Consider the following 118,882-nt stretch of genomic DNA (forward strand, 5'->3'; position numbering starts at 1 on the left):
AATTTTCTATCAAACATTATTTAGATTGTTCTTTAGACTTTGTAATTTATCTACTTCACTGCGAGTGTGGGCTACAATATGTAGGCAGAACAATGCAGCCCCTCCACAAAAGACTAAATAACCATCGCTGTAATGTAAAAAAAGGGATTTATTAAACATAGTGTGTCTAGACACCTGCTGATAGAACGCGCAAAATTTTTTAATAAGATCCGAGTATACCCGATTGAACAGATTCCAGAGATCTCTATCGTTCTGGATCGATAAATTGCAGACACTTATACCGGAAGGTTTGAATGAGATGATGGAGCACGTATTAAAAAAAACGTTCATTTACCACTTTATTTCTAATCAGCCAATCACATGGCGGCAACTCAGTGCATTTAGGCATGTAGACATGGTCAAGACAATCTCCTGCAGTTCAAACCGAGCATCAGTATGGGGAAGAAAGGTGATTTGAGTGCCTTTGAACGTGACATGGTTGTTGGTGCCAGAAGGGCTGGTCTGAGTATTTCAGAAACTGCTTATCTACTGGGATTTTCACGCACAACCATCTCTAGGGTTTACAGAGAATGGTCCGAAAAAGAAAAAACATCCAGTGAGCGGCAGTTCTGTGGGCGGAAATGCCTTGTTGATGCCAGAGGTCAGAGGAGAATGGGCAGACTGGTTCGAGCTGATAGAAAGGCAACAGTGACTCAAATAGCCAACCGTTACAACCAAGGTAGGCAGAAGAGCATCTCTGAACGCACAGTACGTTCAACTTTGAGGCAGATGGGCTACAGCAGCAAAAGACCACACCGGGTGCCACTCCTTTCAGCTAAGAACAGGAACCTGAGGCTACAATTTGCACAAGCTCATCGAAATTGGACAGTAGAAGATTGGAAAAACGTTGCCTGGTCTGATGAGTCTCGATTTCTGCTGTGACCTTCGGATGGTTGGGTCAGAATTTGGCGTCAACAACATGAAAGCATGGATCCATCCTGCCTTGTATCAACAGTTCAGGCTGGTGGTGGTGGTGTCATGGTGTGGGGAATATTTTCTTGGCACTCTTTGGGCCCCTTGGTACCAATTGAGCATCGTTGCAACGCCACAGCCTACCCGAGTATTGTTGCTGACCATATCCATCCCTTTATGACCACAATGTACCCAACATCTGATGGCTACTTTCAGCAGGATAATGCGCCATGTCATAAAGCTAGAATCATCTCAGACTGGTTTCTTGAACATGACAATGAGTTCACTGTACTCAAATGGCCTCCACAGTCACCAGATCTCAATCCAATAGAGCATCTTTGGGATGTGGTGGAACGGAAGATTCGCATCATGGATGTGCAGCCGACAAATCTGCGGCAACTGTGTGATGCCATCATGTCAATATGGACCAAAATCTCTGAGGAATGCTTCCAGCACCTTGTTGTATCTATGCCACGAAGAATTGAGGCAGTTCTGAAGGCAAAAGGGTGTCCAACCCGTTACTAGCATGGTGTACCTAATAAAGTGGCCGGTGAGTGTATGTATATATATATATATATATATATATATATATATATATATATTTCTACACATATATATATATATATATATATATATATATATATATACACTTTTTTTAAAAAAAATTTACTTTTTTTAATTATTATTTTTTATTTTTTTTAATTTTTATTTTTTTCTTGTACATGTACCCCTATCTGATAGATAAGAGTAATAGCTGTATGCTCATATTCCCAAATGTAATATTTTGGTCATATACCTTGTGACAATGTGATGTGATCATGTGACTAGCACTGGAGGACAGATGGTGCAACACACAAGGATATAGACTCCAAACAAAGACCTATGGTTTCTATGAACATCTTTTGTAAGGTACTGTTGCAGTTCTATTCTATGCTATCAGTTGCTAACCCTTTTTTTTTTTTGGGACATTTGACCTCATCCACCCGGAAGTGGCTGAGATCTATTAGAGTTACTATCTGTATATAAGAGTGTTTACTGTGTATATCTACATGCCTGAGGAAGGCTCTGCCTTATTATAGAGCCGAAACGCGTTGCTTGTAAATCTTCACTGTAATATACCGCCTATGGTTATATACTAAGCGGCATTTGCTACCACTGTGCATGTCACCTGCGCCGGACTCATCCAAGGTCTTCCTGTCCCAGATGGCTACTGCTGGGAAACCTCTAAATTGTCCTCTTAGGTTGATACAAGTCCCAGCCTTGGCTACATTGGTAAAGCTAAGTTCCTGGGGATGTCTCAGTTGCCTGCACTGCGAGATAGGATATGTAGACCTTCTGGTAGCTTTGTCCTATCCAGGCTAGTTCCTCTTGTGTATCAAGATACTGCCCTACACCTTTTAGAATGGTTCACGGCGTGGGCTAGATTGGTCCACGACTCTTCTCCCTCTTGTAGTGTTTAGCACTGCACAGTAGATATAGGATAAGCACTAAAAGAACTAAGGGGGAGATTTATCAAATATGGTGTAAAGTGAAACTGGCTCAGTTGCCCTTGTAGCGCTAGTTAACCCCCCAGTGGTGCTCTGGCAGCTCTAGTTATGACCTTGGTAGCTGTAGTTCCCCCCCCCCCCCCCCCCCCCCCCCCCGATGCTTCTGGTAGCTGGTAGTTAACCCCCCCCCCCCCCCCGCCCAGTGCTCAGTGATGCCCCTGGCAGCTGTAGTAGCTGTAGTTACCCCCCTCCCCTGTGGTGCCCTGCTAGCTGTAACTAACCCCTCCAGTGCTGTCCTGGTAGCTGTAGTTAAGACCCCCCTTTCCCTCAGTGGTGCCCTGGTAGTCAGTACCAAATAAAACCAATAAATATGCCACTCAGCTTTTCTCCGCTCCAGTGCTGCCCGGTCCTCTACCTTCTCCTGCAGTCTATGCCTTAGCAGCGCACATCTCCTCCTGCAGACAGTGCGCAATGAAATTACGTCATCTTGCACGGCCCGCAGGAGAAAAAAGACGTGCCCTGCTCTGGCTTATAGGAGCTGGAGCAACACACCCTTCTGTATCTGGCAGGCACTGCACTAATTTATATTGTGCACAGTGCAGTCGAACACAGGGGAGCGCTGTGCGCCCAGCACAAGTCTGCAAGCCGCATCAGATTTCTAGGGCCAGATGCAGCCAATGAGCATAAGGTTCCCCATCCCTGTTGTAAGCAAATAAATACAACTTACTGTAAGACGATGCCAAAGCCAGGAATGGATTGGAGAAGATAAATCTCAGTCTTTCCTGTTCTCTATTTATAGTCTATTCCTGGCTTTGGCTTAAAAAATCTGTCAGCTAAATCTCTCTGTCTAAACACACCATAAGCCAGCTGATTACATAAAGACCATTCAGTCATTGTGGTTTTATGTAATCATTCTTTAGCAAAAACTTGCTGCATAATAATAACTACAACTTACAGCATGACACAGTGCTTTAGTTTCAATTGTTGATTTTAACAAGAACAAGGCAGCTGAAGCTTGTCATATATACCACCCCACTACATGGAGGCAGAGACAAATTCTCCATTAAAATCAAATGAATGGTAAAACAAACTGCAATAGAATAAACTAAACATACAAAAACATTACAAACAGGGCAGATTCTAGTTTTTCTGTCTCCTCAGATTAATTCCTGACTTTAACTTAAAAAATCTGTCAGATAAATCTCTCTATCAAAGTATTGGAAACTTGTCACATATAAATGCAGTTGACAACATGAGGCTCTACTGCAGCATTCAACTCCAGTCCTCAAGTACCCCCAACAGGTTATGCTTTGAAGATATCCCATAGGAAAAACACCTTTGGTGACACCTGATGCACCTACTTTAATTATATCACATGTGACATACTAAGAAAATCCTCAAACCATGACACGTTCTTGAGGACTGGAGTTGAGACACTGCTCTGTTGTACCTCAGGGTTGATTAGTAGTGTCATATTTAGCCTCTAGATGTCACTAGAGTGCTACAGTCAGCGCACACTGGCTGCTTTGGGGCTAGCTGTATCCAATATATCCAATATAAGGATCAGGGGCGGATTTACTTTACCATGGGCCCCGGGCTGTTCACCAAGCTTGGGCCCCCCAACCCACTGTAACTATGGTGGCACTAGCTTTAGTCTTTTTCCTCCATAATGCAGCCTGTAAAGGACCTGTGGTGACATCATTGCCACATGATAAGGTCGTTCACTATGTTCTCTAATGTTACTGCATTGTCTGCAAAACTGTAGCCTGGAGATAATACACCACTGAAAGTATGCCTGTTTGGGGGGCCATGAGCCCCCAGGAGCTCAGGGCCCCGGGCTACCGCCCAAATAGACCTATTATAATCCGCTACTGCACAGGATAGGCAGAAAATGTGATTTTAATTGCAACTCAGGGTTAAGTTCTTTAACTCTTTCACTGTCAGGAGTTAATAGACAGCTTTCTCACTTCTGACATGTACAAATTAAACACCCAACAAGTCACTGTACCTGACAATAGTACCCCATACCCAGCAGTGGATCATAATAGGGGCGTTCCGGGCGGCAGCCCGAGGCCCTGAGCTCCTGGGGGGCCCATGACCACCCAAAAAGACTTATACTTTGTGTGGTGTACTGTCTCCTGGCTACACTTCCGCCATGATTTCATCAGGACATATAGGACCCCTGCCATAAGGGGTGATTTGCATAAAGCCTAAGGGGCAAAAAAGTGAGCACCTCTTCACCTTCCCCTTTATTTCTTCTCCCAGTGGTGATACATGAGGCACTTTTTTTCACAGTTTACTCTGCAGGTTTTACATACATGTGGCGCTCAAGGTTTGCAAACATCTGTGGAGGAAATCTAAAACTGTAGCAGACCTCCTACACATAAGTTTGTGCTACTTCACCACTCTTATCTCTTTTCTATCCCATAACCAAAAAAGCCACTTTGATACCCTCAATTCTCTCCTTAAATCCAAAGTTCAGACACCCATCACTAACCTCTGCGCTGAAGACCTAGCCTCCTACTTCAAGGACAAAATAGATACCATCTGTCAGATCATCTCCCAGTCCCCAGGAAGTGTTGATCCTATTCCCTCTCACATTTCCTCCTACTCTGTCTCATCCTTTGAACCAGTGACAGAGGAAGATGTCTTCAGACTCCTGCTCTGGCCCCACCACCTGCCCTAGTGATCCTATTCCCTCACACCTTGTCCAGTCTCTCTCTGTCATGCTCTCACTACTTACCTAACTAAAATCTTTTACCTTTCCCTTTCCTCTGGCATCTTTCCCTCGACTTCCAAACACTCCGTCCTCACTCCATTACTGAAAACCCTCTCTAGACCCCTCCTGTACAGCCGAGTATATAGACGTCTCTAATCTCCCTTTTATCTCTAAACTCTTGGAAGGCGTGGTCTATTCCCGCCTAACCCACTATCGCTCTGAAAACTCTCTTCTTGACCCCTTCAGTTGGTTTTCTGTCCTTCGGGTGCCTTCACACACAACGTATCCACAGTGGATTTCTCGCTGCGAATTCGCAGCGAAATCCGATGCGGATACTTGCCCATGCATTTCAATGGGCTGACATTGTCACCTCACTGCGAGTATGTTAACCCCCGCGGCCCCGGAGCATACATTACCTGCTCCACGCTCCTGCTTGCTTCTAGGCCCCTGGCGTCTGCTAATGGTCAGCCTATCAGTGCGCTGCCCTGCATAAGTTTGTTTTTTGGTACCATCTCTATGTTGATGATACCCAGCTCTATATCTCCTCCAGTGATATCACCCCCACACCCCACAGACAGAACACCACTAACTGTCTGCCTGTTGTCTCTAACATTATGTCCTCGCTATTCCTAAACCTCAATTTTGCTAAAACTTGTAAAAGCCTGTACTTATTGTGAGTCAGTGGTGATGTAGTAGTGATAAAGTTTCGCCACTAGATGTCGCTATTGTAGGTATATGCACTTAGTTGTTGCACGGCTGAAGTATGGAAATGGTTATTGTTTATTTATGTGTCACGTGGATCTGTGAACCTAAGGGAGTATGTTCTTCTTATGTCCTATCATCTCTTACTTTACTTCTTCTTATGCACTCTTCACCCACTCACAGCACATTTTAGATCTGCTGGAGAAAGGAAGTCACATGGGTAGAGGAAATGTAGAGGTCTTTTGTCACTAGATTCTGCCAGGTCCCCCAGCCTTAAGTAGCAGTCTTAGTCAGGTTCCTGTATGGTGAGGAAGCAAGACTCTATGCAACACTATGCAGTGTTAAACCCCTCACAGGAGAGGACACGCCAGAGATCATCTCAACCCACGCCGTGGACTAGGAGAGTCACAGTGCAGGACAGTATCCACAGATAGCAAACAAGCTAGGAACTGATCCGGATAGAGCAAAGTTGCTAAGGCCTATGAACTCTATCTCGCAGCGCGGTTGTCAGGAGGGAAACCTCAGCATTCCGCTCATCCCAGGTAACAGGGTCTGGGGCTTGTGTCACCCACTAGGATGGGTCCCCTGACACTGGTAGGGCATAAGGTGATGCAAAGACTCAAAGGTCAAAACACGGGCACAAGTATTCTCTCTTTCTTCTTCAGTATTCTTCTACCTCATCCTCCAACATCCCAGCAGAGCACAGTACTACTTGGGCTGGGACTCTCACAATATCCTCCTCTCTGCTCCTCTGATTCATCTACGTCTCCCTCAACACGCAACTAAGTCAGCACGACTGTACTCTTCACTAAACTCCTATCACAGATCTAGGTCCTGTATTGGTGTCGGGGTGCCTTCCCAAAGAAGGCCTACTGTTGTTGGCTGTTTCCTAATTGAGTTGGAGAATGGGTCCGGATCGCCTCTCCCACACCATGAACTTAGAATGAGGACACAGACTATGTATCTTGCAAACAAGTCTGGTGTGTTCTGCTATCTCTGAGAACTCACCTTTATTTATACAGGAAAAAACCAATGGATATGAATGTAAAATGCAAAGTCATACACTATGCAAGTCATCAACTTCAAAAGAACGAATAACTACGGATATGTCTTGACAGATATGGATATACAATAAGATTAAATGTTCAATTAAAATTGTTTACATAAGGATGTTGATACATAAACATTTGTTATCTGCTTACATAAATGTGAATTCTAAAATAACATTTATTATCTGCTGGAAACAGATGGTGGACCAGCTGTCTGTCCTTGAACAGGATTCAGTCATGTAGGAAAGTTCATTAGAAAAGAATTTATTTTTCTTCTTATTTCATACTGTTATATCTTCCTTCACACTTTGGATGGATTAACTCATTCCTCTCAGTCCCCCCTTTTTGGCGATGATGAAGAAATCTGGGTCCTGAATAGGATTAAATCCCAGTATGTACCCTAAACACTCTCTGACCGCGGGTTGTCAGGGTGCGGATGCTTCTGGGTCCAACACCATCATCTAGAGCCACATGGGCATATCCTCCTCCAAGAGATTTCCTCATCATAACGCCAATCTAGAAGGAAAAGAAACAAACATCATTACTTATAGAGTATAAGATTTAGTCTTTGTAACTTGTTGACAACAACAGCATAATCCTTTGATTACACAGTAGACTAATAAAAGAAACAACATGATCTGAAAAACTGTTTGTAGTATTCCCATGAACCATCCTCCCATACCATTGAACCAATTTGCAGGATTTAAGCTAGCTAATGCCCCTGACCACCATTTATCCTGGTCTGCCAAAATCATCTCATCATGTTTTTTCCTTAGTTGTGCAATTTTATCCAGTCCAGCTGAGATTTGCACCAAACATTGATCATCTATGTAATGGCAACACGTAGGACCAACTATCTGACACATTCCCCCTTGAGCAGCAGTAAGATAATCTAAAACTATAGTATGTTGATTTGTAACCACCATGAGCTGTTTTTGTACTGCTACTGAGGTATTGAGGATATCTAATATGGCAAAAATTTGATCATCCAGGTAGTCAGTAGCCTCCACTACTTTATCCCATATTTGCATCATCATCGGGAAGATAGTCAGAATACTAAAAAAAATTATTAACCTTAGACATTTGTACCAAGTGTGGCCTACCATTTGGCCGATCTTTGTTATCAGCAGCCCTTTTTGTTAGTGAATGTCTAGGAATCTTACCTACCGGAAGGTCATTAGTCTGAATCACAAATGTAGCCGGTGTGAGTCGTACTATGGTGCACGTACCATTCACTCCTACTGGGAGCCATTTGTAAGCATTTTTTCCACACACCCAATACACTCCCCTTGGCAGGTCCCACAATTGTGAATGCTGTAGAACCAGATGATGGGCAAGATCAATCAATTTGCTTACACTCTTTATTACACACCACTCAGGATCTTGTCCCAAAGGGCTACAATATCCAGCATCTGGGTTTCCACATGTAGGTTCGTTTGGACTGTATGCCGATGAATCATCACACCACAAATTATGTTGTTCATTCTGACAGGTTGTCTCATTACCACCTTTGAATAAATATGACCATTCCCATTTGGAATCTATGATCTTTCTTTCTAATAGGGATGGTTTCCACACATCTGATGTCCCTTTACTAGCATCTGTCCTATTGAATATTATTTTTACATTCTCTAAGGGCACATCTCCCATGTGTATTATTTGAGTAGAATTTCTCCTCACCCAACTACCCCCTTTGAATGCTAGATATTGGTAACCTTGGGTTGGAGACCTCACTTCACCCACCCACCATGGAAGAGACATCCACCCTACTATTGGAATTGTGACACTGACATTCCACTGACTACTGTACTGTGTATCATTATTAGCTAATTGGTCACAGCAGGAATCGGAGAAGGATCTGGGTGTACTTGTAGATAATAGACTACAGAACAGTACACAATGTCAGTCAGCTGCTTCTAAGGCCAGTAGGATATTGTCATGCATTAAAACAGGCATGGACTCTCGGGACAGGGATATAATATTACCGCTTTATAAAGCTTTGGTGCGGCCCCATCTGGAGTATGCCGTCCAGTTTTGGAACCCGATTCATAAAAAGGATGTTCTAGAGCTGGAGAGGGTACAAAGACGGGCAACTAAACTAATAAGGGGAATGGAGCATCTTAGTTATGAGGAGAGATTAAAAGAATTACATTTGTTTAGTCTGGAGAAGAGACGTTTAAGGGGAGATATGATTAACTTATTTAAATATATAAATGGCCCCTACAAGAGATATGGGGAAAAGATGTTCCAGGTAAAACCCCCTCAAAGGACAAGAGGGCACTGCCTCCGCCTGGAGACAAGCCTTCTTTACCATGAGAACTGTGAATCTGTGGAACAGTCTACCACAGGATCTGGTCACAGCAAAAACAGTAGAGGGCTTCAAAACAGGGCTAGACAAGTTCTTAGACCAAAATAATATAGATGCATATGTATAGAACATATCACCCCTCCCCCTTCCCTGTATCCATCCCCTCCTTGGTTGAACTTGATGGACATGTGTCTTTTTTCAACCGTATTAACTATGTAACTATGTAACTATGTAACTATGAATCAGCATCAAAAAATTCTTCAAATGGGACAGGAATAGCTAGATAAGCAAGAGAAGATGCAGTTACTGGGGAGTGGGTACATATCCAACAGTCAGATACATTTAGTTCCATGTTAAGTAATTTGTGATGTGTTAGTAACATGTTTTCTCAAGACTCAGAGTTTTTTAACAAGGATACACTTGACCCAGTCAGGATCAAAATCATGATGCAAGTTTGCAATGGCTGGCATGGATCCATGTCTCCTTTCCTTCCAACTTGACAGATGTAGGCGTTGTCAGAAGCACTTGGAATGGACCATCAAATCTGGGCTCAAGACTTTTTCGAGTATGCTTCTTTACATAGACAAAATCACCAGGTTGTAATTTATGGGCTCCAGCATCAACCTCAGGGTCTGGAAGGGAAGAGAAAACTCGAGAATGGTTATTATTTAGTTGCTTTTGCAAACTGACAACATACGCAGATAGGTTATCGCAATTCATTTCCAACTGCTGTGGTAGATAACACCCCAACTGCGGTGCCCGTCCGAACAATATTTCGTATGTAGAGAGTTTAGTCTTGCCCTGAGGGGCTGTTCTCACTGAATACAAAGCAATTGGTAAGCACTGTGGCCATGGTTTATGTGTCTCTTGCATTGTTTTTTGTATTTTCAGCTTAAGGGTACCATTCAGCCTTTCCACCTTTCCCGAGGCCTGTGGCCTGTAGGGGGTGTGTAGTGCTGAGTCTATACCCAAAGCTTGACACACATTTTGGAACACTTGACCAGTAAAGTGCGTTCCTCGATCCGATTCAATGACTTCTGGTAGGCCAAATCTTGGAACCAGTTCCATAGCAATCTTAGCTGCTGTATTTCTGGCATTGGCTGACTTTACCGGATATGCCTCCGGCCATCCAGAAAAGAGATCCACACAGACAAGTACATACTCATGTGGACCAGACTTTGGCATCTGGATGTAGTCAATTTGAAGTCTCTGAAAGGGATAATAAGCCCTTGGTAAGTGTTTTTGTGGGACTTTTACTGTCTGTCCAGGGTTATTGGCCTGGCAAATGTGACATACCCTTAGGCGTTCATTCACATAATGCCTGAATCCTGGTACATACCAGAATTTTCTGCTTTGTTGCAACATCACATTTGCACTGACATGGCTAGGTAGATGTAAGGCTGAGTAAAGGGTTGGAAACCAGGCTTTTGGCAAAACTGGTAACCCTTCAATATGCCATATTCCATCCACCAACACCCCTTTTCTTGTGCATTCGTCAAGCTCTTCCTCCGTCATGGACTGAATGACTTTTTGTAATTCTGTTTGATCACTCACAGTATCCACTTCTTCATCAGGTTCTAGTGGAAGAAGAGCTGCTTTCTTTGCAGTTTTGTCGGCCAAATCATTCCCTCTGGCCTCCTTGGTATCTGCTCGTGTGTGAGCAGCCACTTTTATCACTGCAAGATCTCTGGTTTTTGCAGCTGTCTCTATGAGTTCTTTGATCAGAGTCCCATGTTTAATAGGGTTTCCTGCTGCAGTCAGAAACCCTCTCACTGCCCAAATGTGGCCTGAGTCATGGATTACGCCATGTGCGTATGCTGAATCAGTGTAGATATTGGTGGCATCATCTCCTGCTTGTTCTATGGCCTTTTTCAGTGCTGTTAATTCTACGACCTGGGCAGAACAGCCTGACGGCAAAGGGCCACATATCACTGTCTCATGCAGGGTTACCACAGCATATCCAGTATGGAATTTGCCATGCTCATCAGCAAACTTGCTGCCATCAATGAAAAATTCATGCACAGGATTTGGCAATGGGATTCTTGAAATATTGTGAATAGGTTGTGACTCTGCTTCTATTAGTTCAGCACAGTCGTGTTCCATGATTTCAAGTGTTTCTTCACCATTGTCACTGTCCTTTTCCCCCCTGTCCAAATCTGTGAATATGAGAAGTTCAGCCAGATTTAGACTTGTGAGTTTTTGAAAGATGAAATTAGGAGGAAGGAGAAGTGCATATTGCATACGGACTTGTCTAGCCATTGACAGATGCTTAGTTTGGACCTGTGTTAGTATGGCATAGACGTCATGAGTAGTTAGAATGGTTGTAGGATAATCTAGAGATACATCTGATGCTTTATCCACAATGACTTGTACTGATATAACAGTCCTTAGGCAAGTGGGAGCTGCTTTGACCACTGAGTCCAATTTGACTGAATAGTACCCCAGAGGTCTATGTTTGCCATCATGTTTCTGAGTAAGGACTCCCAAAGCGTACCCATCTATTTCTCTGATAAAGAGAAAGAAAGGATACTCGTAATTTGGCAAACTCAAGGCAGGGGCTCTCAACAATTCTTGCTTGAGAGTTTGAAATGCAGCTGCCGCTTCTGCTGGAAATTTGAAAGGAATTTCTTTTGTGCAGTCATACAATGGTTGCATTAGTTTTGCAGCATTTGGTATCCACTGCCTACAGTAAGATACGAGTCCTAGAAAAGCACGAAGCTTCTTCACATTGGTTGGAGGTTTGGCTTGCTGTATAGTTTGTATGCGACTTGGACTCAGATGTTTCTGGCCAGCTGATAGACAATGTCCTAGAAAAATGACCTTCTCTTGGACAAATTGTAATTTGTCTCTGGACACCTTGCAGTGTATTGTAACAAGGAAATTCAGTAATTCCATGCTTGTTTTTTCACAAACTTCTTTTGTTGGACAGCAAAGAAGTAAGTCATCAACATACTGTAAGAGCACACTCTGGTGGCAACTGAAAGGCTTCTAGGACAGATGCCATTGCTGCAGAGTACAAAGTTGGCGAATGAACCATTCCCTGTGGCAATCTTGTCCATGTATATTGGACACCCTTGTGTGTGAATGCGAACAGGTGGTAGCAATCAGGGTGCAATGGCACTGACCAGTAGGCATTGACCAAGTAAATGACAGTATAGTACTGTGTTCCAGATGGTATTTGATTGAGCAGCGTATGGGGATTTGGGACTACTGGAGTGAGGGGTTCCAATATTGCATTTATGGCTCTGAGGTCATGAACCATTCGGTAAACAGTTGGTTGTCCCTTGATAGTCTTCTTTTTAACAGGGAATAATGGAGTATTGGCTGCAGATTTTAATCTAATCAGTACCCCCCTTTGAAACAATGGTTCTATTTGCTCAGATAATGACTTTTCTTGAGCAGAGTTAAGAGGGTACTGTTGAAGTTGAGGCAGTGTGATATTTTCTTTTCATTTTACTTTCACTGGTGCTACTGGCATGTCTCCTACATCAATTTTATCCTTAGCCCATAAAATGGGAGGTAAGGAATCAAGGAGTGTAGACTAAAAAGTAGCAGAAATGCTATCATTCTGCTCTTCAAGGCTGAGTATTTGACACAGTGCCTCAGGTTGTAGGTCTGAGGGAATTTTCAACATAACATTCCCATCTTCCATATATTGTATGTTCCCCTGCAGGCGGGACAAAAGATCAGCACCCAAAAGTGCCATTGTCCCAGATCCACCCACAAGAAATCTGGATACCAATATATGTGGACCTATTTTTGTTTTTAGTGGGTGGGTAAGAGAAATTTGTTGTAGTTGACCACCAAAGCCAGATACACTTACTGCATCATTTGATATATCATTGGGAGACAACTTGTCAGAGGGTATCATTGATCTTGAGGCTCCTGAATCTACTAGAGCTTGGGTTCGAACTCCAGAGACTTGTATGGGTATTTTGACAAATGGTCCTCTAGTGTCTTTATCCTCTGCTGCATATAGTCATTCTTGTCTCTTTGGCTCTGACTTCTCCTTTTCTCCTTCTTTATTGTCCCGTTTTCTTTTCCTGCATTCCTTGATCACATGTCCTATCTTACCACAATAGTAGCAAGTGGGACCTCTCCGTGGTTTCTGGCCAGGTTGCTGTTCATTGGCCACAGCTACCACGACTCTTTTTTGTTTTCCTTCTTGCAAATCCAATTGGATTCCACATGCTTTTGTAACCATATCATCCACATTATCTGCCTGTCTCCACTCTGGGCAACATAATTTCAGTTTATCTGCAATTGGGTGTCTTAAACCATCTATGAAAGCTCTTGCTAGCAATCTTCTGACTGCTGCATCTTGTATATCCAGTCCCTCATCTTGATATGACTGGTTTAGTCTGAAAGAATAATCAGTCACTGATTCCTGAGGACCTTGTATTACTGGTCCTGCGGATCCCTTTTGTCTCTGTTGCATTTGGCAAAAAACATTTAAATGTGCCATAAACTGTTGTCCTGATGCCATTGACCTTATGTCATGAGGTACACGATTGCCAATATGTGCCTGGAGTTGGGAAAATTGAACTGGGCTCATTTTCATTCTACAGAGATCCATCATGTCTATCCAAGCGGTTCTATATGTACCTTGAATTTGATTTAGATATCTCCAAAAACTAACAGGAGCTATTCCAGGATTTGGTGCATTCTGTAACAGGGACATTTGATCCCCAGGTTGCCAGGGTTTATATTCATCAAATGTCCTTAGTTGGTAATCTCGTGGAGCATCAGGATTGTCAGGATCTACTGGTTCCTTAATAAATGCCCTTCTCTCAATCACAGGGTGCAAAGAATCAGGATGAGGCTTGTGTGCCCCACATGCCAGGCAAGTGTCCTCCCAGTCTGGGTTTTGTTGACCACAGTTGAAACATACCCATCCCGGGGGTCCGTTTACTGTTTTTGTGTAAGAAGGGGGGGAATTTGGAGCTGAAGTAAGGCTTGGTCCCTTTTTGTTATCTCCCCTATGGGTTATATCCCAGGTCCCCTCTGTCCAGTCATACATCCATTGTTGGTCTTTTGCCTGTTGAGATAGATCTTTCATATGGGTAACTGTGATGTCCCATCCGTTATCAATTATTAATCCTCCCCTTGTTTCTTGGACTTTAGTCCAAGTATTGGGGTTAAAAACAGCATCGTGTTGGATGTTAAAATATTTCAACATTGCTTTTGCCCTTTTTGCTTGTTCTTTGCCATATCGGCAGGTCACTATGTGGGTTGCAGAAACCCCTTTTGATTCTGTTTGTCCCATTTTATATTACTTCGTGATCGTATAACAGGAGGCACCCAGAATAATCAACTGACTATTTTCTTTCTTGTGTCCTGTACACTTATGACCACGGATCACTACCAAAAGCCGGGACTTAGAATATTCCACGGTTCAGGGCTTTCTTCTCTTATGTTGAAATACACTCTTGTTGCTATGTAGATTGCAAAACAAATTACCCCAAGTATACAGAGGACAGTAGTTAGCATATTACAGATCTTTCCCTTGGAAACAACCAGACCACTGTCCAGTGTCCTTGTATAGTTAGGCTACTAGGCTCATTCCAAAGTGGTTTTAGCACTGGCACTGTTCCCACCGCACAACGCTCCGTGTCTATGAGGACCTGTGACAACCACGGCCGGGCTCTGGGTAACAGTTTTAGCCTGAATGAGCAATTCTTCGCCTACTATATACTATCCCTCACAGGTTAGGACAAACAAACATAGAACAGCCAACAAGAGGAGAACAAAGTTCAAATTGACACGCCTATTGTGAGTTCACTTTGATAACCCACTCTGCATAGGTAGGTAAGAAAGATGTGAAGGAGGAGAGCACAGAAAAGAGCAAACAAATTTTACTCTTACCTGGCCAGGTTTTGTGGTCTCCCTGTTCACCCCTCTCTCTCCCGGTACAGCAGTGTAGGTCATCCGATCTCCCGATGTAATGGGCGTGTCCCTGTTCGGGCGCCAATAATGTCGGGGTGCCTTCCCAAAGAAGGCCTACTGTTGTTGGCTGTTTCCTAATTGAGTTGAAGAATGGGTCCGGATCCCCTCTCCCACACCATGAACTTAGAATGAGGACACAGACTATGTATCTTGAAAACAAGTCTGGTGTGTTCTGCTATCTCTGAGAACTCACCTTTATTTATACAGGAAAAAACCAATGGATATGAATGTAAAATGCAAAGTCATACACTATGCAAGTCATCAACTTCAAAAGAACGAATAACTACGGATATGTCTTGACAGATATGGATATACAATAAGATTAAATGTTCAATTAAAATTGTTTACATAAGGATGTTGATACATAAACATTTGTTATCTGCTTACATAAATGTGAATTCTAAAATAACATTTATTATCTGCTGGAAACAGATGGTGGACCAGCTGTCTGTCCTTGAACAGGATTCAGTCATGTAGGAAAGTTCATTAGAAAAGAATTTATTTTTCTTCTTATTTCATCCTGTTATATCTTCCTTCACACTTTGGATGGATTAACTCATTCCTCTCAATTGGCAAGTGTAATTTCAAGGGTTCTATCAAGTGTAACTTATCCTGTCAATGAACAGCTGTATGTTCTGCTGTACCCTAAGAACTTTCAGAGTAAACAAGAGATCATTTATGGTAAAGAGATTCTGTGATTTTTAGCCCCAGACCAGCACAGTATACATACACTCCTTGGGACATTTTCCCTTTCTGTGGGTGGCTGTACTGATAGTCCAGGAGGGTCACTACGCCACTCCGGCACACAGTGATAACATCCCAAGGGACCCCTCAGCAGCCCGGCAGGTTACTGACCACAGGGGAACAAGGTACAACCAGCCCTCTAAACTGAAAGCAGGTGTGCCATCACACCTGTTTGCCCAACCCGCACTGGCATCACGACATAACATCACTGGGCCCGGCTGTATCTCGGCCAACCACCACCGGAGTGGTGTCACACTCTACCATCTAGCAAGTGACCGGCTGTACCTCCACCATAGCACCACAGGGGCTCACCAAATTTGTATTTCCTCCCTCTGCTAACCACCCTCCACCTGACATTTCCATATATGTCTGTGGTGCAACTATAGCCTCAAGACAACAAGCCCGCTGCCTTGGGGTTATGTTTGACTCTGATCTGTCCTTCCCATATTCAATCCCTTTCACGCTCTTGTCACCTGCATCTAAAAAACATCTCTAAAATCCGTCCCTTCCTTACTGTCGAATCTGCTAAAACTTTCATTGTCGCTCTGATTCATTCCAATCTAGACTACTGCAATTCCTTACTAATCGGCCTTCTTTCCTCTAAACTCTCCCTTGTCCAGTCTATTCTTCATGCAGCAGCCAGGCTTATCTCCATGTCCAGCCGCTACACCGATGCCTCCCCCCTGTGCTAGTCGCTACACTGGCTCCCTATTAAACACAGGATACAATACAAACTCCTCCTGCTCACCCACAAAGCTCTTCACAATGCTGCACCTCCCTACTTCTCCTTCCTCATCTCTGTCTACCGTCCTAGCCATGCTGTACGCTCTGCTAATGACCTACGCCTAACATCCTCCTTAATCAGCACCTCCCACTCCCATATTCAGAACTTTACCCGAGCTGCACCAGTTCTGTCTAATGCATTACATTACCCAAGACTGTCAGACTCACCTCTAATACCTAAAGCTATAAACTTGCCCTCAACAACCCCCCCCCCCCCTCACACACACACACACGTGCGAGGAATTTAAGCGCTTAGACTTGTAGCATCCAGTCATTGGTTGGTGACTGGCTCACCCACCCTTACCTGCACTGCCGAATTTATAAAGATGCCCGCACCATTGTAACAATGAAGCACTTTGTCCCTCTTCCTTTTTTGTCTCAAACTACCTCCTAATAGTATGTAAGCTCTTGTAAGCAGGGCCCTCACTCCCCACGTATCAATAATTATATGTAAATCTCTGTAATGTCTCATTTTTGTCTGTTTGTACCCCCAGAATTGTAAAGTACTGCAGAATCTGTTGGCACAATATAAATATAAAAATATTATTATTTCATGCAATTTTGTTTCATTTATGGGTGGGTTCACACTGAGAAATTCTCAAAGAATTGAAGTAGAAAGTTCAAGCAGAATTACAAGCAGAATTAGAGCCCCATTAACTTCTATAGGATTCCTCTAGCGGAATCCGCCCAAAGAATTGACATGTCAATCAGGCGGAAAGCAGATCCGGAGGGGAATTTTCAACGCGGAAATTCCGCTCTGTGAACAAATAAGTGGAAAGCCCATTAAAGCCAATGTACATTCACAATGTTCATTCTTTACGGGCGGAATTCCGTGCGGATTCCGCGCACATTTTGCAGCAGAATCTGCCTGAAAATCTGCGAGAATTCCTCAGTGTGAACCCACTTTGTCATGAAAAAGTGTATAAAAATAATAATGTTGCTGAAAGTGTGACCAAAACAGAAAGTTCAACATACATCCTACTTTTACCCATGTATACATGTACTTATCTTCATAAAACCACTAAAACTATACATACTAAACATTTATATTTAAGCTGGCAATATTTGAAAAGTAACAACCTATAAAAGACAAATAAAACAGAGTTAGGCTAAGTTCACACAACGTCCAAAAAAGGAAAAATGCGTCTGCTTTTTGTGTTTAGAAAGATGTCCGTTATTGCACCATTTTAAGTGACTTAAAATGCATTGAAGTCTATGAAATAACGGACTTTTTTTCACACATTGTATTGAATGCGTCCACCTTAAAAGACGTCCATCATTCAATACAATATGTTAAAAAGACGTCGGTTATTCCATAGACTTTGATGCATTTTATTTAAGAAAATTAAAATGGTGCAATAACAGACGTCTTTTTAAACACAAAAAGCGGACGCCTTTTTTCTTTTTTGGATGTTGTGTGAACATAGCCATAAAAAGTATGTGAAATTCCTGAGCGCTGTTAAACTAAAGATTGTGGTTATCTTGAAGGGCTACAACCAGCCATGTACACCTTCACATAGCTTTGTGGCATACTGGAAATATTTTTAGAAAAAAAACTCACATCCAATCAGAAGTTATCACACAAAGATAATAAGTCTGTAAACTTCTGATTTGCCACAACCATTACCACAACCATAAAGTTCTGATTTACCACAAGAAATTCCAAGCATATCAAACTTGGGATTATATATTTGTAAATTAATCTTCAACTCTATACCTATGCGACTTGTAACAATAATCTTAAAATGTTAAAGGGGTATTCCACTCTAACATAACTTTACATATGTTGCTGCCCATGGTGAGGCTAACAATTCATTCCATACTTGTAATTATCTATTCAGTCTTCTTCTCCCAGATCCCAGCTGCTTATTTATGCTGAAGACACAAAAAACTGTTTGAGCTTTTCTCTCCGTCTCCACTTCGTCACCCTCCCTTCCAAGATTGCTAATGTAAACTAGTCCTTATCTGCAAATTTGTGACTACTTTGTGATGCCAGAGGATTAATTACAGTGAACTCATCAGAAACCTGATCTTAATTTAACCCGCCCAGCATTACAAAGAAGCTACAAAGTTGCAGGTAAAGCCAGCCAGGGACTAGTTTACATCAGCCATTCCAATAGATTACAAAATTTGACTCATAAGTCAACCCTGTATTAATGGAAGATGTCTCTCTTCTGTTAAATGGCTGTTAGGAATCAGGGACAGGATGACACAAGGACAGGTGAGCCCTGAAGCTGGCACCCGGCGCTGTTGTCCCTGCCTACTTGCCTCAGAAGCCCTAAACGGCAACGGACAACTGGTCAGCAAACCCTGTTCTCAACTAGGTACAACATAGGACAAAACAAGACAAACGCAACACAATAGCAGTGAAGTCAGAAGTCCAAATCATTAACAGCCGAGCGGTGCAGTACAAAACGTGTCCAAGGGGGTAGTCAAAAGTCAGAAGTCAGATGCCCAGAATACAATGCAAGATAAATGCTAGGTCAAGTAACACTAGTCAAACTATGCACTATCGCAGACAAGGAATATGAGACAAGTGAGGATACTTATGGAGCCTGGACTCCCAGCCCCAGGTGTGATTGGGGCTGAGGCTCCAGGTCCTGCCCAGATACCGACAGCTAACTGGTGAGTCAGCTGTCAGTCAACAGTGAACGCACCACACCTAAGCCAATCAGCCAGAGAGTGAAACACAAAATAAAGAATAGCAGAGCAAAACAAGAGAAGTCTGGCTGTTATGGACGCAGAACCCTAACAATGGCTCTCCTGTAAAAACTAGATATGTTATGGTCAATATTAGAACAACACAGAAATCCTTTAATCTTACATTCCACAGATTAGCCTCGCATTGTCCCATTTTTTGGTTTGCTCTTATTCACTTCGGTTAGGTAACGTGAAGTCAAAATGTTTTTCAAGATCCTGGCTCACCTGAAGGTAATCTGGGTTTTTCTGGAGGGATTATCAGATTTTAAATCTGGTTCTAATTGTAAAATCTTCCAATTCTTTTCAAGGCAGGCCCGAATTTTTTAACTCTTACATTAAAAGTAGTTGAGAATTTTGATTTAAAATCCTCCCTTTTATTCTACCCACTGACTTTTCTTTTTTCTTTATGTATTTCCGTTGGGGATAAAATATCTTGTTGAGGTTTAAAAGCATGTTTCAGAATATTCCTGGGGTAGCCCTTCGGACTAAATCTCTCATCTAACACTTTAGACAGTTTTTTTTTTAAAATCAGATGTTAATGGAATGTTCTTAACTCATTTTCTATAATGTGCCCTTTGATCATTTAAAAAAACTATGGGGGGGGGGGGGATTTATGAAGACCAGCGTACAAGTACGCCAGTCTTATATTAGACCCCGCTCCCTTTTCCCCTGCAGGATTCTCTAAGAGGAACATGCCTCATAGGGAAGCTGGCTGGGCACCCAAACCTGCGCCCGGCGTACTAAATCTACACCTACACAGGTGTAGATTTGGATCATGATTTACGCCTTCGCCACGCCTCCTACCCACCTTGTCACACCCCCCAAAGCTCCCCCAGCCTGCCCATAGGGTGAGCGGGGCATACGGCAGGCGTACACCAGGGAGAAGGGGCAAATCTGCACCTTCTCCCTGGCTACACCTCAGGCGGACCCTTCATAAATGTCCCCCCATGTGTGTAAAACTAAGTTTGTGTAATAATACTTTCTCCACTGCTCTCAACTTCCACGTCCAAGAACACCATTCTTTCCTAATCTATATGAGGGGTGAATTCTATCCCCCACAAGTTGGAATTCAGATGTTCGAAAAATAATTCCACTAAGGCCACATCCCCTTTCCAAACAAAGAAGATGTCATCTATGTACCTCTTGTAGTACCTAATATAAGGAGGAGTATAGGGGGAATCCGCAATGTAGCGGGACTCGAAGCCACTCATAAATAAATTTGTGTGACTAGGTCTAAAATGAGTCCCAGTTTTAGTCCCCCCCCTACATGAGTGGCGGGATACTTGTTTCATTGGTCTACTGTTCCCTGGGCACCTCGGCCTACTGGTGTGCCGATCGTTGGTGTATATTGTATATGATGGTAAATGTTGTCTGCAAAGGTAAATACATTATGAGTGAGAATGTACTTAAAAAAGATGATGCATTCTCTATGCGGTTCCCGGGGATTCAGCTGCAGCCTCTTTGTAGGGGGCTCTGTTTTTTATAATACCTGGATTACTGGGAGCCTCTAGCTGTGACAGTGATGCCTGTGCTGTATAGAATTTAGAGAACTCTCTGCTGCAGAACACTAAAAAATCCTATACTAAACGAACACCAGTATTGCCCTATAAATTGACTATGTACTGATAGATACAAGCTCTACGCAGGCTGTGTAGACCATACAAATAATTGTCAGTGACTTATATCCAGTACTCACAAGTGTATCTTCTTCTGATCAAAGTCACTTACTTTTTCTTTTTCATCCGGTCCAAGCCTTGACTCTTCTCTACAGAATCTGCCAAAAAAACACAATAGTTTTCTTGGTCCAGCGAATATAGCATTAGGCCTCCTCTGTGCCCCATTTAGTAATCTGGTATCCCCCTCCTTCACATAGCAATTAAGCCCATCTATAAAATTATTTAGTAGTCAGGAAACCTCTAGCGTCTGTATAAAAATTAGGGCCCCTGTTCCCCCATTTAGAAGTTAGGTCACCTCTGTGCACCAATAAAGCAGTAAGGCCCCCAGGTACTAAATACTAAACCCCCAGGTTAGGGCAGCTTTGACAAGGGTTCACCTTGAGACAAACCAACTAACTGGCTGGCAATGGTGACTGACTGGTTGGCAGGCCCTTTGCAACAATATGGGCATGTCATAATAAGGCTCTTTTTAGCCATCAAGCAGGCTGACAAATTCTGGACTTGCTGTCTGTAAATCTATGGAAGAGTACCAGCTCCCGAAAAACATCAAAGACAAAAAGTTTAATATTAATAATAAAATGTATTTTATTAATTATTTATTATTAAATTATTTAATCAATTGTCATTACAATTTACAAAATTCAAACAGATAAAACCATCCTTGTACTCCATCATCCATCTTTGCCATAGCAACCTCCCTCAGCCATTAGGATGACACTTATCTTTCCCAACCTTTCCATACAAATAAATATTCTGCACGGCCAAATGTTCATGTTTCCTCTATAGGGAGGGGTAGCTTACCTACCCTTGGTGGTAGCTTATCTCTTTCAGAACAATAGGCTTAGGTGCCTGACACTTCTCTCCAATAACATTACCAACATACACCCTAAGGTAGCCATACAACTTCAATAAAGGCCGACAGTTTTTGCATCTGTTCTCCCCATACACATGAATGTTCAGCACGGTTGAGCCTTCCAGTGTTCTCTATGGGAAGGGGAGGGATAAGCTTCAAAGAGCAGAACAGAGGGGACGGGCAGTGATTTTCCATCACACCTGACACCTATCTCCACTAACATCATCTGTTAGAGCCTTGGGAGAGCCCCATACACTGCATACTGACTGCTGACATGCCGTGAGTATAAAGTATAAAGTATATGGGGTCTTTAAGGCAGTCAGATGAACCCACCAACTTTAGCCTAAGGTGTATGGGTGCCTTAACCAATTTTACTTGCTGAATCTAGTGGGATGTAAACCCTGGCAGAAGACTGCTAAATCCCCTGGGGCCAGAGTACTTCTTTTCCTGGGACTACTAGCTAGAAGTTCCTCTTGGCGTTGTTTAAGATTTTGGTGGCTATCATATATTGGCTGTTAAAAGCTAAAGCCACAGAGTATGTGCAGTGCACAACTGAATTGGCTCCATCATAAGAGACAGGGTGATCTGGCATCCCTACTTTAATATAGCAGTAATCCCACTGAGGTCTGTAGTTGGATGTCATCGCGTATGTTGCCCATGTTAGATGTGCCTTATTGAATATGCACCATTTTTTTTCATAGTTTTTATACTGTTATTCAACAGAGACAAGGATTTTATGCACCATGCAAGGCTAAGTGCTATGTAAGGGTAAACCTATACATACACTCACGCAGCTAAGAACCTTCTAGAAGTGGAGGAGGAACTAGTAATTCAGCTAATTCAGCTAAATAAATGATCACAAATGACAACCAATCACAGTTCCTCTTTACTTTCGCCAGAGCTGAAAGCTGAGCTGTGATTGCTTGTTGCTGGTAGTTTGCACCAGTCTAAATTTTTCACCCTTTGATAAATCTCCCCCCATGTGTAACGAAATCAAATTATTTCAATTTATATTTTAAAAAATGAAGGAGATCTTCCATTGCATCGGACAGGGTGTACTTCGAATTGTTGAATATGATGCAGGTCTGTTGAAGAAAAAAAACAAAACATTTAGAAGATGAAGGATTGATCATATAAACAGACTTCATGGACCATATTAGTATTGGTATATGTGCCGTGGCCCGGGGCACTGCTTGCAGGTGTTATGTGCAGCTGGTGGGCTCTGGTGTTTTGAGGCAACTTTGTCACAGTTGCCAGGAGTGGTAATACCCCCCACCGGACCTTGGTAGAACTGGTGTGAGATGCAGGTGCAAAGTGCGACGCAGGTGATGAGTCCCAACTTAAACAATGGATTAACTTTACTGGAAAGCTTCGGTGCAATGCAAGGTATAGACAATACTGCTCACAGGGGCTTAGTGCTGAAAAATCAATAACACAGTAGAAACTTCAGGTAGACTTGAGATAGGAAGAAAAGAAGCTTGTGTGCAAGGGTAGTATAGAGGCCAGATAGGAGCCCTTGTCTAGTACTAACAGTACTCTTCGGGGAAGTGTGCTGAAAAGGATACTCATACTCAGGTTTAGATATGACTGTAGATATCTGACCGCTTTCTGCCTACACTAGTTCGGAGACCGACAAGCGAGGTAGTATGAGCCCCAGGCCTCTGTCTCTGGGTTGAGCTAACCAGTGAAGATTTCCCCAACTAGTCGAGCGTAGTGTCAGTAAAGTACTTAATGCATCAGCACTGCATACTGGCTGTCTTAGACTCCACACTGAACTGGATCAGAACTGAACTGCACTCCACTAGGTCAGAGCTTAGACTACCAGGCTCTGACAGGAAACCCCTATTCTGTATAGGGTGGTGTGACAGGAAGTAAGGGTGAGAGAATGCAGGAGAATGTACAGTGGACTCTCCGTCATTCTCTATGAGCGTTGCACTCATCTCTCAGCGCGCGCGCCGGGCTGCAGCGGCTGATATCTCCGTGACCCGACCGGATCCAGAAGCTGGACCCGGCGGGATAAGGTGAGTATAGGGGGCTGTAGCGGGGGGTCGGGAGCCTGTCACCCCGGCACGGGGGGTGACAAGTTCCCTTTAACACATACTGCAGCTGTGCACTGGGGAGAGTGAGACACCTAGTGGCTGAAGTGAAAATCACAGCTGACAGCACTTGCTCTAACACCTGTGAGAGTGCTAGAGGCAATTATGACTTACATTGTCGGAATTGCTTCTATCTCCTGATCACAACGGGTCTCAGCATGTCAAAACGTTTTGACATACCTGATGACATACTAGGCAATGTGGGGGGTCCAGCAGCACCAATAGATTAGTAGGTTTCCAGATAGATCAAAAGAATGCACGGCAGGGGTTCACTATGCCATAACATCAAGAAAGTCCAGAGTCCAACAGCATCCAGGATGAAAGAAATCCAATTTTATTCAGCCATTTGCCATAAAATGTTTCAAAATGGTCTTTTTTTATGATTGACGCAGTATAAACTGTGCTACCTAATGTATTCTGACGTCACTGTTGGTTTACTTGTGATTGGTGGATTGCTTTTTTTGCTCACATTTATACTGCCTCACACTGTATACACATAGTTAAAAAAGACCATTGTTGGTCGAAACGTTGTATGGCACTTGGCTGAATAAAAATTGCATTTCTTTCATCTTGGATGTGTTAGATCTTCAGCCTAAAAAAGAACAACCATTAGTTGGTCTAAGGGTTTATTCACACATACCATGAAACATGGACAGCATGGACGTGGAAGTCCTGCAGTGGATTCTTTCCCCACCTGGCATGAAGTATCAATATCATGCCAGGCAGGGAAAGAAACCACTGCAGGACTTTAACATCCATGCTCTCTGTGTTTCACAGAACGTGTGAATAAGCCCTATGATGTTTCTAGAAGAGAGCAGCCAAATTTTTTTAAACATGATCATCCCCTTTATGTCTAATTTTTTTTTTCCAGGTTGGAACTTACCCGGCTTGACATGGAATACAGGGCACGGTTCAGCCTAAGAAAATGGTCTTTTAAAATGTCATCAAGATTTTTAAATGCAGCTGTGGAAAAGAAGATTGAAAGGGTTTCGGCTGCTCTGCATGACATTTCTTCAACCGATATATCCCATTCCTATAAACAGAATATTTATGTAAATGAGTAAACTAGACAGAAAATATATGGAAGCTTGAAAAGAATGCTAGCACTCTCTCTGCCAAATTTTTTTAAGGCTGCTATCACTCACGGCAGTTTTTTTTTTAAATTGGCACTGCCGTTCTGGAGCCAAAGCTAAGAGTGGATTCAAAAGGAATGAGAAATATAAAGGAAGGACTTGTACTTCTAAATTGTGCTGGATCCACTTCCGTTTTAGTTTAGAACTGATCCGATCCGAACCCAAACAATCGGTATTTGGTTGGCGGGGGCTGCTGAACTTGGATAAAGCTCTAAGGTTGTCTGGAAAACATGGATACAGCCAATGACTATATCCATGATTTCCACATAGCCTTAGGGCTTTATCCAACTTCAGCAGCCACCGCTAATCAAATGCCAAAAGTTCGGTTTGGATCGTCTCGAGCTTGCTCATCTCTAATAAATAACTGCTCTTTTAGGCCATGTTCACATGGCATAAGAGACCGGCCGTTCCCTGACCCGGCCAGGTCACGGAACGGCCGGTGCCAGAAAAGATCATCCTGCTGAATTCGGATGCGGGCGCGCACGGATTCTCCGCTGCTCACAATAGAGCATGCGACCGGAGACGCACGCTTCATTATGTGAACTGACAGGGTTTTCTGCGGTTGTTATTCATAATATACACTAGTATACACTCCAGCCGGGATTCTATGCTTTCACATACAACGTGTGTGCTGTATAAATCACTGCCGTTGTTGTAACGGCCGTGATTTCTACAACACATACGTTGTGTGAACATAGCCTAAGGCTGTATAAACATCGTCCATTCTGAATATACGGCCGTTGTTTAACGCTATCTACGATTGGATATAATGATCATGTCCATTAATTCTGGCTATAGGTACCATTATACCGTTCACGTGGAACGCTTGTTTATACAACGTGGGAATTTAGTCTGAGGCTATGTTCCCACAAAGTATTATTGCTCAGTATTTTGGTCAGTATTTTGCAACCAAAACCAGGAGTGGATTGAAAACACAGAAAGACTACGTTCATACACTGTTAAAAATTGAGTGGATGGCCGTAATTTATTTGCAAATAATGGCTGTTATTCCAAACAGTAATTATTTGCCATTAAATGGCGTCCATCCACTCAATTTTATAAGTGTGTGAACATAGCTTTTTTGTGTTTTTTATCCACTCCTGGTTTTGGTTGCAAAATACTGACCAAACTTACTGTGTGGGAACATAGCCTTAAAGTGAATGTACCATCAGGCCTGGGCTGAAGCACTGGAGGTGGGCTGCCCCACCCCCAGTGGGCAGAAACCCATTGATTCCATTAGAATCAATGGAGCAGTGTCATACAGGGGCGGGGGTTTCCTCCCACTGGGGGTGGGTCAGCCCGCCTCCAGTGCTTCAGCCCAGGCCTGATGGTACATTCACTTTAAACTATTAACAATTGTATTGTAGATCAGAATGTGATTTCAATATTTAGGCTGTGTATTTTCAATGTAATATGTGCTCTATTGAAGTCTATGCGGAATTGACCATCAGTGCAAACACAATTAGAGAAAAAACAGCAATAATTGAGAAGGGGCGTAAAAATAACGAAAATGCTTATTATTTACAACTTGTGGCTGTTTTTTTTAACCTGTTGAAATGGTTTTATTTTTCCTCAAAATTACGGCCGTGTTTTAGTATTATTTTACTCAAATCTCAAGATTATATTGTAAATATAGACTTTTTCATTTCAAATTTTTTTAAAACCATAAATGTGCAGAGGATGATATTAGATAGATAGATAGACAGGCACCTCATGTCTACTTTTTTTTAACACTTACCTTTTCGCTGGAATACCAATACAATTTTGGTACAAGAATTTCTACGTGTTCTATCTAAAAAGTTTAAAAAAAAAAAAGGTAAAGCATATTTCACTTTCTTATTAAGTCAAAAGAAATGGTAGCAAATGGTAAATATCTACTAAGTGCTTGTATTTAGCTGTATTATGTGAACCTATGTAAATGTAAGTAGGACAGATAACACAATTGGTTTTATTTTTTTGCAATTCCTGCTAAATGCAATCTATACACCATTAATTTCAATGGAAAAGTTGTTTTGTCATTCTGGACAAAAAAAAAAAAAGATAAAAAAACAAAAAAAAAAAAAAAAAAAAAAAAGTACCATCCTTTGCTATTCTGTCTGACCTTCAATAGGGTCAATAGATCAGAAACAGAGCTGTAGTACAGTCTGTTCTACACATAAGGATAAACATGCTGATTCATTTAAAACATTGCCTGCAAGAATGACATTTACTCATTGACTGAATTCTAAGAATCTATTTTTTATGTGCATTTTTTACTTCTTTTTTTTGTTACTTATTGCATCTTTGTAATAAATGCAATATATATTTCATGTATTAATATTTAGATAGAATTATTTTCTTATACATTCTATTTAGAAAGGTAAAACATATGGCTGGCTGAAATCTTACCTCCTCCTTGGTGTAGCTTAGCTCATCAATGGCTTGTTTCAGAGAAATGTCACTGTCTCTTTTTAACAAAGGGTTTGCTACAATCAGATACAATAGACTGAGTAAGGTGCAGGAGACTATGAATGTATTGTTCATGGTTCAACCAGTAAAGCTATTTGCTTTGAAATGTAAACATGAATGAAAAGTCCTGATCATAGATTAATCCTGGTCAGTTTTATACCAGAGTTACAAGCCTCAACAGGAAGCCAATTTTACACAAGAATTTGACTTTTCTAAGTATTCAGTGAAAAATATCTGATAAAAAAAAAGTATCTGATTGAAACACAATGTGTAAACGAAGAGAAAATGAAGGTCTTTGTGTTCAGAGGAAGTCCCATAAATCATTGTCAATATAAGTCATTCACTACACTTCCGAAATAGAGAGATACATTTCTATAGATGACTGAGATAAAGGTGACTGTACAAGGTGTACTGTATGGCGGCTGCTCTGGTAACTAGCACAGTGGCAGTCATTTATGAATCTTAGGCCTCATTTCCATTATGTTTTCAGGTTATGCCACTAGTAGTTACCTGATGGTATTGACTTTGATCGACCTAACAGTCTACTAATGAATATGTTTGGTCAGTCCTTCTGTTTGTAAACCTCACCCCTAAAATTTAACTTATATTAATACTATTAAAAGTACAGTAAAGAAAAATCCTTGTATGCCAATTATTTTGTCAGAGCAATGGTATAATGCTGGCGATGTCTGCAGAACAAGGCTGTAAGCAGAGGCACACTACTGCTATATAAAATAGAGGTAATGCAACTGCCACATGTTTCATTGCTGGACACAGCAGCCTCAGGAAGAGACGGCTATCAACCCTGTGACAGCAATAGCTTGTCTTATATAGGAAATGCTTGTAACTCCTCCCCAACCAAACTCCCAACATTACCCAACAGCCTTGCTGCAAACTGACACCAATAGGGTAGTAAGGAACTGGTCATCATCCCACACATGTCTACTGGAGGTGCAATAGTAAACCCACATTGAAATCATAGCCTTGCAATGGTTAACTCCATCTTTACCAATAGTTAACCCTATCATTACCAATATCCCTGGCATCCCAGTGATGCCGTACATGGCACCGGATTTTGATGCCTCTAGCCCATCCATGTAGCTTGTGTGCATGACACAGGACTTATGCGTGACTTCTAGATACCATATATAGCTATTGTGCATTTCAGAAAACATAAAACGGTAAAAAAATAAATAAACATATTGCAGAAGAATATAGCATTGCTTACCTGTCTGCCTCAGTTCTGAACCAGATTTAAATCCATTTGTTTTGGGGGTCTTAGTTCTGTATTTCATGGTTGAATTTCTTGGTTGAACAGTTGTTCACTACTACAAGTTTTTCATCACAGTCTCCCCACTCTAAGGCTGGGTTCAGTATTGTGGTCCGCATATTGCAACCAAAACCAGGAGTGGATTAAAAACACAGAAAGGATCTGTTCACACAATGGTGGCATTGAGTGGATGGCCTCCATATAACAGTAAATAACTGCCATTATTTCAATATAACAGCCGTTGTTTTAATATAACAGCAAATGTTTGCCATTAAATGGCGCCCATCCACTCAATTTCAACATTGTGTGAACAGAGCCTTTCTGTGTTTTCAATCCACACCTGGTTTTGGTTGCAATATGAGGACCACAATACTGACTGAAATATACGTAGTGTGAACCCAGCCTTAGGGTACAAACACACACACCAGATACGCAGCAGATCTGCAGCAGATTTGATGCTGTGTTCAGTTATTAAGATCTAATCTGCTGCGTATTTGCTGCGTATACGGTGTGTGTGTTTATATACCCTAAAAAACATTTCATTTCACTGCACACCATTCCATCAGTGAGGTAGCAGCACCTGCTCAGTATTAGGCTGGGTTCGCAAATGTGGGAATTTCTTTGCAGTACTATCCCAGTGATGCAGCATTTTCCCAGAAATAATGCAGTACCTCAGCTGAGGCAGTAATGCAATTTGGGTGAACACAGCTATGCTTCACACGTACCGACTCGCAGCATGGGGTAATTACTCCTCACTCTTCCTAAAGGTGTGTTTACACAGAGAGATTTATCTGACAGATTTTTAAAGCCAAAGCCTGAAATGGATTTAAAAGGAGGATAGATCCCTCTTTCTTTAAATTATGACCTGTTCTCTGTTTATAGTCTGTCCCTGGCTTTGGCTTTGGCTTTAAAGATCTGTCAGATAAATCTCTCTGTGTAAATGCACCATAAGGCTGGTTTTATACTATGCAGTTTTTGGAAAACTTCTAATCCAGTTTTTGTCCAAAAGCCAGATGTGGATTAAAATGGAATGGCAATTATAAAGGGAGGACTTCTACTTCCTACTGGATCCATTCTGGCTCAAAAACTGCATTAGCCTTAGGCCAGTTTCACACATACATTAACACATCTTAGCAGATTTTACGCTGTGATACTGTTTCTTGTCATTTTCTATGGCTATACATACTTAGCCTTGGTTCACACACAGTATATTTCAGTCAGTATTTGGTCAGTATTTTGCAACCTGAACCAGGAGTGGATTGAAAATACAGAAAGGCTTTGTTCACACAATGTTGAAATTGAGTGGATGGCCGCCATATAATGGTAAATAACTGCCAGCATTTCAATACAACAGCTGTTGTTTTAAAATTACAGCAAATTTGCCATTAAGGGTGCGTTCACATGTACAGGATCCGCAGCAGATCTGGAGCAGATCCGAAGCAGATTTGATGTTGCACATTTGATGCTGTGTTTAGTTATTTAGATGAAATTTGCTGCGGATCTGCAGCAGAAAATCCGCTGCGGATCCGGTACGTGTGAACGTACCCTAAATGACGGCCATCCACTCAATTTCAACATTGTGTGAACATAGACTTTCTGTGTTTCCAATCCACTCCTGGTTTTGGTTGCAATATGAGGACCACAATACTGACTGAAAAATACTGTGTGTGAACCTAGCCTTAGGCAAATCATTTTGCAACCAAAACCAGAAAGTGGATTGAAAACACAGAAAGGCTATGTTCCCACAATGTTTAAATTTAGTGGCATATGGGGGGCGTGGCTAACCGCCAAGCAGAGCAGACGTGCTGCATGTGAGCTCCAGCTAACAACCGGCCTGCCGCCTTTATCCTGCCGATATATGCTACCAAACCTGCCTGCTCCTGAATGCCAAGGGGTCGTTCCGGCACCAAAATGAACCGCACACCACAAAACACCGCTGCAGATAAGCTCAAAGATTTTGCCCGGCCGTCTAACCTGCTAAAATCATTGCCCTGGACAAGGCGGCTGCCTGGGCCCAAAGAGCTGACGACTTGGAAAATAGACTCAGGCGTAACAACCTAAGAATCCTGGGCCTCCCTGAGCGGGCTGAGGGGAAGAACCCCTGCGCCTTTGCTGAACATTGGCTGAAAGATATATTACCTGATGCGCACTTCTCACTGGTTTTTGCGGTGGAGAGAGCACTGCCACCTGGGACCCCACCAAGGCCGTTTTTAGTGTGCCCGCTCAGCAGCCGTGACAGGGATGCGGCACTGTCCGTATTCCTGGACTTCTCGGCAGCCCTTCAGAAAACAAGGGCCTCCTTCACGGCTGTGAGGGCTAAGCTACGAGAAAGACACATTATCTACTCCATGCCCTTCCCGGCCCGCCTCCGGGTCATCTATGATGAAAGGGCCTTGTTCTTCAACTCACTGGCTGAAGCCGACGAGTGGCTGCAATCGCTAGGACACAGGCGCCCCTCGCCTCCGTCTCCACGTTAGTGACTCCATTGGACTCATGAACCACCAGGCTGATGGTCCCTAACAGCCATGTACGAACACTCCCCTCAGCCAAAATATTGAGACCAAACTCTCCCGCCCATTGAGTTTCTTAATTTCTTACCGATTTGCGGCGGCGACACGCCATGGGGTGAGTTACCTGCCACGGCTGAGCCCATTACCCGAGGATATAACCACTGCTAATTCCGCGCCTTGGGACTTAGGTCTCCATATCGTTATGATCCCTTTAATGTTCTGTTAAGTGCTAGTTTTATACACTTTGTGTAGTCTGGCCACTGATGAGTGGCAAACTCATGTATTATCACTAGTAGCATCTACTCTCTATATAGGTAACCCCGATTGCTTTATGATAACACTGAGTCTGAGTGTCTGGAATTCTGATTCTCAGACTTTCCCCTGTATAAGAAGCCATGAATTTCATACTTGTTTCTTTGTTCATTTGTACTTTGTGTGTTGTTCGTGTGTGTTGTTGGGTTCATAGTTGTACGTTAGAGTTGTCATAGTTGTAGTTGTAGAGTGAACATTATGCCTATAAGACTAATGTCCTTTAATGTGAGGGGTTTAGGTACCCCGAGAAAGAAAGCAATGGTGTTTGAGCATGTCAGGAGGCACAGTCCATAAATACTGTGCCTTCAGGAGACACATATGACCCCGGAGTCGTTACGATATCTAGCTAAACTATGGGTACAGTGGTCCCTGCATGCCACTCACTCCATGGGGTCCAGAGGTGTGCCCCTGCTAGTCCATAGAACCCTCTGTTGGGAGCCGGGCGACACGTATATAGACCCGGAGGGGAGAGACGTTTTTGTACAGGGGAAAATTGCCCAAGTACCAGTGGTCCTCCTGGGAATTTATCTACCACCACCGGCCCCTGTCTTTATCCTGCATGAGGCAATTAAGTTTGCATCTACCTACCCATCTCATGGGAGATTATAACTTATTACATGATCAAGTATTAGACAGATTCCAAATGGCTCTAGGCCCAGAGGCCACCACCGGGCTCTCACCACTGGCGCGCCTCATGTTGGAGGTGGGTTGGTAAGACCTTTGGCGGGTTGCCCATCCCGGGGTGAGGGAGTTCACATGTCACATACTGGGTAGAAATAGTCTCTCCCGCATGGATTATGTATCTGGCAACCCCTGAGCACGATCAGTCATGACGAATATATACCATGTCCTACGAGCAGTGTCTGATCACTCAGCTCTGGTGGCTGACTTTGACCTTACCCCCCCCTACCAAACCCTTCGAGACCTAGGAAGATCCATCCGTTCTGGTTATCTCTATTTGGGGAATAGGATAGAATCCCCGACCAATTATCTGTATTCCTGCAGGCTAACCAGCCAGATGGTAATCACCTGATTTATTGGGAAGCCCTAAAAGCTTACCTGAGGGGTTGCGTACAATCTTTAATCTCCTTTTATAAGAGGGAAGCGACCAGGGTTGAGGATGAATCGGCTGCCCTGTGTGCTAGGTTAGAGTCGGAGTTCATTGCCCAACCCTCAGAGTATAACAGAGCGAGGTGGCTGCAGGCTGGTAGATCTTATATGATGTTACATAAAAAAAGCGAAACGTTAAGTATTCTTTACTAACCAGCGATATTTTGAAAAGAGCAATCAATCTAGCAGCCTCCTTGCCTACCTAATACACCAAAACACTGCCTCTCCAACTGTAATCCAACAAGTAATGAGGACATCCTACACTCACCGGCCACTTTATTAGGTACACCTGTCCAACTGCACGTTACCACTTAATTTCGAATCAGCCAATCACATGGCGGCAACATGCATTTAGGCATGTAGACATGGTCAAGACAATCTCCTGCAGTTCAAACCGAGCATCAGTATGGGGAAGAAAGGTGATTTGAGTGCCTTTGAACGTGGCATAGTTGTTGGTGCCAGAAGGGCTGGTCTGAGTATTTCAGAAACTGCTGATCTACTGGGATTTTCACACACAACCATCTCTAGGGTTTACAGAAAATGGTCCGAAAAAGAAAAATCATCCAGTGAGCGGCAGTTCTGTGGGCGGAAATGCCTTGTTGATGCCAGAGGTCAGAGGAGAATGGGCAGACTGGTTCGAGCTGATAGAAAGGCAACAGTGACTCAAATAGCCAACCGTTACAACCAAGGTAGACAGAAGAGCATCTCTGAACGCACAGTACGTCCAACTTTGAGGCAGATGGGCTACAGCAGCAGAAGACCACACCGGGTGCCACTCCTTTCAGCTAAGAACAGGAACCTGAGGCTACAATTTGCACAAGCTCATCGAAATTGGACAGTAGAAGATTGGAAAAACGTTGCCTGGTCTGATGAGTCTCGATTTCTGCTGCGACATTCGGATGGTAGGGTCAGAATTTGGCGTCAACAACATGAAAGCATGGATCCATCCTGCCTTGTATCAACGGTTCAGGCTGGTGGTGGTGGTGTCATGGTGTGGGGAATATTTTCTTTGCACTCTTTGGGCCCTTTGGTACCAATTGAGCATCGTTGCAACGCCACAGCCTACCTGAGTATTGTTGCTGACCATGTCCATCCCTTTATGACCACAATGTACCCAACATCTGATGGCTACTTTCAGCAGGATAATGCGCCATGTCATAAAGCTAGAATCATCTCAGACTGGTTTCTTGAACATGACAATGAGTTCACTGTACTCAAATGGCCTCCACAGTCACCAGATCTCAATCCAAAAGAGCATCTTTGGGATGTGGTGGAACGGGAGATTCGCATCATGGATGTGCAGCCGACAAATCTGCGGCAACTGTGTGATGCCATTGTGTCAATATGGACCAAAATCTCTGAGGAATGCTTCCAGCACCTTGTTGTATCTATGCCACGAAGAATTGAGGCAGTTCTGAAGGCAAAAGGGGGTCCAACCCGTTACTAGCATGGTGTACCTAATAAAGTGGCCGGTGAGTGTAGATGTTTTCGTCCACTTCTATAGGGACCTATACAGCACCAGGCTGACTCGCTCTTCGGCAGAGATATCCCACTATCTATCACAAATTACCCTCCGGGCCGGATGGCTTCCCCATTGAATTGTACTCCGAAAATATCAAGATATTCTCCTTCCCCACCTGCTGGCAGTTCTTAATGCCTGACTCAAATGTAGCATTTGAGTCAGGCAGGCTACCAGAGTAATTTTATGATGCCAACATAATACTTTTACTAAAGCCAGATAAGGACCCTGAGAAGTCTTTGTCGGTTGCCATTCAGATGATTGATGCATATGGAATGAACTCAGGCCTTATTATCAATTGGGGAAAATCCTAGCTACAATTTCTTAGTTCTTCTAGGAATCACAGTGTGGGGGCAGTGATGGAAGGTTTGATCATAATGGGCCATTTCAAATACCTAGGCATTATGATTGCGAAGTCGGCTGCACAAGTCTTAGCATCGAATGTCCAACCGTTGCTGGGACACTTCCGAGAGAAATTTAGAATATGGGCCTCTCTGCCATTATCGGTGGCAGGCCGAATCAATTTAATAAAGATGGTGGTGTTACCAAAATGCCTATATACCTTGCAACATATATTCGTACCCATCCCACAATCCTTCTTCCGTGATTTGGATTCCACTATGATTCCTTTCATCTGGCGTTCATCACTGTCAAAACTCCAGTTTGCCAAACTACAATGCCCAAAAGACAATGCGGGAATGGCTCTCCCTAATATTTACTTTTACTATCTAGCGGGGCCACTAAAATACCTAAACCCTTGGCTGCAAGCCGACCTAGATCACTCTCCAGATCAACACCTAATAGACTTCATGGCCCCGGTTTCATTGTGGTCCTATATGGAATCACCTATATGCCCTTGGGTACAGTCTCTACCAGCCCATAGGGTAGGCCGCAAGGTGTAGGCGGCGGTAAGAAATACATTGCAGTTCCAAAGTACCCCCCTGGAGGCACCATTATGGAATAACCACTCCTTCCCTCATCTGCTATCCCTCCCTGAACAGGATTACTGGATACAATCAGGGGTTCTGTATGTTTATGATATGTATGTGGATCACACCTTACGCACCTTTGACTCTCTCAGAGATACTCTAGGTATCCCACGCACCTCCTTCTACAGGTACCTCCAATTACGACACGCCTTGAATGCAAAGTTCCCATCCCCTTCTACATCGCTGTCTTCACATCCCTTAATAGGTGTAATAAGATCACAAGGTCCAGGTGGCCTTGTTTCTACTCTCTACTCCCATCTGATTGCTGCGGTGGTGGCGTCCAGCCCTTTACCAGCCTTAGATAAATGGAAATCCACTCTTCCTGGCCTTGATGATAAGGAATGCGAGGCCCTTTTAGAGTCCCAAACATATGTGTCCCCAGCAGCCAACAATAAGCTCATTCAAATATATTATATTCACCAGGCGTATTTAACGCCTCATTGCTTACACCGCAAAAGATAGGAACCCTATGGATCTTGCAATGTGGCGACAGTTTTTGTGGATTTTTGCTAGAAAGATATTTTCTATTGCGCTAAAGTGGTAATAGTTAAAAAAAACCTACACAAATTTGGTATCGCCGCAACCGCAGTGACCCAGAGAATACATGTATTATGTTATTAGTGACCGCCGATACAGATTTTTACAGCAGTCACTAATGGGCTCCATTCCGGTGCCATCAGCTCTTTATGACGATGGCACAGAATAAGTGCGGGCCCGCAGCCCCCTCCTCAGTCCCAACCGGTCCCCACATTGGCGATCGCCGTTATTAACAGTATAACGTTGGCCGCCGGAAAAGAACGCTGCATGCTTTCATCTCCTCTCACCGTGAATCCACAGTGAGAGGAGATGAATACATGTGTCCCCCCAACCCCGATTTAACCCTAGTGTTCACAGTGATTGATTCCTAACAAAAGAACATGGGGCAATGATTGTGGACTACCAAATGTGGTCCTGGTACAAGTGATCAGCTGTATATACTATATACCACTGATCACTTGTTCCAAATGCTGCCGCCACTTTTTATCCCCTCTCGCCATAAATCATTGGTGATGGGATAACAAGCCAAGTGCCCCGGATTACCTGTAACTACCCCACATTACCTGTAACCACCCTGGATTACCTGTAACCACCCCGCATTACCTGTAACCACCCTACATTACCTGTAACAAACTCGAATTACCTGTAACCAACCCGCATTACCTGTAACCACCCCAGATTATTCATACCCACTCCAGTTTACCTGTAATCGCTCAGGTTACCCGTAACCACCCCAGATTGCTACAGACTGCTCGTAATTCTTTGAGTGGTGCACTTGGGGCGAGTTATGGGGGGTTTCACTCTGCTGACACTACAGGGGCACTGCAAACGCACCAGGCACCAGAAAACTTCTACAACTTTCAAACTAAACAAAAATATTATTGAAAAAATTCTACTTTTTCATTTTTACTGTCTAATTTTAAATACTTTCCTCTAGTACCTGTGGGGTCAAAATGCTCACCGCAGCCCAAGATAAATTCTTTGAGGGGTTTGCTTTCCAAAATGGGGTGACTTTTGGGAGGGGGGTTTTACTCTGCTGGCACTACAGGGGTACTGCAAATGCACCTGGCGCCTGATAACTTCGACAGCAAAATCTGCACTGAAAATGCTAATTGGTGCTCCTTCCCTTCTGAGTCCTGCTGTGTGCCCATACACTGGTTTATGCCCACAAATGGAGTATCGTTGTACTCAGGAGAAACTGCGTTACAGATTTTGGGGTGCCTTTTCTCTCCTGCTCCTTGTGAAACTGAAAAATTTCAAACTAAACAAAAATATTATTGAAAAAATTCTACTTTTTCATTTTTACTGTCTAATTTTTAATACTTTCCTCTAGTACCTGTGGGGTCAAAATGCTCACCGCACCGCAAGATAAATTCTTTGAGGGGTTTACTTTCCAAAATGGGGTGACTTTTGGGAGGGGGGGTTTCACTCTGCTGGCACTAGAGGGGTACTGCAAACGCACCTGGCCCCTGATAACTTATACAGCAAAATCTGCACTGAAAATGCTAATTGATGCTCCTTCCTTTCTGAGCCCGGCTGTGTGCCCATACAGTGGTTTAAGCCCACATATGGGGTACCTTTCTACTCAGGAGAACCTGCGTTACAAAATTTGGGGTGCTTTTTCTCTTCTGTTGCTTGTGAAAATTAGAAACTTTAATCTAAAGGAATATATTATTTGAAAATTTTTATTTTCCATTTTTTATGGCCTAATGGTGAATACTTTCCTCAAGTACCTGTAGGGTCAAAATGCTCATTATTACCCTAGATTAATTCTGTAGGGTGTTTAGTTTCCAAAATGGGGTCACTTATGGGGGTTTCAAGTACACAAGCCTCCTAAACCCACTTAAAAAAACAACTGGTCTCTAAAAAAATCAGTTTTGGAAATTTCAAGAAATTTGATAATTTGCTGATACATTTCTAAGCCCCGTAACACCCTAAATAAGTAAAATATGTTTACGAAATGAAGCCAGAATAAAGAGGACATATTGGTAATGTGACCTAGCAACTAATTTATGTGATACGACTTTCTTTTTTTTTTAAGCAGAAAATTTCAAAGTTCGTAAAGTGCAAATTTTTCATAATATTTTGATGTTTTTCACAAAAAACACACAAGATAGTGACTAAATCTTGCCACTAACACAAAGAACCACATGTTACGAAAAAAACTATCTCAGAATTGCTAGCATACGTTAAAGCATCACCGAGGTATAAGCGCATAAAGTGAGACAGGTCACTTTTTGAAAAATGAGCCTGGTCATTAAGGCCCAAATAGGCTTGGTCCGTAAGGGGTTATTGCCCCTATAAAGATATATCTGTGTATATGACAGGGGGATGGTGGGACCGGTAAGTGGTGGTAACATCTTAAATCCAGCCACGACTCCTGTGACAGCAGAGGATGATATGTTGTCTGCGAGGAGAGGGAGGAGTCAGGGAGCTGTAGACAATGATCAGTTTGTTGTCCTCGTATTTTTTATTTTCTGTCAGGGGTGAAGCATGCGAAAGCACACTGAAGCCAGAATCCTGGGGTTATTGTTTTATTTAAACACTAATTTATTATACTGAATATCCCCTTTAAACGATTGTACAAAAGTTATATCAAATCAAAATATACTCTCTCTACCGCTTCGGGCCGCATAGTGCTATATTATCTGCACTTACCGCGTCCGGAAGTCTTGTACTCCATAGGAAAATGCTTTCATCACATCTAACTGGTTACGATTATCTTGGGGTCGGGATATGCCCAGTGTGATGTCTGCTTGGTTGGCCTGGTCTTAGTGCCAGGGCGAGTAAGAGGCTAGGGGGCTGTCTTTTCCCCGCCCCACTTCTCGTGTCATTTGAAACTTGGAAACTGAGCAGATACAAAAACGGGGGCCATCAGTATCTACTCAGCTACCAAGACTCACAAGGCAAGGGAAGTGGGGCAGGAAAAATGTGGTCTCCTAGCCTCTTATATGGTCAATGCTAAGACCAGGCCCACCAAGCAGACGTCACACTGGGTACGTTAGTGCTATATTACAGACAAACATCACTCTACAAACATCTATATAACAGACAAACACCCCTCTACAAAGTAAAGATGCAACACAATTATCTACAATAACACAAGGATCTACAATAACACATGGCAGGAGACTCAATGGTGATTTCTTCTATGATCAGAGTCATTCTCTTTTTTTCTTCTCCTAATTTCAGCTAATTTCAGCAGACATTCCATCCTCTATAGCAGGGTTCCCCAACTGGCAGAACGGACCCCGGCTGCAGCTCAGTATACCTGTATACTGGGCCGCACCACTTCCTGCACAGTAACTATGAGCGCTCGTAACGAGCGCTCACTGTTACCTTGCAGGAGCACTGACAGAGAGAGGGCCATCGGCTCTCTCCCTGTCAGTTACTCTTGTGGCCGCAGAAGTCACAAGAGGCTGCTCTCTGCTTCTGGTTTCTGCGCTCGAGTGACGTCACTCGAGCGCCAACACCAGGACAAGGGGAGAGCGGCCTTTTGTGACTGCTGCAGTGCGGCCACAAGAGGGAAGAGAAGAGGAAACGCCGGACCCAGGTGAGTATAAGTGTTAGTTTTATTTGTTATATGCTGTATGGGAGGGGGAGAGCACACAGGGGGGGCTATATGGGAGGGGGAGAGTGCACAGGGGGCTATATGGGAGGAAGAGCGCACACAGGGGGACTATATGGGAGGGGGAGAATGCACAGGGGGGCTATATGGGAGGGGGAGAGCGCACAGGAGGGCTCTATATGGGAGGGGGAGAGCGCACAGGGGGGCTATATACTACAGGGGAGAGTGCACAGGGGGTCCGCCCGAGGAATAAATGGGTTCATTCTGCCTGAATCTGGAATCTGCCTGACTATAGAATGGAGTCTATGGCACAGGTGGAGAGTGAAGCTGGAGCGCGCAGGGACGAGCGGCAGAATCCGCTGTGTGTTTTCCTCAGTGTGTACATACCCTAAGTGAGGCTAGTTTTACAATGTTAAAGGATAAGGGTTGTAAGTCCCTGTCTGACCAGGGGTCTGATGACCAGAAGGCACACACACTATGTCTGTGAGGCCCTGGAGTTTCATTAGATGACCTAATAGTGTGATCCTTCTCCTCAGCTGCTCTGTACATAGGCTTTTCCCCTGCGCAGCAGACTAGCTGTACTACACAGCTGTGACTGTAGCAGGCTGTGAAGTACAAGAAGCCCACTGAGCAAGGAAAGAGCCAGGATAGCAGCTTACAGAGGGAATGGCCCATCTGGCACTTGACAGAAATTCCAGATGTCCAGAGGGACATTCAAGGCAACATGGCATGTCTCCATAGCCATGCCCAAAGTATGTAAGGCCCACATAGCCATACCCCATAGGGCATCCCCATAGCCATGCTCAAAAACTTCTCCCTCTGCTGTTCACAAAATCGAAAACCAACAATATCAGTCTATAAGAAACAAATATTATCACCACACCTTCACCTCATAGTGAACAAATAAACCAAGATGAATAATACCAGTGTATAAAAAAAACACATATCACCACACACCGTTATCACTACCATTACCACCACACAGTGACTAACACCATCATACCATTACTAAATTAAATCCTCTTTACAAAGACCAGTATTCCCCATACATTGACCCATATAAAGGTACACAGGCTCTGCATATCATATAAGTGATTACAGTACAGTTACATCCAGTGACACACAGAGGTATCTTCTCTGATCAGAGCCGCTCACCTTTCCTTTATTCTCTATGTGCCGGGGTGTCAAGACTTCTCCTGGTCACAACTCATCTCTGCAGAATCTGCGAGGCAAACATTTTAGGCTCTTTGCTCCAGCAACATCCTCACCTCTATGCAACCACTGTAAGAGTGCCCAGTTTGTACCCCCATGTAGTAGTCAGGCCCAATTTGAATCCTCTAACAGTACTTAGGCCTACTCTATGCCGTCACATAGCAGAAAGATCGACCCATCTGTGTCTTCATATAATAAATAAGCCCCCTATGTGCCTCCTTATAGAACATAGCCCCCCCCCCCTTTGCCCTCATACAGTTGACTGGCCCCTTTGTGCCTCCATGTGGTAATTAGGCTTTCTGTGTACCCCCTTATAGTAATTAGGACCCTCTGGCCCCTGTATAGTAGTTAGGACCCTCTGTCTTTACATGGTAGTTAGACTTCTCTGTATCCATGATATAGTAGCTTAACCTATCTGTGCTCCAATATGGTATTTAGGCCTTTCTGTGCCTCCATATATTACAGTGCTCTCTGTGTCCCCCAGTTTAGGTACCCTCTATAAAAGCATAGCAACATAGAAGATTGTTGGCAGAAAAAGACCACTTGGTCCATCTAGGCTGCCCTTTTAGTATTTCCTTTCTTATTATTTTAGGATATATATATGTTTATCCCAGGCATGTTTACATTTTGTTATTGTAGATTTACCAATCACATCTGCTGGAAATTTGTTTCAAGCATCTACTACTCTTTCAGTAAAGTAATACTTCTGATCTGATCTTTCCCCAAACTAACCTCTGATCTTTCCCCTCAACTAACATATCTCACTATAGGTAATCCCTCTGTAAGTTAGCCCCCCACAGCAGATAGCATCTCCATGTCAGGTATCTCCACTAGTAGTTAGTCCCCTTCATGTAGGCATCCCCTATGGTAGTTAGCCCCTCCTCCCTGTGTGGGCATTTCCCCTGGTAGTTACCCTCCCCATGTAGGCATGCGCCTACTACTTAGCCCCTCTCCCCACTACTATATGTTGTCATCTCCCCTAATTTATTGATGACAGACAATGAATGCATGGCCTCTAGCTCAGTAGCTCAGTTAATGTAGCTGATAACCCTGTTGGGCTAGTGATGTTAAGTGTGCTTGATATAAGCAAAAAAAAAACCTGAAAAATGGACTGCGTCTTTAAGATTCACAATTGCTCATGCAGCCAGATAGTAAAATCCCAACAACTTGGGAACAGAGGGATGTACAATCTAAATGTCCCAGGGGGAGATGGGTCCAATGGCTTTTCTCAGTTGGCTGTACTCACGCCTTTCACGACAGTACGGCACACAAGGGCTGTCCCAAAAGAGGAGGGCAGCACATCTAGGAAGAAGCGATGCCTACTGAAAGCTGATGTCACAGCACAAAATGGCAGCACTGGTACGCAGCCGGACAATGATGCAAGTATTTTGAAAAACCACTACACTTCCGCTGCTCAGAGTGGTACAGAAAGTGAAATAACAAGCCTTAGAATGTAATTTATTGTTATTACAATGTTCTATATGTTTGGGTTCTGGGTAAAATAGTGTTTGGCCCAAGTACCCCTTTAATGACCTCTCCTCTATTTATAATATGTTTTTGGTTTTGGCATCAATAAATGCAATAAAAAACCTGACTGTGAACACACCCTTAGAATGGGGATTTAATATGGGAGGGCTTTCGTGTCTCCGCTCCCCACTTAAAGAATTGACATGTCAATTCATTGAGCGGAGAGGCGCGGAGAACAGAGGCATGCGAGCCCTCCTATTCAAAGATATAGCAGGAGGAATTCAAGTTGGGCGCCAAATCGATAGTGTGAATGAGTCCTAAGAGCAGCCATAAAATCTGTAGCACTACAAAAAAAACATTGCATCATAGCCCTGGCCTTACACTTCATTCCCCCTTTGAATAAATTATTTTGTCCAACTGTTCTACACATCCTCTTATTTTTGTAAAGCCTTTTAGTTCCATTACCTGTGCAGCAAATTATCAACAATGCAATAACATATTTCCTCCCTGGAGCGCATTTACTGTACTCATCATGTCTCTTTAACAACAGATCGTTTCTTCACGGCAGCATTCTCCTTTGTGTCTTTACAAATGCTGCCGAAAGGCCCGTTCACACTGAGCAAAAATGGTGGAATTTCAAGACCGCACCGCTTGAAATTCCGCCTCTCCCATTGTTTCAATAGAATTTCTCATGTGCTTCTGCTTTCTGCCCAAAGAATTGGCGGAGGCGTCACTTTTGCTCAGTGTTAACGAACCCTTACTTTCTACTCAGACATAAAAACTGAAAATAAAATAATTTTGTTGTTTTATCTGTTTGCCAGTTACATCACTGGCAGAACAGGAAACACATAAAGAAATTAGAGATACAAATATCATACATTGCTCTGCCCATGTTCACGGCATCACATAATATATGACAATCACAGCAGCGCACATATCCATTGACATGGTATACAGCATAAGGCTGGGTTCACACTATGTATATTTGAGGCTGTATTTGGTCCTCATGTCAGGTTCTCATAGCAACCAAAACAAGGAGTGGATTATACTGAAATATACTGACTGAAATATACGTAGTGTGAACGCAGCCTAAGGCTGGGTTCACACTACGTATATTTCAGTCAGTATTGTGGTCCTCATATAGCAACCAAAACCAGTAGTGGATTAAAAACACAGAAAGGATCTGTTCACACAATGTTGAAATTGAGTGGATGGCCGCCATTTAATGGCAAATATTTGCTGTTATTTTAAAACAACGGCTGTTGTATTGAAATAATGGCAGTTATTTACTGTTATATGGTGTCCATCCAATTTCAACATTGTGTGAACAGATCCTTTCTGTGTTTTTAATCCACTCCTGGTTTTGGTTGCAATATGAGGACCACAATACTGACTGAAATATACGTAGTGTAAACCCAGCCTGTCTGTCCAAACATTTCTATTTTATCCCGTTGTCATATCGTCCAAATTCCCTATTTCAATTACTCCATTAAACATTTATACATCATAAGGCTATGTTCACACACACAGTATTTGTGCTCAGTATTTTTCAACCAAAACTGGGAGTGGATTGAAAACACAGAAAGGCTATTTTCATACAAAGGGCTGGCCTTAGGGGAGATGACGCCCTGTGCGGAATCTGCTTTTTGTGCCCCCACCGGAACACATCGTTATCAGAGTCATTGATCCACACACAGTATAATGCCCTGAAAGTGCCCTCACACAGTATCAAGAGCCCCAAAACATACATAGTTATCATATAACATTACCACCATACAGTAATTACATATCGCCTCCAAACTGCTCCTAACAAAACAGAAAGATATTACCAATGATACCACTATATAATATCTAAATAATGCCGCCACACCATGCCCACTATCACTACCACTACAGACTATAACAAAGTGCAGTTACATTCAGTGACTCACAGGGAGCATCTTCTCCAAACAGAATCTCACACTATTCCTTTTTCTCTCTATCAAGCCCGGACCATGAATCCTTTCTCCAGAATCTGCTAGAGAAAAATTTTAGGGCTCCTTGGTCAAGCACATGTAGTAGTTGGGTCCCCTGTGCCCCAATAAAAAAAATTAGACCCCTGTTTGCTCCCATATAGTTTTAAGGTCCCCTGTGACCCAATATAACTGTTAGGTATGCAATGTGCTCCAAGATATTAAAGGCACCTATATAATATAGGTCCCTATATAATATAGTAAATTTCAGTAGCTTGTAAAGGCGTTTCTATATAAACCCTTTCTGATTCCACTACCTGGCGTTGTAATAATTCTGTTGTTTCCTGTGTCCTGGATTTATGCAGACTAATTTTCTTTATATATTGTCCCCATACAAACACTTTCATAAATTTCCAAACCCAACAAAAAGCAGTAGATCCCACATTATTACTGAAAACTCCTTAATGGCCATATCAATCATGGTGTCTGTTTCTACTAACTGCAACCATAAAGGGTATAAGCTCCATGGTAGTGCACAGATACCCTCTCTACACCCCAGGGATAGACTGACCAATAAAGGGGAGTGATCTGATATACTACGGGGAAGATACTTTATTTTACGCACATATGAAACAAGGCGTGGGAACCTATGGCCATATCTATCCTCAACAGGGACAGGTGAGAACCCAAGTAACAGGAATATTGTATCGAAACTAGATGTTGAATTTTCCACAAATAGCAAAGCCCAGACTCTCTAAGTTGTCTGTTCAACTATTGATATGGGGTAGCAACACATTATTATAATCACCATAATATAATTATAATTAAGACTAGAACTGTTGGAACTGTTGCCAAAAAAAAATACTTTTTTCAGGACATCTCCTGAGTTAGGTGGGGGAATATAGACCGCTACCAAAATTATTTGGACATAGAATATAGAGTAGAACAGACACACAAATCTGCCCTCCGAGTCCACCTGAGACCTAAAACATTGGTAAGGCATTGATCTTTGTTCAAGGACACTTACAGTACTCCCCTTGCCTGTGCAGAATATGTAGAATGGTGAGACTGTTGAGTAGTGTCTTTTGTCATATATGTCTCAGATAGGCAGACTATGGAGGGCTGGAATTATTGTACATAGGAAAACAAAGTTTATAATTTTTTAGCATCCCCAGCCCTTCTAATATTCCATGTCAAGACATTACATTCTATAGCTTTAGCCCCTATGGTGCATGGAAGTAATGGACATCCTACCATGTAAACTCACACAGAAATCCTGCAACAGAAAGAGAAAAATATTTTGTGGTATCACATATGAATAAGAAAAAAAGAAAACATATAATAAAACCACAACAACATTGTCTCATAGATAGGGACTTGGGGTCAACCGAAACCTTTTGACCCTGATCAACATACTATCGGAGTATCGCAAAAGTAATTTAGCATGTCCTGCATTTTCTGTACCACATAGGATCACAGTGTGCCCGTGAATCAGTATTCATACCATAATCAGGTTAGGCACAAAACATATTAACCATCACTTAAGCGGAACTAAATAGCAATGTAAGGATACAAAGGCACTACGGTGTGGAAAACTGAAGGCTTCAGTCCCACAATGTGACCATTATTGCCAATCAACTGATCTATGCAACTGTTTTGCTCATTGGTATGCAAAATGCAGCTTTCGGATCCTTATAGAATTGCGTAGTGTCCAGTGCAGATACTCTTAGCTTTGCCAGGTAAATGGTGGAATAGGGCACGTTTAAGATATGAAACCTCCTCCGGATATCCACAAATTGCGCCCTCCTCTTTTGCACCTCCACTAAAAAATCAGGGTAGGTCGAGATGCATGCGCCATCGATGGTCAAATCTGTGCTGTCACGTGCCATGTGTAGAGTATCGTCCCGACCGCTGAGATGTAGGACTCGCAATAGTATAGGCCTTGGTGCCGCCCCCGGTGTTGGAGCCCGAAAGGGTACTCTATGTACCCACACTATAGCAAATAAATGGGAAAGTTTATCAGCACCAAACTTTTCCCTTCTGACTTTTGCGGCATTCCCAGCAAATGCAAGTTATTAAGGCGCATTCTATTTTCTAAATCAACAACTTTATCGATCAGTGCAGCTAATGTATATTATGCACCATTCTCTTCTCGTGTCAAAGGTGGTAGCCTATCCTTAACTTCACTGACTCTGTTCTCCACTGCACTGATTCTGTCATTCAACTTTCTGAGGTCATGTCGTATTGTATTGTATTGTACTAATGTCCTCCTTCACACTTCCAATATGTACATCTAATAAAGCACTGCTTTTTGTAAGGGCAGAATATACATCTTTCAGTGTAAGGTTAGTGTAAGTGGCAGGGATCGCCTCCTTCTGGATGCTCTGCTCTGTCCCAGACTGTGAGGGGTTAATGCAAGCTGCCTCCACAGCACTTATGGCCACCCGGCACCCAGTCCTCATCTGGTGTCTGTGTGCTGCTCCTTTCCTTTAAGCCAACGTAGCTCTCCCCCTTAATAGTGCCCTTGGCTGCCTAGTTTCTGGTAGTCCTGGCAAACCTTTGCAGTCTACCCACTGTATCTCCTTGCTTTCCTGTGCCATCTTTTTCGTTTTCTTTTGCCCGCGGACCATTTTACACACAGCGGTCACATCAGTTGACTCCAGGGGGACAAGTGCAGGGGTTGGAGGGTCACAAGCTGCTGTTGCCGGTCCCAGGAAGGATTTACCAGATTCTTGTGCAGGAGCTCAGCCACGTGCTTCCTCCTACAAAAAAGGCGGACAAGCCACGTCCTGAAACTCATTAAATTCACCCAATTCATTTGTTAGCTTATATGTAAATATAAACATATTAGATACAAAAATTTATGGCCAAGTACTCACAGGACTGCTGCATTGCTTTAATCTTTTAAAGGAGTTCTCCGAAGAGTAACAGGCTTTTTTTCAGTACATTGCATTTATAATGTTATATTACTTCGTAATATAACTTCATTAAAATAAATGTATATTTTTTTATACATGACTTTTCATTGAGTAGCAGCAATAAGGAGTGACATGGGGGCCCTTCTGCTGCCACCAATGTTCGTGACACAGCACTATTGATACTCAGCAGCCCCCCCCCCAGCCCCCGTGTACTGTATATACTTTTCAATACATCGGGGGGAGCTTCTAAGGCTGTGAACAGTCCAGGCAAAACGCATACAGTCTTATGTCTAGTTACGCATCTGTGGGGTGGAGCACGACATACAGAATTCTTTCTGCTATCCTTTAGATCCCTGAGTGACGCATGCCCATCCTCACTTTTGTCTAGAGTCTTTCCTTAAGGTCATGTTGCTGATTTATGCTGTTGCTTCTCTGGTGCAAAGGTAATAAAAAAATGCTTTGATCATATAATACAGAATTCTGAAAAGGAAAAGAATTTTTTAATGAAGCATTGAGCTTTTTCTTAATTGTAAGTTACTCAATTAATTCTGATGAGAGAAAAGATAAATGGAAAAGTCATTCATAGGAAGCATGACTAATGTACAATATATTGCTGAAATGAGATGTTAGCTACACGACTTGACAGTTATCAGAGAGGTAGATTATTTGCTGACTTTTACAAAAGGGAAGCAGCCTGAAACATACCAAGGCCTGACAGAAAACATGCACGCAATGTCTGAAATGTGCAGATTAAGATAATCTTAAAATCAAAGATTCTGTATGATATACCACTTTTCATCATAAACGGGTTGTCCATGAAAAAGTTTATCACTTTAGGAAAATATTTCCTTTTATGTTTTCCTGTCTTGCTGCATCACAATTTAGAATAAATATAGGTTTGAAAGTGAATGTAGCATCAGGTACATCGCTTTAGTTTTTTTACCTGAATGGATCGGCGCCAGTGGCACAGTCCTTTTTTTGAACAGCTAGCCGGTTCCCAAGCACCGGCCTGGCATGAAGCACTAGGGGCGGGCCTACGGGCCCCCAGAGTGACAAAACCCCCTCCGGTGCTCAGGAATAGATTGACCCTGTGCGTGGAAAACAGACAATGGTTCAAAGGAAGAACCGCGCCACCGACCTCCCCACGCCTGCACCGATTCATTCAGGTAAAAAAAAAACAAAGTGATGTACCTAATGGTACATTCGCTTTAAAGAGGTTGTCCAACATTTTTTTTCTTATTGAAAAAGGGAATAATTTGTAATCTGCCCCTTTCCCTTAGGGCCCTATTCCACCGGACGATTATCGCTCAGATTATCGTTAAATCGTTCGAATCTAAACGATAATCGTTCGGTTGAAATGCAGTTAACGATTAACAACCGAACGAGAAATCATTGATCGCTTTATAAGACCTGGACCTATTTTTATTGTTGCTCGTTCACAAATCGTTCGCATTGAATAAGACATCGTTCGGTCGTTCACAATAGATACGAACGCAATAGCGAATAAATAGCGAAGAAAAAACGATCGCAATTACGATCATAAGTAACGATTATCGTTCCATGGAAATGAGTGAACATTTTCAGGTCTTTCGCAATAGCGGTCGTTTGAGAACGTTAATCGTTAACGATTATGCAAACGATAATCGTCCGGTGGAATAGGGCCCTTATGGTACTTTTGCACGATCGCACGATTAACGATTTTGAATGAACAATGTTTTTTTTATAACGATCAGCGTTTAGACGGAACGATACATCGTACGGAAAATTCGCTATGTGATTGTTTTGCGATCGTTTAAGCCTATCTCACACATAGGTGAAATCGTTGAAAGACTGTTTACACTGAATGATCTGCGAATTTTTTGCGAACGATCAACGATGATTTGAGAACATGTTGAAAGAGCAAAATGAACGATTTATCGCTCGTCGTTTGATCGTTCGCTGTGTTTATACACGTACGATTATCGTTCGAATTCGATCGTTATCGTGCAAATTCGAACGATAAATCGTTCCGTGTAAAAGGACCATTAGTTGTTTCCTCTAACCTTTTTTTCACCCGTGTCCTGGCATCCTCCTCTTTTACTGCTTTTTGGATTTGTGTATGTTTACATAAAGAACTTCCAGGTCACAGGGGTCAGCAGTGACATCACAGCTCTGCAAGCCTATAGCTCCACCCCCTCCTCTCTGAATCTCCACCCACCCTACCTATAGGCAGGAAATGTCTGTACATGATAGGAGTTGTAGTCCTGGATTACATATACACTACAGAAGCCATCCTACAGGTGGGCGGGGTCTCAATGAGGCAGGATTCTGTTACCTCAGCAAGAAACGGATATAATGGTGACTGCCATGAGGTGAAGTCTCCTCTCTCCTCTCCATATTACACACAGCAGCAGCAGCACTGCCCTAACACTGTACATCCTTACACTACAATAGTAACAATATAGGGGGAGATGTATCACAAACCTGTGCAGAGGAGCTGGGGAGCAGTTACCCATAGCGACCAATCAGATTATTATTTTTTTATTTTAAAAAGACCTCTGAAAATGAAACCTAGAATCTAACTGGTTGCTTTTAGCAACTGTTTCCCTGTTTCTCTGCACAAGTTTTGATAAATCACCCCCCCCCCCCCATAGTTCCTTTATTTATATAGCTCCAACCTATTCTGTAGAGCTGTATCGAGATTATAGTCACTCATCTTGGTTCCTGTCCCCAGTGAAGCTCACAATATTTTGGAGAGTGTGATAAAATGCCTGCAAGCATTGGGGGACATACATGTAGCTGTTATCCCAGGACCCCAACACTACAAAGCAACATGGCTATCAGCCCCTGGTTTCCTCCATGTTATGCTACAATTACTTGTGCAGTTACTACTGGGCTCAGATGTTAGATGTTAGGGGTGTGGCTAAAGAAATGTGGAGGCATAACCACGCCCACCTGATGACTCACTGTTTCCTTACTGGCAGGAACAGGAAACAAAAAGGGAACAGGACATCACAGGAAGTAAAGAAAACAAAGGCAGGCTGGTCGTGTGACTAAGCCTGAGAACACAATAAGCACTATAAATAAAATATAGAAGTGTATGTAGAATATACACCACCCACAGAGGTCAGTGCAATGCTAGTTTATTGAAAAATCCCAGACAACCCCTTTAAGTTAGATTTTATGTAACGGCATAAAAAATATCCAAATTGTTACAGTCAGACTCATAAGCAAACACATGTTTAATGTTATAGCCTTTTTTATGGTTGTTTATTTACCTGCTTAAAGGGCTCTGGGCCCCATAGCAAGCTTTTGATTGGGTCTCTCTTACCCCTTTGGAACATAGATAAGACAATTTTTTTAAGCATGATAACACTCTATACTTATATACAACAGTGATACAGCGACAAATTAACACACGTTATATCCAGTGACTCAAAAATGTCTTCTTTGAGTGAATCACAGGGGACTTTTTCACTGATCTGAGACCCTCACTTTACCTTTTCTGTTCTATCCGGCCTGCGCCATCATGAGGACTTCTTCAAGTCAAGACTCGTCCCCATTGAATCTGCTAAACTTTTTTGGCTCCTACCTCATATACCATTGTTATCCTCTACATGTGTATTGCCCCCTCTGTACCCTTATATAGTAGTTAGACCCTACTGTGTTCCCATATAGTAGCTAGGCTCATCTGTGCCCTCATATAGTAGTTAAAGCGAATATGTATCCAAACTCCACCTCTATACATGCAGTCTTCTCTTTCTACTCTTCATAGTCTATTCTCCCTGCTCTGCAAGCACTGATGAGGAAGAGAACGGCCACTTGTGGCTGGCGGCAGAAGTGGGGTTGACAGGGCAGGAAGCCAATGGTCATCACAGCACTGCAGTGCCTGCAGTTAAAGGGCCATTTGCATGATTGCTCAGATTGGACACCGGGTGCTACTAGTGATGACGACTCAGGTAGCCTGGTCCATAATAGGACCAGCCAACAGGCCTACTGATGCACTGGGCCCTGTAGCAGCTGCTACCGTGGTAGTTATGCCTCTGGGTCTGAGAATTAACAGGTTTGAGACTTCTACTGTAATGATACCATAGCGCACAGGGCACTGAGCAAGAAGGTAGCTTTCTGACCTTGATCCTCAGTGCCATTTGCAGGAAAATCTTGACTCCATTCCATATGCAAATTAGGTTGTTTGGTGCACTGGGGGGGAAGGACTATCTATCTCAGTGAACTGATTTGCTACTCCTGAAGAATATTTATCCATTTCTCTACAGTGATGATACGAATGATATACGGGCATCAAAAAAACATGATTGAACTGTAACACAGTCCCAGGCCATGTTTACACAGTTTTTAGGTTGCTATTTCCAGCTAGGGCTTTTTTTCTTGCTACTGGTGCTGCCCTAGGCACTGGAAAACCGACTATTGGCAAATACGGCCTGGTGTATAAAATGTAGTTAAAATGTCACATTATAATACATGATATATCATAAAAGTAGACTAAAAAAATTGCGGAATTGCTGTTTGTTTTCTAAATACACCATATGGTGTCATTAAAGGCGACCTCCAGGCAAAATCTATTTTGTAATATGTTACTACATAAGAATGTACACTAATTATGGGAAATGCACATATAGTGCTATTTCCCTTAATTTAAAAGATCAGGCAGGCTTCTGTTTCTCTAAAAAAAAACATGACGTCACGACCTCGGTGTATGTACCTGAAGTGTCCAGCAGGGGTTGCTGTATATGTAGGTATAGAATTAGAAGTCTATGTAGAAAGTATATGTAGTGGATTCATCCCCCCTGCTCTGTGCCTGTGTAGCTCCCTCCCTTCCTCCCTGTGCTGACTGGTAACCGTGTGATCTCCCTCCCTGTGCTGCCTGGTGTTGTGCGATCTCCCTCTCTCGCTGTGCTGCCCAGTGCCATGCAATCTCCCTTCCTGTGCCGTGCTATCTCCCCGCCTCCCTCCCTGTTCTGCCCAGTGTCATGCAATCTCCCTTCTTCCCTCTCACCCCGTGCCCTGTAGGGTGGTGAGCGCTTCTTACCTGCCACTCACCACGCTGCACGGAATCGGGCAGCACAGGGCAGGAGGGTGGGAAATCGCACGGCCACCGGGCAGCACAGAGAGGTACATACACCCGGGTCATGGGAATTGAAGCCTGTCTGATATTCTAAATTGAGGTAAATAGCACTATATGTTAATTTCTTATAATTAGTGTATATTAGGAATTTGTCAAACTTTGCTTATGTAATAACAAATTGAAAAATAGATTTTGCCCTGAGGTCTCCTTTACAAATACTTGTCGTACAAAAACAATCACTCATACGGCTATATTGAAGGAAAAATGTTTGAAGTCATGGCTTTTAGAGGGCAGGGATGGGAAAAAATTTTGCCATCCAAAAGGCAAAAACAAATGGCAGAATCCAGCTAAAGATTGGTAATTTTAGAGCCAAATTCATCAAAGCATACACCCTCAAGAAACTTTTTACCATATACCATGATACATTTTCAAATGCTGTCTAAATGTTTCATATTGTCTTAATGTTTCAGGTTCTGAAAAACTAAAAAAAATTGTGGTTTACAAAATAAGGTCACTTGGGGGTTCCCCCATTCCAGCAAAATATGCTCTAAAAAAGCTGTGTGCCAAAATAATTTTGGGGTGCATTAAGCACTTCATTCCTTGTAAAATGTAAATATTATTAGGAAAAATGTTTAGTTTGCGGCCTAGTGCCATAAACTTTGCTCAAATGTCAGTGGAGTCTAAAGGCTCACTACACACCTAATTACACAGTTATTACCACATAAACTAAGACAGGTCAGTTTTGAAAAATGTGCTTAGCCCTTTAAGACTGGTTTCACACTGGCTAAATTTAAAAAAACAAAAAAAACATGGCCAAATGTTCCATTGACTTCCATTGCTGTGTTAGTGGAATTTTATAAAAAGCCATTCTTACTTGGCATTTTTTTGTATTTTTGTCTCCTCTCTGAAGTTTTTTTTTTTTTTGGCTTTCTAGCAGTTTTTACAAAATGCAATATAGTGAGGGCGTTTTTGTCTGCAAACTGCTTTACTTCTCTCCCATAGAGTTCAATGGTATTTCTTCTGTTCGTCTCAAAAACACCAATGCTTATGTATATAGCGTTTTCTCATGGCCTTTATTTATTTTGCCCAGAAAAACTATGGTATGCTATGTGATTCCTGAGGAAAAGGAAGTTCAGCCATCTTGCTGCTCTCAAGATATATATGAGTGAAAACTCCTGGAAGCACACAAAAATGTCCTGTGTTCTCCTGCAGCATCTTTAGGTCCGTACAGCAAACTATCCGGCTTCCAAAATGGACTTGTCTCGTCAGTATCAATTCGCTCCTCCAATTACTGGCCGCACTGCTGTGCCGTCTCAGAGAGTGATTGACTGAGCAGGCTGTCACTGCTGAGCGCTCATCACTGCAAAGCTCTGGATGAATTTTCATCAGTAGGGGCGGGTAAGTGTACAGATCAGTGCACCAGCAGCTGTAGTACGGCCCCAATGTACCAAAGTGCCTAATTAACAAGATGCTGAGAATGAAAGTTAGAAATTTTACTATTATTCTCAGCATCCTGTGCGCTATAGGAACATAAAGTCTTTTAACCTGCTGTTAGTTTCCATTTAATGGACCAGACACTGAGGTAAATGTCACTTTGGTCCGAGACAAAACGGGCCAGTGCAGCAGCAAATTGAGGTATTGAACCCCTCTTTCCTCTATAGGCATATAAAGGCCCATAGAAAACCTCTCCTGCTCTGGACAGTTACTGACATGAACAGAGGTGGCAGCAGAGAGCACTGTGTCAGACTGAAAAGAAAGCACCATTTCCTGCAGTACATACAGCAGCTGATAAGTTTGGAAAGATTTGAGATTTTTTTTAAATAGAAGTAAATTAAAAATCTGTATAACTTTCTGAAACCAGTTGATTTGAATGAAAACGTTTTTTCGCTGAATAACCCCTTTAAAGTGAATGTACCATCAGGCCCGAGCTGAAGCACTGGAGGCAGGCCGACCCACCCTCAGTGGCAGGAAAAACCCGCCCTTCTATGATGCGGCTTCATTGATTCTAATGGAGCCGCATCATAGAAGGTCGGGGGGTTCCTCCCACTGGGGGAGGGTTGCCCTGCCTCCAGTGCTTCAGGCCTGATGGTACATTCACTTTAAGATGGAGGAGCATGTAACTGTGCCCCACCCCCTGTGTCCTCTATAGCATATTCAGGCTCATTGGAGGCCTCTTTGCTTAGCAGCCATATTATGAACAGAATCACTATTCAGTATATAGACCAGGAGAGCACGGCCTGGAGGACAGGTAAGTGATATCAGTGATGCAAGGTACACACGAGGCTGCTGTCAGCAAGTGCACTTACTGTACACTTTTACTATAAAGTGATTAACCCCTTTAGTAGCAGGGGATTTGCCAAAGATATGTTGCGGTATACGAATAACTAACCTACACCCCTAAGTATACATTGAATGAAATGTGAGCCCAGCCTTGGGGCCTTGTAGCATGGAGTGATTACCATCTGAACAGGCCTATATATATATATATATATATATATATATACTAAAATATAAAATATTCCTTGCTGGTCAGCTGCACATCTTCCCATGTAATAGGTAATGTCCTGGCTGACAAATGATGGCAGCACATGATCCGCCAATCCCTGCTACGTGAATATGGAACTTCTATTGTGAGCCCCATAGGAGACAGTGCTGAGGAGGACTCTAGTGTAAGGGATAGTTATGGTGCACTAGAGGTCTCTTGTAAGGTCATGTTTGCTGAACTCTTATTACACGAGTGAGTTGACTGAAGCAGGCTGTGGAGCAGTCACCTATTTCCCCTATAGATGAGGAATCGCACCTCAGGGCATCCGTGTACACAGGGATCAGTGGGGGCTGAGGCCTGCGGGTGTGAGGAGCGGCAGCGGCCGCTAGGTGGCGGCACACAGGACGCTCTAGGCCACAGCACTGCAGTCGCTTCATGATTATTCATGGCTGCTGACTGAACTAGAGACGATGCATTGAATCAAATGCTCAACCCCACAGGACGGACGACACTTCTGTCTCCATAGTGTTGTATCTCGTGCTGTGGTGTCAGTAATGTCTCCCTGCCAGGCTGTGTCTGTATCCAGGCACACGGACATAGCTGGCTAGGTGTCCACTTCCCCTCCTTGAGGACAGGCCGCGCCCGGGCCGCCATGTTGATATTGTCTGCCTCTTGCACTGCTGGGAGTGAGGGGGCACAAGTGTATTGTGTGGTGGAGGGCGAACGGCCTTATTATCAGTCAGGGTGAGGGAGGAGGCGGTGTCATGGCGCTGAGGCCGCTCTGTAGGAGCAGTACACAGCTTGGCTGCCATGTTCACTCCACTGCCTCAGTGCCGCCGGGGTGTCCTGTGCCCAGCAGGGGGCGTACACAATGCCTCTATATCATATGACAGGGAAGTGCGTCGTGCGATTGTGTAGAGCGCCCCCTTCAGCTGCCGTCCGGCACACAATGGCTTCCCTGTGTCCTCCCAGCAGAGCGATCCCATCAGCCATCGTGTCCCCCATTATAATGTATGAGGCCCATGCTGCTCTGCAGTGATAAGTGCCCCGGCATTGTGCAGTGCCCCCAGTGCCCGGCCCGCAGTACTGCCCCTCCCCCACCCTGCAACAGCAGGAGGCGGCTAGCCTCCCGAGCAGCCAGCTAGCCCAGCGCCGACTGCAGCAGCAGCAGCCTCTCCTCCCCTCCCCCACGCAGGCTCCGCACGCTTCCCGTCCTCAGCCAGGAGAGCAGCAGCGGCCGCAGCGTGCGGCGGGGGGAGGAGGCCAGCACACCGGGCCTAGCGCCGTGTGATGAGGGGCAGGCGCACGGTAAGGCCGGCGGCACACACGGCTGCCTTGTGAGCGCGTTATTTCGTGCATGTTGTTTGTGTGTTTGGCGGTCGCACGTTACCGCATGCGTTGTTGTGCACGTAACCTGCGGCGCCTGTTTATATAATAAGGGGGGACACAAAGCCGGTTATACGGGATTACCGGTGAGAGCGCCGGGCTGTGAGCAGTGTGTGCATCACATGGTGGGGGAGGGCAGGCCGAGGTCCCCGGCACACCGAGCTGTAGCGGCCGCCTCCTCCTGCTCCCGGGCAGACCGTGTAGGCCGCTGCCCGCCGCCTCTCCTGGTGCTGGAGGTGGTGGCTGCCATCTTGGCCGGAGGACGTGCTTGCACTGGGTAGGTATGAGAGGAGGTGGCAGCAGCCATTGGCCATCTCGGTGCATCTTACCTGCTGCCATTGTTCCCTGGTGCTGATCTCTGTGTCTTTTTGTCTAGGTGAGTGCCTGCACAGGATGGATGAAGCCTGTGATCTAGGCAGCAGGCTGAGCGGTGCCCCCGGCTACTACCCCTCCATAGAGCCCGATGCCCCCTATAAGCCCAGCCGCTGCAACGCCCCATTGACTCCCGCGCTGCAGAATACTCCGGGATATGGGCAGGATTCCTCTTCCCATTACATTCCTCTCCGAAGGCTCCAAGACATCGCATCCATGATGGATATAGACGACCTGAACGGATCGCACGAGATTGAAAGAACAGAGGCCAATTCTCAGTCTTACTTCTATAATCATGGTGATCCGGCCATTCAGCCCGCCAGACCGGATCCCAACCACGGCTATGCAGACGCTCCATTAAAGTATAGTAAGACTGTAAAAAATGGAATGCACCCCCTTGGATCTTACCATCACATGGACCCCGACTATGGCATGGGGCATCTAAATTATAACCTAGACGCATCCGGATTTGGCATGGAATTGCCAGTGTATGGACAGCAGCCGTCAGTGGTGGAAAGTATCGTGGAAACCGGCAATAAAATCAGCACCCCTCCAGGCTTTGATACGGAATTGGAGGATTTGGTGCCCTTAGATTGGGAAGATGATGGTGAAAATTCAGTGCAGAGCAAGGATGTGGAGAGGAAAACCTCTTTTCTAGCAATGATTCAAGATTCAGAAATTCCCAATGGGGCCCATGTCAGTACAATATCGGACAATCTTTTAGCTCCCACGCAATTGGATGGTAAGCTTGGTGGCCGAGACCCACTTTCTTTGATGCATGAAGGGGATGATTCAATGTCTCTAGAGGAAGACCTAGAAGATTCTGAAGGAAACCATGAACTTTCTCCTGGGACCTTGGATTTACTAGATGTAAGCAAAGTCTGGTGTTTTGGGAGGTTTAGCAATTGATTGATTGGTGTGTGCTAACAAGCTTCAGCAAAAATAGCATACTTAAAGTGTAACTGTCATTTCAGGGCCATTTTTTTGAGAACATTAAATATCAACAGCTCAAGCGATTTTAAGAAACTTTGTAATAGGTTTTATAAACCAAGAGAGTTTCCTTCTGGACTGAAAAAGCAATCTCCCAGCCTCCCCACTCACTTCAGAAGAAGCAGGATTTCTGTGTCCATTATGTGGCTATGGAGAGGGGAGGGGCTGTTAGGAGTGAGTGAGCACGGAGCAGTCTTGCAAAGCACAACACCCTGCAATCTTCTCTCAGTAAGTTCATAGATAAGCACTGACCTTTCTGACTCCGAATCTAGCGTTTTAGGTGCCCAGAGAGTCTACAAACAGCTGACCTTCATGTCACCTCTTCCTGCTCCCTCATCTCCCTCGGCCCCTCCCCCCTCCATAAGGATAGAATGGAGAGAGCAGAACCCTTCTTCACTGGCTTCTCTGTAATGAAGACGTGTTTGCCCGATAATGCACAGATAAGAAGTCGGGGGGGGGGGGGGAGACTGGGAGATTGCTTCTTGAGTACAGAAGGAGGCTTTTTTGGCTGATAAAACCTGTTAGAGTTTCTTAAAATCGCTTATACTACTGATTTCTGCAATAAAAAAGACAGTTACGCTTTAAAGGGATATTTCAAGACAAAACTTACTTGTCCCCTGTATACACTATGGCAAGGATTCTATGCATCCGCACAGAAAACTGTTGTGTCTATCTTGTGTGGCCGCACAAAATAGGCTGTGCACACAATGCAAAGTACAGCTGTACTTTACATTGTGTACTTTGGCGAATTGGAGTGCAGGGACTTCAGAGTGTGTGCACATTCCAATTAAGTAGAAGTGATGTTTCGGCCGGGTTTAACATCTCAGACAGCGGCCGCTCTGTGACGCGGCTGTGTCACAGAACGGCCGCTGTTTTGCCATGTGTGAGCATAGCCTTAGACTATGTTCCCACACAGTATTTGTGCTCAGTATTTTGCAAGCAAAACCAGGAGAGGATTGGAAACACAGGCTATGTTCACCCATTGCTGAAATTGAGTGGATGGCCATTATTTCAAAACAAAGCCCGTTGTTTTAAAATAAAGGTAATTTTTTGCTGTTAAATGGCGGCCATCCATTCAATTTCAACAGTGTGTGAACATAGCCTTTCTGTGTTTCCAATCCTCTACTGGTTTTGCTTAAAATATACTGTGTGGGAAGATAGCCATATGGTGTGTTTAGACAGAGATTTGACAGATTATTGAAGCCATAGCCAGGAATGGATTTGAAAAGATGAAATCTGTCTTTCCTTTATGAACATGTTCTCTATTTATAGTCTTTTCCTAGCTTTGGCTTCAATAATCTGTTTGCTATCTGTCAGATAAATCTGTCCATGTAAACACACCCTTAGGCCAGCTTCACACGTCAGTAAATATATGGCTACAGCTGTACGCTACTGCACTGGCACGGCTATGTCTGTTCAATAATTCTTCTGGAGCTTATGTCCTAAATTATTATGCAGGGTGTCCTATAGAGTTTAGTCTGTGATATACAGCCAGCTTATGGACCGTATATATGCCTTAGGGCGGGTTCACACTACGGAATTCTCGCGGACAATGTCCGCGGAATTCCGTCAGCTGTCCGCCCGCACATCTGGGTGCCTTTCCGCCGGCCCCATAGACACCATTCTATGGGCCGGCGTATTCCGCTATACGCTGAAAGAAGTGTCATGTCACTTCTTTCAGCGGATCGGGAATACGCCGGCCCATAGAATGGTGTCTATGGAGCCGGCGGAAAAGCGCGTGCCCGTGCGGGCAGACAGCTGACGGAATTCCGCGGACATTTTCCGTGAGAATTCCTTAGTCTGAACCCGCCCTTACATTGGAGTCTGGCCTAAGTTGCAGCTCAAAAACTGCTGTATGTGACAGCGGTCTTAAAGGGGTTTTCTTAGCGATCATCTGTCAGGGCTGTGAAGACCTTGCAAACAGAGTGTGCCATATCCCCCTCTGTTAAGACCTGGGGTTTCCCTGATAGAATGTCCATTTTTTTAAACAATTTGAATCTTTTAGCTAGTGCTTATGTATCACAATGGTAGAACATCGCTGTCCTTATTCAGGGTTATTACTTCGTATAGTATATACTCCTGAGTGGTGGTACTTGGCTTGTCATCACTACTGGCTGCTAGAGTTGCATATTTTGATATATCTGTATTTCTCCTAACTTAACAGTGTTTGGCTAAGTTCTGTGTCCCGTAGGCGCCATATAATACAAGTGCTGGGTAGGTCGCGATGTCTCAAAGTTATAGGTTGAACATATGTTTGGGAGATTTCCTGACTTGTAAATCTAACAGACATTAACACAGTGTAAACCTAGCATTAGCTAGTATTTAAAAAGTGATTGCCTATCTTAAAGACAGGCCACTAATATTAAGTTGGTGGGGGTCCAGTAAATCGGTGAGCGTTTAGTGTTTAAAGTCAACAGGGTAATGCTGCGTAGATTTTACTTGAGATTGTGTTCTGAATGCAGTCTAGTGTACCATAAGTCATTGAATACAACAGAATCCTTTAGGGTACATTCACACGTGCCATATGAGCGCCTTTAACCATACGTGTGTGTTTTTTGTTTTGTTCCTCTAAAGGCCCTATTACACGGAGTGATGATCTGCCCAATCAGTCCAAGTCGGCAGATTATTGCTCACTGTAATAAAGAAATGATCCTTGGCTCATTGTCTTTCAACCTGTTAAAATCATTGCCCCTAACTGCACATCGCTATGTGTAATAGCAGTGCTCGGTTTACAGCTTCACTGTCTGCAGCCACCACTAGAACTTTAGAGTCGGTCTCTGAAGTGAAAAGCCACTCAGCCAATCACTGGCTGAGAGAGGCCACCACTGCCAGTGATTGGTGGCCTGTCCCTTCACAGACCTGCTCTAAAGTTCCAGTGGTTCTGCGGGCAGAAGCGAGAAAAACACTGGGGAGCGTGGAAAGGTATGTATACAGCTTATTTTACTATTTTAATGCAAGAGCTGCACGTACATGGCTATTTGTATTGCTGCTAATTTTACCTGTAAAAATCCATAGGTAAAATCTTACTGGTTGTTTCTTTTAAAGTTGACAGCTGCATCTGATTGCTTGCTGTCCCTCATACCTGGTGGTCTAGTGGGGTAGATCGCCCCCGGGACGATCCACACATCCTTTGCCGTCCGGGTTCAGCACCGTAATGGCGCTGATCCCGGCTCGGCACTCGGTTGTTTTCGGCTGCAGCAGCCGGAAGCAATCGAGTGCCAATCCCATTGATCTATGCTATATAACTATATACAGCATAGATCAAGGAGAGATCAGTGTGCATATACTAGAAGTCCCCCAGGGGGCTTCTAGTATGTGAAATGAATAAATAAAATGTTATTTATAAAAAAAATTAAAAAAAAACCCTCCCCTAATAAAAGTTTGAATCACCCCCCCCCCCCCTTTTCCCATGTTATAAATAAAAATAAATAAATGTTTGGTATCGCCGCATGTGTAATCGCCCAAATTATTAATAAATCACATTCCTGATCTCGCATGGTAAACTGCGTAAGTGTAAAAAAAAATCCCAAAGTGGAAAATTGCGCATTTTTGGTCGCATCAAATCCAGAAAAATTGTAATAAAAAGCGATCAAAAAGTTGCATATGTGCAATCAAGGTACCGATAGAAAGTAAACATCATGGCGCAATAAATGACACCTCACACAGCCCCATAGACCAAAGGATAAAAGTGCTATAAGCCTGGGAATGGAGCGACTTTAAGGAACATATTTGTTAACAATGGTTTGAATTTTTTACAGGCCATCAGATAATAGAAAAATTATACATGTTATATATCGTTGTAATCGTAATGACTTGAGGAATATATATAACAAGTCAGTTTTTTCAACTTCACCACACTTATTTTTTTTCTGGTTTTGCAGTGTTTTTTAATGAAGAAATTCAGCCTGTCATTGCAAAGTACAATTAGTGGTGCAAAAAATAAGGGCTCATGTGGGGTTCTAGGTGAAAAAATGCAAGTGCTATGGCCTTTTAAGCACAAGGACAAAAAAAACGAAGTTTAAACATTGAAATTGGCTCTGCCTTTAAGGGGTTAAACTGTTTAAAAAAAACAAGATCAGTCCCGTACTCAGAAATAGGCAAATCTGTATGAATGTTACCAAGAAAAATCTGGCTAGCAAAAATAGAAGCTGTGTTCTCACACAGGCACCTTGTAGAGCCATAAGATGACAGGAGGTAGATTGGCTACTTGTAAGCATGTATGTAGAGCAGAAATCTTATGGCTGATAGCAAAGACATGCTGTCTCTCAGTACCCTAAAGAAACTTGTGGTGATAGCTCTGCGCCCATATATTGCAGTCTGTCTTGGTGTTTGTATGGGGAGGACGGGAACAGTGGTTTTGCTCACCGTAAGATATGCAGGAGAATTTGCTTTGTTCTGTACCACTTCCTTTCCCCTCTGGCTGCCTATACACAGTATTTATAGACAACTGGCAATCAGTTGCTGGTGGGCAGAGAGAACTGATGCTCATAAATATTGAGGGCTACTTAGCACATACACATTATGGAGCGAGGACTTAGAGGAGTCCTCTAGAACAGTGCTTCTCAATTCCAGTCCTTAGGGCCCTTTTACACAAAGATTATCTGACAGATTATCTGCCAAATATTTGAAGCCAAAGCCAGGAACAGACTATAAAGAGAGATCAGGTCATACATGAAAGCCTGAGATTTCTCCTCTTTTCAATTCCAGTCCTGGCTTTGGCTTCAAATCTTTGGCAGATAATCTGTCAGATAATCTTTCTGTGTAAAAGGGCCCTTAGGCCTCGCCAACAGGTCATGTTTTGAGGATATCCCATACAAAGAACAGCTGTGAGAATACTTGGTGCACTGAGTATAATTATACCACCTGTGAAATACTAAGGAAATCCTCAAAACATGACCTGTTGGCGAGGCCTGAGGACTGCAATTGAGAAGCACTGCTCTAGAATATCTCAGAATCAGCTGCACAAAACAATGTCAGTAATAAATTTTGTTCAGTCACTAGTTAAAGGGGAACTCCAGGTAGAGGTTAAAAAAATAAAACTTCTGCAGAAGTATAAAGCATTAGTTGCCTATCTATCCCAGTTTTGAAACTACCAAAAATCAATTTGTGTGGGGGATTTTTGTTCTGTATTTGTCCTTTCTGGTTGAGCATGCAATGCTTTCCCTTAGCTGATCATCACAGTCCCTCACCCATCACAATCAGTAAAATTAGTGCTGCACCTGTTTCTGGCCATTCAGAGATGGTGGATCACCAAGGGGATTGGGGGATCCAGCCAAGCCTCCTGTGACATCACGCCCTGCCCCCTTTCTGCATCATCAGCCTGTCCTCAGCAGACACGAACAATGTGAGGCAGAGTCATGGAAGATTTGTCTCCTAAGGGTTTAGAGCAGTGGGTGCAGGAGACAATGTAGATTGGCACAGAGGCCAGTTTTCTTCACTTCCTAAATTTCTATCAGCTACCAGTGAGGCAGAACCACACAGATATGGTAATACATTGTATAGACCAGTGCGTCTCAAACTTTTTCTACTGGAGCCTCACCCAACAGACCAAGGCAATGCCTGGGCCTCACCAGACTGACCAAGAGGGTGCCTGGGCCTCACTATCTGTGGTGAAAGTCCATTTAAAAGCTGAAAATAATGCTAGGGCTAGCTTTCACCCATCTCCCAAGCTCTATATACTAATAAAGCAAGTACAAAATAAATTAATAATTTAGCTAAAATGGAGATTTTTTTTTAAAACCGCATAAAACTGTGCAGATCATAGTTACTGTGGGAAAACTGGCCCCTTGGCTGGGCCTCGCCAACAACTAGGGGGCGCCTCACAGTTTGAGAAGCACTGGTATAGACACATCTATATAACTTTTAATGTACTTTTAATAAAAAACATGTTTTTCTTATCCGGAGTTCCCCTTTAAGGCTTCCCTTAGAGCAGCATAAACCCACTGACAGTCCCTTCAAGCCTAAAAAGTGGACAATTTGTGTTAAGTCTGTGATGAGGAGACTACTTGAAATGACAGCTAAATGTTGTTGTTAACTCTGGTAAGATGGCTGCCCAAAAGATCATGTACTAAGAATAAACATCATGAAAGCAATACATTCACTGTAAAGTTTTCGTCTCTAACATAGGTGACATTTGTCCTGTGGAACACTTGAATATTCAGTTTCTTTTTCCCCTGCTGATCTTTATTCATAAAAGCTTTTAACTATCATGACATAGCTTAGGTTGATTTAGCAAGATACATAGGTTTATAGTTTGACAATTCTGTTGTTAGTTGTTTTGGTAATGGACGTAAATTTCAGGTTATGGTTGTGATTATACAGACAGAGGGTGTGAATGTTTTACATGTATGCCTAATACACCCCCTGACTGTATAATCTCACCCATAACCAGATAACAACTCCCATTATTAAAATTAAAGGGAATCTGTTAGATACAATTCACATTCCAAGTTGCTGACACTGTTAGATGTTAGGTCAAGGAGACTTGTGGTACCTGTGCTTCCACAATATAGAAAAATGCTTTCCCAAGATCCTGATCTTCTGAGGGCAGTAATACCTCCTCCCCTCTCATCCCTTACCCTGCTTGGAGCTCAGCTTGCAGATGCCTGTGAATTAAGCAGGGACAGGTATGGGAGGGGGTAGTTAGTAAGTGTTACAGCACAGATGGATATATGTAAGGGACTGTGTGTGTTTGACCTAACGGCTACCCCACTTTGGAATTTGAATGGCACACTCATCTGACCATTCCCAAAGAGGTTTTCCACCTTAAAGGGGAACTCCGGATAAGAAAAACTTGTTTTCTATTAAAAGTTATATAGATGTGTCTATATAATGTATAATGTAACCATATCTGTACAGTTCTGCCACACTGGTAGCTGATAGAAATCTAGGAAGTGAATAAAAATGGCCCCTGTGCAAATCCACATTGTCTCCTGCTCCTTCTGCTCTCCCCCCTTAGGAGACAAATATTCCATGCCTCTGTCTCTCATTGTGTGTGTTTGCTAATGATGCAGACAGGGGGCAGGGTGTGATGGCACAGGAGGCTTGGCTGGATAACCCAATCCCCTGACTGATTCACCATCTCTGACCGAACAGAAGCAGCTGCTGCACTAATTTTACTGTATGTAATGGGTAGGGGCTGTGATGATCACATGAGGGAAAGCATTTTATTCTGGGAAATGCCAAACCAGGAAGAACAAACACAACAGAGCAATAACCCCCCAAACAAATGAAGTTTTGGTAGTTTCATAACTGGGATAGACAGGTAAGTAATGCGTTATGCTTCTGCAGAAGTTTCTTTTTTTTAACCTCTACCTGGAGTTACCCTTTAAACTAATCACAGGATAGGGGCCAATTAAGATATTGTTGGCGGTCTCACCTTTGTAAGCCCCAGCAATCTCCAGATCGGTCCCTGACTCTTTTGTTTTGAATACAGCCACAGGTACAGCATGTGACCCTCGGCTCTATTCATTTTCGTTCTCCATTGAGAATGAATAGAGCCGCAATGTCACGGGAAATGCTTATAAAGTGCTTATTTCCCTGCACCTACTACTGCATCAAGGCTTCACTTCCTGGATAAAATGGTGATGTCACGACCTGACTCCCAGAGCTGTGCGGACTGTGGCTGCTGGAGAGAATGATGGCAGAGGGATGGTCAGTGTCCCCCTGCCATCATCCTCTCCAGCAGCCACAGCCCTCACAGCTCTGGGAGTCTGGTCGCCATCACCATTTTATCCAGGAAGTAAAGGCTTGATGCAGTAGTAAGTACAGGGTAAAAAGCACTTTATGTGTATTTCCCGTAATAAGTGTATATTGTGGATTTGTATAACTTTTGGAGGGGAATAGAATATTTTAATAAAAATTTTTGTAGGACTTCTCCGGAATACCCCCTTTTAATAAAAGTTGAATGCTAATATAGGTTTCTACAAATTGTTATAAGAAGAAAATTGCTTTGCAGCTAAAAAGACTGTATTAAAGGGGTTATCCAGTGCTACAATATCATGCCCACTTTTTTGCCCCACTTGTCTCCAGTTAGGTGTGATTTGCAATTAAGCTCTATTTAGTTCAATGAAACGGAGTTTCAAAACCCCACCCAAACTGGAGACAACTGTAGGCCATGATTTTGTAGCGCTGGATAACCCCTTTAACTGCTGCTTGTTTCTTCAATGCTAAAGCAGATTGTGATGAAAAAAAGATCAGAAAGCAGTGAATTTTCTATAGTTCCTTACAACTGCTAAGGCCTGCGTTCTATTCTTTTAATCGTTTTTTCTTATTTATTTTGTTTGTTCAAAGGGGTTGTCAGCTGGCAGAAAAATCTTTGTTCTGTAATTGGAAAATTTAGATCACCCTTGTATAGTCCCAGTAGTAAAGCCTCTGCTTTACACTGTCATATACTAACACAGGCTCCGGTTGGTTGTACAGAATTTCCTCTATGTCCTAACATGTTTGAAGGTGGCAGGCTGTGTGGTGATAGAAGAGAGGATTGGCTTGTGTAATAAAGTCAGAGTCTTCCCACATGTTTCAGACACTAATGAAAAGGGGGGAAAAAAACTCTTTGTCAGCCAAGTTTGGAAGTGTCATTGTTTACACCAGTAGCTGCACTTCCATTACCATGCAGCAAGGGCTGTAAACGAGATCCATACTGTTCTTAAAGCGACTCTGTACCCACAATCTGATCCCCCCCCCAAAACCAGTTGTACCTTCGGATAGCTGCTTTTAATCCAAGATCTGTCCTGGGGTCTGTTCGGCAGGTGATGCAGTTATTGTCCTAGAAAACAACTTTTAAACTTGCAGCCCAGTGCCCAACGGGAGTATCTGTGCCCTAACTTGGCACCACCCCTCTGTCCCTCCTCCCCACCCTCTCCATCATTAGGAATGCCACTGAAACATTTTCTCCATGCTGAGCATTGCAAAGGTGTCTTAACGATCCAGCCCATGTGCCGGGCTGACACAGGTGGGGAATAGGAGGCAATCTGCCTGGAGCATTCCTAATGATGAAGAGGGTGGGGAGGAGGGACAGAGAGGGTGTGCAAGCCTAATGCATATGCAGTATAGGCCACGCTCGTTAGGCACGGGGCTGCAAGTTTAACCCCTTCCCCCAATATGACAGTGTCAGAACGCATCATGATGTCCCTGGACGTCATGCTTTCCCTGCCTCCCCCCTCTGTCCCTAGGTGAGATCTGGCAGATCATCCATAGCAACCCAGACGCTTTCCAGTGCGTCTGGGCTGCTATGATTTCTAATGATCAGGTCCCTGCACTGAGGCAGGGACCTGATCATTTGAATGATCTGTCAGTGTGTAACACTGACAGATCATTCAATATATAATGCATTACAGCACTGATCATGTGCTGTAATGCATTATATATGTGAAAAAGTGAAAGTAAAAAAAAACAGTTAACACATACATATATACATACATAATTAAAGAAATAATTAATTACAATAAATAAATTAATTAAATAAATACATAATAAATAAATGAATAATAAAATAAATAAATAAATATTTATAAATTAAATAAATATACACATTCCCTATCCCCCTTTATAAATGATCCCCTATAAATAAGATACACATATTTGGTATCGCCGCGTCCGTAATGACCCTGTATATTAACCCGTTACATTAATTATTCCACCCGATTAACGCCATTAAAAAAATAAATAAAAAACTAACAAAAATGAAATTTTTTTGTTAATCCCGCCCCCTAAAAAAATAAAGGAAAAACCAATCAAAAAGTCACATGTACCCAAAAGGTGAACCACTAAAAGCGTCCGCTTATGCCGCAAAAAAAAAGCCCTCACATAACTCCATTGGTGAAAAAATTTAAATATTACTGCTCTTACAATATGCAAGACACAAACAGTTTAGAAAAGTATAAATGCCATAAACTATTACAAAAGTTATATAATATGGATATCACTGTAATCGTACCGACCTGACGAATAAAGATAACATGTCATATGTAACGTATAGTAAACGGCGTACAAAAAAATGGTGAAAAACAGCTGCTAAATAGTGTTTTTTATTCGTACCACCTCATAAAAAATTAATTAAAAAATTATCAGGGTGTCACATGTCCCCCCGAATGGTACAGATGGAAACGTCAACTTGTCTTACACAAATATTTTGGCACCACAAGGCCTCTGTGACATGGTATAATGGCTAAAAAAAAAAACTGAAATAAAAAAAGGCCCCAAAATTCCCCAGGCCTCTGTCATGTCTGAGGTCTGTGGTTGAGACAGGTGACGCACTGCGGCCACATATGAGGACTACTAGAAACATTAGAATAAGCGGAATAAATATTTAGTTCCATTTGTCAGTTAGTATTTGCTGTGTTAGAGGAAAAAAATGGATTCAAATGGAATATCTGCCAAAAAAATGAAAATGTAAAATTTCCCCTCCAACTTGCTTAAATTTCTGCAAAACACCTAAAGGGTTAATAAACTTATGAAAGGTTACTTTGAATACTTTATAGGGTGCAGTTTTTACAGTGGAGAGATTTATGGGGGTAACTAACATACAGGCCCCACAAATCCACTACAGAACTAAACTGGTCCCTAATGAAATCAGAATTTGAAATTTTCCTGAAAATTTGAAAAATCGCTGCAAAATTTCGAAGCCCTCTAACAACCTAAAAAGTAAAAGGACGTTCACCAAATGACGTCACCATAAAACAGAGATGTTATAGATGTTGCAGTAATAATTAGTTCAAGTGGCATGACTATCTTTCTTAGGAAAAGAGAGTTTTGAAGATAAAGAAACATACATTTTTCAAATTTTTGCGCAAATGTTGTGTTTTTTACAAAAAACTACTGAGTGTATCAACCAAAGTATACCACAAACATAAAGAGGAATATGTCACGAAAAAACAATCTCAGAATAACCGCGATTGTTAAAAGCATCGCAGAGTTATTACTACATAAAGAGAGACAGGTCAGATTTGAAAAATAGGCCCTGGTCATTAGGGCCAAAACAGGCTGTGGAGGCAAGGGGTTAAAAGTTGTTTTTTAGGACAATAACTGCATAACTTGCCAAATGGACCCCAGGACAGATCTTGGATTAAAAGCAGCTATTTGAAGGTACAAGTGGTTTTTTTTTTTTGGGGGGGGGGGGGGGTTCAGATTGTGGGTACAGAGTCCCTTGAAAGCAAGTGTACCATCAGGTACATTTGCTTTAAGTGTTGCATGTGAATAGTACGATGCCAGTGTCGCAGCCTTTTTTTTTCTATTTTTTTTTAACCACGGCCCGCTGTCGGTCTCATTACCAAGCACTGGCCTAGGCTGAAGCGCTCCCATTGGGGGCGGGTCGGCCCACCTCCAGTGCTTCAGCCCAGGCCGATGCTCGACAATACACCAGCGCCGTGCGTGAGAATCGGGCCGTGGTTCACAAAAAGGACAGTGGCACCTGCTTCCTTGCGTCAATGGTGTTCTTTCCATATGTAACACTTAAAGCAAATGAACCTGATGGTGCATTCGCTTAAAATTTTAAGGATTTTTACAGTTGGAGAATATAAGCTTAAAGATAAAAAATAACCCATGCTCTCCTTCACTGATCAGAGCACTCAGCCAATCCCTAAGTTTCTCCCTAGAGGGTGTGTTAGGTCTGATGACTTGTTTTGTTTTTAAACTTTTTTCCCCACTCTGCCTTACTAGAGCCAGCCAAGTGGAAAAAGACCTGCTCTCATATTCGAAGAAGGGGATGTTGTTTGGGCAAAATTCAGTCGACGCCCATGGTGGCCATGCAAGATTTGTGCTGATCCTCGGCAAGATGTCAAAGGTAAGGGGGATACACCCACCCCCAATGTAATTGATGGACACATTGAGCTGTGACTCTCTGTACAGGCCGGGACTTCATGTCCTTAGTCTTTCTTTTTTTTTTAACTGGCACAAGACTAAAAATCTGCCTTCAGGAGACTGAACCTCGATTTTAGATAAATACAGCTTTGTAACAGAACAAAAAAAGAATGTAAATTGCAAACTGGCTTTATATCATATCTACTGGTGAAAGTTATAACGACAGGTACACTTTAATGTGCATCCTTTTCTCCTCTCTACATTTTCAGCAGGTCACCATAGGTGAGATGAAACATGTTGTAGCTTAGTGGGTGGGTTATACCATCTTAATAGCAGTTTCTGCTGCAAGTGGCAAGACACAGAGGACTTTTGAATGAAGAGGCAAACCTGCATCCACTCAAGGGGCACCCCAATTTCCTTTCTTATTCCTGCATAAAAGTAGATGGTGTAGTAAACTCCCACTCCTGCAGTAACTGCACGTATAAAAGAGAGATCAGGTAGGACATAGACTTGCTACAACCACAGGCCTTCTCAAATAGTGAGGTCCCCCAGCCCTAATAAGTGAAAAGTAAGTATAGCGCAAGGTAACCAGGCTCCCGGGGACCTTCCGCCAGGGAAGGAAGTCAGAGCCCAGCTGTTAGGAAGTGCGATATACCCTCAAAAGCCAGGTTCTCAAACACTGGTGTTGGGGGAGGGGAGAGATGTAAGCCCCAACTTTATAGCCTGTCTGTGCCAAAAGCTTAACACCTGGGAGCTAGTAAAGAATGAGGAACAGGAGGTAGGTCTATTAGAATCTCCCCACACACATTCCCTCTCCACCCTGACCCATTGCTTGAAAGCCTCATGATGCAACCAGTGGAAGATATAGGCAATGGTTGCAGCTTTGTGATAACGTCAGAAGTTAGGTGAGCCCAGTCCTTCTTTTAGTTTAAAGCCTAACTGTCATTATAATTTTTTTTTTTTTTTTTTTTTTTTTCAGAAATCAGTAGTATAAGCGATTTTAAGAAACTCTATAATAGGTTTTATTAGGCAAAAAAAGCCTTTCTGTACTCAGAAAGCAGTTTCCAAGCCTTCGTATCTTCGCTTTATCGGTCAAAGCCGTCTTTATTACAGAGAAGCCAGTGAAGACTGGTTCTGCTATCTCCATTATATCCCTATGAAGGGGGGAGAGGCCGAGGGAAATGAGTGAGCAGGAAGAGGAGACATGAAGGTCAGCTGTTTGTAGACTGTCTTGGCACCTAAAACGCTGGATTTAGGGGTCAAAAAAGTCAGTGCTTATCTGGGAACTTGCTGAGAGAAGATTGCAGGGTGTTGTGCTGTGCAGGAGTGCTCCATGCTCGCTCACTCACTCCTCTCAGCCCCTCCCCTATCCATAGAGCATAATGGACACAGAAATCCTGCTTCTGAATTGAGGGGGGAGCTAGAAAAACAGCATTTTCAGTACAGAAGGAAACACTTTTGGTAAATAAAACCTATTACAGAGTTTCTTAAAATCGCTTGTACTATAGATATTTTCAGAAAAATGACCCTGAAATGACAATTACGCTTTAAGTTTAATGAAATAGCTATTACTGATGGTGCGGATCGATTATTGGTCGAATTTTCGCAATAACAATCGCATTTGAGCGATAATCTGCTCCTGTAAACGAACGATCATGCGACGAGCGAAAAAACGTTCATTGTGATCTTTCAACATGTTCTCAAATCATTGTTGGTCATTCGCTAAACATTCGCAGATCACACACACCGTGGGGGGGGGGGCTGCTTTCAGAGTGGGAGACAGTGATCAGAAGCAGCTGTCACTGTCTCCGTGTCCTCCCTCACTTCAGTGTGCAGGGTTAAAAGCCAGGACATTGAAGAGACTGAGGACACGTGATGCCGTCTCGGAGGGTGCGGGCCAGGAGCAGGGAGCATGTCTGGTTGGACTGAGAGCTGATGATTCTATGCATTCGGTGGGGGTGAGTGCACCTGGATAACAGCAAAACTGTGCAGAATCCATAATAACTTTATATTGGAAAGATGAAAAGCTACGGGTGGGCAACGTATTAATGCAAAAATAATTTTGGGGGAATACCCCTTTAAATAAAATTCTGATTTTACATCCACCACTACTACTCCCATCATTCAAGGAGTAAAGTCCATCGGATGCCGTCAGCACCACCAAAGTCCCGGACCTTTTGCACGGCTTTACCTCCAGCCTGCAGAACCACCTTCTGAGAACGGAAAGATTACAGCACTTCCTGCAGGACATACAGCAACTGATACATACTAGAAGACTTGAGATTTTTTTAATAGAAGTAAATAATGTGGGAGGGTGATCATTTAAAATAAAAAATTGGAACGTATCTAATTCACTTCATAGAGCCCCAAATGCCTTGAACTATTTAAGGATATTCATGACTTCTTTCCAATTTATTATGATGTTTTAAATTGCATTATTTCCATCCCCCAACCCCCACCCCCCCTTTGAATATCTTGCAGAAGAGGGCACAAAGACGCCTCCTCGGCAGTATTACGTAGAAACTTTGGGAGATCTTACTGAAAAGGTTTGGGTCACGGCTAAGGCAGTTGTTCCATTCAAAGGAGAGTATCAGTTTGAAGGTTTGCCAGACCCACGACATCCTCAAAAGCTGAAGGAAGGCTCGCACAAGGTAAGTCCTGTAATAAATGTATATTGGTTCTCTACTTAATAAAACTATTTTGAGTCACATTTTAACAAGTGGGTTTTATTTTTAGAATCTTATCTGCTTCTTCCCCTATAAAATTGCACAACTTGGACCCTTATTTCTGATATTTCCACAAATAACTTAGTGAGTGTACCTCTAGGTTCATCGCTAGCACGCCACCACAATCTCCCCTCCCCTCTCTGATGCGGCTTTATTGATTCTAGTGGAGCCGCATCACAGAGGGGAGGGAGTTTCGTCACATTGGAGGCCCCCAGTGCTTCATTAAGGGACGGTGCTCGGGAATAAGACTGGTACCGTACGCAGGAAACAGGCGGCAGTTCAAAAATAAAAAGGGACCTGCGCGGATCTGTTAATGTAAATAAAACTAGTGGTACATTAGCTTTTTATTTCTTACATAAATACTCTTAATTATTCTATGGAGAAGTCAGAAAATCCATCATGCATCATATGGCAGAAATGCATATCCTGTATCTGTACATTTCTTCGGTATAATTTTAGTTTGTATGGCATGGCTTTGGATGCAGCTTTGTTCTTTTTAGTATAGCTAGTCTTTATCCTGACTAGTGAATGTGGTTCCCTTACAAAATCCATGTAAAGTAGTCCTTTATTATACTACGTGTATATCTTTTTTTTATTCTTTTTTTTTCTTCTTTGCTTTATTTTATTTAATATAAAATTTTGAGCTGCCCCCCACATCACAGTAATGCAGTTGCTACACCATTGTTGCAGGCTGTAATTCTCATGTTAAATCCAGCAGTCCTTAATTAGTAGTCCTTAACTCTATCTGCCTCTGACTAAGCTACTTTCAGGCAGGTAGGGGTTTTCCACCTACCAGTTTATACTGTATGTATATATCCCTACGGGGTTAGTATGTGTGTGGTAGATTTCCAAATGCAGGATCAGTTATAAGAGCCTGTCTTGTTGTAGGGCATGGACTGCACTGTGCATCTAATTTTGTAGTGATGAAACAGTCAAAGAAACATTATGGTATCAGCATTCTGCAATAGACGTAAACGTTCTCAGCTATTTCCATAGCTCTTGTTCACCTTAACTAACCCCAGATCACACCCGAATTACGTCTCAGATTGCTCCATGTTGTACATATATGTCGGATTATACAGGCCCATAAGATTCACACCTGAATCAACAATATGGTTCTAAAAAAAACCCTCATAAGGGTGCGTTCACACCTACAGGATCTGCAGCAGATACGCAGCAGATTTGATGCTGTGTTCAGTTATTTAAATGAAATCTGCTGTGGATCCGCAGCGGATCTGCAGCAGAAAATACGCTGCGGATCCGGTAAGTGTGAATGTACCCTATAACATGTTTTTATTCTGAAAGTGTTAAAAAAAAGGGGGGGGCAGTGGTCATGCGTTCACATCAATGCTCTATTCATTCTCTATGATAGTCGCTGGAGATACAGAGCTTAGCTTTCTTTTGCAGATGTTATAGAGAATGAATGGAGCAGTGATCATATGTCCACACTGCCATTCCATCCTGATTGGAAACTTGGGTGACCATTCTAAAGATCATAGGAGCCCTAGAGGTTAGACACCCCACAATCAGTCCCATATTTTATGGATAAGCACTAGGCCACTAGAATTACATACTAAAGAAGTATTAAATATGCATGTAACACAAACCATTCTTACTTTCTCAGATTCCTTCAAAACTACTATCATTGTGGCAGTCAAGTATTGCTCATGCTGTGGATTGCCTTTCCAAGACCGGATACGGGGAGCATATACATTTTGAAAGTCATGCCGATCAACAAGCGGAGTGTGCTGGGAAGGAGTTCAATGGCACAATGAACAGCGGATTGAATGGTTTTGTAAGGCCCTCTCTGCAAACTTCTCTCCCATTTTCTTGCGCTAAAATAAACTCTGGTTATAAAAAAGAAGGCGTTAACCATAAGCCTATAAATAAGATTGCTGCCAAGACCAAACAGTTGCATGAAGACTCTGTTAGCTCTGAAAAACCAATGTCTCCTGATTATTTGTGTAGCAAAATGGATGATACAAAGTTTACAATGACACCCCCTAAGGAGGAGGGTAATACTGGGCAAGGATTGAATGACTCCTACAGCCTTAATCAGGAAGTTAGTTCCAGTGCAACTAGTTGTGATTTGATTTCGGGCATTTCCTCTGAGTTGTTTGAGAAGAGTGCCTGTGTTGTGAAGGAAGATCCTTGCTTAGTGGAAATGAAATCTCAAATAGACAGTGTGTCCTTTACCAATGACCTCTTTAAAACTCAGGCTGAAACCATGGGTCCTGATTCTACTCAGTGTTTAAGGTCAGAGGATGAACTGTCAGCCAGTACGAGTAAAAACAAGAAACGGCCAAGGGAAACGTCTACTTCCAGCCCTGTAGACTCCAACAAGAAGTCTGCTATTTTCAAAGATTTGCAGGGTTGCAAAAAAGACACACAGTCCCCTCGTAAAGAGCGCCCCTTGACAGCAGAGAAATTGAACAGTCCAGGTAAACAGAGTAATGAGCGTTCCCTAAGAGACTCTTCGTCCTATAATACTGTATCTTCAGCATCAGATTCTTCTGAGAAATCTTTACATGTGTTAGATAGCAATAAAAATTCCAATTCAACTAAGCAAGAAATTCCTTTAAAAGTTGATAACAAATCCTGTTCAAATGTGGAAAATCCATCGTCGCATCCCAAACATGAAAATGTTAAGGTAAACTCCACGACGCGGAATGGGAATGTGCCTGCAGTTTCAACAGATTCTCATGGAAGAGCTTGTGGCCTTTTACAGGCTGGGGAAGTGAAGCATTTAATGGCTGGCCTAAAAGAGCCATCCAACAGGGCAGGTAGGGAGGACAGTTGTGAAAGTGCAGACTCTAAACAGTCTCGGCAAAATAAAATACCTATGGAGCCAGGTTATGAATACAGCACCCTATTGATGTTAATCAAAGATTTGCATGATACCAAAGAAAAGGAGAGGCAGATTATGACTGGACAGAATACAGATTCCATGTATAGCCATCATGACAGCTCTTCTGAAAAAAGAACAGCATGCAAGCAGTCAGTGGCTGGTATTAAGTCTGAATATAAGACTGACAGTTCTAGTTGTGCTATAGGTGAGTCTTCTAAAGTACAGTTCAGTGCACCACCACGGCCTCTGTCTACAGGTAGTGTGGACGATTCTGCAAACCTTAATTCTAAAGTAGCATGCTCGAACAAAAAATTTATAAAACCATGTATTCTGCAGAAAAGAAGAGTCCAGGCAAAAGAAAACTTGATTGTTGGTACATCAAAGAACTCTACTTGTGAGGACAAATCCTCTTCAGACCTTGCACAACACTCATTGGCTGGAAGTGCACCTGGCGGGATAGAGCTGGATTCTTCCTTCCACTGCAAGCAGTCTCCTAAAAAAGACACACTAACAAAAGAAAATTTAGGTAAATTTGTCCAGGCAGTTGTTAAAACCGCTGATGCAAGTGAAGCACAGCCTCACCAAAGCCATAACAGTGAAACGCTTGTTTGTTGCAAGGGGCTGGTTGAACCAGAGTCTGAACTGAGTAATGAGTGCCTAGGATGGGATGAGTCTGATGAGTCTAACTGTGTTGCACCAAAAAAGCGCTGGCAAAGGTTTAAGCAAGCTGGTAAAATGGGCCAAGACAGTAGCCTTCCTGCTGCCAGTCCACGTGAGAAAGAAGAGACAACACCTCCGCAGCAGGATTCTTATGCCACGCTTTCAGCAACTGGGCTTCCTAATGCAGTAACCCAAGCAGAACCACGCAAACGAGGTAATAGAATCTTTAGAAATTTAGAATGTTTGTAATTGAATCACAAAATGCTTGTTTTAGCTAAAACTCCAGTTAAAAGTGGTTTTATTTTTTTTATTTTTTTTGCTGAAATCAATCTTTCAAGCAATTTTAAGAAACTCTTAATAGATTTTATTAGGCAAAAAAGACTATTTCTGTACTTAAAAAGCTGTTTTGCAGCCCCTCCCCCCCCCCCCACACACACACAATCTGCTCATTATCAGGCAAATATGGGTCCATTTACACAAAGATTATCTGACAGATTATTTGCCAAAGATTTGAAGCCAAAGCCAGGAACGGACTATAAACAGAGATCAGGTGATAAAGGAAAGCCTGAGATTTCTTCTCTTTTCAAATCCATTCCTGGCTTTGGCTTCAAATCTTTGGCAGATAATCTGTCAGATAATCTTTCTGTGTAAATGGACCTTAAGGGGGAGATTTATGAAAGGGTGTAAATATACACCTGGTGTAAACTGCCCACAGCAACCAATCACAGCTCAGCTTTCAGCTCTGGTAAAATATAAGAGGAGCTGTGATTGGTTGCTGTGGGCAGTTTACATCAGGTGTATATTTACACCCTTTCATAAATCTCCCCTAAGTCTTCTTTACAGGGAAGCAAAATGAAGACAGGTTTGCTGAGTGTCCATTATAACCTATGGAGGGGGGAGGGGCCAAGGGGGATGAGTGGGCAGGAAGGAAAGACAAGCAGCTCTGCACTCATCAAGAGTCATTTAGCAATCTTCTCCTGATATGCTGCTCTTTTCCTAACAATTATTGATAGCTCGTTGTTTAGGTTACTGATGGCTGGGTGATACGGCCAAAAAATAAAATCTCAATTTAAAAAAGAAAAATTACACTCAATTTAAAAGCTTTTTTTTTTTTTTAACTAATTATGATGGGTGTAGTAGTAGAGGCATAGTGGATGGGGGGTGTAGTAGAAGCTAATAGGAGTAGTAGTTGTGGGAGTAGTAGTAGTAGCAATAGTGGTGGGAGTAGTAGTAGTGGTGGTAGTTACTAGGTAGGGGTGGAGCACCATGCCAAGTCCTCACCTGCTCTCCGGTGATCTGGGTCTCCCCTACCCCAGGCAGCAGCGATCTCCTGGGTGCGGGTGTGCGGCCCTGCAGGATAGGCAGCTTGCTACTCCAGGCCCAGTCAGACTCCCTGTTCAAGCTGGAGGCTACCGGTAACTACACACCTGGGCCCTGCTCTCCCTGCAGGTCAGAGCAGTGGTGAGAATCGAATTAACAATTTTTTTTTTATGCAATTCAAATTAATTCTCAAATTCTGGGCATAGTAAACTACCATATTTTCTGGCGTATAAGACGACTTTTTAACCCCAAAAAAATCTTAAAGTTGGGGGTCGTCTTATACGCCAGGTATAGTCTCCCCATCCCCACCGTATGGGGCGACCACTATAAAAAAAAAAAACAACTTAACTCACCTGGGACCCGATCCCGGCCTCCCCGCGTCTCCTGGCCCGTTTCCGGCGCAGGCTGTGAGACATAAATTGACTGCGCTGGGGATCGAAGGAGCTCTGAGACCCTCGTCTGCCCATAGCGCTTGGGTAGAATGACTGAGGCTCTGGAAGTTGCCGAAGCCTCTGTCATTCTTCCAAAGCTCTCCCGGCAGCTGAGCGTCCCCGAGCTCTTTCGATGAGACGCTCGCCTGCTCGAGAGAGCTTCGGGGATTCCCAGCGCAGTCAGTGTACGCCACACTGCCTGTGCCGGGAATGGGCCAGGAGATGCACGGAGGCCGGAAACAGGCCCCAGGTGATTTACCAGCCACTTCTGCAGCTGTAGCTTTACAAAAGGGGAAAAAGGTGTTTTATTCCAGCATGCGAGGCCAAGAAAGGGGCAGTAACTAGTCATCTGGACGGGGAGCCTCGTGTGACTAGTTGCAGCGCTTTGATTGACAGGCAGAGTGACCTGTTATCTGAGGTTAGTTGAGAAAAATCTGAAACATGAGAAAATTTTACTTTATTAAAAAAGTAGTAGATGCTTGGATGAATCTTTCAGCAGATTTGACTTGCAAATTATTATTTATTTATAAAGCGCCCTTAATTCCAGAGCACTATACAATAGATAGGGGTAACAAGCAGGAACATTACAAGATCAGGACACATTACATGAAGGCAAAAGACAGACTGGTACATGGGGGAAGAGGAACCTGCCCGCGAGGGCTTACAATCTATAAGGTATGGGGAGAGAAACAGGAGGTAAAGTGTAGCCAGTCAAGTGTGATGCAAAATTATAGGTTATAGCCTAGTTTGAAGAGATGGGTTTTCAGGTTACTTTTGAAGGACTTGATGGTGAATGAGAGCCGGATGTGTCGGGGTAGTGAGCTCCAGAGTATGGGGGAGGCTCGGGCAAAGTCTTGGAGGCGGTTGTGCGACGTACGAACAAGGGGGGAGTGCAGACGGAGGTCACTGGGGGGATTGAAGGTTGCGTGAGAGACGGTAGCGGGATATCAGGTCAGAGATGTACGGAGGGGACAGGTTGTGGATGACCTTGTACGTCATTGTCAACAATTTAAAGTGAATACGTTGGGCAATGGGGAGCCAGTGAAGGGATTGGCAGAGGGGGGAGGAGGCAGAGGCAAAGCGAGGGGAAAGGTTGATTAGTCAGGCAGCAGAGTTAAGGATAGACTGGAGGGGATCAAGGGAGTTTGATGGAAGGCCAGAGAGGAGGATGTTACAGTAGTCCAAGTGGGAGATAATGAGAGCATGTACCAGCAGTTTTGTGCAGTCAGGGGTGAGAAAAGAGCAGATTCTGGAAATGTTTTTGAGGTGAAGGCGGCAGGAAGTGGTCAGGGCCTAAATATGTGGTTTAAAGGACAGGGCATAGTCAAAGGTGACCCCGAGGCAACGGACTTAGGGGATAGGGGACAGAGAGCAGCCATTGATAGTGATTGACAGATTAGACGGCAGGATGGGGATGGCAAATCTGCAGTAATTGAATTTAAAACTGCCTGGATAAACATACATAAGAAAAGTAGTTCTAAAAGGGCATACTAGATGGACCAAGCGGAAAAACACCAAATTTAGAGCATTCATTTTTGGTGCCAATAACACTGTGGCCGCATGTTAGCTGAGAGTTAATGGGGAAAATAAAATTTAATACCCACAGGATGTTTTTTTTTTTTTTTTAGTTTTTTTTTTTTTTAATGGAGTTTTTCAGTGCATTTGCAGTCATGTCATAAACATCATGTCTATATGCTTAGAAATGCTTATATTAATGTACACAAAAATGAGAAAATGCCAGAAAAAAATGCTTAAAATACAGAAAAGCTGCGGGAAGTCTTTTGCACATTTTTGTGGCAATTTTTCAGCCCAAAAATGCTGTGCAAACGTTGCGTGAAATAGAAAATAATTCTCCAGAATACTCCTTTAGGGTAACTTCACACATACCGGATTCGCAGCGGATTTTACACTGCAAGTTTGCAGCGAAATCCACTGCGAGTCCTGGTTGTGTCAAGTTCAATGGGGTTACATAACCCCAGCAGAATTTTCATTCTGCTGCAAGTATGTAACACAGCCTCTTTAAATCCCCGACCGGAGCCAGCAGCATTCATTACCTGCTTGGTGCCGTGGCTGCATCTGAGCCTCACATGCAGCCATGGCGCCAAGCAGACGGCGGGCTGCGAATGGCGGGCTGCGATGGGGTTAAAGGAGCCGGGTTACATACTCGGAGCTGAATGAAAATTCTGCTGTGGGTATGTGACCCGATGGAACTTAACACTACCATGATTTGCAGCGGATTTCGCTGCAAACTTGCAGTGTGAAATCCACTGAGAATCCGGTACGTGTGAAGTTACCCTTAACTGCAGGTGAAGGTGCAGCACCTGAGCCTGTACTATACTTATACATATGCAGGTATGTCACGTGTTGAGAAGGGGTTAAAAATTTGGCCTGGAATTGAAATAAAAATCTCACCTAGGTTATATGCAAAACACCTCTATATAATATCCTTTGTCAGTAAAGGTTATAGCCAAGGCTGTGGAGTCGGAGCTAGTTTTGGCTGGAGTCGGAAAAAATATACCGACCATCAATATATATTGTGAGCAACATTCTAATAGGACACTGCCCCTATTATATAAGGTGGTCGAGGAAAAGTTGTTGGTCTATTTGGCAGTTTTGTTTCTGAGCTGGAAGAGTCCATTGTGTGGGGGGACATCTGTACTGTTCTCCTTCTGGATGCTGGATGATTGTATATGAGCAGCAGTGTAATATGAAGATATCCTGTGTAATATAGAGGAGGAGGAGAAGACATAAGTAGTGCAGCAGTAACCTCTGTCCTCAGTGTGGTGTTGTTCTTCAGTGTTCTATGGCTGCAGCAGGCTGCGTGTGTGTGTGTGCGCGCTATGGTGTGCCCCCACACCCACAGTGACCCCTCTATATCACTGTGTGACTTCTCTATATCACTATGTGTGACCCCTCTATATCACTATGGCTGACATCCAATATTACAGGGATCTGGCATTGTTAGCAGTGTTTCTGTGTCTATGGTGAATATTTAGTTAGAAACATAGAAGATAGTCAGCCAGAAAAGACCACCTAGTCTAGTTGTGAATAGGCCCGTGTAAAAGTGAAAAGCTGAGGGCGGGGAAAACGCTTCTTTAGAGTAGGCTTTAAAGATGCTGCTGGCTGTATTGTCAGGCTCCTGGCAAAGGTGGGGCCTGAGGATACAGCTAGCAGCCAGACTGTAGAAGATATGCTGGATCACCAGCAGGGCGGATGTAAGTATACACTGCTTGTGATCTTTAAACTGACAGCACAGATATATACATATCAATCCTGTCAGTTTCCCAGGCAGCACGGACAATACAAGGATTGTCTGCGCAGCCCGGGCCCCTGGATTTGTTGTGCAAACGGATCGCCACATCTAAAAGGACCCTAACAGTTTTTTCCCTTCTCCGGACATGACCGACCTTTCTAAGCATCGCCTCCCCTGCTGCTGCACTGAGCTTAGGGTCCTATTCCACGAGCCGAGCAGGGCCTGATGTAAACGGTCGCCGATCTGCTAGATCGGTGCTCGTTTACTTGGCCTATTCCACGGCCCGACAATCATTAGCGAGGGCTGCAGGGACATCGTTACCGATGTCCTTGCAGCCCTTGTTTCATACATTACCTGTCCAGGCTGCAGGTCTTCTCCTTCTCCCGATTCCGCGCCGCAGCAGCTTCGGAGCGGCCTGACTGAACTGACAGAACGCTCAGCCAATCACTGGCCACGGCCAGTGATTGGCTTAGCGCTCTGTCAGCCCAGACAGAAGCTGATGCTGCCGCGCGGGACCGGGAGAAGACCACCTGTGCCTGGACAGGTAATGTATGATTGGGAAAACGTCGGTCGCCCTCCGTGCCCGCTATTCCACGTAGCGATTCACGGGTGGTGACTGATTTTAGGTTTGAACCTAAATGAATGATCAGCCGATGACATGATCATCGGCTGATCGTTCTCTCCATTCCACGGAGCGAATCGGGCCGATTATCCCTCCGTGGAATAGGCACCTTAGTCTTGGCTGCTTGGGCTCCATATCAGATGAGTCACAGTCTGTATGGAGGAAGGAGAGAACTTCTTAGCACTGCTGTTTACCTTGCTGAGGTTAGTGCTGGTCAAAGTGCAGCTTCTCTAAAGGCCGTATTACACATGATGATAAGGGGGAAGCGCTGTCAGGTCAGCGCTCGCTTCCCCTCATTCCCTGCTTGCTGCCTGTGCTATTGCATGCACAGACAGCAAACAGGAGCAGCAGGAGAGGTATCCCGGACAATTATTAGATTGTTCGGCTGCCCGCTGAAGTCAGCAGTGGTCTGCTATTTCATGGAGCAGCGTGTAGCCGCTGACATGGTCGTGTTTTTTGTCGAAAGACCATGATCAGATGACATTGTGCATGTCGGTTGGTCGTGGTCTTTTAACGTCGGCTATTACACCACATGATGATTGGCCAGAGCGGCTGGTAATCCGCCAAGTACGCCTGATAATCCTTTGGTGTAATAGGGCCTCATAGGCTTCAGAAGTATGGCGTCTGGCTTCCTTTTCATCTCCATGTCTGCTCACAGCTAGGTTGTAGCGGACCAGTGGGGAACTGTCGATTTAGCGTCTGTAGACTGTCAGCTGCCATAAAGCAACTGTATATGTCATGCAGGGAGATATTACACAGATGCTATTGCAAATGGCAGCCCTCAGTGCAGTACATTATTATTTTTTTTACAAAACACCAAATAGTCTATTTTAAAAGACATTAGTTAAATACAGTAATACCTCGGTTTTAGAACGCTTTGGAACTCTAACTGCTTGGTATTCGAACCAAAATTTATCCAGAAGTAGTGTTTGGAATTCGAACTTTGCTCGGTTTTCGAATGTTTTTGCGAGCGTGGATGGTGGGTTGTACCTGGCGAGTTGAGCAGTGGTGAGGCTTCACATACAGTACAGTGCTGTATAAGACTGCTGAAGTGCATATACCGTGCAGTAGTAGTACAGGCAGTGCACCACCATCTCCCATACATTACAGTGGTTGGATGGGGGGGACGCTATACAGTAAAGGATGGGTGAGGAGTTGGTGACTACTGTACTATAATTGCTGGTTCTGATGAACATTTCTTATGTTTAATGTCCTGTACAGTATAGTGCTGTTCTGTACTGTAGTGATTATACTGAGCACTTATCAGTGTAATAAATGAGTATTGTAGGTAATTATTGGTGGCTGCTGGAACCAATTAATCACATTTACATCATTTCCTATGGGAAGACACTGCTCGGTTTTCAAACTGCTTGCTTCTCAAACTGCCTTCCGGAACCAATTAAGTTCGAGAACCGAGGTACCACTGTAAAACAAAAATAATAATGACACATTTCCTTTAAAGGGGTACTCCAGCGGAGGGGCTATTTTGGGATCTGGCCGGGAAGGTTCCAGCGTTGGGTCCCGTATCTCAGCGCTCTGGTCCCCGGCCGCTTTCTGGTCACGTCTCGAGCCCGCGTCAGACACCAGGAAGCGGCCGGGGACCAGAGCGCTGTGATACAGGACCCGCCACTGGATCCGGGGAGGTGAGTGGACGTCTTTGTTTTGAGATTACTATTACATAAATGTTCATTTGGCCGACTGGTATTTTTCCTAACCTTGGTCTGTTGAATGTGCATATTTATTTCATTATGAGAACTAAAGGAATAAGCAGCTTGAACAAAGATTGTCGGCCTCTTCAATAAGTATCAATAACATTAAATGACTTTTATTTCGATTGTGTGGTCAGCTGTTGGTGCAGCCTCGGCCACCATAGGGTAACAGTTTTGTGTATAACTGTGAGGCTCTAGCCTAAAAGCAGCCAGTAAGTAGGTCATGTAGCTTGATGGTTACTGACAGTTTTTTTTTTTTTTTTGTTCTTTCAGGATCAAGTTGGGGTAAAAAACACAGAAAAAAATCAAAAAAGAGAACCCTAAATCATGCAGATGAGCACTGGACGTCCGTCGCTCCAACGAAACGGAATTGCAGTCAGCCCGTGGCTTCTTCTCTGGTAAACATCTCTATATATTCTTGTTATCCAGGGTCGCTTTAATGGTTTTGATCTTTTTCTTGTCTGATTCCAGAAACACTTTTTGAAAAAAGGAATATTGATCTGGGATCTCCCTGTTACTTCTAGTTTTTCACCTTTCCTATAATCTAGAAGGCCAAGATCATACATTTATTGGGGCTGTTCACATCACAGTAACTCAGTCCATTTCCCCCTAAAATTTTTCCCTTTTTTTTTTTTTTTATTATGGGTGAAGCCATGTTGCCTGTTCTTCTGCTCAGCTAATATGGTAAAATTTAGGTAAATGCTTCATTAACTAGGTGGGACGGCTCCGCTAACTGGTGGGAAGAGCTGGAAGGAAGGGAATGCTATTTAGAAAGGTCTCAATAGCTGAGCCACCGGGCTAGATTGTGTTAGAGTTCTTATTTAAATTATATAATCTGTCATCATAGAATTCAGCAAGAGTGTCTGCTATACCCTGTGAACTCATAATTTTCTCTTGTTGGGAATTATATAAGAATGGGATGCCTGGTTTAGCTGCCTGACTGGAAAGCTGTTTAGCCAGGATCGCCCTGCCAGTAGTATTGTAACTTCAAACTAAAAAATGCGAAGTCAAATTTATGGCCTTTTAATTCATTCATCGAGACGCTAGGTTAACGTTAGAATTTCTTTGTCCCTACCTGGGTTATTCAGTGTGTACAAGTTAGTTAATTGTTGCTGTAAAAATAGTAGTTGCAGATGTTTAAAAAAAAATAAAAAATACATTTTGGTAAATGCTTTACTGCAGCTACATGGACACTGTAAACAAAAGTCTAGAGCTGACCTTTTGACTTCAATGGGAGATTTTTTTCTAGGCATGCTGTGCAAACTATGTAGAGGTCATTGTACAGGGCTAAATAAGGTTCAGGAGGAAAAAAGAAAACTGAGCACAAGAACAAAGGGGGACAATCTGAGAATAGTTAGGGGACAGATCAGAAGTAACAGAAATGATTTAGAACAAACTTTAAAGGGGTTATCCAGCGCTACAAAAATTTTCCCCTCTAATGTTTCCAGTTCAAGGGTTTGTGCACACTGCTGAAAAGTGACGGAAAATGCGCCGCTCGCGGACTGCAGCAGGCGCGCGTGTCTCCGCCAATGTCATAGACTCCATTCTTTCCTCTGTCCAAAGAATGAACTTGTGCACATACCCTAAGTGGGGTTTGCAACTAAGCTCCATTTGAAATCCCACCCAATCTGGAGACGAGAGGGGGGAAAAGTGGCCATGTTTTTGTAGCGATGGATAACCCCTCTAAGCAGTTAAAGTGTTAGGTAAAGCTACAGTAAGTGGATAAACATCTATGAATCCTAGGATAAGAGAGAGAATATAAGGACAGACTAGATTGACCAGGTGCTCTTTTTTTTGCCAACAATCTTGTATGATTCTGGGGTAGGGGGAGAGTAAGCTGTAACAATCACCTATTGTGAATGGCCTGATCCATCTTACCTATATACTGGTGTCACTTTTCACTGTAATCCTAAAGTAGTGCTAAAAGGCTTTGTTTACAGGGTCAGCCTTTTGGGTTCTGTGGCCAGAGTGAAAACTGCAAGAATTCAGGATTATTTTTATCTAGTTATCGAAATCACCATCACCAAAAATTCTTGATAAAGGTAATTTTCTGGTGGTACATTTCCTGTCAACCATGGGTAGCATTATGGTCTAATAGGGATGTCTTGTATACTTGAAACATCTCATTGACACCGCTAGAGAAAGCAGTGGTAAATTTAAAAAATGAGGAGCTGTATTACATCAATTCTTTTGAAACATGGACGTAAAGAAGAGAAAGCATGTTGGCTGTTTACATCCTTTTGCATGTGTGGTAAAGCTTTATGTTGTTTATATATTCTAAACTTTATACTTTTAACAGTCTGAGGTCCCCAAAGAGAGAAGCCGTACTGGACGCCCACGTAATGGTGGCCGAATGAAGCATATTGCTGAACAGTCCTTACAGCCAACTTGTGATACAGATGATAGTTCTACTATGGAAACAAATTCTCCAGGAGTTTTCTGCAATGATTTTCCCATTAAGACTGAGAATATCACACCATCATTGTCTTCAGATGCCTCTGAACATCCTGATCGGGGTTCAGAATCTGAGTCAAAGCAAGGTGGGATGAGAGGAAGTACAACCTGTTTATGTAAATGAATTTTTCTGTTGCTGGTTTTGTCAGCTTTTATTCTGGAGGGAGAACCTCTTGTACTGATAACATCATAAGAGCAGAATTAAATAAAACTACAGTAAAAAGTACCCTGGCCATTATCACTAAGACTAATTTCACACTGCCGCCGGTGCTCTGTTAGTTCAGTGCCATAAAATGGAGCGAGGCAGTCTGTTTATGTGAAAACACTGACTGATGCAGATGGATACCTGAGACATCCCGTTGACTTAAATGGGGTGTTTTTTTTTTGTTTTTTTTTAAGGATTTTAGTGAACAAGAGATTGTTTTTCAGTATTTTTTTATTTATTTTTTTTGGTCCCCTCAGAGCTGCGGTGGAAGTGTGAATCCAGCCTTACTTGGTTTTCTCTCTATAAACATTTAGGCTACATTCACATGACCGTTTTCCTGTCCTTATTTGCCAATGTTATTCAATGGCCCCTCTGACCTTTATCCCTTCACCGATGATCACTTTGTACCCCCTCTAACCTCTGTCCTGTCTCCCATCCCCCGTGAGCACTGTGTGGCCATTACAGTAATGTAATAGACATTGGTAGTGCTTGGGTGCATGTAAATCACCAATCACTACCAATGTTTATTATAGTGGGCTTGTTGGTCAGTAGTAATTACTAGCCCACTTTTTGTATAAACTGTAAGGAAAAAAAATAAGTCACTGTCTACAAGTTTATTGGGTGTTGTAGGAGTATAATGCCAGGAGGTGTTTGAAGGCTTTGAAGGTATATAATACTATATTCTATAATTCCACTAATTCATATTGTCAGGGATTGATCTGCACTGTGTTTACTGTGCAATGTAGTAATGACAGCAGTGGGCAGTAAACAAAGCTAAGGGGATGGGTACAAATTGACCAATCAGGGAGAAGCGCTGGGAAATGTAGTTTCCAGGCCAGCACCATCTTGGATATAGACCAGATTTTAGAAAAACTTGTAACTCGGGAATGGTGTCGGCTAGAAAGACAGGAGATGGCTCAAAATACTCAGGGGTACTTGGTAAGACCAGCTAGATTTGGGAGCATCTTTAGTAATTTTATTTTATTTATTTTTTCCAAAATAAAGAACAATGTAGGAGCAGACGCAAGAGTAAGCTAATCCCCAGAGTGTGTGAATTTGATGACTTGGATGAACAACTTGGCCTTAAAGAGGAAGAAGAAGAGGAAAATACTTTTACTTTTTCTAAGGTAGTGTGCTTCACCTCTAATTATTGGACTTTATAGAGTATGTTACCATAAAGACACTGTACTTAAAAGAGCACTCCCATCTGAGCAAGTTATTCACAGGACAACATGCTGATTGAAGGGAATATGGCCACTGGGTTTCCTCCCCTGATCTCAAGCACTGGAACAAAATTGTCCCCAGAATAAACTGTGCAGCCAATGCTCTGTTTAAATTCTTTGCTGCCTTCAACCATTGACAAGTGGTGAGGAGGGCAAATATGCCTAAATCCCTTTTAAACACAGAGGAAAAAGCAAAGGTGCACAAATGAAAATTGGCTCTGTTCTTAAGGGGTTAAGAGGCCATAGCACTTGTATTTTTTCCAATACAGACCCACATGAGCCCATATTCTTTGTGAAACCGATTGTACTTTGCAATGACACCTAATTTTTAAATAAAAATGCTGCAAAAACGGGGAAAAAATTATTTGAATGGTGAAAATGGGGAAAAAAAAAAAAGCTTTATTTTTTTTTCCCACTGGGTTTCCTGTTAACGCTGTTTGCCCTATGGTAAAACTGACATGTCATCTATGTTCCTCAAGTCAGTACAATTACAACAATAACTTTTATTAAATATGTTTTTAAAATTACTCTATCACTCTTTTGGTCTATGAGGCTATTTGAGGTGACATTTTTTTTCACCAATAGAAGCCTATAGGATCTATATTTTTTGCGGACTCCATGTCAGCCAAAAATACAGATCCGCTCGATGCTAGTCTTATAGCACAGCAAGTATGTTCTAATGACTTTGCTGAACTGACTATATAATTGTATATACAATTTTATTTACTTTTTTTTTTTTTTTATTACACAGTCTGCATCGGTTCCTCTGAAGAAAAGCTCTCTGAAACGTATTCGATACCGAGCAGGTATGACTGTGTAAACTACGTTCTATTTGTGTGCCAAGACTGTAACAAATGACCGGAAAACAGATTAATATGTAATAATGATGTATCTTCCAAAATTCTAAATAATTTTTCAATTGTAAAACATTGCAAGTGTATTTTAATTTATAAATGGTCCTATAATTAGTGATTGTACTTTTAGAAAGAAAATATCAGCAGGTTGAGCAAAGTCTGTTCACAATACTGACCTATATATACCTGAAAATCTTACAAATGTTAGTTACAAATATTCAGGAAAAATCTGGGAGATGGAAGAACACATAACAAAAGTACCTTTATGCTGCTGTTCAAATACTAGTTAAGAGGTATTCTCATCTGGTGTAGTTATGTCATATCCAGAATATGCACAGGATAGGTGCCCCCCCCCCCCCCCTGTGGTTTTAAGAATTGGGACCCTGAAGTTTCCATAGTATAGAGCTGCAGGCTGCAATTCCACTCATTCTTTATGAAGACAGCAATAAGAGACGAATGCAGCTGGTGGTTTCAAATAGAATGAATGGAGCTGCGATTTGCTGCCAGTGGCTCTGGGATTTAGGGCTCCTTGCTCTTGAGATCTGGGGGGGGGGGGGGGGGGGGGGCAGGCAATGGTCTGACGCCCCCCCCCCCCCCCAGGATCTCATAATTATGCCCTATATTCTGCATACTTTGGTTAGGGCATGTAAAAAGTCACTTCAGATCAGTGATTGAGCTATGAGCCATATCCAAACTTTATTTAGAATGACCCATAAAATCAGCAGACCAGTGCACGTCTGTGTGCGTTTTGGATAGGACATGACTACCTCTGATGGGAAATCCCCTTTATTATGGATCCTGACGTGACTTGAGCTTTAGATTGCGGCAGTAATACAGATCTAAAAATACGACCATAATACACCCAAGTAAAACATAGCCAAGACATATATCACCCCTTCCCAGGATAGGTAGTCTATATCTGCTCTAGCGGATTTTGCTGTCAATCTGCAGTTATTTTACTACAAAATGCATATTCATACTTCTGCACAGTTTTACTTTATAAGTAGCCAAGACTAAAAATCTGTGGCCAGTTCACTATAGAATACTGTCATGCTGTGGATTTGAAATCCCACAGCTGGCTTTACCCAGGCACATCCATAGATAAACTGTGTGAATTTACCCAAAATATTCTCTAAACAGGACACCCACTTAAAATATGTGGCTCAAGAAAACAATTTCTCTTTAACTGCTCTTTTTCTGCTTTCTACATTTTCTTGATATCTTAACTTACTGAACCATAAGATCACCTACATTTTTCAGCATCTAGCAGGCTCTCTGAGAATCGAAAAAGACGAAAACGACTAAGACTTGCTGGCAGGTTTAGAAAGGGAAATAGCCTGATGCGTCAGGAATCATCAAATTCTGAGGTGAGTTCATGACTAGTTGCTTTTTTTTTTGTCAAGTGTTTGTTCAGAACTAGGTGTAATGCTCTGCAAACAATTTTTTAACTGTGTGACTTCTACTATCTGGACTCTCAACTGGAGTTTGTACGCATGTGTTTCATTTATGGATCTGCTGCCTTCCTTGGCCTGTGTATACTGGAGTTACCAAATTCTCACTGTAAAGTACATTTCAAAACTAGGTTTTGGGTGTGTTTGCTTATCCTTTGATTTGTACCTTATATATAGAGAGAACTCCATGAAAATGGTGCCGCCAGTCCAAGTGACACAGCTGAAGAAGGGCTGGAGCATGAGCATGGATCTACATCAAAGAAGATCCAGTTTGAGCGAGGTGGTGGGGGAGCTGCCATGAAAGAGAATGTGTGTCAGGTATACTGTTAAAAGGCTGGTAAAGTGTTGCTCCTTCACAGATTTATCATGCAGGAACGGTGTCTCCCTGATTCCATCTTTTCATGATCTCAGGTTGGACCCACCCAGTGGTTGGTCCTAGTGATATGTCTTACTATTTTAGATGGGATGCACCTTTACTGAGTTACTGTAATGTTGGAAAGAAAATAAAAATGTCTCTTGCCTTACTGCTGTGTATTTGGAAAATGTCCTATCTGTTTTCCTTAGGTGTGTGAGAAGCCAGGAGAGCTGCTGTTGTGTGAAGCACAGTGCTGTGGAGCATTTCACTTGCAGTGCCTTGGTTTGAGTGACATGCCTAAGGGAAAGTTCATCTGCAGCGAGTGCTCTTCAGGTAAGTAAAGGGTCTCTGTAAGCTATAATTCACTTCTGTTTAACATAGTAAATAAGGTTGAAAGAAGACAAGAGTCCATCAAGTTCAACCTAGAGAAACACTACTGTGTTGATCCAGAGGAAGGCAAAACCCCCTATGAGGCAGATGCCAGTTGCCCCATCACAGGGAGAAAAATTCCTTCCCAACTCCAAAATAGCAATCAGAATAATCCCTGGATCAACATCCTATCACATGTAATATAGTGCCCATAATTTACAATGTTTCAAGAAAAGCAACTTGTTTAATGAATCAGCTATGACAACATGGTGTGGCAGAGTGTTCAAGAGTCTTACTGATCTTATAGTAAAGAATCCGCAACTGTGCTGATGGTGAAACCTTCCCTCTAGATGTAGTGGATTCCCCCTTTCATAGTTACAGGCCTAGGTGTTAAAAGATCACTAGAAAAATCTCTGTACTGTCCATTCATATATTTGTACATTGTGATCAGATCACCTCTAAGACGTCTTTTTTTCTAAACTAAATAGCCCCAAGCTTGATAACCTATCCTGGTACTGTAACCCACCCATTCCCTTAATGACCTTTGTCGCCCTCCTCTGCACCCGCTCCAGTTCAGCTGTGTCCTTCTTATATACCGGTGCCCTAAACTGTACACAGTATTCCATATGTGGTCTGACTAGTGATTTATAAAGAGGCAAAACTATGTTCTCATCTTTAGCATCTATACCTCTTTTGATGCATCCCATTATTGTATTAGCCTTGGCAGCTGCTGTCTGGCACTGATCACTAAAGTTCAGTTTACTGTTCACAAATATCCCCAGGTCCATTTCGGAAGCAGTTTTGCAAGCTCATCAATAAACATGTAAAAAAGAAGTGGACTCAATACTGAGCCCTGCGGTACCCCACTAGTTTTCTATCACTCAGCCAGTTACTTACACATTTGCATATGTTTTCCCCCAGTCCCAGCATCCTCATTTTACAGACCAACCTTTCATGTGGCACAGTATCAAATACCTTTGAAAAATGCAGATACACAATGTCCACAGCCTTCCCCAGGCCTTCTATTTATTTTATTTATTTATTTTAAGGCGTCCATACCTGTTTTGTATGCAAGTCCTCAGATGAAGGTGTAAAACGCTGCTCACTCCCTCTGTGTGGAAAGTACTACCATGAAAATTGTGCTCTTAATTATTCTGCCACCGTTCAACTGAACAGAGGTTTCCGCTGTTCTTTACATGTCTGCGTTACTTGTCATTCCAACAACCCCAACAACCAATCTGCATCAAAAGGTGAGCTACATTTAATGTGTCAATAAATATAAAAGAACTTATTGGGTGGGATGGTTTACTGTAAAACTGGGGTACCCTACAGAAAAAAAATGTCAACCTATAACTTTCTAAAACAGAGACAAGTTACTGAGCTGCCCCCATATTACAGGCTGCTGCCCTTCAAATGCATCCACTTTTAGTTTTTTGCTCCTCTCCCAAGAGCCATAACTTTTACTTTTACAATGACCGAACCATACGGACGATGTACTATGGAACAAAAGAGTTTATGATAATTCTGGGATCTCCAAATTTGTTGAAATATTTGCAGTACTGCTGAAACAGTCAGCACAAACATCTAAGCAGGTTCGAAACTTCTAGCATCATCATGAATGATGATGCCGGGAACTCCAAACTCTGTTCCATAGCACATTGTCCGTATATATACGAAACGTGCACTAAACATGTAAATAAGGCCTTAATGACATGTTAATAACGCATGTTATCTAACTGCTTAAATGCTGCAGATGCTATTGAAAATGGCATTTAGGGGATTCAATTCCCAACGCTGGATGTGGTCACTGACGTTGCCAATAACACATACTTGTACGGCAGATGTCGGCAAGAACTTAAATATCATATTTACTGTATGGATCATGAAAAAAAATTCCAACAGTGTAAATTGCTATTAAAAATATCCAACAAAGAGGTCTATGACATTTACTTGTTATGGCACCACCTGGTGTTGAAACTGTATAGCAATATGCATATCCCTTTTTTAAAACTGAGTGCTGGTGACCACACAAGTTTCAATTCAGTCTTAAAAGAACCAGCTTTTTTGCAGTAACATGGCAGTAAAGGTGAGAAGACAGGCTGTTAGCTTGGTAAAGCTAGGACGAACCCTCACGTACTGTATACTTTTTGTTTTACCTCTGTGTGTGTTATTTGTTTCTAAGGGAGTGCATACTATAAAATTCATACAGTATATATGGGTCCCACATTACCTATATTGGTGAAAAGTACTATATTGCTGGCTTTTGGGGAGGGGGGGGGGAAAGGAGACTGCTCAGAACCTGTTCACAGCAGTGCAGATTAGCAGCACCACAACCAAGGGGGTGCTGATTTAAGCAAAAGATGCTTAAATCAGTACTACTTTTATGCCAGATACACTGCAAATTACCTAAAGAATGTATATTAACAGCATTCTATGAATAGAGATAGGTATGTATGTGTATTACTTAATTGTTAATTTTCATTTTTTTTTGTCCCCATATCTCTCAAATATGTTGGGGCCAGGTCGTTTGATGAGATGTGTGCGATGCCCCGTTGCTTATCATGCCAACGATTTCTGTCAGGCAGCAGGAACGGTTACCTTGGCTTCTAATAGTATTATCTGCCCAAACCACTTTACCCCTCGCAGAGGTTGTAAGAACCATGAGCATGTTAATGTCAGCTGGTGCTTCGTGTGCTCTGAAGGTATGTTTTCCATTTACAACTTTCAAATCGTCTGCATGTTTTTACTTAGTAAAAGGACAATGGTGGTTATCTGTAAATGCTTTTCCATTGTAAAATGCAATATTCTGAAGTTTATAATTCCGCATTTCTTTGTTCCAGGGGGGAGTCTTCTTTGTTGTGAGTCCTGTCCAGCTGCTTTTCACCGTGAATGTCTTAATATTGACATGCCTGAGGGAAGCTGGTTCTGCAATGACTGTAAAGCTGGCAAAAAGCCACATTACAAAGAAGTGGTATGGGTTAAAGTTGGTAGATACAGGTAACAGACTGCTTTCTATTCCAACGCTATTCCAACTTTTTTGGTAATGGTTATAAAAATCAGTCTTTCGATGCAGGTGGTGGCCCGCTGAGGTTTGTCATCCTAAGACCATTCCAACAAATATCCAGAAGATGAAACACGATATTGGAGAGTTCCCAGTTTTGTTTTTCGGTTCTAAGGACTACTTGTGGACTCATCAGGCTAGAGTTTTCCCATACATGGAGGGAGATGCCCTTAACAAAGATAAGATGAGCAAGGGAGTAGATGCTGTTTACAAGAAAGGTATGCTGGAAAAGGGTTTGGGTTTTTGAGAGTGCTATCCCATGTTTTTGGATTTACAATTATATTTCCTTCCTGTAGGACTGATGGAAGCTGCGGAAAGATTTGAAGAGCTGAAAGCACAGAAAGAAATGAGGCAACTACAGGAGGAAAAGAAAAATGATAAAAAGCCACCGCCTTATAAGCATATTAAAGTAAGTAGTACAGTGGTATAGTATAGTTTTGATTTTATCAGTTTGAAATATTAATTGTAGCTGACAGGATTGATTATGTTTCAAGGCACATTCATTGTATTAGAATGGTATACATATTTTAACTATGCTGGGTTGTCACATGTACTCTTGCCTGGTTATGTGGTTTTAGGGTGGAGTTAGAATAAGGCAATGCAGGTCTGGTGTGCAGGGCTCCCATTGTAACCACCAGAAATGGAGAAACCTCAGTTCCTGATTAACCCCTTACATTCTGCTTTCAGATTGTGACTACAACATTTAAGTCTGCGGACTCTGTTCTACCCGTTCCCTTTTATTTTCCCTGTCAGGTGGAATATTAAGACGTTAAGGGACTTGGAATGTGACCATACAGTCTTTTTTTTTTGTCTATTGTCTAGTAAAGTAGTAAACCTAAATATAAATAAAGTAGTATATCTGTAATCCTACTGCTTTACGGTAGGTTTCTGGATACCTGTCCCTGGCTGTAGCACAGCTGGGTACAATGCCTGTCAACATCATGCTGACAGGCAGAATACAGTGTACTAGTGTAATGTATTATTTCTGTGATATACTACAAAGTCCCTTTGGTTACATCTTATTTATATGCATTATTGTTTTTTATTAATCCCCCACTACGATACGCAGCAAATACGCAACAAATACGCAGCAGATTAGATCTAAATAACTCAACACAGCATCAAATCTGCACCATCAAATCTGCTGCGTATTTGCTGCGTATACGGTGTGTGTGTGTTTGTATCCTTAGGGGGCATTCACATGTTCCATGCACGGTCCGTAAACAATAAATAATGATGCCCGAATATTAAATGATGCCGGGCGCTCCAAAACAGTTTAAATGTTTGTGCTACTGTAGTGACATGCGGCATCAGTACAGTAGCGCAAACATTTAAACTGTTTCGGAGCTCCTGGCGTCGTCATGAATGATACAGGTAACTCCATACCCATTCCTCAGCACATCTTCCCTATTTACGGACCATGCACAGACCATGTGAATGTAAAACACACAAAAAAAAGCATGTTGTGTATCTTTCTGTAATGACCTGAACAATAAAATTATTTTATCCTTTAAAATATTAATAAAAATTTATTGTGCCTTATTTATAAAATGTACACAATAACTGAATAATACCTGGATAAGTTTGCTTTGCTGAAATCATACTGAGCCAGAGGAAAAAGCTAGAAAGTTAGTTTTTGTAAGTTACACTCATCTCTGAGGTTTTGGTCAATCTTATTCCAGCTTTCATTTTAAGGCTGGTTCACACAGGGTAAGACACCGGACGTTCTGTGACCCGTCCGTGTCACAGAGAGACTGGTGTCAGTGAAGTTTATTCCAGCTCACAATTCACTATTGCACACAATGGAAAGTGCGTCTGGAGCCGCACTCTCTATTGTGTGAACTGTCAGGACATGTCAGTTTTCGTTGCGGCTGCTTGCAATCTCGGCTGGAGTGTATAATATGTGTATACACTCCGTCCGGGATTCTATTGTCTGCTGCACAGTGTAAATAGTCAATCACAGCCGTTGTTGCAAATTGCAACAACAACCGTGATTAATTTATAATTTATGTTGTGTGAACTTAGCCTTAGATGGTATACTAACTGTGCTTTTGTTGGCAGGTCAACAGACCCGTTGGAAAGGTTCAAATCTTGACTGCTGATTTGTCAGAAATTCCTCGTTGTAACTGTAAGGCCTCAGATGATAACCCTTGTGGCCAAGACTCCGAATGCATTAACCGTATGCTGCTGTATGAATGCCATCCCTCCGTGTGCCCAGCTGGCGAGAGCTGCCAGAATCAGGCTTTCTCTAAACGTCAGTATCCAGAAGTGGAGATTTTCCGAACTCTGAGCAGAGGCTGGGGCTTACGTTGCAAGACAGATATTAAAAAAGTATGTTCCTCATGTTGCTTTTCTTGACACAGCAATGATCAAGTCATTATGCATATAATTTCTTTTCTCCAACGCCTTCTATTGTATTGCTTTCTTTCATTTATTGTATGCTGTATTCCTTGTAGGGGGAATTTGTAAATGAGTATGTGGGAGAAATGATTGATGAAGAAGAGTGTCATGCTCGCATCCGCTATGCACAGGAGCACGATATCACAAATTTCTACATGCTTACTCTTGATAAGGTAATTTTTAGATTTTTATTTATTTTTACAATTTTACAATTCTAATCTATTAAAAGTAATGGCCCAGATTTATCAATCTGTGTTAAACAAAAACTGGGGTAATTTTCACATGACAATCTAGAGCTGTAATTTTCTGTTGTTTTTCTTGTACACAGATTAATAAATGTGGCCAAGTTAGTAAAACTGGTGTCACCGTCGTTATACGTTTCAAAATCTGACTCAACAGTAGATTTTATATAAATATGTTTGCAATTTACATGAAACTTACTTAAAAACCCAGGTCCAGCCTTCTGAAGCTGGGTGCAGCCCGAGGAAGTCCTAAAAAATATGGATACAGCCATGGGTTGTATCCGTGTCTTCCTGGCAGCCCTCGGGCTGCATCAAACTTATCCAGGTAGCACAAGTCGAATTTCAAGCATTTAGGTTTGAATGAATCAGATGTACAGCAGGTTCGCTCATAACTATAAAGGAACATATCAAACATTTTTGCATATTTATGGCATACACCTGACAGATGTAAGTCTCGCCTTTCTCTGGAATGGCAGCTCTTCAGTCTGTCTGGCCTTCCGGAACAGACCGTGACCAGGATGGTGAAAACAGCTGACCAAGCTGGTGCTCACATAACTCCCATAAGAGTAAATATTAGTAGCTCCATCATACTACATTATTTCGTTATTTTTTTTATTTTTTTTTTAATAGAGGGTGGGTATTCTATTATCCAGTAGCGCTTAACAGTACATGCTCTTTCCTTGTGTTTTTTATGCAGCATTGAAGTTCCTTGTTTATTCTCTTTGAAGGTTTACATTCACCTTCTCTGCACTCAGCTGATTCTGATTAATTTAGAAAGTTTTTGTTTAGATTTTACACTCTGATTTTGCTGGATTTTCTTTCAACAAGCAAATATAAACCTACTTGCTAAAGTCATCACTGTAATAGTGTAAATAATCAAATTGAGACATTTAAATCAAATAGGGTTTGTCTGTAACCTTAATCATTTGGTTCAATTAAATGTTCCTAGTGGCCCAATTTGTCAGGGACACTGGTCATTTTATACCCACAATTCCTAATCTTAAGTTGTGTATTATGGCTGCAAACACTCGTCCATTGGCTGATTGCATGGTTTTCACAGATTTAAAGATCATCGCCATACATCACCCTGTATAATAGGGCATTCTATGGCAAGTACTGGTTGTAAGAGAATAGGTATAAAAAGTGACCCATTGTGTTTCTATGTGAGACTGTGCATCGGCAATAGTGTGAAGTAATTCTCCTCAGCACCCACTATAGCCCAACAGGACACAGGAAAAAACAGAGCACCTTCTGGTCAAGGTTTAGAACCAATTACAAGTTTTCCTATAGAGTTATGGACTCCACATTGGTTTTAACAATAGATTCAACATACAATCGTTGTCCCTAGTGGTAGGTTTAGCTGGTAGTAATAGCCATCTAATGCTTGGGTTAAAACATTTTTAACTTGATGCTACCGTATGTAACATGGCATATTTTATACAGATTTACTTTTTTACTTGACACAGAGGGGGGGGGGATTTATGAAGCCCCGTCCCCTACACAGCAGGATTCGCTAAAAGGCGCACGTCTCTTAGTGAATATGGCCGGGCGCCCGAACCTGCACCTGCAAACTTGCGTACTAAATCTACACCTGTAGGCAGGCATAAATCATGCTAAATAAGGCGCTGCAGGAGGCCTACTTCTCCTGATATGCCTGCTCCTTCCATCCCGTTGTTGACAGCCCATTGTCTGTGGTACCAACCACAACTCTGCTCTAAAAGCAATGGTCAGACGAATTAGCAAAAAATATTTATCCTGATTTTAAGGGTTTACTACTTCTTTTTTTTTTTAGATAGGTTAGGTTCCTGGCCCATGTGCTCATCAGTCTGCCTGTCTTCTCTTATAGGATCGTGTCATTGATGCTGGGCCAAAGGGAAATTTTGCACGTTTTATGAACCACTGCTGCCAGCCAAACTGCGAAACTCAGAAATGGACTGTGAATGGTGACACCCGAGTGGGTCTTTTTGCCCTGTGTGATATTAAAGCTGGTAAGAAAAAAATAATCTGTGCCTTTTTTAAATGGTGCTCAGGTTGATTACCATAATATTTAATATACATTATTAAAGATCACAATGTTAAGTTCTTTGTACATAAGTGTTTGCTTACAGTGACTTAGAAATGGCTACTTAGTAAAGTATCTACTATAAAACAAAAATTGGTGAGAACTGCGACTAGGTTTTTATCTTTTTTTGTGTTTGTTATAGTAGACTGTACTTCCTGGTATTATGTCTGACCTTTTTCCCTTTTCAGGAACGGAGTTGACTTTCAACTACAACTTGGAATGCCTTGGCAATGGGAAGACTGTGTGTAAATGCGGTGCTCCAAATTGCAGTGGTTTTCTTGGAGTTAGGCCTAAGGTTGGTATTGTAAAATGAAAGTTATTTCTGAACTATTCTGTGGTTGTGACCATATTTGTTTTACATGAGTTTGACATGTTTAATTTCTGAAGGTAATATACAGTGTATGCTCTAATACTATGATGGACTGCGGAGGAGAAAAATGTCCCCTGTTTTTGCTTGTATAATAACCTGATAAGATATTATGTAGTTCTTGTTGTATGTGATAGTATGTAATAAATGGCTCCAGCCTCCAGGAGATAACCCCCAACTTGAGTTTCTGTCAGGGATTGGTATGCAGATGCATTAGCTCAGTTGTATTTCAGTAGAGCTATTCCATAGTTTTCTGTCTTGGAATTCATGTGAATATTAAAAAGTCTGTGGATGTTGAAATCCATGGTGCTGGTGTACATGCATTCAGTGGATTTGCATAAGATATAGGTATGGAATCTGTGCTGTGGGGGGAGAGGGGGGGGGCTAAATCAAATCTGTTCTAATTAATTATCAATATCTTTTTGTAAGTGAGGTCTCCAGAACTGGACACAGTATTCCCTATGTGGTCTCATTGTGACCTGCTGTATAGAGCTCTAATCTCCCTCTTCCTACTGGTTATACCTCTAGCTATACAGCCCAGATATGATTAGCTTTCCCCATCGCCTGGTTGCACTGGTGACTCTTTTTAAGGCTGTCAGAAATCACTACCCCTAAATCCTTCTCCTCTGCAGTCTTTGCCAACACAGAACTGCCAATATGATACTCAGATAGAGGATTCCTCCTCTCCAAAAGCAATATTTTACATTTGGGAACATTGAACTGCAGGTTCCATTGTTTTGACCACTTATCTAGCAAAGCTAAATTATTTTCTATATTACTGACACCTCCAGGAATATCAACCCTATTGCACACTTTTGTGTCATCAGCAAACAGACAAACCTTACCTACCAAACCTTCTCCTATGTCACTTACACACATATTAAAAATTAAGAAAGGACCCAGAATAGACCCTTGTGGCCACCACTTTTAACCAGTCACTGCTTACACCATTAACCCCTTCCCCCAATATGACGTCCAGGGACGTCATGAAAAGCAGTGGCAGAATGCATCATGACGTCCCTGGACGTCATGCTTTCCCTGCCTCCCCCTTCTGTCCCTGGGTGAGATCGGGCAGCAGGAGGAGGCTGTGTCACACAGCATCCTCCTGCTGCCACTGCCCGGAGGGGAGCCGCGCTCCCCCCCGGGCAGTTAACCCCATAAACGCCGCGGTCAATGCGACCGCAGCGTCTATGGGGAGATTCAGTGTCCCCCGCCGATCGGGCGGCGGGGGGAGGCTGCAGAACGCTGTCTGTGTCCCCCGGCCCCCTCCCCTCGTCCTCCGATACCGGCGGATCGCCGCTACTACCTCTTTAGCGGCGATCCGCCGGTACCGGGCATTACCGGCGCCGCCGATAGTTTTCATCTCCCCCCACCGTGAATCCACGGTGGGGGGAGATGAAAAATGTCCCCTCAGACCCCAGATCAGCCCCCCGATCACCCTCCCCGGGCGGCCATCAGATCCAAGATGGCCGCCCCCATCCCTGCTAACAAACGATGTTTGTTGGCAGGGATGGAAATGAATAAGTGATCAAAGCCCCATGCTCTCCGCCACCGGAGGTAGCGGAGAGCATGGGGCAGTGATCGGGGACCCCCCCCGTGTGGTCCCGGAGCAGGCGATCGGCGGTATATACTATATACCGCCGATCGCCTGTTCCCAGTGCTGATCAGCACTTTTTATCCCCTGTCACCATAAATCATTGGTGACAGGGGATAAAAAGTGTCACCGTGCCCCCCCCCAAGTCGCCCCCCACCCCCCCAGTCACCCCCGTCCCCCAGTCACCCCCCCTTCCGCACATACGTTACCTGATCCACGGAGCTCCGTCCTCCTCGACGTCCAGGCTGATTCTGAAGTGCGCATGCGCTCCAGAATCAGTTAGCTCTGAAAATTTAAAGTGACAGAGACCAATTTGGTCTCTGTCACTGAACTATGATTACTGTGATAGAAAATATCACAGTAATCATAGTAATACAGTGAAAATTAATGTATAAAGTACAAAAAGTGAAAAACATACAAAAAAATAAAACACACACTTTTTATTATAGTAATAATTGCAGTTTACTCCCAGATTACCCCTAGACCCCCCAAATTACCCGTAACCACCGCAGGTTGCCCATATCCGCCCCAGATTGCCCGTATCCACCCCAGATTGCCCGTAATCACCGCACGTTGCCTATAACCACCGCACGTTGCCCATAACCACCGCACGCTGCCCATAACCACCGCACGTTGCCACTAACCACCGCACGTTGCCACTAACCACCGCACGTTGCCACTAACCACCGCATGTTGCCACTAACCACCGCATGTTGCCACTAACCACCGGACTTTGCCTATAACCACCGCATGTTGCCTATAACCACCGCATGTTGCCTATAACCACCGCACGTTGCCCATAACCACCGCACGTTGCCCATAACCACCGCACGTTGCCACTAACCACCGCACGTTGCCCATAACCACTGCACGTTGCCACTAACCACCGCACGTTGCCACTAACCACCGCACGTTGCCACTAACCACCGCACGTTGCCTATAACCACCGGACATTGCCTATAACCACCGCATGTTGCCTATAACCACCGCATGTTGCCTATAACCACCGCATGTTGCCTATAACCACCGCATGTTGCCTATAACCACCGCATGTTGCCCATAACCACCGCATGTTGCCCATAACCACCGCACGTTGCCTGTAACCACCCCAAATTGCCAGTGAGCCCCTCCAGATGGTCCGTAATCAGCCCCGATTGCCCGTAACCCCGCATATTGCACGTAACCACCGCACGTTGCCTCTAACCACTGCACGTTGCCTCTAACTCACACACGTTGCCAGTGACCCCCTCCAGATTGCCGTAACCACCCAAAATTACATGTACCCACCCCTGATTACCTATAAGCACTTTCGTTTATCCGTAACCACCCCAGATTGTCTGTAACCACCCCATGTTGCCCGTAACCACCGCAGATTGTCTGTAACCCCCCCAGGTTGCCCCTAATCACATGTAATTCCCCCCAGATTGCCTCTGACCACCGCACGTTGCCTCTGACCACCGCACGTTGCCTCTGACCACCGCACGTTGCCTCTGACCACCGCACGTTGCCCCCGACCACCGCACGTTGCCCCCGACCACCTCACGTTGCCCCCGACCACCGCACGTTGCCTCTGACCACCGCACGTTGCCTCTGACCACCGCACGTTGCCTCTGACCACCGCACGTTGCCTCTGACCACCGCACGTTGCCTCTGACCACCGCACGTTGCCCCCGACCACCGCACGTTGCCCCCGACCACCGCACGTTGCCCCCGACCACCGCACGTTGCCCCCGACCACCGCACGTTACAGGTTCCCATCCCAGATTACCTATAAGCACTTCAGTTTATCCGTAACCACCCCAGGTTGCCCGTTACCACCCCACGTTGCCCGTTACCACCCCTCGTTGCCCGTAACCACCGCAGGTTGCCCGTAACCACCACAGATTATCCGTAACCCCCCACATTACCTGTAATCTCATTTTTTTTTTGTATTTTAGTAACTGCGCTATTCTAATAACCATTACTAGCTGCGGTTTTGCTCCAGCAAATTGGCGCTCCCTTTCTTCTGAGCCCTGCTGTGTGCCCATACAGTGGTTTATGCCCACATATGGGGTACCGTTGTACTCAGGAGAACCTGCGTTACAGATTTTGGGGTACATTTTTTCTCCCATTCCTCGTGAAATTGAGAAATTTTAAACTAAACGAACATATATTGGAAAAATTCGAGTTTTTCATTTTTACTGTCTTATTTTGAATACTTTCCTCTAATACCTGTGGGGTCAAACCGCTCACTGCACCCCAAGATGAATTCTTTGAACGGTGTACTTTCCTAAATGGGGTGACTTTTGGGGGGGTTCTATCCTGCTGGCACTACAGGGGCGCGGCAAACGTACCTGGCGCTCAGAAACTTCTTCGGAAAAATCTGCACTGAAAATGCTAATTGGCGCTCCTTCCCTTCTGAGCCCGGCTGGGTGCCCATACAGTGGTTTATGCCCACATATGGGGTACCGTTCTACTCAGGGGAACCTGCGTTACAGATTTGGGCATGCAGCTTCTCTCCTGTTCCTCGTGAAATTGAGAAATTTCAAACTAAACAAACATATTATTGGAAAAATTCAAGTTTTTCAATTTTACTGTCTTATTTTGAATACTTTCCTCTAATACCTGTGGGGTCAAAATGGTCACCACACCCCAAGATGAATTCTTTGAGGGGTGCACTTTCCAAAATGGGGTGACTTATGGGGGGGTTCTCTTCTGCGGACACTACAGGGGCTCTGCAAACGCACCTGGGGCTCAGAAACTTCTTCAGCAAAATCTGAACTGAAAATGCTAATTGGCGCTCCCTTCCTTCTGAGCCCTCCTGTGTGCCCATACAGTGGTTTATGCCCCCATATGGGGTACCGTTGTACTCAGGAGAACCTGCGTTACAAATTTTGGGGTGCGGATTCTCTCATGTTCCTTGTGAAATTGAGAAATTTTAAACTAAACGAACATATTATTGGAAAAATTCGAGTTTTTCATTTTTACTGTCTAATTTTAAATACTTTCCTCTAATACCTGTGGGGTCAAAATGGTCACCACACCCCAAGATGAATTCTTTGAGGGGTGTACTTTCCAAAATGGGGTGACTTTTGGGGGGGTTCTCTTCTACGGGCACTACATGGGCGCTGCAAACGCACCTGGCGCTCAGAAACTTCTTCAGCAAAATCTGCACTGAAAATGCTAATTGGCGCTCCTTCCCTTCTGAGCCCCGCTGTGTGCCCATACAGTGGTTTACGCCCACATATGGGGTACCGTTGTACTCAAGAGAACCTGTGTTACAAATTGTGGGGTGCAGATTCTCTCTTGTTCCTTTTGGAAAGGAGAAACTTTAATCTAAACATATATATTATTGGAAAATTAAAATTTTCGATTTCTTTAAGGCCTAATTGTGAATACTTTCCTCCAGCCCCTGTAGGGTTAAAATGCTCATTATACCCCTAGATTAATTCTTTAAGGTGTCTAGTTTCCAAAATGGGGTCACTTATGGGGTTTTACAGCATACAAGCCTCCTAAATCAACTTAAAAAAGAACTGGTCCCTAAAAAAAAATCAGTTTTGGAAACTTTCACAAAATGTGATAATTTGCTAATAAATTTCTAAGCCCCATAACAGCCTAAAAAAGTAAAATATGTTTCCCAAATTATGCCAGAATAAAGAGGACATATTGGTAATGTGATTTAGTAACTAATTTATGTGCTATGACTTCCTTTTTTAGAAGCAGAGAATTTCAGAAGTTCATAAAATGCAAAATTTTAAAATTTTTCATGATATTTTGATGTTTTTCACAAAAAACACACAAAGTAGTGACCAAATTTTGCCACTAATATAAAGTGCCATATGTGACAAAAAAACAATCTCAGAATCGCTAGCATACGTTAAAGCATCACTGAGCTATAAGCGCATAAAGTGAGACAGGTCAGATTTTGAAAAATGAGCCTGGTCATTAAGGCCAAAACAGGCTGCGGAGGCAAGGGGTTAAGAGAAACCCTGTCGTATCTATCCATCAGCCAACCACAAATCCACTGAAATAACCAGTGAATTATTGTCTTTTAATGAAATGGCCCTATCCCTTTTAAAATATATAATTTTTTTTCTTTTGATCTATGTAATGTTCCTTTCTCCCCCCTGATGGTGGAGGGGTATTGCATGCATAGGCACAGCGAACACTTTTTCATACATTTTTTTAATTTAACTTTCTTTATTATTTTTTCCCAAAATGAAAACAAATTACACATATATCTCCACATATACACATACACCTATAAGTCATTATAAATATAAAGAAATGTACTCCCCCCCCCCCCCTCCCTCCCCCGAGTTGGCCACTTAACACAGAAACAAGGATACATACATATAAAACTGTACACATGCCATCTCCATCTCCATCAAACATATATACCTTTAAATAAATGACCCCTGCAATTCAACTCTACCCACCATTAAACCACCTTTCATAATTCTTCACAAAGCTAACCCAACCTTGAAAGGAAGGAGGTGAGGATGCCATCCATTGTCTCACTATCATGAGTCTAGCAAAAAAGGTCCATCTAAGTATCTTCTTACTAAGGGTTTTACCCCTTATGTTCAACCCAGAGGTATCCCCAAGAATTCCCAGAGCAGGCCCAAACTCAAAATCAAGCTCCACTTTCCCTTTAATCCAGTCATACACCTCCTCCCAATAGCCCTTCAGGGCATCACAGGACCACATCAAATGCCCCATCCCAGCCCCCTCCTCTCCACATCTGGGACACTTACTATCCCTCCATTTCCTGATTTTATGCAAAAATCTAGGGGTATAGTACAGTTGGTGCAAAATATGGAATTGTATGGTCCTATGACTACCCACTGGGGATACTTCCTTCATATTACCCACAATTACTTTCCACTGATTATCACTTAACCCCCCTATCTCCCCCTCCCACTTCTTTTTACATCTATCCCCTAAATCTGGTTCCAATATCAGATGGGAGTAAATTATTGACACCTCCTTTCTCCTGATGAATCCTTCTCTAAGTTTTTTTACTAGACTATGTGGCTTACATATGACATTGCCAGTACCCCGAATTCTTTCCTTAAGAGTCTCAATCGTTCTAGCATAAAGCAGCCAGTATTTATCCTCCACAATGTGCTCTGTTCTAATTACGTCCCACCCCTTAATAGTCGCTCCAACCCTCACGTCAGACACCACTTTTATACCAGCATTATACAGGGGCGATACCCACTCAACCCTTCCCCCTTCATCCTTAATCCATAAAGGAGCAAACTCTACTACCCCCCGAATTTTTAGCTTCTTCTTCAGATTGTGCCAGGTTCTAACCAGAGATGAAACCATAGCGCTGCTTCTCCACTCCTTCTCCTCCAAGATTCCTCCCTCTAGGATTTGGAAAATATCCCAAGCTCCACCACCAAACTTATGACTCAAAACGGAGAAAAACTTGTTATTTTTCCAATTGGCTAACCAGTAAAGCTGTATGGCCAAAAAATATTTCTCCACATCAGGAACACCCAGCCCTCCTTTAATCAATGGGGCACATAATTTTTCCAATTTAGTACGAACCCTCTTCCGCCCCCATATCAGTGCATTCCAAGCTGCTCTGATTCTTTTGAAAAACCTCCTCTCTATCCATATTGGTGCCGCATTGAATAAATAGAGCAGTTTTGGTAAGAGGATTGTTTTAATTAAGACTATCCTATCCGCCATTGTGAGGCTGAATCTCTGCCACATTTTAACCTTATCCTCCACATTTTTAACTATTATTTCCGTATTCAACTGATTAAACTGATCCACTCTTCTAGATATCTGTATTCCCAGGTACCTAAAACTACTATCCCTTTCAAGACTTCTCAACGGAGGGAAGATCATCGCCTGGCTCGGGTCTAGGGGCATCAGTACCGACTTGGCCCAATTAATAGACAAGCCAGATAACCTCCCTATCTCGTGTATTAAATACATTATTCTGGGGACCGCAATCTCTGGATTACTCAAAAAAAAAGCAGATCATCTGCATACAGGGATATCCTGTCTCCCCCCCCCCCCCCCTCCTCGCCCCGTCAAAAATTTTTTGTGTTGAAAGGGCGCATAGGATCCCCGCAAAACCACCACCACCCGGGAACAGACCTAGATCCATTATTGTGAAACTCATGTGTTACGGAGATAGGGAAAGACTTCTGAGGAGAGGGAGAGAGAGAGAATATTTGAGATTTAATAATGAAAAAATTTTAATAATGAAAAATTTAATAATGAAAAAAAGGGGGGGAAGGGGGAGGGTTGAGTTGGAGCACTTACATTGAAAAATAGGCCCCTTTTTTTATTTTAGATTGGTGGTATGACTAAAATAATCTCATGGAATATTAGAGGTTTAGCCAATAGATTTAAGAGATTAGCAGTCTTGAATTTTGTCAGGACTCACCTGCCCTGTATAGTTGGACTATTGGAGACCCACCTAGTTGGGGAAACAGTTAACTCTCTGCAGAAGATGTGGTGGTCACATCAATACCACTCAGTCTTCTCTAATTATTCAAGGGAAATCTCTGTTCTTGTACATAAAAGCATAAAGTGGTACTTGTTCGGATGTAAAATTGATGATGAGGGACAGTTTGTTTTTCTACACTGTAAGATTGAAGGGTTGGAGTGTATCCTCGCCTTCGTGTATATACCACCCCCGTTCAAGTCCCATGTGTTGTACTCCTTGTTTGAATATAGTAAAAGCAAAGACCGTTGCCCTATTTTAGTAATGGGGGACATAAATACAGTGATGGACGAACAGAAGGATAGATTGCGTATGGCTGGTGGGAACGTGGTAGTGAAAAAAATCTAATTTACCGGGCCTTCCAGGGATCTCTGGCGAGAAAGGAACCCAGATTTATCCACATACTCCTGCTGGAATAAAACAGCAAGGACAATGTCCCGTATAGATATAGGGTTGGTTAATGAGCACATGGCACCTATGGTTAAGAATATACACTATTTACATCGATGTTTGTCGGATCACGCACCGTTGGTAGTGGAGTTAAATAAACAAGTTAGTGGGGTGGGTAGGAGTATCCGTATTAATTCGTACTGGATTCATTTAGCAAAAAATAGAGAGGAGTTAAATCAGGAAATTAAGATGTTATGGGACATAAATTGGGGCACTGCACAAGGGGGGGTGGTGTGGGATATGTTAAAAGCTATAATTCGGGGGAAATATTTTAGTATTATTTGTTCACGTAAGAAAAAAATCCAAAGTAGAGAGAGAGAATTAATTAACGGAGTAGTGGAAATAGAGAAAGAAATTAAAAAATCACATTCACAGACACTAGAAGAGAGATAAAAAAACAGTCAGGAAGAATTAGAAAAATACTTATTAGAAAAAGCACGTCACAAGGAAGCTTTTTGGGGGAAGGATAAATTGGGGGGGTTCTGGGAAACCTAATAAGGGATTGATGGCCCTGGTAAATAATCAAAGGGATAAGGGTAACATAGAAGCCATACGCAATAGAAATGGGAGAGTGGTTAACACTCCTAGTGAGATTAATAAGGAATTTAAAAACTACTTTGCTGAACTATATTCGTCAAACAAGGGAGGGGGGACAAGAATTGAGGAGCTTTTTGCAGAAAATAGATTTTCCTAAACTAAGTGATCAGGAGAGAGAGGAACTTGAGGCCCCAATTACGGTAGCCGAGCTAAGCAGGGCATTAAATGAAATATCTGGGAACACTACACCGGGAAAGGATGGTTTACCCTATGAGGTGTACAGGGCTCACAGGGAGGTGCTGCTGTCAGCATTGTGCCAGGTTCTTAATGAGGCGGTTGAGATGAAAAAATTACCACTGTCCATGGGGGAAGCGTCTATTGTACTTCTTCCCAAGTCTGGTAAGGACCCACTTGAGGTCGAGTCTTTTAGACCAATCTCCCTACTTAATAGTGATGTGAAGATTTTTGCTAAGGCCCTGGCACTGAGGATAGGGAAGATAGTGGGTGGGTTGATACATAAAGACCAGTGCGGTTTTGTGGCAGGGAGAATGCCAAAACATAATGTCCGACGCCTATTTGAAAACATACAGATGGTGGAGACGCTGGGGTCCCATTCCATCCTGTCACTGGACGCTACCAAGGCCTTCGACAGGGTGGAGTGGGACTATCTGTGGGAGGTGCTTAGATGCTATGGGTTTGGGGATAACTTTATTGGTTTGGTCCAGCTATTATATGATAACCCCAGGGCTTCGGTTTGTACTAATGGGATGGATTCGGAACTGTTTGGGTTGGGGAGGGGTACAAGGCAGGGGTGTCCTCTTTCCCCCCTCCTGTTCGCCCTGAGCATTGAGCCGTTGGCGATAAAGATTAGCGATGATGAGTATATTGAGGACTTTTTCATACATTGTGTCAGCCTCCCAGTGACAGGGCTTATCCCCATGGTGGGTTGTCGCCAAATGAATACAGTGAGAGGATTTTACAGTGAGTACAGAGTCAGAGCTCATAGTACTTATTGATGCATGTCATACATAACTTATAATCAGACATTACCTTTAAAGAATGTATATAACTTACACACACTCTATCAGAGTCATTGTCATTATTGTACTATGTTTACTATGTATTTATAAGTGACTAACCTTTGTCAAATTTCACATCCAGAACCAGCCTGTTGCTCCTGAAGATCGGGCCAGGAGAAAATATGTGAAGCGCAAGAAAACTGAGATGGTTAAAGAGCACGAAGATGAATGCTTCAGTTGTGGAGATGGGGGACAGCTTGTATCCTGCAAAAAGCCAGGGTGCCCAAAAGTATACCACGCAGACTGCTTAAGTTTAACACGTAGACCTGCAGGTAAATAGACCTTCTAATATGGCAAAACCTCACCTTGGTTTAATTAGGTGCCAAATAAAAGTAGCCAAAAAGATATCCACCGTAATATGCATTGTGCTATGCTTGCAGTGAAAAAAAACTTAGACCCCACAGGAAAGTCCCCTTTAACCAGCCAAGTGTCCTTGGTAATGGTACACCATGTGGTAATTAAGCATGTAATGTAGATTGGCTAAGCTGGATGACTTGACTATCTCCTGCACTTTAGTATAGAAAGATGTTTGGTTATTATAGTGTCCATTTTCTATACACACAGTTGCAAGAAACTGTCCCTTTCCATCTTAGATTTTTTCTGATATATTATTTAAAGGGAAATTAAGATCAGGTTAGAAGAACGTAAACTTCCCATAGAGCAGGGAATGCTGTGGAATAAGGTAGTTTTCTTACCTTCATCCTTAGCGCTGCAATCCTGCATTTTATTCGTCTTTTAATTAGTCGATTCAGCGAACTAGTAATAAAACTAAGGATTGCAGGAAAACATCACTGACAATGCAGGTAAGACAATTAGATTCTTCTAAACGGCTTATAGTTTCCCTTTTAAGATCTCAAATAGAATTTGTCAAGTCGAGTACTCTTGGGGGGGGGGGGGGGGGGGGCAGTTCTCAGAAATCAGTGTTTCATTGAAATTCCCTTATCTTTATAGGCAAGTGGGAGTGTCCGTGGCATCAGTGTGATGTGTGTAGCAAGGAGGCAGCTTCATTCTGTGAAATGTGTCCAAGTTCCTTCTGCAAGCTGCACCGTGAGGGCATGCTCTTCATCTCCAAGCTGGACGGACGGTTATCTTGTACAGAGCATGATCCATGTGGACCACATCCTTTGGAGCCAGGGGAAATTCGAGAAACAGAGTCATCCTCGGCAGAAAATGTTTCTTCTGTGCTAGCTCAACCAGCAAAGGGGACAATGCACAATGTTAAGGAGAAATCCTCAAGTAATAAGCAGAAGTTGGCACTGACAAAGATGCTGATGCCCTCAGTAACTAGTACCTCAGAATCTGGTAATGTGTTGCTGGCTCTTGGGGGAAATTCCCTGCCTTCTGCGAAGGTTTTGGTAGGTTCCACTGAGAAGACCTCTCTACCAGCTGGTAAATTACTTCTGACTCCTGGTAGCCAGAAATCCCCAGTGGGTGGGAAACTATTTCTTGCATCAACTGCACAGAAACAATTACCTGCAGGGAAAGTCCTCTTGGCTTCCTTGGGAAAAAAATCCTTATCTCCTGGTAAGGTTTTGTTAGCTTCTATAGGTAAGAAAAATCTCCCTGCTGGGAAGGTACTATTGACTTCTGTAGGTAAGGGCTCTTCATCAGTTGGCCGAGTGCTGCTATCTTCTACAGGGAAACAGCCTTTGCCAACTCGGAAGGTGGTTTTGGCAACAGCTGGAAAATACCCCATTGAGGCTGGAAAGGTGCTCCTGACAACTGCTGCTGTAAGACGACAGAGTGCTGAAGAAAAACCTGTTGATGATGAAGGCAAAGAACCGAAAGAGAAACCTGATCATGTAAACATATGCCAGGATGACATAGAAACTGACAATGCTGTTCATCCTGTAAAAAGACCACTGCTTGATTCAGAAGACAAATGTGATTCTTTACAGGAACCATTGACCCTAGTCACTACTGAACAGAAGCCTAATGACTTACAAAAAGAAAGTAAACCTCGGAATGAGCTTCTAAAAAGGGTTAAAAATCTGCCCCCAGATCCAGTGGAAAAGTCAAATAGATCATCTAACCATACAGATATGTATGAGCCAAACGCCTCTAAACAAACCTGTTCTATGGCAGTGGAGAAGGAGAGACCTATTATTCAATCATCTTTGGAGGAGCCAGTAGATTCAGTACAGAACTTGGACTCTGCTTTAGAAAACCAAACCCCTGATGAGAAAGCTTCCAACAATCCATCTGGAGAGATTTCAGCTGGCATAGTAAAAAATGCATTGCTCAGTGTTCAGCAGGAGTCATCTGTTTCTGTAGATCAAAACTTTGCTACTGATTGTCAGCCAAAAACTGCATCTAGCCCTTGTCCAGCACCTGCTGTATCTATAGCTCTCGACAAGGACTGACACTTAGGACTACACTAGAGGACAGATGGAAACAAATTGTTGTGACTGAGTGAGAAATACCACGTATCTTGAATGTGGCTGTAGTGCACACAAACAAAACAGCTGCAGCATAATCCATATGGAGACAGTCAACAAGCAGGCTGCTGCATTTAGTTTTTGCTTTTTAGTTGTTGGCTTCTTGCAGATAGAGTTGTAAATCACATCACTGATGAACTGCTTAAGTCTCGTAATGCATCAGTGGGTTCTCCTGTCTAGTACATAATCAGGTCAATCGCTTTTCTTTAAAAGAGGCTGTGTTCTGTAGAAGAGCAATAAGGCACTTCTGTCAGCGTAGTAACTCTGCACATAATGCTATGGGCCTTGATGGCAGGGAAAAGAGAGAGGTGCCTTATTAAAAGATGTTGTATTTTAAGCTGTGGATATCAGGAAATCTTTAAATGCCAATGGACCTCAAATGGATTGTGTGTTTTCGGGTTAAAATACCTGCTTCTTGCCTAGTCAACTGATACTAATGTCAAGATCTTTAACAGCGTGTCTGGGGTTTCTTCCTATGACAAAAGGTGTAGTGTTTGGACACCACACCTCAATATATTGCTTATTCATGCCAATATACAACTACAGATGTAGTATTATGGCATGTGTTGTAGGATGTCACTGCAGTATTAAATCATTAATGTGAATCCTTCCATTGAACCATGCAGGTTACATCTTCTGGTAAGTGAACAGTGTGGATGGTCGGTCCAAGAGAAAACTTGAGCCTTAAAGTAAACATAAGGGTAATAGTACAATCCCATGTGCGTAATGCTCTCAACCTGCTATAAGAAGAGGTCTGTTATATTGGCAGTACTGTATTGGTTTTTGCAGCTAAAAGATCCCTCCAGAATTATAATAAAATTGTGCAAATCGTGACGGTACAGTGTGAGCAGAGTGGCTTAGAGGGTTGGATGAAAAAAGCTTTATCGTTCTCTACTGAAAAGGGCCAAAACTTTCTAACATGTTGTGTTTTTTAGTCCCTCACCATTTTCACTCTTTAGGGTGCCTTCACACCTACCGTATCGCAGCAGAAAATCCGCTGCGGATCCGCAGCAGATTTAACTAGATGAATGAACACAGCATTAAAAACGCACTGCGGATCCGCAGCAGATTTGTAAGTGCGGATTTGATGCTGTGTTCATTCATTTAGTTAAATCTGCTGCGGATATGCAGCGGATTTTCTGCTGCGATACGGTAGGTGTGAAGGCACCCTTATAAGGAGATAAATACTAGACCTATTCTAGGAATTTTGTAGAGAGCTGTAGAACATTTGACCTACCATAATATATTATAGCAGCCCTGCGTCCGAACTATCGGGACAGAAGAGATTTGTGCCATGGATGGGTTTCCTAAAGTGTATACCATCAGAGCAAACCTAGAAATCTTACAAATGGTAAGGAATTGAAACCAGAAGTATATTAGAAAGTTAGATGGGTTTCCTTTTTATACACAGATTAAGCATTATTAATTGAAAACCTGGTCAGCATTGCAGCTGTAACCGTCTGGAATCCATTGTTTCCTTCCTGTCAACAATGGAATGAAAAATGTATTATGTTGTATTCAGGCCTTTGGATTTTGGCTTGAAATGTAATTCTTTCTGTGTGTGTGGAGACATACTTTCTGAAATGGACGAGGTGCTCAGCCACAAGTGTTACAGTCATTTAAAAAAAAAAAAAAAAAAAAAAAAACTTTTTGTCCTTAATAGGTCGGGGTCCTGGTGCTTAGACCCCCCACTGAACACTAGAACCAGTGAGAAGTGCCTAATTGTGTGCTTCTCTCCCAGTCTCTGGCTCCATAGATTTACTATAGAATACATCCCCTGCAATTGGTAGGGTCTGAATACCTGTACCCTGACCTATCCAACCTTTTGACATGTCAGGAGATTTTTTTTTTATGACAGTAACAATTTAAATATTAAGTTATGCCTATAGTGGTCACACCAGTCCCTCACACACCACACTAAATATTCTCCGCACATGAAACTCACACCTGCCTCTATTGATTCATGAGCAATCTTATGATGGGAATTTTGGTGCTATGGGCAGCTGTAATGTTTTACTGTATATGTTTTTTGTTTTTTTATATTACTTTTGTTGTAAACGTTGGTGTTGGTCTCTACCAGTGCCTCTATGACATAAGCAGTTTTCACTTTCATGTTTTTTGTTTGTTTCTCCGGTCCTGTGAACATTTGTAAATTTTATCTTTCAATGGTTTGGTTTAGCGTGCCGAAAATTTTATATTTTTTTTTGTTTATTAATAAACTAGACCATTGTGATTTTAAACTGTTGTAAATGCATGAATGTTGCAGAATTTGTGTTTTGGGGCTTTTTGTATGTGCATTTTTTTTTTCCTTTTTGTCATGATGACAAAGCATTTTTTCCCTCCCTTACACATGCTCGGCCAATGCCCCCAGCAGAGCTTCAAGATGAACTGTAACCAATGATCACTATTAGCTAGAGATTCTATATGTAGAGAACTTCTGGGGGTGTAATTTCTCTCTGAATCCAACTATATTCCTTTGACAGATGGGACACATTGTTAGGTCATAGCAATAGAAGAGGTGAGGCAGTCCTATACTACATAAAGCACATAAGAGTGGCACGGGTCAAACTATCCCTGATCTGAAACACATTGTCTTTACCAATGAGAATGTCAGGTGGTCATGTTCTATATCCTGAAGGCAAGACGTATGATACGTCCGGAAATGGGGAACATTCCGTCTAAGCATATCACTGAATATTCTATTGTGTACGTTTTAACCCATTGACGCTAATGTTGCTTGCGGACTAATAAGACACAGACTGCAGTTCTAGCCTCTTGAATAAGCCTACTCGAACCGCCAAGTTCAAGACTCCACATTCACTGGTGCTACCCAACTGTAGAGAAGCAGAACTTTCTTCCGAATTCCTGCTCCATCCTGCTGACTATATAAGTGATCTGAATGGTTACTGGGTGTAACGCTGTTCATCACACGTTGAGAAGGCGGCATGTATGACATAACTGGTTTCTCACTTTTTTTTTTTTTTTGTTTCTTTGTAACTAGGCTCTTGCATTTGTCATTAGTGGAAGGTGGTTGTGCACCTTCCATGAATATGTACTGTAATTCTTTGTATATAGAAGAAAACACGATACTGTAAAGTTTAAGTCTACTCTTGACTCCTGTCTTATTGTTTTGTTTCAGTTTTCTGTTCAGGAAGCTAGGTAAACAGATTCCATCTACATTTAGACTTCTAGCCAAATAAATTTGATATGTTTCTTGAAAAACAATGCTCTTCACTGATTAAAATGTTCTACTCATGATTGTCAGCAATGCTCACTACCACCTTCATAAAGAAGCCATGCTCAGTATTTCAGTAGTCCACCAAAAGTCAAGGTACAAATCTGACAACTTATAGGTCAATTTGAGTGGATACGATTTGTTGAAATCTCACGTGACTGATGCTGTAATCTGTTTTGGATTTTTCATGCATAAAACCTATGAAAAATCCACAGTAAATTTGAATCATGGGCAAAACTTATTAGACCAGGTATATAGAACAAGCATGGACAATGTCTAAACTGGCTGATTGGGGTTGTCAAACTTTATTTAAAGATGTTTCTGCTGCTGAAATTTGGCTAAAATAAGTTTGTCACCAGTTTAAGTGAATGACCCTCCCCTCGATTAGTATGGGATTAACATTCTTTCCATATAGAACAACATATGACTTTGATGTGTGTAGAAAACATTCATACTGGAACTTTTCGTTTATAGGATACATCTCCCCAAACTTCCAGTCCTTAATGCCTCTGGAAATGAAAACTACAGAAATAGGTATAAATATCTTATAAGAGAAAGAAACTGGGTATATGAAATTTATGGTGTCAGATTTCTGTTTTTATCTAATGGTTGAGTTGGTGCTTTGGGGATCCTTATCTCATTTTAGTTTATACAGTAGCCCACATGGGTATTTTAATACATAAACAAGAAATAAACCCTTAACCGCATATTAAATTACCTTGTATAGGCATGTGCATTGATGTGGGTATATGATTATGTCATGGAAACAAAGATTAGGAGGACCAAAGCATTATATATATATATATATATATATATATATATATATATATATAAAATGAATGAGGATACATTTTCCCCCTGCAATTCCTAGTTAGTAGAAAGCGTTTGAGATGTCAGATATTCTTTTAAATACTTTTATGTTTGTATGTTCAATTTCACACATGACATGTTTATACAATGTAGTGTTCTTCACCAACGAATACATGTGATCTTGTGTTTATGAAAGCGCTGGTAGAGCCAGTTTCAGACTTGTCAGAAAGAATGTTGTTGGACTAGCTTGTCCATGACTGATATATAATGATTCATATATGTAATGGCCATATAACAAAATATTAAAGGGAATGTCTCATGAAGCCAGCTTGTCGGTGATAAACTTGACTGCTGGGATTAGTCATGTTTGAATTGATATCTCCCTTAAAAAAAAAAAAAGTATGGGGACCTTTAACCCCTAGACGACCCTGGACGTAGGGTTAAGTCATGGAAGTCTGTCCCCAGACGACCCATGACTTAACTCTACGTCCTGGGTGTTTCTCCCGCTATGAAGCGCGCTCCGGAGCGGAGCGCGCTTCATAGGAGGTGGGGGCCGGCTGCAGTGAGCAGCTGGGACCTCACCGGTAATGACACGCTGCAGCGATAGCGCTGCTGCGCGTCATTAACCCCTTAAGCGGTGTTTAAGTGTAAGTGACGGGGAGTCCCCTGTCACTTACCCACACTGCGGGGGTCCCGATCGTTGAAACGGACCGCCGGAGGTCTCTCACCTGCCTCCGTGCGGTCCGATCGGCGATCTGCTACACTGAGCCTGCACAGGCAGGCTCAATGAGCAGATCGCCGATAACACTGATCAATGCTATGCCTATGGCATAGCAATGATCAGTGTACAAATCAAACTAGTGAATGTAAAAGTCCCCCAAAAGGACTTCAAATGTGTAAAAAAAAAAAAAAAAAAGTTCAAAACACTATTACACTACCCCAAAACCCCTCCCCCAATAAAAGTTGAAATAACCCCCCTATCGCATTATATAAATAAAACATATAAAAATAAATAAACATATAATATACCGTAGCGTGCGTAATTGTCCGATCTATTAAAATATAACAAGCGTCATTGTGATCGGTGAACAGCGTACACGAAAAGAGGGAAAAAAGTGCGCTGATAACGGATTTTGTTACATTATATATTTAGAAAAATCTATAAAAAGTGATCAAAACGGTCGATCTTCACAAATATGATATTAATAAAAACTAGAGATCATGGCGGAAAAAATGACACCCCATACAGCCCCGTAGGTGAAAAAATAAAACCGTTATAAGCGTCACAATAGGCCCATTTTATTATTTAATTGCCAAAAAAAAGGATTTCATAAAAAAAAAAAATATATATATATATATATAACATTAGCGAATCTGTGTAACCTGCACATGGTTGTGCCTATAGAATAATAGTATCATGTTGTTTTTACCATATAGTGCATTACGTAGACACAGGAACCCCCCAAACGTTACCATATTGCATTCTTCTTTTTTACGATTTCACCTATTTATATCTTCATAAATAATATATTTGGGATTCCGTCATACAGGTTATGGTAAAATGAAAGACGCCATTACAAAGTACAACTATTCCTGTAAAAAACAAGCACTTACATGGCTTGTAGATAGAAAACTGAGAGTGCTAGAGCTCTTAGAAGGGGAGGAGGGAAAAACGAAAACACTAAGATCAAAATTTGCGCGGTCCACTGGGTCATTTTGGGCCTGGTCCTCAAAGGGTTAATGTGGTTTGACTTGTTGATAATGGACAGGTTATAAGCCCCTGTTACACAGGGTGACATAGAGGAGCAAATGAGTGCTGTCTGCTCGTTCCCCACTCACTGCCACTGCTATTACATGCAGCAGCAGTGAGCTGTGGAGGGGCTGCCCGGGTGGTCGCTTAATTGTCTGGGCAGCCCATGGAGGATAGCGGCAGTCTGCTACTGCCGCTCCTATTTCACAGAGCGACGGCTGCAGATCGCTGCTGTGACAGTTGTTTGTCTTTCAAGTATACAGAGAAAGGGCTGGCACCACAAATGATACTAAAAGGAGTGCTAGTCATCACAACCTAAGCACATAATATAAAACCACCGACAATAAGGTTGGAAAAAATTAGACTGCACCTCCTAAATTATAGTAGAAAAATTCACAAATTTTTATTTAATCGCATAACGAGGGACAGACGTTTAAAATCACTTAAAAAAACACACAATACCTTACTGTTTGCTGGTTCTAATACAACACAGCAAAAACTGATCGATCCTAGACAAATGCATGGAGTGGCAGCGAAATAATAAAGCAAGAAATGATGCAAAATCACAAATAATGATTTCAAACCCCAAAATCAGACAAAAAATTAACACTGAATAAATATAGCTAAAGTATAACAAAACCACCATAAGTGCAAGGAATAAACCAGCTGACACTCAGGATACAGTTCTGGGTGTTCTGGCTGTATCCTGAATGGCAGCTGGTTTAATTCTTGCACTTATGGTGGTTTATGTGTTATACTTTAGCTATATTTATTCAGTGTTCATTTTTTGTCTGATTTTGGGGTTTGAAACACTTCATTATTTGTAATTTTGCATCATTTCTTGCTTTGATTTATTATTTAGCTGCCACTCCATGCATTTGTCTATGATCTTTCAGTTTTTGTTGTGTTGTATTAAAGCAGCAAACAGTAATGTATTGTGTGTTTAAGTGATTTTAAATGTTTGTCCCTCATTGTTATGTGATTATAGTAGAAAAATTCTCAATTTTTTTTTTAATGTGTGTTCTAATTTTTTCCAATCTTATTGTCGGTTTTGTATTTAGTCGTTTGTCTTTCAACATGTTGAAAGACAAACAAACTATGTCGGCTGATGCTTTCTATTACACAGGACGATTATCGTCCGTAACAGCCAATTATCGTTCCATCTAATAGGGCCTTTAGCTGCCCAGATCACTGCTCTGTGAGCTAAACAGCCTGGGCTCTGTACTGGAACATTGGAGCTTTACATATTGGCTCACAGGGCATTGTCTAGATTAGATACAATTGTATCCACTCAGCTTAGAGCAGGATTGGTAAGGGACAGGTTTGAATCCTATAAATGTTAATAAGAATATTTTCATTCACTTACAGCATCTCTTTAAAATGTAACAAACTTCCTGGACGACATAAGTCTCACCCGAGCCATATGTCCAGTCTGGCCCCTGCCCCGGTCCCCCCAGTGCAGCCGTTGCATATAGAAGACGAAGTGTCCTACTCTCTATAGCACTTATAGCTAGAATCCAGAAGACCTAGCGCTGTGACAGTTCACCAGCACAAACTTGCAAATAGTATCGGAGCTTCCGATATCATAATCATGATGTGGGAAGCTCTAAGATCCACTCCGCAGGACACTTCGTACTACGCACAGTTTGCAGAGAGTGTGTGAACACATTCTAAAACTTTTAGTTTCTCCACAATGTGTTTAATTATCACTAATGACTGGACAGCTCCTTACATGCTTAGTAAATGCCTCTTTTCTTTCGGTGTCTGTGGCTGAAAGTTTGACCTAAGCAGAGCTTAAGATCTTATACATTACGTTACAAGTACCAAGCTGAACAGCTGCTGGCTTGGGGTTTTTCCTGTACACCCAGAGAGTGCTGTGCCCTGAATACTGCATCTGGAGTTTTGACATTGAATCAATTTAATGTGATCTGATCCCTGGGGCTAATATAGCAGGATAGGTATGGGAGGACCCTGGGTGAGGAAGCATTACAGCCTTTAGCACTTCAGGAAAGCTGGAAAATAAAAGCATTTGTCTATTTTTCCTTGACCTAACAGCAATCTAATTGTGTCAGCAATTGCAGCTGACCGATTTACCTTATGTAAAAACAGCTAATGATCAAGCGAGTAATTGTTGTCTTTTAACTAGTCCATAAATTGTCGCTGGTCGTTTAATATTTTTATATCGTTTTGTCTAAACAGTCTGTTTGTACTGTTTAAAAGCATACGATCGGAAAAAAAAAAGATTTTGCTACAATTTGCTCATCTAAATGTCGATCGCAGGAAAAATAAAATCGTTGCTTTACAGTCTGTAAACAACCGCTTGAGCGATTAATCGCTCCATCTAAATGGACCATTAGAGTTCTGACATATTGGTCTGGATTTATTAAGATGTCTGAAACTCAGATTTAATACGCTCCCGTAAAATGAGACCTGTGTGAGCTGTGATCAGTTAGTGTGGGAAAACCCAGACACTGGATGTTGGTCAGCTTTGATAAATGTGGGCTATTGTCTTATTGGGAAAGTGAAAGATGATACACAGGAGCAGTGTTACAGTATATTAGAGTATATTTATGTCAGACATGGAGCTGAAATCCATGGAGGAAGGCCAAAATTATTAGACTTGGCTTTTCTTTCTTACTATGTGATTATTTATTTTTATTTTTTTTAGCTTCCCCTCCCCTGTGAGCCTGAGGGAGAACTGCACCTGAACTCCCACCAGGGAAGATTACACTCCATGAAAAGCATTATTGGAGAATTGGGAATTAAATTTTATTTGAAAACACTTAACTCTTTACTGGCTGTTGAGAAAGGAAAAATTACTGCTGCAGTGAACAGAACAGCTCCCCATTCTGTGCATTTGACAGTCTGTAGTC

General features: G+C 42.6%; 1 protein-coding gene across 4 annotated transcripts; it reads left to right on the forward strand.

Moving 5' to 3' along the window:
* Nucleotides 1–54,965: 54,965 nt before the first annotated feature.
* NSD1 (nuclear receptor binding SET domain protein 1) lies at nt 54,966–111,852 on the forward strand. Of its 4 annotated transcripts, XM_069971102.1 has the most exons (23): nt 54,967–55,814; nt 56,269–57,134; nt 68,913–69,036; nt 71,535–71,704; nt 73,404–75,501; nt 82,896–83,020; nt 84,922–85,162; nt 86,287–86,408; nt 87,256–87,310; nt 88,619–88,725; nt 88,987–89,127; nt 89,374–89,497; nt 90,583–90,783; nt 92,056–92,235; nt 92,374–92,530; nt 92,607–92,812; nt 92,891–93,003; nt 94,656–94,925; nt 95,051–95,167; nt 97,083–97,224; nt 97,487–97,593; nt 107,859–108,048; nt 108,728–111,852. In XM_069971102.1, the coding sequence occupies exons 2-23, from the start codon at nt 56,286–56,288 to the stop codon at nt 110,137–110,139; spliced, it is 7,251 nt and encodes a 2,416-aa protein (XP_069827203.1). In that variant the 5' UTR covers nt 54,967–55,814; nt 56,269–56,285; the 3' UTR covers nt 110,140–111,852. The 4 variants fall into 4 exon arrangements, with proteins under 4 accessions (XP_069827176.1, XP_069827194.1, XP_069827203.1 ...); XM_069971075.1 differs by having other exon boundaries at nt 54,966–55,814; nt 92,056–92,530; XM_069971093.1 differs by having other exon boundaries at nt 54,966–55,517; nt 92,056–92,530.
* The last annotated feature ends 7,030 nt before the right edge of the window (nt 111,853–118,882 follow it).

The sequence above is a fragment of the Dendropsophus ebraccatus genome, chromosome 1 (assembly GCF_027789765.1).
Source record: "Dendropsophus ebraccatus isolate aDenEbr1 chromosome 1, aDenEbr1.pat, whole genome shotgun sequence".
NCBI lineage: Eukaryota > Metazoa > Chordata > Amphibia > Anura > Hylidae > Dendropsophus > Dendropsophus ebraccatus.

Excerpts from the sequence above, each read along its gene's own strand:
- NSD1 (XM_069971075.1), top strand. The coding sequence starts at position 56,286 with ATGGATGAAGCCTGTGATCTAGGCAGCAGGCTGAGCGGTGCCCCCGGC. Across the intron at positions 86,409-87,255 it reads ATACTTTTACTTTTTCTAAG|TCTGCATCGGTTCCTCTGAA; the intron begins GTAGTGTGCTTC and ends TTTATTACACAG. Across the intron at positions 89,498-90,582 it reads CTGCAGCGAGTGCTCTTCAG|GCGTCCATACCTGTTTTGTA; the intron begins GTAAGTAAAGGG and ends ATTTATTTTAAG.